Here is a 144,179-nt window from a genome sequence, read left to right as displayed (position 1 = left end):
CGCCGACGAGACTCGGAACCGGTGGGTGGACGGGGAGCGCAGATGCGACACATGCGGCGCAGATGGCGGCGATCTCGGGTAATAAACGGGGGTATAAAGGGGTGCTCTTTGGCCACAGACTATGTACACATCGTCCCCCGAGGAAGCAACGCAGCGAAACGCGTTGGGGCTTCTCCCACCCTGACTGGACTACTGCCCTGATCTTGACTTAGCACCTTGCACTTTATTATAATGGGTAAGCAGCTCTGTTGTAATTGTACATGCCCTATGAGGAAACGGTTCCTCTTACTTTTATGTTAGGGTGCTGCTTACCCATTCTACTTAATATTTGTCTGGGCAGTGTCTATCCCTTTTGGGAATGTTTTTCTGGGATCATTGTTCCTACTTTCATGTCTTTTCTCCCTACATGTAATTTTACCAATTGTCTGAATTTATGTGTAATAAATATATTTCACTTTGATATCATAAGGCATTGGTTTTGATATTTATTTACATTATGGTTGGCCATTTAATACTCCTTTTTCTCTCTTTATGTATACTGTCCTGGAGTGGCCAAAAATTACTATATTGTATTCCATCTGTTGCCCAGAAATTTTTGATACTATAACATTGGCCTGAGTGCAACCCGATAATGCGTCAGATAGCACTCGTCCAAGTTATATACTAGCTGTACACTAGTGTGAGAAAACCCCTAGGCTGCTTTCACACATCCGGTAGGTGCAGAGCCGGCCAGTCCGGCTCTAAAACCTATGCAATGGATGCGGCGAAAAAGCCGCCTCCTTTGCATAAGTTTTTTAAATGCGGCCGTCCGGTTTTTGCCGCTTGCGGCATGCTACTGAGCATGCGCAGTGGCAAAAACCGTATGCGGCGGCCATAGGCATGCATTGAAAAATGCGCCGGATGCGGCGCAATGCGGGTTTTTTTGCCGCACAAAAAAACGTACCTGGCACCGTTCCATCAGACCGCCACATCGGCTAAATCTGCCGCATGCGGCAAAAAACGGACGGAACGCAATGCCATGTGGCACTAATTAAAGTCTATGCAGGAAAAACGCAACCGGCAGCAAAAAAAAAACGGTTGCGTTTTTCCTGCAAAGTGCCGGATTGTGCCGCATAGCAAAAAACGGTGGTGTGAAAACAGCCTTACACTGACACTTTACCTGGATCATGAAGTAAGGCTTCTTTCACACTGCGTTTTGCCATACGTCCACAGGTCCCGTCGGAGAATCCGTCCGGACCGCCCCTCCCCCACTCTGCTAAGCGTGCTCCGGACGCATGCGCCCGACAGGGCCATTCACTGCTATGGAGCGCACTGCGTTAGCGTGTGCTCTGTTTTGTGCCATTTTGTGCAAATATACGTTTCTGCAGACGGACACCCGAACGTAGACCATCTACGTTCGGGTGTCCGTCTGCAGAAACGTATATTTGCACAAAATGGCACAAAACAGAGCACACGCTAACGCAGTGCGCTCCATAGCAGTGAATGGCCCTGTCGGGCGCATGCGTCCGGAGCACGCTTAGCAGAGTGGGGGAGGGGCGGTCCGGACGGATGCTCCGACGGGACCTGTGGACGTATGGCAAAACGCAGTGTGAAAGGGGCCTAAGAAGTAAAGGGATGAAAACCACTCTGCCGTAACAATGGATCAAAAAGCTGTAGAGAGAAAAGCGCACATAGGGTCTTATCTGATAAACAATGCAGGTTTAGAAAATAGGGCAGGTGCTCACCTGTGGAAGTTGTGACAGGCACAACTCCTATGAAGGCAAAAAATAGAATGTAGAAATTGGTCAAGCAGCAGCCCCGATAATGCAATGGAGAAATATAAAAGTAGATAGAGAAGTCGGCTTCAATACTGCGCTAAAACCATGAAGCCAGACGATATGATGGATTCTTTTCTTTATTTAGGACAGGTCAACGCGTTTCAAAGGCATGTCCGCCTTCTTCATCAGGACAAGAAAAAAACAGCATGATACATGTTGCTGCCTGGGGATACATATATATACTGCTGAAAGGGAGGCTCCACGTATACACAGATGACGTCAGCCGGTGACTGACTGAACGTCACGTGGAAGAAAGCAGGAAGAAGTAGAAAAAAAGTTAGAAAAAGTTAGAAAAAAGGGTAGAAAAAGGAGAGAAAAATGAGAAAAAAGAAGAAAAAGAAGAAGAAGAGAAGAAAAAGAATGAGAAAAGGGTGAAAAAAAGTGTGAAGGGGTTAAATTTTTACTCAACCCGAAAACAGAGGGGGTGTAAACAATAATTTGGAAATATATTGCAAAAAATTGTTTTAATAAACCAAATGTGAAAAAAACGTGCTTTATTTAATAAACTTGCGTCTAAATCCACATGAAAATGTAGTGTCAGGACGCTAAAAAAACAATCTGCAAAAAAATGCAGAAAATTCCTCTGGAGATCATCCAGCAGTAGAAGGTAAAAAAATTTTTTTTTTTTTTGTGAGATCCGAAGCATGTGAAAGAAAATGGGACGCGCGTGCACAGGGAAAACTCCACTGTGTAATGAGAAGTGCTGAAAGAGGTGAAGTAAGTTCAAAGCGTGGGAAAGGGATTTCTGCGCATGCGTGCGCCTGAAGGAGCCGTCAGAGTGGGGTGAAAGGAGTTCATATCTATTTAGAAACCGAGCCGAAACAAAATTCAGTGAGTGAAAAACAATTAATCCAATATAAGAAAAAATAGGAAAAACAAAAGAAGGAGATAGTATATAGGGAGTTAATCATATGTAGAGATAAATTTTATACCCGTGAAACAAAGGGCAAACAACAGTGTCTGATGGTATTACATATAAATAAAGAAATAAATACAATTAATATGATAAAAGCAATATCGAACAAATATATAAAATAAAATTCATGAAGATTTAAAAGAAACGCACTGTAACAAATTAATTAATTAACATATCCACAGCCAACGGGTAATGGGGTATATATAAATCACCAAATGCAACCCCACCTTATGATGAAAAGCTGGGGAGGGGGGGGGGAGGGAGTTAAGGATTTCTTAATATAATGGAGAAAAATTATATCATTATTACAATAGGATAAAAACTGGGTGTATAAATACTTCATATTGGTATAAATAAAAACCACATTGGATGATATAGAAAAAAAGAAAAAAATTTTTAATATATATGTTGGTGGTTTGTTCCATATAAAAACACTACTAAAATACCATGATTAAAAATGGGAATACAAATGGACAAAAATCAAGGGTGAGGAGGGATCAATAAAAAAGGTCAGTCAATTCATTGAGACCATGCGGTTTCAGAGTGCTGAGTTTATGAATCCAAAAAGTCTCTTTCTTGCTTAATAATTCCAATCTATTTGGTATGTCTGATGGAATATGCTCATATTCCATCAGACATACCAAATAGATTGGAATTATTAAGCAAGAAAGAGACTTTTTGGATTCATAAACTCAGCACTCTGAAACCGCATGGTCTCAATGAATTGACTGACCTTTTTTATTGATCCCTCCTCACCCTTGATTTTTGTCCATTTGTATTCCCATTTTTAATCATGGTATTTTAGTAGTGTTTTTATATGGAACAAACCCCCAACATATATATTAAAAAAAAAATTCTTTTTTTCTATATCATCCAATGTGGTTTTTATTTATACCAATATGAAGTATTTATACACCCAGTTTTTATCCTATTGTAATAATGATATAATTTTTCTCCATTATATTAAGAAATCCTTAACCCCCTCCCCCCCCCCCCCAGCTTTTCATCATAAGGTGGGGTTGCATTTGGTGCTTTATATATACCCCATTACCCGTTGGCTGTGGATATGTTAATTAATTAATTTGTTACAGTGCGTTTCTTTTAAATCTTCATGAATTTTATTTTATATATTTGTTCGATATTGCTTTTATCATATTAATTGTATTTATTTCTTTATTTATATGTAATACCATCAGACACTGTTGTTTGCCCTTTGTTTCACGGGTATAAAATTTATCTCTACATATGATTAACTCCCTATATACTATCTCCTTCTTTTGTTTTTCCTATTTTTTCTTATATTGGATTAATTGTTTTTCACTCACTGAATTTTGTTTCGGCTCGGTTTCTAAATAGATATGAACTCCTTTCACCCCACTCTGACGGCTCCTTCAGGCGCACGCATGCGCAGAAATCTCTTTCCCACGCTTTGAACTTACTTCACCTCTTTCAGCACTTCTCATTACACAGTGGAGTTTTCCCTGTGCACGCGCGTCCCATTTTCTTTCACATGCTTCGGATCTCACAAAAAAAAAATAATTTTTTTACCTTCTACTGCTGGATGATCTCCAGAGGAATTTTCTGCATTTTTTTGCAGATTGTTTTTTTAGCGTCCTGACACTACATTTTCATGTGGATTTAGACGCAAGTTTATTAAATAAAGCACGTTTTTTTCACATTTGGTTTATTAAAACAATTTTTTGCAATATATTTCCAAATTATTGTTTACACCCCCTCTGTTTTCGGGTTGAGTAAAAATTTAACCCCTTCACACTTTTTTTCACCCTTTTCTCATTCTTTTTCTTCTCTTCTTCTTCTTTTTCTTCTTTTTTCTCATTTTTCTCTCCTTTTTCTACCCTTTTTTCTAACTTTTTCTAACTTTTTTTCTACTTCTTCCTGCTTTCTTCCACGTGACGTTCAGTCACTCACCGGCTGACGTCATCTGTGTATACGTGGAGCCTCCCTTTCAGCAGTATATATATGTATCCCCAGGCAGCAACATGTATCATGCTGTTTTTTTCTTGTCCTGATGAAGAAGGCGGACATGCCTTTGAAACGCGTTGACCTGTCCTAAATAAAGAAAAGAATCCATCATATCGTCTGGCTTCATGGTTTTAGCGCAGTATTGAACCCGACTTCTCTATCTACTTTTATATTTCTCCGTAACAATGGATCAGACAGTGTAAGATAAAAGGTGATTATTTTCTATGTCTTTCGGAGACTGTGTCTCCTTCTTCAGGAAAAAAAGCAAGCTTACATCTTGTCTCAGTGGGGAGTGAGGATCTAGATCAGACCTGGGCAAGGGGCGGCCCGCGGGCCACATCCGGCCCGCCTGCTCTCTGTGACCGGCCCGCCCGTCTTCAGCCGGTGCAGTGGAGCCGGGCTGCAGCGTGCCGAGCAGGGAGAGATCCTGTGCAGGTCCGCACAGTCAGTGCAGGCAGCGGAACGCAGGAGTCTTTCCTCTGTTCCCTGCCGGCACTAATTGTCAGTGACACACGTGCGCGCTCTGACGTTGTCAGTACTGCGCTGCGTGTGTCATTTCAAAAGTTCCCGCCGGCAGGAGAAGGAGCAGCACAGCAGACGGAATAATTCATCTTGCAGGACCTGCGATGATGTCACGCCCATGTGACTGTGTGGGAGGAGACACAGGATGCCGGGCAGAAAGCAAGATACTGAATCCTGAAGGAGATGTGGACACATGATGACTGGTAATGAGAAAAGAGGGGACATGAGGGGAGGGGGGCTGCAGGGTGAGTGCATATGAGGGAAGATGGAGCTGCAGGGTGAGTGGTATATGAGGGAAGATGGAGCTGCAGGGTGAGTGGTATATGAGGGAAGATGGAGTTGCAGGGTGAGTGGCATATGAGGGAAGATGGAGTTTCAGGGTGAGTGGTATATGAGGGAAGATGGAGTTGCAGGGTGAGTGGCATATGAGGGAAGATGGAGTTTCAGGGTGAGTGGTATATGAGGGAAGATGGAGTTGCAGGGTGAGTGGCATATGAGGGAAGATGGAGTTTCAGGGTGAGTGGCATATGAGGGAAGATGGAGTTGCAGAGTGAGTGGCATATGAGGGCTGCAGACTGACAGAAGGATGTGAAGGGGTGCAGAGTGTTTGAGAGGGGTAAGTTGGGGTACAGGCAGGGTGAGATATGTGGGCAGGGTGTGTGACATATGGGGGTGTAGTGTGTGTGATATGGGGGTGCAGGCTGTATGGGGTGTAGTGTGTGTGATATGGGGGTGCAGGCTGTATGGGGAGCAGGGTGTGTGACATATGGGGGTGTAGTATATTACAGGTGTGCTATATGGAGGTGTATATAGTGGTGTAGTATATTACAGGTGTGCTATATGGAGGTGTAGTATATTACAGGTGTGCTATATGGAGGTGTAGTATATTACAGGTGTGCTATATGGAGGTGTAGTATATTACAGGTGTGCTATATGGAGGTGTAGTATATTACAGGTGTAGTATATGGAGGTGTAGTATATTACAGGTGTGCTATATAGGGGTGTAGTGATGTAGTATATTACAGGTGTATATAGGGGTGTAGTGATGTAGTATATTACAGGTGTGCTATATGGAGGTGTAGTATATTACAGGTGTGCTATATGGAGGTGTAGTATATTACAGGTGTACTATATGGAGGTGTAGTATATTACAGGTGTGCTATATAGTGGTGTAGTGATGTAGTATATTACAGGTGTGCTATATGGAGGTGTAGTATATTACAGGTGTGCTATATGGAGGTGTAGTATATTACAGGTGTGCTATATAGTGGTGTAGTGATGTAGTATATTACAGGTGTGCTATATGGAGGTGTAGTATATTACAGGTGTGCTATATAGTGGTGTAGTGATGTAGTATATTACAGGTGTGCTCTATGGAGGTGTAGTATATTACAGGTGTGCTATATAGTGGTGTAGTGATGTAGTATATTACAGGTGTGCTCTATGGAGGTGTAGTATATTACAGGTGTGCTATATAGTGGTGTAGTGATGTAGTATATTACAGGTGTGCTCTATGGAGGTGTAGTATATTACAGGTGTGCTCTATGGAGGTGTAGTATATTACAGGTGTGCTATATGGAGGTGTAGTATATGTCACGGCCAGGTGTACGGGCAGGCCCAGGAGGTGGATCCACTGGACCGAACTCCTAGATGGTAGGAAAGAGTCCGGCAGCTGGAACACTAGAAACAGCAGAACAGTCCTTGCACACGGGAATAGCGGAGAAGTCCCTGGGACCACGGAGTTATGGGTGGTGGTCCGGGTGACGCAGCTCAGGTTCGGAAGCCGAGATGATGTCAGGCGGGGTCCGGAACCTTGGGAGCAAGATGACGGGTCACCGCAGGGATCCGAGATGGTGCGGACTGTCAGGATGGCAGAAGGACAGCGTTCGGGGTTCAGGATACGGCAGACTGGATGGCGAGGCAAGCACGGCTCTACAAAGAGAGATAGGTGAGTACATGCACTGAAACACCAGGAGACCTGACTCCTAGCTTAGGGAACACGAAGATCAGGCCCCGCCCCCTTGGACAATACACCCCTTTATACCCTGTACCTGATTAGCCTCATTACCTGTTAATGGACGCTGGCCCTTTAAGAAAGGGTCAGTGACCGCGCGCGCGCCCTAATGCGCATGCGCGCAGCCCGGGTGCCAGAAGCCAGGGAAGGAGGCTGAGAAGAGGACGCAGGGGAGCCGGCCAGGGCCTGGGAAGCCGTCGGGCGCCGCGATCGGGGACCAGGGGGCCTGGGAAGGACGGGGACCGGAGGCTGGAGAGCGGGGAGCGTGGCAGGTGAGCCGGGGAGCGGGGCTGAGGACCCGGGGAGCGGAGCAGAGGACCCGGGGAGGGAAGCCAAGGACCCGGGGAGCGTGACAGTACCCCCCCCCCACGCCCCCCTCCCCGCAACCGGGACATGAAGGCACGGATCAGAGGAGTGCCCACGTTCTCCCTGGGCTCCCAGGACCTATCCTCAGGACCATACCCCTCCCAGTCCACCAGGAAGAACTGACGACCTCGAACGGTCTTCATGGCCACGATATCCCTTACCGCATAGATGTCGTCATCGGCAATAGGTGGAGGAGCCGGACTGGCAGCAGCGGAGAAGGGACCAAGGACGACCGGCTTGAGCAGGGAGACGTGGAAAGAGTTGGGAATCCTCATCGTGGCCGGGAGCTGTAGCTTGTAGGAGACCTCATTGATCTTGCTGAGGACCTTAAACGGCCCGATGTAGCGAGGACCCAGCTTGTAGGAAGGTATCTTCAATCGGATGTACTGGGAAGCAAGCCAGACCAGGTCACCAGGAGAGAAACACGGAGGGTCCAGACGCCTCTTGTCAGCGTGTTTCTTCATCCGCTGGGAAGCGCGTCCAAGGGACGCCTTGACAGAGTCCCAAATGGTAGCGAAGTCACGGGCTACAGTATCAGCCGCAGGGACATCCGAAGAAGGGGATATAGGCAATGGAACGGAGGGCTGAAGTCCGTAAACGACATGGAAGGGAGATTTGGAGGACGACTCACTGATATGGTGGTTATGTGAGAATTCAGCCCAAGGCAGAAGCGTGGACCAGTCGTCGTGATGGGCGTTGACATAGTGACGTAAGAAGGATGTCAAGATTTGATTGACCCTCTCCACTTGGCCATTAGACTGAGGATGGTAAGCAGAAGAAAAGTCCAGAGTCACTCCCAGATGCTTGCAGAGCGCCCTCCAAAAGCGGGAGGTGAACTGAGTTCCTCTGTCGGACACGATGTGGGATGGAAAGCCATGCAAGCGGAAGATGTGATGTATATAGGCTTCCGCGAGTTCCTGAGCAGAGGGCAGTCCGGCCATAGGGACGAAGTGAGCCATTTTGGAGAACCGGTCCACCACGACCCATATGACTGTGTGTCCGGAGGATAATGGCAAGTCCGTAATAAAATCCATCGCTATGTGTTGCCACGGAACTGAGGGTATAGGCAGAGGCAGAAGACGGCCATAGGGCAGGTGTTTGGGCGTCTTGTTCCTGGCACAAGAGGAGCAGGCAGAGACATAAGCAGCGACGTCCGTGCGAAGGGATGGCCACCAGTAATGGCGTACAATCGCACCCCATGTTCTCTTCTGGCCTGCATGACCGGCTGTTTTGGAGGCATGACCCCAGTGTAACACTTTTTGCCTGTCAGTCTCAGAGACATAGGTCTTCCCGGGCGGTATCTGGGCCAGAGTGACAGGGGCCACCGGAATAATCTTGCTAGGAGGGATGATAGGTTGGGTAGTCTCTTCCTCCTGCTCCATGGGCACGAAAGACCTAGACAAGGCATCAGCGCGTACATTCTTGTCCGCGGGTCTGAAATGGAGCTGGAAGTCAAACCTGGCAAAGAATAAGGACCACCTGGCTTGCCGTGGGTTCAGTCGCTGAGCGGACCGCAGGTATTCCAGGTTCTTGTGGTCCGTGTAGATAATCACGGGGTACACTGCTCCTTCCAGGAGGTAGCGCCACTCCTCCAGAGCCAGTTTGACCGCCAATAGTTCTCGGTCACCGATGGTGTAATTACGTTCCGGCGCGGAGAAGCTCTTGGAGAAGAAACCGCAAGTCACCATCTTGCCGGAGGAGGATTTCTGCATGAGCACTGCTCCAGCCCCCGAGGAGGAGGCATCCACTTCCAAGGTGAACTGGCGGTTTAACTCCGGACGGTGGAGTACAGGAGCGGAGGCAAATGCTCGCTTCAGGGAGCAAAACGCGGCGTCGGCCGCAGGTGACCAGTCCTTTGGATTAGCCTCCTTTTTGGTCAAAGCGGAGAGAGGAGCAGTCAGGGCAGAGAAGTGAGGGATAAACTGGCGGTAGTAGTTGGCGAATCCCAGGAACCGTTGGATTGCCTTCAGTCCAGAAGGAGGAGGCCAGTTGAGTATGGAGGAGACCTTCTTTGGATCCATCTGCAGTCCAGTGCCCGAGATGATGTATCCCAGGAAAGGGAGAGAAGACTGCTCAAAGACGCACTTCTCATATTTGGCGTAAAGACGATTCTCCCTCAGTCTTTGCAGAACCAGCTGTACGTTCTCTCTATGGGTCTGGAGGTCCGGAGAGAAGATAAGGATGTCATCCAGATAAACTACGACACAGACGTAGAGGAGGTCCCGGAATATGTCGTTCACCAATTCTTGGAAGACTGCTGGTGCGTTACACAGGCCGAAGGGCATCACGCAGTATTCATAGTGCCCATCGCGAGTATTAAACGCGGTCTTCCATTCGTCCCCAGAGCGGATACGAACTAGGTTGTAGGCACCCCGAAGATCCAGCTTGGTGAACACACGGGCTCCTCTGAGCCGGTCGAACAATTCGGGGATGAGCGGCAGAGGGTACTTGTTTTTGACGGTGATCTGATTTAGACCCCGGTAGTCGATGCATGGGCGTAGGTCACCCTCTTTCTTCTTCACGAAGAAGAAGCCTGCTCCCGCAGGAGAGGAGGATCTCCGGATGAATCCTTTTGCCAGGCTCTCTGTGATGTAGATAGACATGGCCCTGGTTTCGGCCGGAGACAACGGATATATCCGTCCTCGAGGTGGTGTTGTTCCTGGGAGCAGGTCGATGGCACAATCGTAGGGACGGTGTGGCGGAAGTACCTCAGACTCCTTCTTGTCAAAAACGTCTGCGAAGGACCAATAGGCCGAGGGCAGTTCCGGTAGGTTCTCTGGAACCGGAGGTCGTCGGATAGGTTGTATGGACTTCAGACACTTCTCATGACAAGCAGAACCCCATCGGGTGATTTCGCCAGTACCCCAGCTGACTGATGGTTCGTGTGTCCGCAACCAGGGAAGTCCCAGCAGGATCTGGTGGGACATGTGTGGAAGGACGTAGAGAGTGATGTTCTCGGTGTGCAGGGCACCGATACGCAGTTCGACCGGTCTGGTGACCCAGGAGATGGTATCAGAGAGCTGTCTCCCATCCACAGAGGCAATCACTAGGGGCTTCTCGAGTAGAGTAACAGGCAGCTGGTACTTGTCCACCGTGGCCTGCTGGATGAAATTGCCTGCTGCTCCAGAGTCGAGGTATGCCTCAGCCGTGAAGCGCGTCTCTCCCGTTGACACTTGCACAGTCCACATAACCGGGTCTGAGAGAGTCCCAGCACCTAGGGTGGCCTCTCCTACCAACCCTAGGCTTTGGAGTTTCCCGGCCTTTCCGGACAGGAGCGTAGGAGGTGAGTGTCCTCTCCGCAGTAAAAGCAGAGGCCCTTGGCGAGCCGCTCTGCTCGACGTTGTTCAGATTGCCGTACTCGGTCGATCTGCATGGGCTCGTGGACGGGAATCCCAGCTGTTGATGACTGCGATACGGAGGACTTCTGTGGAGGAGGGGAATGTCGTACCGGACGTCTCTCCCGAGACAGCTCTTTGGAGCGCTCCTGAAAACGAATGTCCACACGAGTTGCTAGGGCAATCAGGGCATCTAGGGTGGAGGGCACGTCACGACCCGCCAACTCATCTTTGATGCGACTCGAAAGTCCTTCCCAGAAGGCGGCTGTCAGGGCCTCATTATTCCACCCGAGTTCAGAAGCCAAAGTGCGGAAACGGATGGCGTATTGGCCCACCGTCAGTGTTCCTTGACGTAGGCGGAGAAGTGATGAAGCAGACGCAGAGGCGCGTCCCGGCTCGTCAAAGGTACTGCGAAAGGCCTGCAGGAACTCTTGAAGATCCTTGGTCATGGGGTCCTCCTTCTCCCACAAGGGGTTCATCCACGCCAGTGCCTCGCCCTCTAGGTGAGACATTATAAAGGCGACCTTGGCTTGGTCGGAGGCGAACAGATGTGGCAGCTGCGTGAAATGAAGGGAACATTGGTTTATGAAGCCCCTGCAGGTCTTGGGATCTCCAGCATAACGAGGTGGTGACGCCAAACGGAGTCGGGAGGCATCCGACGCGGCTGCCACTGGTGCGGGAGCCGTGGATTGCCTAGTGGGGGACCTGGTTGCCGCAGGCGTCATTGATGCTTGTAACGTGTACAGGCGGGTGTCCACGGAGGTCATAAATTGCAGCATGCGGGTCTGGACTTCACGCTGGCGTTGGAGTTCCTCTTGCAGGGCCAATAGTGCTGCAGCGGGATCCATGGCCTAATCTTACTGTCACGGCCAGGTGTACGGGCAGGCCCAGGAGGTGGATCCACTGGACCGAACTCCTAGATGGTAGGAAAGAGTCCGGCAGCTGGAACACTAGAAACAGCAGAACAGTCCTTGCACACGGGAATAGCGGAGAAGTCCCTGGGACCACGGAGTTATGGGTGGTGGTCCGGGTGACGCAGCTCAGGTTCGGAAGCCGAGATGATGTCAGGCGGGGTCCGGAACCTTGGGAGCAAGATGACGGGTCACCGCAGGGATCCGAGATGGTGCGGACTGTCAGGATGGCAGAAGGACAGCGTTCGGGGTTCAGGATACGGCAGACTGGATGGCGAGGCAAGCACGGCTCTACAAAGAGAGATAGGTGAGTACATGCACTGAAACACCAGGAGACCTGACTCCTAGCTTAGGGAACACGAAGATCAGGCCCCGCCCCCTTGGACAATACACCCCTTTATACCCTGTACCTGATTAGCCTCATTACCTGTTAATGGACGCTGGCCCTTTAAGAAAGGGTCAGTGACCGCGCGCGCGCCCTAATGCGCATGCGCGCAGCCCGGGTGCCAGAAGCCAGGGAAGGAGGCTGAGAAGAGGACGCAGGGGAGCCGGCCAGGGCCTGGGAAGCCGTCGGGCGCCGCGATCGGGGACCAGGGGGCCTGGGAAGGACGGGGACCGGAGGCTGGAGAGCGGGGAGCGTGGCAGGTGAGCCGGGGAGCGGGGCTGAGGACCCGGGGAGCGGAGCAGAGGACCCGGGGAGGGAAGCCAAGGACCCGGGGAGCGTGACAGTATATTACAGGTGTAGTTTATGGGGTGTAGTGATGTAGTATATTACAGGTGTATATAGGGGTGTAGTGATGTAGTATATTACAGGTGTATATAGGGGTGTAGTGATGTAGTATATTACAGGTGTACTATATGGAGTTGTAGTATATTACAGGTGTAGTATATGGGGTGTAGGTGTAGTGATGTAGTATATTACAGGTGTAGTATATAGGGGTGTAATGATGTAGTATATCGGAGGTGTATTATATAGTGGTGTAGTATAATACAGGTGTATATGGGGGTGTAGTATATTACAGGTATATGGAGGGAGTGTAGTATAATACAGGTGTAGTATATAGGGGTGTAGTGGTGTAGTTTATTACAGGTGTAGTATATGGAGGGGGTGTAGTGATGTAGTATATCGGGTAGAACTGAGGTAATTATATTAGTCCGGCCCTCTAAACCAATCCCAATTTCTCATGCGGCCCCATGGTAAAATTAATTGCCCACCCCTGATCTAGATAGATAGATAGATGTGTTGTGTATGTGTATGTATATATATATATATATATATATATATATATATATATATATATAGAACAGAAATTTGAAAAAGGAACAGGCACCAGACCGGTCACCTGACAAGGCTCCAAGAAATAAGAACAAGCATATATATATGTATATGAATATTAATCAACTTACCATATGGAAATTATGTTTAACAGATACGAATGTAATACACTTTTGACAAAATTATAGTGTGCAATTAGTATTCGGATTAATAAATCCTGAATTCAAACACTTTATTTTGTCCTGTAAAAATTGTATAAATTGTGCAGAAGAATATATGATTGGTTATGGTTTATATTTTGGCAAAAATCTGCACTAAACAAAATACCGCAAGCAAAATACATACAAGTGCTTCTCAAGAATATCATTAAAAAGTTAATTTATTTCAGTAATTCAGTACAAAAAGCGAAACACATTATATATATATATATATATATATATATATATATATATATATATATATATACATTTGTATGTTCTCCCCTTGTTTGCGTGGGTTTCCTCTGGGTTTCCTCCGGTTTCCTCCCACACTCCAAAGACATACAGATAGGGACTCTAGATTGTGAGCCCCAATGGGGACAGTGTTGCAATTGTATGTAAAGCGCTGCGGAATTAACAGCGCTATATAAATGAATAAAATTATTATTATTATTATATAGAGTCATTACACAGAGTGATCTATTCCTATATATTATATAGTCATTACAAACAGAGGGATCTATTCCTATATATTATATAGAGTCATTACACACAGAGGGATCTATTCCTATATATTATATAGTCATTACACACAGAGGAATTTATTTCACTTGATTATTTCTGTAAATGTTGATGATTGTGGCTTACAGCCAATGAAAACCCAAAAGTCATTATCTCAGAAAATTAGAATATTTTATAACACTAACTGAAAAAATGATTTTACACTCTACACTTTAAATGTTGGCGCCTACTGAAAAGTCTGTACAGTAAATGCCTCAATACTTGGTCGGGTCCTTTTACATGAATTACTGCATCAATTCTTCGTGGCATGGAGGCGATCAGCCTGTGGCACTGCTGAGGTGTTATGGAAGCCCAGGTTGCTTTGATAGCCGCCTTCAGCTTGTCTGCATTGTTGGGTCTGGTGTCTCTCATAGATTTTCTATGGGGTTTAGGTCAGGCAAGTTTGCTGACAATCAAGCACAGTGATACTGTGGTTAGTAAACCAGGTATTGGTACTTTTGGCAGTGTTGACAGGGGCCAAGTCCAGCTGGAAAATTAAATTTCCATCTCCAGAAAGCTTGTCGGCAGAGGGAAGCATGAAGTGCTGTAAAATTTCCTGGTAGACGGCTGCGCTGACTTTGGTCTTGCTAAAACACTGTGGACCTACACCAGCAGATGACATGGCTCCCCAAACCATCACTGATTGTGGAGACTTCACACTAGACCTCAGCAGCTTGGATTGTGGCCTCCACTCTTCCTCCAGACTCTGCGACCGCGATTTCCAGATGAAAGGCAAAATTTACTCTCATCTGAAAACAACACCTTGGACACTGAGAACAGTCCAGTTCTTTTTCTCCTTGGCCCAGGTAAGACACTTCTGGTGTTGTCTATTGGTCATGAGAGCCTGACACAAGGAATGCGACACTTGTAGCCCATGTCCTGGACATGTCTGTGTGTGGTGGCTCTTGAAGTACTGACTCCAGCAGCGTCCATACCTTGTGAATCCCCCCAAATTTTTTAATAGCCTTTTATTAACAATCCCATCAAGGCTGCGGTTATCCCGGTTGCTTGTGCACCTTTTTTCTACCACACTTTTTCCTTCCACTCAACGTTCCATTAATACACTCCCTGACAGAAGTTCTGTCACTTATCCATGTTATTTAAATAAAAGCTTATAACCTGACTTTAAATTCATCCATTGGTTTTATAAATTACTCTTTTGAAAGATGAAACCCTCCCAAATTTGGTTTAGGTTATGAAAATAAAGTTGCTGCAAAGCTGAAATATTGATCATTTAATGAACACAGAAAGGTCAGATTTTGTCAAAACAAAAGTTTTGTCGCCCACAGAAAGTAATGTGAAATTCAAACAACTAACTTTTAATACAAAGATATGTTGCATAACATTGGTAAGTTGTGGTGCTATTAGAGCCATATTTAATATTTTGTGTGACTTCCATGAGTATACAATGGTACTTAGCTAGGGTGGGACCAGTGGATGGCTGCCTCAAGGTGGAGCCACTCCAGTCCAGTAGTTGCCCAGGTTGGAGGGGCAGACTGTGGAGAGTAGTCGGAAGACAGCAGTGAGAACGGCGGTGACTGTTGAAAGTGTCAGACAGCAGGAGAGTGAAGGTGGAAGTGAAGCGACGTCCTGGCTCGGGTTGACGGTGAGAAGTGGTTGCCGGTGGAGTACTCCTGGAACTATGCAACAACGGGGTACAGGACCCTAGGACAGGAAAGAACTTCAAGCTGACCTGTTAACACCTGCACAGCAAAGGGGACCATCAAGGACCTTGCTGACCCTAAAGAATCCGAAGACTCAGTAGCAAAGAGGGAACTGGGGACAGGACCAGAGACTCCAACCCCACAGGGTTCACGCTACCGTCAGATGGACAGAAGTGGACAAACCACAGAATGGGGACCCCCAGTGTTCTATACCACGGGGACGCACTTACCAGAGACAGGTGCAGGGGAAGAAGGTACCAGAGAACCAAACTGGCACTGGAACAAAGGGGACCTGGAGGCGAAACCAGTTGGCCTCGGGCAACCAGTTAACATCTGCAGAAAGTGAGTAAACCACGCCCACTGCACCATACACCCGCTGGGGCAATGCCCTACTTGCGTAGGGACTACCATTCTAGCTGCCAATATCACCAGCCCCAGTAGAGACATTCTCCACCGGCGGCTCCCTACAATTAGCCGCAACACCGCAAGTGGTGTCACATGTGGACATTATCTTATTCTCCCCTGTAAATATCCCCATTTTACAAAATGGGCCCAGGGCCCAGGGCACGGAACCGGGCAACGGCCACCACCGTGACATTCCCAAGAGAGACACACTGCCCGGAACCGAGTACCCCATATCCCTGGGTGCTACAAAAGCACAGTGACATCTATGGTTCATTACGGCTTCCTAAGTTCTTCTCATGTTTTCTCTATATTAATACTTTTGCTCTATGTCTTCACCCAGAAACAAGTGACCGCAGTGTATGAGGAGCTCTCATTGGCTCTGGGACATTTCTCCGCAGCATCGCTGGGAACCCGATAATGGAGTCTATTTGTGGAACTTGTTTTCGCTTCTCTGCCAGGGACTTTCTGCTTCAGAAATGACCGGCTGCCCAGAAAGCCGCAAAGCTTATAAAGCGGAGAACACGCTTCTGTTATAGAGCTGATATAAATTGTCAGATCTAAATGACAGTCTGCCTGCCCCAGTGATAATGGGATCGACATGTAGGATCCTGAAAGGAAATTGTTGTTATAGGATGAATTTAGACATATTAGATTTTCTGCAGAATTTCCAAAACAAATTTTAATAGAGGTTCAGTGCAATATACAGTATATTGGGGTATGAAAATGCAATCAACATGGAGCGGAATCCACGGCATCTTCATTCTGTTGGGGAATATGCAGCACATTTCACCCCATTATATATATATAGGCATTGTTGCTGTTAAATGACCGTGGATTTGAGGTGAATACATTCTGCCGCACGAACACCCGTCCTTATTGCTGCTGAATGTGGAATATAAATGAACCACTTGAAAGAACAACAGGGAGGTGCTTAATCCAAGTAAAAAACTTTTTTTATTGATAATATTAAAACACTACCTTCAATAGGGTCAATCTAACAACACAAGGATATTCCAGTACTACTCAGTAAAATGGGGTAGCAAAGCTGTGCTGTACAATAATACTATTAACCTTAGTAAGTAACTATGTCATGCAACCAATTAAGTGTTCAGAATATTCTTGGTCTTGTTATTTACACTAAATAATTCTATGTTAATAGTGGCTTATTTGTATCCTGAATCTTATTAGCTACAGGGAAGTTTAACATAGTTATATTCCTCAATCCTTTTAGTAAAGTGTTTATTAAATAGCTGTTATCACTGTTGTAACAGGTTGAAAACCTATATAGTGTCACTTTATACCAAAGTTAACCACTAGTGAACTATAATCATTTACTTGTAATTTAAATTATATTTGTTGTATGGCATAAAGCATGCTAACCTGTAATGTGCTGTGCGGAGCCTGGATGTCCTGAATCCCGACGCGCGTTTCACCTCTTTCTTCAGGGGAATTCTGGTTCCTATAGACCTATATGGGTACCAGATTCCGAACTGGATCCGGATTTAAAAAAAAAATGAGCAGGGACCTGCCGGTTCCAGTTTTTTGCAAGTCCGCCCACCTCTAAACATCACCAATAAATACAGATATAACTTTTTGAGTTTTATATATATATATATATATATGCTATGCAACAAGTAAAGACAATTTTTAATACAACGGTAATACCTATACAGCGGACCCCACTGATCTCAGTGATCTCTCCGCAGCCGTCCACTAAATTGCGTTTACGGTTTTTTGTACCATGAGGCAGAGAAGCCCAGCAGACCTCTGCTTATAGTATGTAATCTTCTATAAGGCATATCTATGTGACTGATCCGCTGTAATCACACATTAATCTCCTCCCAAGCTTTATACAGAACTTCCAGATTTCCATTTTCTGACTGCACACTAGCTCCCCCTCTCTGCTGAACACAGAATTACATCAGATATATGTACGGAGCCGTCTGATTCTGCCTTTCTCCCGGTAATAGATGACAATGCATGTTTCGTGCTTGCTATTGGCTGCTCTGTCGTGTACACAGACCGGTGTCACATGATGAGAGTCTGTGGTTATATTTTTAGTCCGGGACTTTCCAGCATAAAGCACCTTCCTTCCCAGAAACTCTGCGTCTACAACGAAGCCGCGTCCTTATTACACAATAGTGGAAATGAAAGTGGTGACGACGCCTGTGTGCTCTGGAGAAAACCTGAAACACGTCCATGATCCTCAAAATCCCCCAAAATGGACATTAATCCCAGATTAGGCCACAGAGATCAGATCAATATTTACCTGTGACAGGTTCTCTTAAACTCTTCGCAACCAAGTAACTTAAAGTTTTTTTCATTTTAGTTTTTTCGTTCCCGAGAGCCATAACCTTTATTTTTCTGTCCACATGGCCATATGAGGCCTCGATTTTTCCAAAACAAGTTGTACTTTTGAAGAACACCATTCATTTTTATCATGAGTTGCACTGGAAAGCAGGAACAATATTCCAAGTACATCAAAATTGCAAAAAAAAAAGTGCAATTCCACAATTTATTTTTTTATATGTTCACTGTACGGTAAAACAGACCGGGCAATATGATTCTCCAGGTCAATACGTTTACGCAGATACCAAACATACAATTTTTTGCTTGTGTCGCATTTTTATAGACATTTTTCAGGATCTAGGAGGTCTTATTTTTTTGTGTCCTGAACTCACATTTTACTGATACTATTTTGGGATAGATATAATGTGTTGATCTCCTTTTGTTGCATTTTATTGCAGTGTTGCTGCAGCCAAAAACACAAATTCTGCCATTTACCAATCGTTTTCATTTATTTTATATTTTGATAGATCGGACTTTTATGAATGCAGCAATACCAAATATATGTAATTTAATTTATTTATTTTTTACTTGACTTATTTTAAATGGGGCAAAATGGTGAATTGACATTTTTAAAACATTTTTTCACTTTTTATTGTATTTAATAGTCTCCACTTGAAGCTGTGATTGATCGTTTGTACCATACAGAGTAGTGCTTCAACACTGCTATGTATAGCTAAACTCACAACACATGAATGGCAGCTATAGGCTAGCTTTCACAGGAGGATCATGACATGCACGGGGGTCTCCAGCAGAACACTTTCCGTCATGACAAGCCATTAGCACCTTCACGATTGCATGTGACGAGCCCCCATTTTGTAAGATGGAATGACATGCTCCCCTGCCGGCGTTTGGAATTTAACAGGTTAAATCATTATGTGCTGGGAAAGACGGTCTGGTCTCGGTGTGAGAGCCCGCATCAAAGGCAGGGGCATGACATATGGTGTTCATGTACATCAAAGGTTGTGAAGGGGTTGATGTGCTCATCTGCCTCTGAGACTTTCATAAAAACTAATGGAGAGAGCCAAGGATGCACATGACCATCTTTCCATTGAGAGTACCCCACTCGGCTAATTTTAGCAGTACCATATACAACATATAGATTGGAGGTCGAGCCCGCTCACCTCTGCTCCATTCAGTACAGGACTGTGATCTCAGGATCGCTGGGGGCCACAGTGGTCAGGCCCCTGGTGATCGTCTATTCGTACATTTTGTTATTTGGGACAAGCCCTGTATTCTCCCCCTGAATGTGGCTGCTGACAGGCCCCCACAGAAGGGATAGTATTATGGGGCTCCCATTCTGTAGACAGGTCTGATCCTGGGTTGGGACCTACATCTATCAGACAGGTATGGCTCATCCTGGAATAATACCACATATGTCTTTCTTGTTCTGTATTTGTATGTATGTGCGCACTTACCGGATTTTGCCGCGGATTTTCTGCGGTTTTGCTGCATGTTTCGCTGCAGAAAATGTTCATAACATCTCTGCAGTGAATCACCAGCAAAACCTATGGGAAAAAAAAATCCTGTGCACACTAGGCAGATTTTGACAGCTGCATGTTTTGCTGCATGTCACTTCTTTTCCGCACATCGCTGCAGGATTTCACTCCATTGACTCCAATGTAATCGTGAAATCCCGCAGGGAATAACGCAGGCAGCAAATTCTGTGCGGTTCACTGCGTTTTGCTGCGTTATTCCCTGCGGTATTTCGCGGTTTACCTCCGGTAATGTACATCGCTTGCCTGCAGTTTTGCAGGGAAGTGATGTCATTACAGGAAGAGGAAGCCGTGCAGAGAGTAAACACACACACACACAGACACACACAGACATCACAGACATCACAGACATATAGAATACACACACAGACACATAGAACACACATAGAAAGCAAACGGAAATATAGAAAAAAGAAAACACGTGGGCTCCGCTGTATATTTACCGTCCAGCCGAGGTAAACACACAGCGGCGGTCCGGTATTCTCAGGCTGGGGAGGGAGAGGGGCAGGGTTAATGTCCCACGCCTCACTCCCCCTCCCGCAGCCGAGAATATCAGCCGCAGCTTCTCCGGCACTGTCGCATGCATTATGCGACAGTACCGGGGTGTCCCCGGCTCTTCCTGCAGCCGTGTAGCAGTGGCAGTCAGGGTAATACAAGGAGTTAATGGTGGCGGATCGCCGCCATTAACTCCAGGCTTGATCATGGCAGCGTCAATGTGACAGCTGACATGATCAACCTGTAAGTAAAGTGAAAAAAACACACTGAAAAATCCTTTATTTTAAATAAAAGACAAACAAGCCTCATTCACCCTTTTATTAACCCCCCCGAAACAAAGCTCCGGTGTAATCCACAGCTCTGGCGTCCTGCGAGGCTTACATCCAGCCGCGACTGACAGACACTGCTGAATGCAGCCTCGCAGCGAGACAGCAGAGGTAACCACAGGGCATTTCCCACGGCCGGTAATGTGAACTCACTGCCGACCGTGAGAAATGCAGAGTGTGCTCACAGGGAATCTATCTATCCCTCTATCTATCTATCCTTCTATCTATCCTGTCTGTCTATCTATTCTTCTATCTACTCTTCTGTCTATTTCTCTATCTCAGAATGAAATGACTTTTTTTTTTTTTTTTTCAATGTGCTTTATTGCATTGAATGCAATAAAGCACATACCAACCCGCACACGGCAATACCGCGAACAATACCGCGTTAAAACCGCGGCAAACCGCATGCGGTTTTCGGGTGCGGTTTGCCGCGTTTTTTTACCGCGGGTGCGGTAATCTTTGAATACCTGCGTAATTTTCTTGAGAAAATTCCATTTTCCAGTGCGCACAGGGCCTAAAATTTATACGGCTAATAGGAAAGGTCGAATACTATAGAATCGTCACTAAAAGTGTTTTGTAATTTCAGGTGAGTATCCAGAACTAGCCGTCATGTGTGTGTATTTAAGGAATACGTATTTCTGGATATTATATGACCATTATATGTCTTGTATTCTGCATTTTCCCCCAGTTTTCCCTTTGCAGGCTCAATCTCTATTTTCAGTTTCCTCTGAGCTGGTGGATGGAGACGAGCTGCTATCTTAACTCCTATACACAGCACACACAGAAATGAGGGATTCCTGCTCTCTTGTCTTTATGTTGCAAATGTTCAGAAGCAGCAGCAGCATGGAGGACATTATACAGCAGCAGCATGGAGGACATTATACAGCAGCAGCATGGAGGACATTATACAGCAGCAGCATGGAGGACATTATACAGCAGCAGCATGGAGGACATTATACAGCAGCAGCATGGAGGACATTATACAGCAGCAGCATGGAGGACATTATACAGCAGCAGCATGGAGGACATTATACAGCAGCATCGAGGACATTATACAGCCGCACTGAGCAGTGTAGCTGTGACTCCAGCACTGGGGAAAGGTAAAATTCTTATTGAAAAGCAGCAGAAAGGTTTGTGTGTGTTTCTCTGATTTTCTCTCTTGTCTTTCTTCCGCTTTCCTCTCCTTAAAATTTAATAGGTAGCTGTAATATTATGCTTGAGCAAAATGAGTTTTAGCCTTTTTTATAGAGCGGATAGTGAGTTGAGGAGGCCGGGTTGGAGGGTAGTTGGCCATAATTGGGGAAAGAAGCTGAATACTCTGACAAGATATATTAGTGTTCCCATATTTGTTTGTACTATTGATTTTTAGAAAGTTTTCTGCAACAACAGAATTTAATCCACTTCTTCATAATGCAAAAAAGGACTAAAAGACTCAATATTCTCCACAGTTCAAGATGATATGAGACAAGTATGTATAACTTTGATAGCCACAAGTCAGGTATAGAAAATGTTTTTAACTTTAGTAGGTTAGGGACTGTCTCAGATGGGTACACCGTGACGAGGTGGGACGGCTTCTTACCTTTTTGCAAAAATGTATATACTAAGTACCCTGTTATTAAGCACTTGCAATTTATTTATTTAAAGTCAGGGTATTTTTCATGCAATTTTTCTCTTTCTTTTTTTTCTAGGTATGTATAACTGCCCAGACGTCTGGTCCCTCTGAGAACAGGTGTCACAGAAAACCTTAGAAGTTGTGGCTGCAGTTTTCAGCTTTGCTCAGATTCCACTTCTTTGTGTAACTCTATATTGACATCTAGTGGTCGTGTTCTGAACTTCATGTGTAAATGGTACCGTAAGTGGCTGATAATTACTAAGCAAAATTTGGAATAGGTGAAGAACAAGCCTAAACCCTATTTATCATGCACATTGAAGATATTACTGTTACTAGAAAAGCTTTTGGATTCTGGAAAAGGGCACGGCCAAGAGGTGTCTAAATAATGTGCTAATTTTACCCCAAGGGAACGGGAACATGACATCACATTAATGCTATCTACCATCAGCCTATCATAGGGCAGGAGGAGCTGAGAAGATTGATATGTTGAGATCTCTTCTGGAGTCCAGTGGGTGGTCCTACTCGATGATTGACGCTATACACTGTTACTATTACTGTTATCTTCATGAAAATAATAATAAATAGAATGGAGAAAAATGGCTCAGAATCCAGGTCCAGAGGTCACTTCAGTATTTTGTGGCTGCCAGGACCATCTCCCATCTGCTGGATCCAATGTAACATCTTGCCTGCAACTCACCACAATGATGATGGATATTGTGCCCATTTTACTAATCCAGAAGATGCAGCAGGGTGCAGGATGGCAGGCCTATGGTCAAGCAGCCGCAGACTATTGACATGCCCGCTGGACCAGTGTGCTGCCAGTAATTTTGCTCTTGTTCCCATTGTGTATATCTGGTTTGCTCTGCTGATATTGTTCTGTACATAGTTGTCCTCCTTGCACCATGCAATACCATTACACATCAATACAAAGAGAACAATCGTAAAGTCATAGAGTTAACATTAATGTTCTTGGAACATTTATTAATTTCATAATTCAATAGTTTAGGATAGAGTCGTTTCACTTTCTCTGATCTAATGCTTCTTACTGTAAAGCGCGTCTCGGCTCATCAGCTGGTGAGACGCGGGTCTCTGAAGATGCCACTGAGGCAGAAACAAAGCCTTCACTATCAGTGCAGCTTCCAAAGCCAGGAGAAATTAAATAGAGTCTGTCAAACCTCCCCCCCACCCCCCACACTAAACTCAATTTACTTGCAGATAGTGGACTAATGTGCAGAAAAATAGTGTTTAACTCGTGTGTCTAGCAGACTTTCTGTAGCAGCACTCACAGGGAGAACATGACGTTATATTCTCCCTGCGGCTGCTGACTTCCAGTCTTAGGCTATGTGTGCACGCTGCAGTTGTGTTTCTTCAGCAAAAAAAACGCACCCTCTGGAAGAAAACTGCACCTTTGGCCAAAAAACACATAAAAAAACGCATGCATTTTTCGTTTCAGTGCGTTTTCTAGTACATTTTTACCCATGCGTTTGTTTCACTATATTCAATGGAAAAATGCAGGTCAAAAACGCAGAAACAAGTGACATGCTGCGTAATTTTCTGCAACCAAAACTGCAAGAAAAAAAGAAGCAACGTGCACACAATCTTTCTGAATTCTCATAGACTTTGCTGGGGAAGGAAATGCATGCAGTTTAGGGCAACAAACTGCACCAAAAATGCATCACAAACTGCACCGTGCGCACAGTGCCATAGGTTGGTGCAGGAGCCATTATAGTCACCAATCACTATAAAGTCAGCGCAGCTCTACTCATTCCTCAATATATTGATAGTATGCTCTGCACATACAGTGCACATACACTGCAAAGCATCCTGTCAATCAAGTTGCTGGGGAGTGATTACAGCACAGTTACTATGTAGGGACCGGTGACTGTTACAGCTCCCAGCACCACCCTGATGACTGGAAGTGAGCAGCTATAGGGAGAATATAACTTCACTTTCTCCCTGTAGCCACATTTCCAGGAATAATACCACAACTAACCTAACGCGTTTCGAACAAAATTCTTAATCATAGGCATAAGAACAATACATAAAAACATCCTTATCCTATTCCATTAGATAAAACCATATACACCTGTTACTTGACAAAGTTAATTGTGCTTCATTAGACTAGAAAAAGGCATTCCTATATACTAATTTATTTAATGGAGGAATAGGAAAAAAAAACCCACAAAAACCCGAAATTACATTTAATAAAAATGGCTGATGTCACTGCATATATTAATCCCAAGAGGAATATAACCTCCAACTCAATTATCCAAGGCATTCCCATATACCAATCTATTAAATGGAAGAAAAAAAAAATTAAATGTAATTTCGGGGTTTTTTTCCCTGTTCTTCCATTGAATAAATTGGTATATAGGAATGCCTTTTGCTAGTCTAAGTATAGGGGGGTCGACAGTCTATGTTGGCGTCATGACTTTTCGGTAGGCTGTCACATTTAATTACAAAAAGACAGTTTGCACTCTGATAATGCTAAAGTATGGATCCATGAATATAAAAACATGGACCTGCATTACTGTTAAGAAAAATCTTTTTTTTTTTTCTACACATTTAATTACAATGAAGCACAATTAACTTTGTCAAGTAACAGGTGAATATGGTTTTATCTAATGGAATAGGTATATAAGGATGTTTTTATGTATTGTTTTATGCCTATGATTAAGAATTTTGTTCGAAACGCGTCAGGCGTTTAGGGGCTGCGTCCCCACATGATTTTTTTATTCTTGATATGCAAATAAAATATTGAAGATTGGTGCTGGAATTTTCTCCATTTTTTCAATACATTTCCAGTAAGCCGACCAGACACAATTTAAACAATATTTACTTGCAGATTTGCACTAGATCTGCAGGTAAACTGCATTTTTGGAGGTAACAGGTTCTCTTTAAATTGAACCAATCACCAGGATTGTCCTATATAACCTACAGCCAGTGTTATACTGGCACTATCAGGCTGAGTCTATACATACTATTAGTGGGCAGCTCGGATGTTTAAGTTTTGAAACCCAAGAAAGTAAAGTTTGTAAAATTAGCAGCTTGTTGAGTGACAGCAGCTGAGGATCAGATAATATCTGGGGGAGTATTCATAGTTATCCTCTCCCCCTGTTAGAATTAGCATAGGTATTATACAATCATTTTAACTTTTCTTCACTAGCAGGACCTGTGTGAGGTAATACCCATGTGACCAGAAGGGGTGGGGCCTCAGTCAACAGAAAAATGTTGCTTCCTGGTATCAGCTTTGTTGTCTGAGGCCCTGCCATTTCTGATAACATGGGTATGACGTCACACAGGTCCTGCTAGTGATGAAAAGTTAAAACGATTGTATAATACTTATGCTAATTCTAACAGGGGGAGGGGATAACTATGAATACTCCCCCCAGATATTATCTGCTCCTCAGCTGCTGTCACTCATGCAGCTGCCGATTTTATAAACTTTACTTTCTTGGATTTCAAAACCTAAACATCCAAGCTGACCACTACAGGTATGTATAGAATCAGCCTGATAAAGCCAGTATAGTCCTGGCTTTAGGTTATATATGAAAATCCTGGTGCTTGGTTTCCTTTAAGGACCTGCGCTGACATCATGGCCACATGACAATAGGTCCTGCATTCAGTGGCAGTATGGCGGCTTCAGAGGATCTGCAGGAGGAAAGTAAGAGCAGATCCTGCATGGCTTCTCCACCATCGTCATCTCCTGTCCCTCATGGAGTGGTGGGAATGGGGAAAGTGTTATCACTAGTGGGGAGGGATAGTTTGGGGGAGAATTAAGTCAATGCTGCTGCCTTAGATGGAAAAGGGACATTGGTAATGGGAAAATGCTGCTGTCTGCGGAATGGGTGGAAGGTGGGAAAATGCCAGGGATGAGGCGGGAGAAGGGGGCGTTGCACTGCATTTTGGTTTTACCGGGACATGTGTTGCTCCTGGAGAGGTATTTTGTCCCTTACTGTGTTGTGCATTTGGTGTTTGTGAATTGTGGGATTTTGCTCCTTTGGGAAGGTGCCTTGTGCTGCACTGGGGTATTTATTGATCACTGCTTTTGGGAGATCTGTCATTCTGCCATGTGCTATTTTGTGTTTGGCACCACAGTGAGGAATATAACAGTAATATAGACACTGTGCCTATGTTACCGCTCTTCCTTTATATTGCTCACCGCTGAGGCCCTGTCATCACCGTGCTGTGTGTAGGGAGACCCAACAAGGAAAACTGAAAATAAATCCCTAAACTATAGGTTAATTTACAAAGGCCAAATCAGCTTAGAAGAAAAAGGATCAGGTACCTTGGATTTCAATATGTCCGATCCTTTGTTCACACAGGAGTAAGCACCTCTGTGTTGTCTGACAGCAGCTTATTACATGCATGTCCTCTATATGGGGAGGGGGAGTCTGGAGAAATAACTGTCAGCAGATGAGTGGCTTGTATTTCCAGTTTTAGGGGTTTGTGTCCTATTCAGCTACATAAGAGCATAATTAGTATAAGATGTCATTACAAGCTGTTTCCATCTCTTTTTATGTTATTCTCTGTCTCTTGGTACGGTTATTTGCATTTTTCATTTTTATCTACCTGTCTTTATCTAAATCTGTAATTTTGGATCACTCTGTATGTATTTTAAATTTGTATCTTTTGTACTGAATAAAGATTACATTATTGTATTTTGAGCTGATCCTGTTTGAAGCATTTCTTTCAAACCCTTGATATTGGTTATTTATTCCCTCCCGGTTCTCTCAGTCTCTCATAAGTCTGCTGAGTGTAGATCACCACTGATAATGACCTATATAAAGCTACAATTAACCACTTCACTTCCTTATTAACGTTAATGAGCAGGTCAGATACATTGTGATTGCAGAAAACATCCCAAAAATGTGTGATCATATAAAATAATAAAGAAATTGATTTACACCTAATTGTTACTGTACTGGATAGCAATATGCAAACAAACCAGATAATATCTGTAACATAATCAGGAATCCCCGTGTAATAATCCTCATCTAATCTGGGCTGCAGGCGGTAAGGATTATATAATAAAACTCTATGGAAGTGTGGTAGGAGTCAGGATATAGATTTTCTATCAAAGACATTGTTGTGCTGTTTGGTAAAGTCAGCGCTGAAACAATACACCAAATTCCAGAGAAATTCATGAGCAGAAAGCTGCATCGGCTCTAATTATCCCTCTGTAGGTAGAATAACAGAGAGCTGTCAATCACTGCATTAAGGGGCGGGGGGAGGCACAGAGAGGCGGGACAGCACTATGGTCATGATTTCCAATCTGTCAGCATTACTAATAGCCAAATGTCATGAATTTCGGTCTGTTTTTCCTACCAGGACTATGGACCTGATCTGTAGTATGTTGTCCGTACACAGGACAGACCACTGAGCGCACAACATGGCTCTAAATACATTTTAATGTTTAGCATCCATTTGTGATGACATGATATCCATTAGATGTTAACGGTTATTCCAAAAAAGCAATTAATCCCCAATCCATGGGATGGGGATAAGGTGCTGGGTCCAACTGCTGGGGCCCCAAGTGATTCCAATATTGGACCTCCAGTGATTCCTGAATGGAGGTGTGTAGGCGAAGTGCATTGGACTGTCAGGAATAGCTGAGCACAGTGATCGGAAGTCCCATAGACAATGAATGGAGCAGAGATTAAGCATGCACTTCTTTACTATTCACTATGGAGCTGCAATGACCTGGTCTTGGGATCACTGTGGATCCCAGTCAGGGGTAAACATATCATTAATTCGACCTGTGCGGCCACATAGGGGCCCAAGAGGTAATAGGGCCTATTTCTACCTACAAAGCAGGTGCAATTTTGCATCTTTATGAGTTCTTGGGCTACAAAGAGCCCATATCTTGTTCTTGCACAGGGGCCCTTTTCTGTCTTTGTCTGCCAGTGGTCGTACCCCTGGTAATTCTGATAATGGGGCTTTCAAATCTTGATAACGGACTCTGCAACCATTTCCTGAATAGAGCACATGGCCGTCCAATAGACAATGAATGGAGCAGAGGCAGAGCTTGTGCTACACTTCCCATTCAGGACATGACTGCAGAGCCCCAGTCTTACGATTGCTGTAGGTCTCAGTGGTTGAACCCCCAGTAATTCTGATATGGGGGGCTTTCAAATCTTGAGAACAGGGCTCTGCAACCCTTTCCTGAGTAGAGCCCTTGGCAGTCCCATAGTCAACGAATGGAGCAGAGGCAGAGCTTGTGCTACACTTCACATTCAGGACATGACTGCAGAGCCCCAGTCTTACAATTGCTGTAGGTCTCAGTGGTTGAACCCCCAGTAATTCTGATATGGGGAGCTTTCAAATCTTGAGAACAGGGCTCTGCAACCCTTTCCTGAGTAGAGCCCTTGGCAGTCCCATAGACAATGAATGGAGCAAAGGCAGAGCTTGTGTTACACTTCAACATTCAGCACATATCTGCAAAACCCCAGTCTCAAGATTGCTGTGGGTCTCAGCGGTGGGTCCCCCAGCAATCAGAAAGTTATCAATAATGGTAGACAATAACTTTTTTGAGGGTGGGGGAGAATAACCTAAATCACCACAACAGCCAATCACCGCTATGTGACTTGAAGTTATCACGGATGCAATATAAGGTTATTACTACATTATGGAAATGGACTAAAGTTCCTCTGGATGCCTACAATCCGGTTGGATCTTTTTATGCTGTGAATGGTGCTTCATAACAATGCATTCACTAACAATGCAATGTTGCAATGTAGAATATTGTGGAAATTGGGTGCAAATTTCATAACATATACAAAGTTCGTGAATCCAATGTAAGGTGTCCCTTATATAGAAAGTTGACCAAATCTGTTTCACTTATAGAATTTTGCTGTTTTCCTTGTAGCCAACACATTTGGAAAATCCAGTGTTTCCTTCTGGTGCATGAACTTTAGAGGTGCTTTGTCTTTCCAAAACCCGACTCAAGAAAAGAACCCAACCTGCCAGTTTATTCCTCTGTGGATTTCACCTTTTGCACATTATTTATTAAATAAAAGAGGAAACTATAGACACAGAGCAGATCGGAGAACAGGAACTGGATGGAATGGGGACAAAGTGGAGAGAGGTGGAAGGGGTTGATAGTGGCGGCAGGGAGTCATGTATGGACATGCGCAAGAATGAAAAAAAAAATAAAAATAAAAAGCAGCAAAATTATAGATTATATATTACAATACAAAAAATACTTACAAACATTACACAGTAATACTCTGAGCACCTGTGAGATTTTTTGATAATCTTGTTGGACAAAACATAAGCTTTACTCCGAGCACCATAGTAAAAACGGGTTCACAGATTTTCGATTGTCTTCTTGTTTGTTCTGGACTTCTGTTCGCATTAATATTTTCCCATGTTTTGTGCAAGGTAGAGGGGACATTTATACCAAATTTTATTATTTTTTTTTAAATAATATTTAAAACTTTCATTTATCCACAGAAGAAAAAAAATGGAGTCCCGTTATTAGGAATCCGCATGTGTTCAAAACTGGAGACATAAGAGCTTGAAAAACCAGTAAAGAAGAGAATAATCTCTATGGGCAAAAAAGTGGCTCAATGTGTCCACAATGTGAATGTTGTAGGACAATGGGAAGTCCACACCCTTTCTGTTTATCTGCAAGGGTCGTCTTTACCTCTTGTTAAAAAAAAGCCACAAATAATTCTAGCTAAAAGTCTATGATAAAAAAAATCTTTCTTTGGTCATCAGAATATCCGCCCAGCTTTAGGTCTTTGTCACGGGTTGAGCGGGGCTTTTGGTCTCTTGCACCACCTCGGTGGATGGGTTTTGCCTTCTGCTCCTCATCGGCTGAGCATCTTGAATACTGGTGTACAGGAGTGGAGAAAAAGGGGGGAGGGCATCTCCTTTTTTTTGTAAGAAAGGGGTACAGTTGGGTGGGGGATTGTCTCTCTTTCTGAACTGCCTCAGCCCATAAAACATACAGGTCCCACTTCAAATCCAAATTTCTGGTTGGGTTCTCCAAAGTCCATAAACATAGCGTCCGTCAATGGGAGCTGCTCTACGCGTGGGGTGTGAATCTCTAGCACAGTCTTGTCGGTGCCTTTCCTCATCTGTAAGCGAAACACAAAATGCAATAAGTCACTGTATATAATTATTACTAGAGGAGTCTCCCAAACGCATTATTACCCAATGTTATGTGATCGTGCTAGAAAGGTTGACGGACTTCACCTTTTAGACTTCAAACTGGTTCTCCAGGAAAGAGAAGTTATCAGCTATCTACAGGACCGATGATAACTTATAGATTTGTGGTGGTCAGACAGCTGTGACCCATATCCAACTGTTGGGACTCACACTGATCAGAGAATGGGGCATTTTTATCCCCTTAGAATGGGGCGTCAGTTTCCATTCCATATGGGGCTGCCAGAAAAAGCCAAGTGCACCAATCGAAAGCCCCATAGACAATGAATGGAGGTAGGTGAGGCATGCACACTACCACTCCATTCTGATGAGATAGTAGAGGCCCATTCTCCTGGTTGGTCCCAGTGGTCAGACACCCACAATTTATCAAACTTGGACTCCTCAGTATAAGGTTAGGTTCTGATTTGACAGATTGTGTGTAGCAGTCTCCATACTAAGTAAACAAGTCTTTGGTAACCTAGTCTTATAATTCAAAATGACGTTGACTTACCGAACAGCCATCTCTGAGAGCCTTGATGTAAGGACTTGTGTGGAAGGAAAGATCCTCATCATTGGCGCCCATGAAGTGCAGTGCTTTCTGGTAGCTGTCGGTGGAGGCCATGTGCCAGCCAGCAGAGCGATGGCAGTGATACGTGAAGTTCTGACGGGCACCAACACTGAGCAGGCGGAGGAAGGTCAGCTGGACCACACCAATGGGGTTTTTGTCCGAATCAACATAAGAAAACTGCCAGGAATTAAGAAAAAATCCACAAATGAGAAAGAGATCAAATTAAGATGAGGAAAATGAGGAACCAACATAGATAAAGAATTAAGAACTATGCAATGTATAATATAATTATGTGATTAAAAAAACAACAACAAATGAAGTAATAGAAGACATAAGTGACTATTAATAATCCTTATATTTCCATCTTTACATGGATTGTAGGTCCATCTCTGCTGCCGGCACTGACCTTATGGCCGCTCCTGAACTTGCTGAACCAGGTCTCTTTCTTCTCTGTGTTCCACAAAGACATCTTAACCTAAAAGTGAGGAAAAACTCATGAACAAAAATGTCACATCTCATCCAACATAACACCCCGCTGGATCCCAGTGTTCACCTTCTCAATGTCCTTGCTGGGGTAGATGCAGGACTCTGCCCCGGAGGTAAAGTTACAGAAGACCTTGAAGGCGTCTCGGGTGCAGCCCTGGTTTGGATCAATCCAATATTCTCCTGTGAAGAAGAATTGCTGTTATAAGAAACCACCTACAACAGTACGTCCAGCTCCTCAGAGGTTTACTACTGGAGATTGGGGCCCAGCGTCTGACTACACCCTGTACATGGAAGCTCGGGGACAGATGTGATAGTTGTCAGATTCTGCGCTCTAAAATTCATGTAGTAAATCTCAAAAGCTAACACAAAGTGACAGACAATAAATGTTCAGTTGGAAAGGTGTATTTGTCAGGAAACTATAACAAAAAAGGTGGAATATTGGAGCCAGCAAGAGCAGTTTTCTAAGAGTTTCATCAAACAAACGCTCCCGTGACACGTTTTGGTTAAATCAGTTTTTCTCAAACTAATCATCTGATTTAGACTTGTATATTCCTGTACTAAACCTGAACCAACCAATTATTTCCATAGTAAACAAAGAGTAATGATATGACATGAGCAAAATTCTTATAAAGTTGCTTATTTTTCTGTGAAAATAACAAATTATGAATTTGGGTTTTCCCGTCTTAGACATTTATTAGTGTATCCAGTGGAATAAATAATGGAGAGAAGGAAGCGCAACATGAATCTTTCCATTCCTGCCAATGGGCGTAGAGAAGTCCGTCCTCCATTAATTCTCCACTGCTCTCTTGTGTAGTGACGAATAGTTATGAAACCTGTTTATTCACATAATGAGGGTCCAATAAAACCTATTTAGGTTGTTTATAACACCAACATATTTCTCAAAAGTTTCCTTGTGTCTGTGTATTATAGACATGGTCATTTAACCTTCCATTGTGTCCATCGATCCCTCATTGATGGTCAGTGCTATCTGATGACTTATTTACCGTCTGGAAGCTCTGGGTGGCAGAGTCGCAGGTCCAGGCACGTGCGGGCCGGGTGTTCCTTTGTACCCAATGGTGTCTTCATTAGCTCAATATCTTTCTTTATAGCATTGAGGGATCCATAGATTTCTTCCATGCCATCGGCGTAGTCCCCGGTGGTTTCATCAGCCATGAACTGACTTGCATCAATGGAGCGTTTATTTTTCTTGGGCATCTGGAAAGGCAGCGGCTGGATGACTTCTCCTGGAGGTCCCTGTACGAAATACGGACAACAGGGAATTAGATTATATGATATCAAACACACGCTGGAAAAATCCAAAGTGAATCCATCAGTATCACATAGCACTTACCGGAGGTCCGGCGGGACCTTGTACTCCCTTCTGTCCTTTGGGTCCAGCTTGTCCCTGTATGAGAAATGGGTAACAAAATGTAATGGACATGACATAGAAAGACGTCTCACTGATAGATATATGCGAGATATCCTACAATAAATGACTATAATCCTTATCCATCCATGCATTATCTGTCCTCTTATAGTCTCACAGATGGTGCAATAAAGAAAATGAATGGTGTCGTGTAAGTCTTTATATATCCTAAAGTTTTATGAACAGACAAATTGTAAAAACAGAACATCACTATAGGGAAAGCTTCAAATAAAAGTTGTAATAAAGGCACAGATCACTCACCGTGGCTCCCTTTGCTCCCTTAGGACCTTGAGACCCCTAAATAATAAAGAAGATAAAAGTCAGAACTTGAATATATATGATTTATCTCCAGCTTTTTATTTCCATAGCACTGACATATTCTGTAGTGTCGTCTACTTCTGCTCTATTGGAGCTCACAATCTAAATTCACTAAATCTGAATGTGGTTTAGAGTAAATACACTAAATATGTATAAAATAATAAAAACAGAATAAAGGACTTACAGGTTGTCCGGCTGATCCTCCTGGGCCGATAGGACCCGTGACACCAGGAATACCCTATAATAGGAAAAAAGCGGAGTAAGACGCCGGATAACGCACAAATATAACACAAATGTATGTACTGATACTACACTCACAGGTTCTCCTTTCTGACCGCTGGTACCGTGTGGACCCGGCAGACCTCGGTCACCTTTCTCGCCCTGCTCTCCAGTTGGTCCGATGAGGCCGATAAGACCCGGATGACCCTAAACAATGATGAAAGTCAGTTACTGCAGTAATAATAATAATTGAAAAAATATCACAGTCCCAAGTTATTACACACAATGTCATTATATCCATATTACACCGCTCTCTGGCATTTGGAAACGCTGTGTCTGTAGGACCTAATATTTTAAAATAAATGTGAATAGTGGAGATATAAGATTGTCCCCGTACACATCACTTATCATATCTCAATAAACTGTGAGGTGGAGCAGTTATAGTTGTAAGGTTCTTTACAGTAATGGAATAGGCAGTGATGGCAAAATAAATAATACCATGTTTTTGAAAATAAGACAGGGTCTTATATTATTTTTTTTCCAATAATGGGTTAGGGCTTATTTTTAGGGGATGTCTTAGTTTTTCCATAATCAACAATACATATTTATTCTTAAGCAAACAAGGAACATTTATTAAAATATAATCATGTCATCACACAGACATTGCACATACACATGTATATACACACACTGCACACACTGCACACACATATATATATATATATATATATATATATATATATATACACACACACACACTGCACATACACATGTATAAACACTGCACATACACACTGCACGTTCACATGTATATATACATACATACTACGTACACATGTATACATGCACACTGCACATATACATGTTTATACACACACTGCACATATAGACACTGCACATACACGTTTATACACACACTGCACATACACACACATACACACTGCACGTTCACATGTATATATACACACACACTGCACATATACATGTTTATACACACACTGCACATACACACACTGCACATATACATGTATATATACACACTGCACATACACACACTGCACATACACACTGAACATTCACATGTATATATGCACACACACACCCACACACTACCTACACATGTATATAGACACACTGCACATACACATGTATATATACATACACACATACCCACACACTACATACACATGTATATACACACACTGCACATACACACTGCACATTCACATGTATATACACACACACACACACACACACACACACACACACACACACACACACATTACATACACATGTATATACACACACACTGCACATACAGACCAGCCTGTCTTCTCTTCAGTTCCTTTGTAGTTAAAGGACTTTTGGGAATATCAATCATGGTCACATGACTGTGATGTCACCAAAGGTTCTTAAGAGTCTTAACCTCAGAATACAAATACTGGGGGACCCTAAAGGGTACTTTACATTGTAAACAAAGAGGACAAAGAAGATAATGGCACAAAGGATTTGCAAAAAAGAGAATACATTTTATTAAATAGTATTATTAAAAATATTAATCTCACAACAATCACAGTATTACACGACAACAATTACAGTCTACACGACTATAAAGGACTTATCTTAGGGGCTTCATCCTTTCACGACTCTGTGATACCATCCTCCCCCTTTTTTTGTAAATCCTTTGTGCCATTCTCTTCTTTGTCCTCTTTGTTTACAATGTTTTTTGAAGTTGGCACCCCTCCTGTGGGAACCTCTGGAGTGTTTCCCCCAGTGTATATATAAACTAGCCATGTATTTTTTGTTTACAAAAGGGTACTTTACATGCTGCGATATCGGTACCGATATCACTAGCGAGCGAACCCGCCCCCGTCGGTTGTGCGTCACGGGCAAATCGCTGCCCATGGCACACAACATCGCTAACACCTGTCACATGGACTTACCTTCCCTGTGACGTCGCTGTTGCCTGTGAACCGCCTCCTTTCTAAGGGGGCGGTTCGTACGGCATCACAGCGACGTCACACGACAGCCGTCCAATAGCAGAGGAGGGGCGGAGATGAGCGGCCGGAACATGCCGCCCACCTCCTTCCTTCCGCATTGCCGGTGGACGCAGGTAAGGAGATGTTCGTCTTTCCTGCAGTGTCACACGTAAGCGAAGTGTGCAGCCGCAGGAACTATGAACAACATCGTACCTGCAGCAGGAACGATATTTGGGAAAGGCGCGACGTGTCAACAAGCAACAATTTTTCACGTTTTTGCACTCGTTGATCGTTACTCCTTGGTGTCACACGCTGCGATGTCGCTAACGGCGCCGGATGTGCGTCACTAACGACGTGGTCCGACGATATATCGTTAGCGATGTCGCAGCATGTAAAGCCCCCTTAAGAGCGTGTGGACCCTGGCCAATTCCCCAGTTTGCCTAACGCCATCCCTGGGAATAACTAGGGCTTATTTTTGGGTCAGGGCTACATTTCAATCATACTCCAAAAATAATGCTATGGCTTATTTTTGGGGTAGGTCTTATTTTCAGGGAAACATGGTAGATTTTTATAAAAGGCGTAGATGCTGGTAAAGGAACATAATTGAAAAGGTGAAAATATGGAAAATTAGTTAATTCTGATATTGGGAAATTATCTTAATGCCATTTCCAGGTCGATGATTGATTTTACCATGAGGGTAATATTGTATATGACATGGTTTATCTTTACACCTACAGTATGGCTGGCAATGGAAACACCAAAACCAAACTGTGTATCATGAAAAAGTGAGAAAATAGCGATGACCTGCAGATGGAGATGACTTTATTTTTACATATGTTTATGGGCCACACAGGGTTTCTGAGATGATTGTTCAGATTTCACTTCCCTAAAGCTCCAGTTATAAGAATATACAATGGTGACCAGAACAATAAGATATTGTTCATCAGTGTGCATTGATCCTCCTGTATATGATGTGTATGACTATTACTGTAATGTCGGCTGCGGTCATCACCAGACAATTATTACATGTGTGTAAATATTCTGACATACAATGAATCCGACGTCCTCACCTTCTCTCCTTTAGCGCCATTGTCTCCTTTCAGCCCAGGCAGTCCGGGAGGACCCTGCAAGATAGATAGGTCAAGACATACTCCACTACTACAGATTGTACCTAGAGACCTGCGGTTGTGTCACCTACCACTGGTCCGGGGGGTCCCGCTTGACCTGTTGCTCCAGGGCGACCTTGTTCACCCTACAGACAAAAAAGAGATACAGTATAAGCAGGGAATAGAGCTGGAGTGACAGAGGCTTCAGATCTACCATAGTCCTTCAGTCTAATTTGTATATAAACTCAAATGCTGATATCTTAGTGACGGAGGAACGGGTCGGCCATGTAAAGGTATAGCTGGACTTGTCTGTGAAAGAGCTACTTGAGCATATAAACAGTCTAGGGTGTGAAATCTCGTAGACAGATTCCTCTAAAGGTTTTTTTCAGCAAGAAACAATGTGACCTGTGAGGAACACTATTTCATTTCAGACCTTTTATAAGCCGTCTCACACACAGAGAAAACTAGAGAGCAGAAGTCCTTGTGACACATTAGCAATATGCGCTACCAGGTCCTCTGAAAGGGACCAAAACTCATCTCCAAACATGAGGAAGTGCCAGTGGCCAATGCAGGAGGTCAGGAGTTTCGCTAGAAAACCAACCAACCAAACCCATTTGCCCACTGTCTATCCCGCTTAGGAAGTAACTCATATAAAGTTGTATCGTAGAGATCAGATATAACACAGCTCTACATGCAAACAATCCCTACAAGCCACATTTCCACACCACCGTCCCAGGAACCGGACCTAAACAAGCCTCGGCATTAGACCAAACTTAAAATGTCGTCTGATTTAATTTAAAAATATTTGTATAATTTCCAATATCGACCCCGTACATATTAGAGGATAAATGACTGCATAAGTAAGAGATAATGTGTGCACTGAATATCCAAATATCTTCTGATCAGCCCCATAAAGACTGATAGCTGTTCTGCATTTTCGGGCAGATCACTCACCACGGCTCCTGGGATGCCTCTGAGTCCTTCTGGTCCTTGCTTTCCTTGAGTTCCCTGAGGTCCCACAGCTCCTGTCTTACCAGGAGGACCCACAGACCCGGCCTCTCCCTGAGAAAAGACGAAACAAGGTGTAAGAAGCGCTGTAATACTGAGGCTTATATCAGAGTGATGGATAAGGAATCAATATGTGTCAGATCCTGGAGTAAGATCCAAAGCATTTACCTTTGCTCCCTTTTCTCCCTGACGACCTTCAGGACCAGATGGACCCGCCGGACCCTGCGAGAGAAAGAGGAGATAGAGGAAGGTAAGAAATAATGAGAATATAATAAAGCAGAACTGACAGGAAGGCCAACAGCCCTCATCTGTGCCATCATGTCACATTATGTAGGGGGTGGAGATCTGACGGGTAAGTAGCACAACAAATTAGGTTTATTGTCATTCATCTCTTACTTACTCGTTTTCCCAATGCTCCTGGGGGTCCATTTTCTCCAGTAGGACCAGGAGATCCCTGAAAAAATAGAACATAGTATGAGAAGGTACAGAAGGGACTCCATTCATGTTTCTATCTGTCATGGGTGTGTCAGGTTGTGACACACAGTCCTGTTGTGTCCGGCTATAGAAGGTTGAAGTGTTTGGCTGCATAAACTGCTCCTTGACCTTTCGTTATTCCTGCTTGATGTATATGGTATCTCATGTATCTCCTCTGCATGTGGTTCATCCCTTTCCCTTTAGGACCCTGCGGAGTTCCTCACCCTTTCGGCTATTTTCATCAGCACATCCGTTTATGTCCTTAAATACCATCATTCCCTTCTGGTCTGTGCTGGGGATAGCTCTAACTACCTACAGATCCTGAGTGTAAGCAATCGGCTTGCAATCATCTGGAGTAACTTTGTTGCATAAGTTGTTATCCCTTGTTTGTTATTCCTGTGTGTCCTTTTATTAACTAGAGGGGTTGACAAAGACAACTCATCCCATACATTCCCTACCTAGGGTCCAGGTCAGAGTCAGCCTCGGGCTAGGTATCCTGCTCAGCGCACAGATGCAGAACCTATCTAGGGCGGTGAGAGAAGCGATAGGCTTGGTCATGTCTTACCATCTCTCCCTTCCCTAGACACAGGGTTTTCCTTCCCTTCCCTTTCGCCATTCCCTGTACCTAGCATGAGACTATCTATCTACTAGTCTGACCTCCAACATCGCTGGTGATGTGAACTTGGGTTGGATGGGGCAGATCAGACAATACAAGTAGTTTAGTGATATAATATGTTATTGGCAAACAATAGCTGCTACTTGCCTAAAATATTACTTTCTTCTAAGGAAACAGACACTTTCCAAAGAGACAAGTATGGAAATGAGTGATGAGGACCGAGCGCCATCTCAGGACAAGTCAGGACTGTCAGTTCTATCAACCTATTAGCTATATGTAATCCTGATACATGAGAACCATCCTGACTAGGACGTCATATTCTGCTGCCTAGAATGTATGGCTACAGCACAATACCAAGGAGAGTTTCCTGCAGCGGGATTCATGGTGTCACTGCCCTAGTTAAAGTCCAAGATGGGAATAACCATCTAAGATAAGAGTCACATTATTGGGGGCTTCACTGACTGAAAATCAGGAGGGGACTAAACATTTAGTTGGGTTAAGGTGGCCGGTATGAAAAAAAAATCACTGATCTACAATAACACATATAGGACACTTTTATTTATTCATATTTTTTTGTCATTTTTACATTTTTAACCCATAGTAGACTTAAGCCCTCAAGCACAACCTTATATTTCTAGCAATATGAGTATCCTTCCTACTGGAGGATATCAGCAGATATTAGAGAAGTCATTGTAGTAACAGCCACTTACTGCCTCTCCTTGTTCGCCATCCTCTCCTCGGTCGCCCTTTGCTCCATCTTGTCCCTGTGAGATAATGGTCATTGATAGAAATCAGTTAGCAAGAATGGTACAAATCACCGGATGCAGGGAATGCACTGAAGAAGCCGTGTACACCTAAAAACGGCAAAGTTCTTGATGGCAGTTATTGAAGGGACATTAAAGGGTTGACCAGGCAAAAGTCTGCCGTCACTCTATATACCTGCAGAGTGCCATATTGTGACAGCAAGTGTGCGAACACTGGCGCGATTCACTGGTCTTCCCACTCCTAGTAGGTGGTCAAGTGACGATATGTCTACGATTTGTCTATGAAGACCACCCCAGATCTATACCACAGCTGGAATGGTCGCCTACTCATAGGTAAAGTGATATACATTCTTTAGTGCTGTTGTGTAATCATCATTGTGGTCATGCTGTCCTCCATGGTGGACACTTACTCTGGGTCCCATCTCTCCGGGGGGGCCAGGATCTCCAGGGAATCCAACAGGACCCTAAAACAGACAAAAATATTAGCCAGGAAATAATAACATGTCGCCCGATATATGAAGCATAATAGATAGTCAATCAGTAATAAAATGAGCAAATACTTGGTCCCGGGTCTGAAAAATCAGTCGAATCCAGCTTATCTATGTCTAGCTAAAAAAAAAGTCTCTCAACTGTAGAAAGTAATGACCCATTGTAGGATAAGCTATCACCATGTTATCATTGGAGGAAATTGTACTGGAGCCCCCACTGATCCTCATGATGAAGGGGCCACTGCGGCTACACCAATCTTCAAGCTTCTCCCCTTTCTAATGATGATTAGCCACAGAAAATGTGTGTTATTTCCTGAAAACTGACTTTCTCACTGGTAGTTCAGTAATATTTCTACCCTTTTTACTATAGAAGCAGATTTTCTCGTACTGATTTCCTCAGGGGCCTATAATATACATGATGTTTTTGCCCGGTAGCCAATCTGAGAAAGCAGAACTGCAGGGGAGGGAGAGAGCAGCGGCTGCAACCAATGATGAGACAGGAGGCGTGTCTAGGGGGTGTGTCTCAGACTACTACAGACTCTAACTAAGCTGTAGTCACAGATCACAGCTCTGCTGTAATGCAGCTCAGGTAAAAGTAATAGCACCTGTACCACAATCTCAACAGTGGGAACACTTACAACACTACATAATGACACCAACAAAACTCTTATGCAATTGCATAAAAATATTTTAAGCTTTATTGAGAGTAAAGAATAAAAATATAAATATATAAAAGGTTGTCTCAAAAAACAGAACCCCACAAAAGGGCAGATGGAATATATTGGGAAAATCTAGCTGAACCCCCAGTATAGTGTATCTATAACAATAGAACCGGACCAATAATAAATAAATCACAATACATATAACTAAATGTTTATCACTTGTATAATAACAATGAAAGACCTATTATAAGTTAATAAGTTAGAGACACAAGTGTCTCAGTCATATGTTAAATAAAAAGATACATCACTAATCACATAAACATGAGAAAGGTCCCATAGCAACACAGTGTTTACCTGCAAAGGGAATCGGCAGGAGAGATGTACTATGGTGTCACACACCTGATGCACGTTTCACATTAGCATCCAGGATGAAGCATTGCTAATGCGAAACGTGCGTCGGGTGTGTGGGGACGTCATAGTACATCTCTCCTGCCGATAATGGGGTTTTTCACTGATGACATGCCATATGGTCCACGGGAGGTGGGGGAGACATGGGTAGGAGCAAAACTACAGAGACCGCTGCTCCTTATCAAGCTCAACATTCAGTGGCTTAGTTAAGGTTTCAACCACTGATCACATAGTGGTGACACATACTTGTTTGACTTCAAGATCTTCAGTGTATATAATTTGCTTTACCAAGACACATCTAAATTAATGCAGCCCGATAATTATGTGTTTTGTGGTTTCTTACAATTTATCTTTTTTTACTATATAGATAACAATTTTATAATTTTCATAATTTAATGTGTAACTACGTTCTCACCGGGTTTCCTTTAGGTCCATCATCACCAGTAGGTCCCTTTCCTCCTGAGGGTCCAGGGTCACCTGGTTGCCCAGATTCTCCCTTTTCACCTCTGTCTCCACGGGGTCCCTGACAAGTAGAGAATAAAGGTACCAGGATTAATGCACCATATCCAAAAAGACGCCAGGATTAATGCACAATATCCCATTAGAGCGAGGTCAGACTCCATGATCACATGCTGAAGGTCTTTAATGGTAGGTTATTTCCCACACTCCCTATTACACTGAAGTCCTGATCACTCACCTTAGGGCCGGATTCCCCTTGGACACCAGGGACGCCGGTTTCACCAGGTTCTCCCTATATTTTGGAGACATAAGGACATTCTTTCAACAAAACCCATTTGGGTCATTTCTAACTGGATTTAGAACATATTTTATTTCCTCTTATTTTTTACTGCGTTTTCAAAAATGAAAGAGCCTCACCTTCTCTCCCGGGGGTCCCAAGTTTCCAATTCCACCAGGAGGACCTTGAGGTCCCTGCAAAGAGAAACACAATCATTAAAGGGAATTTGTCACAATATTTTTTTTTTTCATATTTGAACTTTATATTAAAATGTTTATTTATAAATGTATAAAATTAAAGGGTGGAATGTTTTTTCTTTCCTTTTTCTTTATAACATTTTAACTAAGACGCTGGGGGCGGCCATTTTTATTTGCTGGTGTGTAAGTGTCAAAGCACAAGACACACTCCAATTACCGCAGAGGAAGAACGGCGTCCAGTAAAGATGGTCGTACACAGGCGATAGACGTCAACTGATCTATCATCAGACTCCACCATGAAGATGCATGAACGCTGCTCAAGTATACACAGGGGCGGACATATCATTGATGCAACCTGTGCAGCCGTACAGGAGCCCAGGAGGTCGGGGGCCATTTCTACCTCCAAAACAAGTGCATTGTCCATTTTGATGAGTTATTGGACTGAAAAGGGCCCATATATTGTTCTTGCACAGAGGCCCTTTTCGGTCTGTGTCTGCCAGTGAGTATATTTCTGTGTGAGGACTGGGATATCTTACAAGGAAAATACGAATTGGACATATTGATTGCTGGAGGTCCCAAGATAGGACATAAGATTTTATTTCATGACAACCCCTTTAATATGAGGGATTATTGTCTTTTGATTTGTCCATAACTACACAGTGACACAATTAGGGGGTTGGCAATGTAGGGTAACATGATGGTCCAGAATACAATAGTATCTACAGAACGTCCTGTATCGGTAATATAAGGCGGATGACGTCTCCTTATAGGTTTTGATCCATATAAATCAGCCACAGGGACATTAATCTGGACTAATATGAGTAAGGTAAAGAGAATCCCAGCACTCAAATTGAAGACAAAAGGGGATTTATGCAAAAGTGAATTTATTGACTAATACACTGCAAAGGGAACCTAACCAGAGCAACAGCACCAACGTTTCGGCATAGAGCCTTTCTCAAGGTCGTTGCATCACTGGTCAGAGTAAGGAAATACGGGTCACAGAGGACAACCGGAGGTTTGCAAATAATGGTAAGGTTCCACACGTTTTTGCAGAGTATGCTCATAGGTGAAGGGGTGACAGGATCACAATGTGAAGTGAGAGGACGCCTGCAGTGGAGGTCCGGGACTGGCATCAGTGGCAGGGAGAGAGGCTGCAGCGGCGTGGCGTGTTGTCCTCCGTGACCCGTATTTCCTTACTCTGACCAGTGATGCAACGACCTTGAGAAAGGCTCTATGCCGAAACGTTGGTGCTGTTGCTCTGGTTAGGTTCCCTTTGCAGTGTATTAGTCAATAAATTCACTTTTGCATAAATCCCCTTTTGTCTTCAATTTGAGTGCTGGGATTCTCTTTACTATATGATTCTTGATCCCCTAAGCACCTCTAGCATATGTGGTGTAGCCTGTAATTTCTATATATTAATATGAGTAAGGATCTGTTGGATCCGAAACGCGTCATCTGTTTCCCTTTTAATGGAGTCCTAACCGTGAAATTTTAAAATGTGAAATAAAGTTTTGTAATTCATCGTTTGGCATTGCTGGATTTTTCTTGGATATTTTTGGATTGCTTCTTCTGGTGACCAGCTGGACTCTGATCCGTGCATCCCTTTGTCTACAACAGGAATTGCAGATGGTGGTGCAGAGGCTGATAAGTATTTTTTGTTTTTTAATCCAGATTGGACTGACATATAGACCACTACGTGTAATAACTCACATCAGCTCCGTTAGGTCCTGCAGGTCCGCGAGGTCCGGGGGGTCCTGGGGGTCCCTGAAAAACAATAGAGAACATTTATATAAAGAATATACTGAACATCAGAGACGCTACATGACATTGCACACTACACAATCACACTCACCATAGGGCCCACGTCCCCGGTTTCTCCCTTCTCACCAGACGGGCCGGGCAGCCCCTGTAACAGAAGAGTAATGGGTGAATTTACATAATAAAGGCTCATTTACAGATTATAACCCTGGTGTACGTGTGCAGCAGAGATGAGTTTGTTCTATAACCGTCCAAAACCTGCAAATAAAATAAATCCAGTCCTTATTCACTTTTAATTCTGTATTTTCCCCTTTTTTCAAGGTTCTCATGAGCCCAAACTCCAGTACATGGGTTACTAATTTAACCCCTCCGTGCAACAGCCAAACAGAGATCTGATCCACGGAAACGTGCAATGATTCAGCCAAACGGAGGATAAACCTTTATAAAACAACCATCGACGCTTAACACTGATCCATTATCTGCCATGATCCGTCCCTGATTCTGCTGCCCCCGGATCATGTTCTACCTAAACTTGTCCTATCCAGCCCTTCTAATACCAATCCATGCATTATCCACTCATGAGCTAAAAGCTGCCGACCCCAAGAAATAACACAGATCCCCGGGACATCTAGTTGCCAAATCCCTCTGTATTAGGAGCATCTGTAGGGGCAATGCATTATTAAGGGGGCGGTATATAACGTTTATTGTTTCTGATTATATTCTAAAGGCCGCTTTACACGCTGCGACATCCCTAGCGATCGCACCCGCCCCTGTCGTGCGTGCGTCACGGGCAAATCACTGCCCGTGGCGAACAATATCGCTAGTACGCGTCACACGCACAGACCTTCCTAACGATGTCGCTGTGGCCGACAAACAAACTGTTTTTTAAGGGGGAGGTTCGTGCGGCGTCACCAATAGAAGCGGAGGGGCGGAGAGCAGCCGCATGAAAGTCACTCCCACCTCGTTGCCGGAGGACGCAGGAACGCTGTTGTTAGTCATTCCCGGGGTGTCACACGTAGCGATGTGTGCTGCCTCAGGAACGACAAACAACCTGCGTCCTAAAAGATCAACGATTTTTTGGAAAGGAACGACGTGTCAACAATGAACGATTTGTGCCGTTTTTTGGGATCATTAGCGGTCGCTCGTAGGTGTCACACGCAACGATGTCGCTAACGACGCCGGATGTGCGTCACGAATTCCGTGACCCCAGCGATATCTCGTTATTGATGTCGTTGCGTGTAACGGGACCTTAAGACCCTAATTCTAAAGGGTGCTTTACACGCCGCGACATCGCTAGCGATCTCGTTAGCGATGTGACACACCAGATCGCAGATGCTATCATGTGACCGCACATGTGACCGGCGCTACAAAAAACGACCTTTGTGCGATCTCGGAAGATCGCATCTGCGATCTGGCGTGTTACATCGCTAACGAGATCGCTAGCGATGTTGCAGCGTGTAAAGCACCCTTAAGATGTAAACTGAAACGTCTAAACTAACTGATTTCACCCTTTCTATAATGTCAATATAAATGAGAATTGTCAGATAGATCTTGTAAATACAAACCATTTTGCAATTTATTACTTACTAAAAAAGTCCTACATTCTTGAGATATTAACATTTTTCTTTTGTTTACAGCTTTTTGCTTTGGAGACCAACTACCGCTGCTGGATAGCAGAGTATGTGCAGCACTTACAGGCTCTTTAATATTGACCTTGTAAGCGCTGCTCTGAAGCCGACCATGATCAGCTTCAGAGTTTACAAGTTAGCCTACTACGGTGGTCGGTTTCTTAACAACGAGCTGTGAACAGAAAAAAGTATTAATTCTCAAGAATTTTAATAAGCAGAAAATTATAAAGGTGCTTGTGTTTACAAACATTATTTTACAATATCCTTTACCTGTGGTCAATTTACTTGTGTAACCAAAGATATGAGACTCATTTTGTTCTAAGTGCCCCTCACTATGGCTTCTCCATACATCTCACCTGTAGGCCAATGGGTCCTGGAGATCCGGGGAATCCTCTGGTGCCTTCATCTCCTTTTGCGCCAAAAATTCCCTGCTGTCCTCGTGGACCGGGCTCTCCATCAGCGCCCTGGATAGAGAAATATGGGTCAATAAAGGCCGGACCGGGTCACGCCTGTGGTTTTTGTGCTCTGACTTCATATACAGAGGTACCTTATATGTGGAACAAGACTTCAGTAACATTTATTATGATGGAGATTACAGTATAGAATTATTCTACAGAAATGTTCAGCTAAATCAGATGACTTTTATAAGTTTTTATTGTGATTTGTCTTCACACATTTATTTTCATTTCAGGTGATTTGTTTTTATTACTCTTTTGATTAGGTAAGACGATGAGTAGAGCAGCAGATCTGTGATAGACGGAGGAATGCTCAGCGTTAACGTTATCTTCCTCGATCGCTCATTGATCTGGACATATGTTATAGAGCATCCGCCACTTGTTCTCAATCATTTTCTTCCTATGCAGGAGCACAACGATTGTGGTCACAGAGGTCGCGACCAGGCCTGGGGACGAGGAACCCACCAACCTCACTGCCTACTTCAGCTGGATGTGCATCTGAGGGCAAACATCCAGCTGAGAAGCATTGCGACCTAGAGACCTGTCTGGACCCTGCGCTGCAATATACGCTGCCAGCCGAATAGAGGCTGACAACTGACATTGGCATGAAAGTGACTGGAGGACTGCCAGCTACAGAGGAGGACGCTGCACAACCTGGGAGTGAAGGAAGGTGAGAAGAATGTTTCTTTTTTATGTGTTGGAGTCAGAAAAGAGAGTATATAAACCAGAAAGGGGCCAATGATAAGGACATATATACCAGGATGTATCACAGGATAAGGACATACGAGGCACAGAATAAGGACATATATGCCAACATGGGGACAGATTTACCAGGATGGGGGACAAATATACCAGAATGGTGCACATAAATGCCAAGCTGGACCCAGGATGAGGAGATACATACCAGGATGAGAAACATATATACTGGAATGGGGGACATATATACAAGAATTGGGGAGATACATACCAGGCTGGGCCCAGGATGAAAATATATTTTCCATGATGGGAAACGTATATACAAGGATGTGGACATATATACCAGGATGGTGAACTTATATACCAAGATGGGGGACATATGCAACAGGATGAAGGTTATATATACCAGGATGGGGGACATATTTACCAGGATGGGGAACTTATATACCAGGAAGGGGGATATAAACAACAGGATGGAGGTCATATATACCAGGATGGGGGCCATATTTACCAGGATGGGGGACACATACAACAGGTTGAGGGTCATAAATACCAGGATGGGGGATATTACTCCATTATGAAGGGAGAGTGGGAGAAACTCATGTCTTTATGGGATTTAGAATGCTACAAGGGCCCATACATCTGACTAACATGCGGGGGGGGGGGTTGCCAGGTCCCCATTTTGCACCAGGGCCTATCGGACTCTAGTTACGCCACTGTTAGTGTGATTTAATTAATGTATATAAGGAAAGAGAGACAATGGTTTTCGTTCTGCTGGTGTAAATTATGCCTGAAGAAGTCCCCCGGGTATAAAAAAGTAGCAGTAATTACAGCCGTGTCTGCTGAAGACTCCATTGAGTATAATTTACAGGCACAAGGCCTGATTCTAGGACTGTCTTTTCTTCTGTTGCTTCTTTCTGGTATTTTTTAGGGGAAGAAGCGGTGACAGAGTCTCTTGAACATTGATAAATTGTCTTCAAGGTTTGAACATTCGCCGCCATTATTAGCTTGTTAGATACTAAACTGTAGGTCGTATTTTTCACCCGGTGTCTATAGATTTCCCTCTGGTTTAATGACATTGCTACTTGGCGTTTTAGAGAAAAGAACAAAATGAGAGGAACCGTCATCAGAATCTACATCCATCCATCCATCTACAGAATGATAGAATCCATTGGTAGAGTTTAGGTAACAATAAAAATGTCTGAAAAAAAAATATTTTCCAATTTTTAGATATTATGATGTAAACATTACTTCTAAGGCTAATTTCACACTTGCGTTGAACGGCATCCGTTGCATTGCGTTGTGTGACGGATGCAACAGATGCGTTGTATATAATGGCACAACGAATGCGGAACGGATCGTACAAAACAACGTAAAGCTTTTTTTTTTTTTATTTATTTTTTTTTCTTTTTTACAGTTTTACCTGCAGCAGATTATTGTGAACGATCAGCTGATCACATGGCGGCCGGGCGCTCAGCTGATCACTCTCACATGCCGGCAGCCGGGCGCTCAGCTTAGAGCTCTCACATGCCGGCGGCCGGGCGCTCAGCTGAGAGCTCTTACATGCCGGCGCTCAGCGGAGAGCTCTCACATGCCGGTGGCGGGACGCTCAGCTGAGAGCTCTCACATGCCGGCGCTCAGCGGAGAGCTCTCACATGCCGGCGGCCGGGCGCTCAGCTGAGAGCTCTCACATGCTGGCGCTCAGCGGAGAGCTCTCACATTGCGGCGGCCGGGCGCTCAGCTGAGAGCTCTTACATGCCGGCGCTCAGCGGAGAGCTCTCACATGCCGGTGGCGGGACGCTCAGCTGAGAGCTCTCACATGCCGGCGCTCAGCGGAGAGCTCTCACATGCCGGCGGCCGGGCGCTCAGCTGAGAGCTCTCACATGCTGGCGCTCAGCGGAGAGCTCTCACATTGCGGCGGCCGGACGCTCAGCTGAGAGCTCTCACATGCCGGCGGCTGGGCGCTCAGCTGAGCGCTCTCAATACCCGGCGGCTGGGCGCTCAGCTGAGAGCTCTCACATGCCGGCGGTTGGGCGCTCAGCTGAACGTTCGGCCACCGAGAGACAAAATAAAGTTTCTGTGATTAAAAAAAAAAAAAAAGGATGAGCATGGGCAGTGAAAAATAGAGGATTCCGCCGCTCAACAAACGTTACATGCTACGTTCCTTCCGCCCGGCGGACGCAACGCAGCGTCGACCAGCGGAAGCAACGCAGGTACTTTTGGCACAATCCGTCATCCATACAAGTCTATGGGAAACAGCGGAATCCGTTAATGGATTCCGCTGTTTTCCAAAAGGGCGGATTGTGACGGAAGGAAATTAACGCAAGTGTGAAAGTACCCTTATTTATGTGAAGTGACACTTACCGGAGTTCCTGGCTGTCCTAAAGGACCGATAGGACCGGGGGGACCCGGAGGACCCTAAAAAGAAAGGAAATTATTTATCAATACTTTTTTTTTACAGAAAAGGAACTGGGGTAACGTCAGACTCCGCAGGCTCAATGTTTTATAGGCTCTGCATTACGTGTCTTGTGTGAATATTATAACAGGTAGGATAGAAAAGTTGCAAATTTTACATGAAAATTTGCAGAGGTAATTGCCACAGTGGTTTACAGCACAGGTGTATGGATGAGTAGATAAAACAAATCCCATCCACAGGCTGCACATTTTTTTTGTTGCATGTAAAGTGACTAGCAGTGTGAATATTTAAAGGGGTTTTTCTATTTTGGTAAACTATAGTCCCAGGGGCAAGTTTATGTAAAAACAAAGAAATCATACTTTACTTACCCTCCCTAGGTCCAGAATTGCCTCCTGCTGTTGTCTCATCTCTGTTGTTTGATATATTTGTCATGAGCCACTGATTTCAGTGATTGGCTGCAGTGATATCAATGTGACATCAGCACTGCAGACAAACAATAGAGACCGGGGCAACAGCGGAGAGTCAATGCTGGACCTTGCGAGAGTAAGGAACTCCATCTGCGAAACTGGAAATGAGAAATCAAGCAAAGACTTTTTTTTTTTAAGATTTTTCACATTTTAATTTCATTGTAGGCACTGGCCAGACAATGAGCACCCTTGACCCGGGTTGCAAGTTGGTGTATTTTTTTTTCTTCATTTTTGCAGGGTGCAGCCGGGTGTTGTAGTGTTGTTGAGGGGAATTGGCGTGTCAGACCCTGAGGGGTGCACTTATTTTGTGCTGGGCAGGTCGCCTGACCTAATAGTATGGATGTCACCAATAGGCTGCAGCTGGCATGGTGCACTACACGTATCTGTGACAGGACATTACACAAGCTTTAACCGTCAGCATTTGTAACACTAAGTAACCGTCCCTCCAGGAATGGTTGGTCTGTGGGTGGTTGTGTCATCAGTATTTTGCTCCTGTGCTGTTGCTGCCTTTTATCATGGGGACCAGCTGCGTCCTGCGGTGCATTAGTAATGAAACTGCTCATAGTGACGCTCGGGTGTTAAGGCCCTGTCACACACACAGATAAATCTGTGGTAGATCTGTGGTAGATCTGTGGTAGATCTGTGGTAGATCTGTGGTAGATCTGTGGTAGATCTGTGGTAGATCTGTGGTAGATCTGTGGTAGATCTGTGGTTGCAGTGAAATTGTGGACAATCAGTGCCAGGTTTGTGGCTGTGTACAAATGGAACAATATGTCCATGATTTCACTGCAACCACAGATCTGCCAAAGATTTATCTCTGTGTGTGACAGGGCCTTTAGTGTCCGGAGCTGAGCGCAGGATCAGACCTGGGGTTACAGATATGTAAAGTGCAGCGTCCATTCTGCCTCACAGTAATTCTGTAAGATCTGCATTAATATATATTATATTTGTTGTTTGCAGTTGAATTGACTCTTTGGTTGGACAGACGATGTCTAGATTCTTGGTGACCCCGAAATTTGATCGGATTTTCTATGTAGTAGGTTAGCTCAGTAATGTGGCCTTCATGTATCTCATTTGGTGGCTCAGGTGAAGGCCGATCGATGGGTGCAGCTGCTTCCCCCTGGATTTTGTCCAACTATCATGAACAGATGAGCTCCTCTGTTTTCTGCTTTGTTGTTGGGGCACTGTGATGTATAACCCATCCCCAAAAATTGTGTTATGTTTATGCCTGTATATGGGGCTTTTTACATGTCTATAGTCTGTGTAATGTCTTTGTAATGTTTAGTATTTTGTAGCTAAACATTGGCAGAACGCACTAGTCACAAATACATCCGGGTGTTAAGTGATATGTGCCTATCCTTGACCTGACATTGAGTGATCGTGATATGCCGCTCCCACAATATGCCAGGATGGCAACCACTGGCCTTGATGCTTAACCTTTTTGCCGGTGTACCTGAGTAAACAGAGGCCATGTTTCTAGGGCATAATACGTGAAGCACAGTTTATGGTCATAGTCGTGGGATTACTTTGCTTAGAAACGTTTCGAAACAATGGCAAAGCCGGTAATGGAGACGTCAGATGAGCCGGTGTGTGGTCTGTGTGGTCTCCATTCCATACAGATACTTACATGTTCTCCCTTGTTTCCTTTGGCTCCTTTCTGTCCATGCTCGCCAACCTCACCCTGTAAAATGATAAAGGTATAGGTAATATTGGGTATTTTCCACACCACAAGTCTAAATAAAGTGACATAAGAGAGTAATTACAACAAGATATTCCGGATATCTTTGGAGTTTTCTTTGAACATCCGTGAAGGACACAAACATTGAACTCTACCTTATCTCCATCTTCTCCTGAGATTCCAGGAGGTCCAGCCGGCCCAGGAAGACCCACAGGTCCCTGCACCCCATCTCTACCCGCTGGGCCAATGGGACCTTTCTCCCCCTAGAATAAATGAAGAATATATAACTCTAATTGCAATCTAGATAGAGGTATAAAGATGTGTAGATAGGTATATGGACGTGTAGACAGTTATATGGACCCGTGTAGAGAGGTATACAGATGTGAAGATAGGTATATGGATGTGACGCGCCCACGGGGTCGGAGGTTACCCTTCAACGGGCCGCGGTTCTTCTCCTGGGTCACCACGGTGGCCTCGCCCGGTTCTGTGACCCTGTCCGGTGTCAATAAAGGCTGAGGATGGGGATGATGTGCGTAGTTGTTCGTGACGCCACCTGTGGTGCCCGGCCAGTTTGAGCCAACGCTTCTTCTCTCTTCTGGGGCGGATGGTGACACAGCTCAGGTGTTTCAGCTCTGCACAGGTAGAGCTAGGCCACAGGGAGGACGATGGCGGTAGTAGTACTCGCCTATGGCGGAGCGGCGCGATGGTGAGGGTGGCGGCAATGACAGGACGACACAGAGCGTACAGTTCAAGTTCTCTTTACTCACTGGTCACTCTGCCCTTGGTGTGCAGCGTCACGCTGTGATGGGGCCCCACCTGATCCTGGATACTTTGGAGGTCGAGGCCAGTGTTTCCTTCTGCGTGTCTCCTTTCGATGCTTTCCCTCCACCCCAGCTCCTGGGCCGAAAAAATGGGTCATGGGTGCCTTCTGCACTCCCCGCGATCCCTGGGATCCCTCTTCCTTCCTAAGAACCCGGGTCGAGCTCCCAGCTCCAGACCACGGGCCCCGAACTATTCGTGTCCTTTCTTGCTTGTTCCCGATTCCTTCCAGACACTGCTGTGCCCGGAGCTCGCTCCTTACTCTCTCAATTCTGTGTGAGATGGCTCCTCACTTCCCCTCTGGAAGACCCGCCTCCTGGATTCCCGAACTAGTGGGCAAGAGGTCCCAAACCTCATGATGGCTACCCCAACACCTACCATAGCCCGGTCCCAGTGGAAGAGCTCCCGTGTTATGTGTTGGATGGGTGTTTTAGTGGTGGTTACTGGTGACGACCTCCTCCGTATCCGAGATGAGCACCGCACCTCGGTGAGGGGCAGTACCCTTTGGCGCCTGAAGCCTCAGGGGCGCCACAGATGTGTAGACAGGTATATGGACATGTAGAGAGGTATATGGACGTGTAGACAGGTATGTGGACATGTAGACAGGTATATGGACATGAAGAGAGGTATATGGACGTCATGCCCACCCAGGTTTATACATACGGGAACACCCTTTTCTCCGGCAGCACCTGCAGGTCCTTGTGGGCCCGGTCTTCCTGGAGGCCCGATGGGTCCACCCTGGCCGGGTCCACCTCTCTCACCAGGAGATCCCTATGGATAATATTAACAACTGGTGACTCAAGTAAACAGGAAAACATAAATTTTATTATCACAAGTGACAAAAACAGAGAAATCCCTAAAGAGAGCAAGTGCAAGAGTGCATCCAGGTGTAATAATACTGATCGTATAATATAACAGTAATTAGTATATCTCTTATTAACGGAAATGGTAGTATGGGATGCATAAACTATATCTGTATAGTCAGAAACATATGTTCTCTATCATGAAAGGTGAGAGTAATAAAGACGATGAGAACTTACTGCTGGACCAGCGGGACCTGCTGGACCTTCATTACCCTTCAGACCTGGACCCCCCTAAGAGGTAAAGAAAATCAAAGATTTAGTAATTTTACCTGACAACTCAACACAGAAAAAAAGAAAAGACAATAAAATGTAGAATGTCTTGTGATCTGTGACTACAGTATCGTTAATGTTTTGTCGTCGGTGTCAAGTTGTTAGTGACGCACATCCGGCGTCATTAACGATATCGCAGCGTGTTACACTTACCAGCGACCTTATGCGACCTCAAAAATGGTGAAAATCGTTCACCATGGAGAGGTCGTCCCAAACTCAAAAATCGGTAAGGGTTGTTTATCCAGGTGGTTCATCGCTCATGCGGCAGCACACATCGCTATGTGTAACACCGCATGAGCGAGGAACGTCTCCTTACCTGCCGCTGGCCACAATGTGGAAGGAAGGAGGTGGGCGGGATGTTACGTCCTGCTCATCTCCGCCCCTCCGCTTTGATTGGCCGGCAGCTTAGTGATATTGTGACGTCGCTGTGATGCCAAACGTCCCTCCCCCTTGAAGGAGGGATTGTTAGGCAGTCACAGCGACGCCGCCGACCAGGTAAGTGCGGGTGACGCTGCCGTAGCGATAATGTTCGCAGCGGCAGCGATCACAAACAATCACATGCGCGACGGGGGCGGGTACTTACACGCTCACTATCGCTACAAATTGCTAGCGATATCGCTACCGTGTAAAGCCCCGTTAAGGCTCCAGCACCAGAGAATCAGCGATAGTCTGAGACACACCCCCTGCCTCCTCATTGGTTCAGGCTGCTCCCTCCCTCTGATTATAAATTCAGACTACAAACCTATCAGTGAGAGAAAGGAGGACGGGGATCTGGAGCGCTGCCTTAGGGCGGCTTTGCACACTACGACATCGCAGGTGCGATGTCGGTGGGGTCAAATCGAAAGTGATGCACATCCGGCGTCACTTGCGATATCGTAGTGTGTAAATCCTAGATGATACGATGAACGAGCGCAAAAGCGTCGTTATCGTATCATCGGTGCAGGCTCCGACATTTCCATAATGCCGCTGCAGCGACAGGTACGATGTTGTTCCTCATTCCTGTGGCAGCACACATCGCTGTGTATGGAGCCGCAGGAGCGAGGAACATCTCCTTACCTGCCGCCAGCGGCTATACGGAAGGAAGGAGGTGGGCGGAATGTTTACATCCTGCTCATCTCCGCCCCTCCTCCGCCATTGGCCGCCTGCCGTGTGACGTCGCTGTGACGCTGCACGACCCGCCCCCTTAGGAAGGAGGCGGGTCACCGGCCAGAGCGACGGTCGCAGGGCAGGTGAGTGCATGTGAAGCTGGCGTAGCGATAATTATCGCTACGCCAGCTATCACAAGATATCGTACCTGCGACGGGGGCGGGGACTATCGCGTGCGACATCGCAGCATCGGCTTGCGATGTCGCAACGTGCAAAGCCCGCCTTAAGCTGGATACAAAATTATCAGGAGTATTTTTTCATAGAAAACTTTCTTTCAGATTTCAGAGACCTGACAGAAGCCATTAACAAAGAGAATTTTGTCTATTTCTTTGTTCTCAGATCTACATAGAAGAAGCGGAGTCAAATTCCAGGAGATGTACTAAAAATGGCAGCCACATGTACAGAGCTATGTGGTCATTATGGTGATATGTGTTATGGTCCTGGAGATATTCTCTGTATGGTAAAGTTGTTTGTACATTAAACTTTATCTAATGTGTGGAGTATCAATGCTGTGCGGCCTTCATTTGCTTTTTCTTCAGTGATTCCCAATTCTATTTCTCCTGATGGTTATAGGCCGAGAACACCAATACAAATAATAGAGAAAAAATTCAGAACGCAACCTGAATGTGACGCGTGGGACCAGGGAAGAAGGACGAGTGTCTGAAATCTAGTCCTAACATCCTCCTGCTCTGATATCTATGTGGTTACCACCATATTAATGATGATGTGCCCTCTCCCCGGTAAGGTCACACGTCAGGTACTCACCGGTGTACCGGGCAGGCCTCTCTCTCCAGGAAATCCTCTCAGACCCGCTGGACCATCCTTTCCAGGGACACCAACACCGCCGGGATCTCCCTTTGAAAAAAAAGAATGAGCGGAAGTGTAAGAAATGCTAAAATAACGAGGGGTAAAAGCAAATAACCCTACAACTACTAACAGGTAAATAACACTGATCATCTGGTTATGCAGGATCCCGCCTGGGGTGGATATATTTTTATATTATTAATAATTGAACAGTCAATTCTTGAAGTTGATGTGCTGGAGAGAGGAAAAAAGGCAACAATAAGGAGGTAAGCGAGGCTGACAAGGGCCAATTGATGATTACTAGATGATTAGATCACAGCATCTCCAAACAGATTATAAGGTAGGTCTTATGGGGTTTTCCCGGTATATAGCGGGTCTTGCGGGGTCTTCCCTGTATATACTGAATCTTGTGTTGCGTTCCCGGTATACGGAGGGTCTTATGGGGTGTTCCCGGTATACGACAGGTCTTGTGGGGTATTCCTAGTATACGGCAGCTCTCTTGGAATGTTCCCAGTATATAGTGGGTCTTGTGGGGTGAACCCAGTATACATCAGGTTTTTGTAGTGTTTTCCCAGTATAAGGCGGCTCTTGTGGGGTGTTGTCGGTATACGGCAGGTCTTGTTCGATTTTCCTGGTATTTGGAAGATCTTGTGCGGTGCTCCCAGTATACAGTTGGTCTTGTAGGGTGTTCCTGATACACGGCAGGTCTTGTGCGGTATTCCTAGTATATGATGGGTCTTCTAAGGTATTCCTGGCTTATACTGCAGGTGTTGTGGGGTCTGTCCTGTATACTGCGGGTCTTATAAGTTATTCCCCATATTCGACGGGTCTTGTGGTGTGTTCCCGGTATGCGGCGGGTCTTGTAAGGAGTTCCCGATACACGGCAGGCCTTGTGGGGTGTTCCCAGTACATGGTAAGTCTTGTAAGGTATTCCTGGTTTATACTGCAGGTCTTGTGGGGTGTTCCCTGTATACGGTGGGTCTTGTAAGTTATTCCCCACATGTGACAGGTCTTGTGGTGTGTTCCTGTTATACGGTGGGTCTTGTGGGGGGGGTCCCGATACACGGCAGGTCTTGTGGGGTGTTCCTCATATTTGGCAGGTTTTGTGAGGTGTCCTCAATATGCAGCAGTTACTACTCACCAAAAGTAGTCCAAAGAAGGCACCAGAGTCAGAGGCGCCAATTTTATGTGCGTGTAGAGCGAGGACTAAGCTGCCTGGTCCTGTTATACAGAAGAGCTACTGTACTACAAATTGCTGAAAAAGTAATGCTAACTATGATAATAAAGTGTCAGTACACACAGAGCTTCACAGCTTGTGTATGGGCTGAGTAGCCATAGACTGGTCCATGATGGGCCCATGCTGACCCCTGTCCACTGCTAAAAGTTCCTCAGTAGAAGAAGCGTGATGGACCAATTTTCTGCTGGGAAACCTTAGGTCCTGGCATTCATGTAGATGTGACACTTACTACCTCCCTAACTATTGTACAGTCCATGTGTCCAGATCTCAATCTAACAAGCATCTTTGGGATGTGCTGGAACACAAGTCCAATTCATATGGGCCGCACTGTGCCACTTACGGGCGGGATCTGCTGCTAACATCTTGATGCCAGGAATCACAGGACACCATCACAGATCTTGGGTTGTGCATATAGTGTGGCACTGGTATCCACTGAAGAAGTTGGATTTTTTTTTAAGGTAGTGGGGATCATTACACATCTGAATGGGTTAGAGCTGATTTGGCGGCTCCAGGGGCGTAAATCAGACACAAGGAGTTATGGCTGATTGGAGCATGTAGAATTTACAGTAGAGTTTTGTTTGCTATAATGTGCAATCACTTTTTGATAGTTGAAGGACCAGTCTCTGAGACCTCAAACAATCCTGAGAACGATGGTCTGCAGAGCTCAGGTAGCACTGCATGCTCTGCACATTGGTGCTGCTATACAGGAGCCGCAGCTCAGCCTTATTCATGTGACTGGGTCCAGCTCTGGGCAGTCGGGTGGCCAAGAGCACCGAGGTACAGGGAAGATTCCTAGTAGTACCCTTCATTCTTTGGATAGGTGGAAGTCTTAAAGTCCAGAGAAGGTCTTAGGCCTTGCAGAGATCATAATATAATGGCAAATCCTAGTGAAACACAATTTATTTGATAGGACTCACCACTTCAGGTGCATAAGGACAAGTAATTTACTGCCATGTGGAAGTATTTGGGCTTCAAATTGAAAATGGAAGAGTTAATATTTGCTCACCTTAGTCCCTTCTTTACCAGATGCACCGGACAAGCCCTGCTCTCCTGGAGGTCCTGGGGGACCCGGGTGTCCTCTCTCTCCCATTTGGCCAGATTCACCTTGAGCTCCCTGCATATAAACAGACATTTAGTGAAAACATCTGTCAGACAAGTGATGGAAGATGCCAAATCAATGAACTGATGAGAGATGTCCTGTGTGTATCGTACCTGAGGTCCCACCACACCAGGAGGTCCAGTAGTTCCCATTTTACCTTGGAAACCCTACAAAGACATAAGAAACGAAGAGACGAGCTTTTATATGATATGGCGGCTTTGTGACAGTTTTATACGATATTGTCAGAAGGTTATATCTGTGGATCACCAGGAAGTCTCAGTACTCACCACTTCTCCCCTCTGCCCGGGATGTCCTGGGATCCCATCCTTTCCTGGGGGACCCTGGAGAAGAACAAGAAGATGGAGAAATAAGTGTTTTGTCCTGTCTTCATAGAGACCATGTCTTCCAGGGATCAATGTCTCAGAAGTGTTACGAATAGTGACATCAGAGATTATTAATAACGCCATAGGTTTTCTAATAGTATCTCCATCATTAAAGTCAGTGCGGTCACAGGCGGGGATTCTTATCGTTAAGGCCTTGTTCACAATGGTATCATGATTTTTGGGTCACATAAGACATATGATGGATCAGTTCTGGCCCATGTTGTATTCGATCCTGATGGATCCCACCAATACAATAGATGTCAGTTTTTGTTTTTTTAACTGTTCAGGATAGTACCGGATATAACAAACCCCATGGAAGAGAATCTATATGATAATATTTTTAAGCGCCGTGAAATATTAAGGCGCCCGAGCATGGTAGTGCCCGCTCATCACTAGTTACGAGTACTGAGCACCCGAGCATGGTAGTGCCCGCTCATCACTAGTTACGAGTACTGAGCACCCGAGCATGGTAGTGCTCGCTCATCACTAGTTATGAGTACAGAGCACCCGAGCATTGTAGTGCCCGCTCATCACTAGTTATAAGTACCGAGCACTCAAGTATGGTCGTGCCCGCTCATCACTAGTTACGAGTACCGAGCACTCAAGCATGGTAGTGCCCGCTCATCACTAGTTACGAGTACCGAGCACTCAAGCATGGTAGTGTCTGCTCATCACTAGTTACCAGTACTGAGCACCTGAGCATGGTAGTGCCCGCTCATCACTAGTTACCAGTACTGAGCACCTGAGCATGGTAGTGCCCGCTCATCACTAGTTACCAGTACTGAGCACCTGAGCATGGTAGTGCCCGCTCATCACTAGTTACAAGTACCGATCATCCGAGCATGGTAGTGCCCGCTCATCACTAGTTACGAATATTGAGCACCCGAGCATGGTAGTGCCGTTCATCACTAGTTACGAGTACCGAGCACCTGAGCATTGTAGTGCCCGCTCATCACTAGTTACGAGTACCGAGCACCTGAGCATGGTAGTGCCCGCTCATCACTAGTTACGAGTACCTGAGCATGGTAGTGCTTGCTCATCACTACTTACGAGTACCGAGCACCTGAGCATGGAAGTGCTCGCTCATGACTACTTACGAGTACCGAGCACCTGAGCATGGTAGTGCCCGCTCATCACTACTTACGAGTACTGAGTACCCGAGCATGGTAGTGCCCGCTCATCACTAGTTACAAGTACAGAGCACCCAAGCATGGTAGTGCCCGCTCATCACTACTTATGAGTGCCGAGCCCCGAGCATGGTAGTGCCTGCTCTTCACTAGTTCCGAGCACCCGAACATGGTAGTGCCCGTTCATCACTACTTACGAGTACCGGTCGCCCGAGCATGGTAGTGCCCTCTCATCACTAATCATAAGCTGTGGCCAAAACTCTAAACAGTTTGGTTTTTTTGACAATATTTAGGAGCAATCTCAGAATTGAACACTGCAATTTTCATGTCACTCAACCACAGACACTGGTCCCCATAGTATTATACAAAATGTACGGGCACCTTATATGCTTACATTAATGATGTAGCATAATTACAGCTCATCGACAATAGTGCAGAGTTGGTGGTAAGAATTGAATGGTGTACTCACAGGAGGTCCTTTAGGCCCAGGGAAGCCATTAGATCCTTGTGGTCCAGGAAGACCCTGGAAAAGAAGAAGCCGACTTAGAGGAAACACGGAAAGAAGAAAGTGGTAAAATATAAAAAAGGTGAAATAAGTCACATGAGAAATAAATGATATTATAGGGAACTAATGATAAAACTAAGATGGTGTGAAGAAGAAAGAGTAAGAATCAACTGGTAGTAAATACAGAGAGGTGAAGAAACGTAAAGTGTCACATGGATGTAGATGATTACACAATATACGGGGCAACGACAAGAACTATGAGATCGATATAATATTGATTATGAAGATTATGTTGATTTGAGATCCGGACTTACTCTCTCTCCTGCTGGGCCGGAAGGACCGTCTCCTCCAGATGTGCCCTAGAGGGAGCAAAATAAGTGATTACATGGCGAAACCCTAGAATGTCACATATATAATGTTTCTGGGATGGAGTTTACTAACACACAACTGTCATTATCATTACGTGTGGATTAATATGTGGTGACAATGGTTTGGGTACAGGTGTAATTTCTGCTTTATTATGCTGATGTGAGGAATATCGGCCTCTTTCTCAGCGGCTGCACATTTATTTATTGCATTGTATCCGCCCATCATCATAATAAAATATACAATATCTATGCTAAAGGCTGAAGAATCACAATAAAATAGGAGAAATAAGACAGCAAAGTTTATTTTACAACCTTTGGTCCAGATTTTCCTGTGGCTCCTCGGGGGCCTCTTTGACCTCTTGGACCCTGGAAAAAAAAAACCAGATTATTATTAAACATAGAAAATAGACATTGCATCCCATTACACTATATCCCATTACACTGCATCCTATTACACTGCATCCCATTAATTGTTGTCAGTCCTCCTGTAACGTCCACACTTTATGGCAGCATTACGGACATATTACGGCTTAACCAGGACCAGATATTGTTTATAATATCCTAATATATAGAAAGACGCAGGGAAAGATCCGAACAATGATAGTGTCAGGTCTGACTGGGAGAATAAACTAAACAGCTGCTAAGAATTTGTTCAGGTAGGAAAAAGTGAGATAAAAAATAATTGAGGAAATCACTTACAGAGGGTCCCCTCTCTCCCCTAGGGCCTGATTTTCCAGAAAGACCCTGAAAAAAAATTAAAATAAGAATTTTACTTGCACAACAAGCAATAAAAAAATACATAAAATATCAATATTACCAATATAAACAGTTCTGTACTAACACAACACTAGCAAATATACTTTTAAGTGAAGTTTTGCCTTTTTAATATATATAGTGATTTATTTTTTAATATATCGCATTGGGAAACAGTTATTGCCCCAAATCTCTTGTTTGGACATAACAGTCATTGCCAGCTGTCACCACTAGAGGGAGCTGAGGAGCTATCTGCATACAGTAAATGCCATGATAGGACCGTATGCAATGAGCTCCCTCTAGTGGTGGCTTCAGGCAATCTATGTTTATGCAGTGGATTCAGAAAAAAATGGTCAAACCACTACTAAGAAATAAAAAATATATAATTACTTTACCATTTTTAAATGAAAAAAAAAAAATTATTAGAAATTCTAAAGAAGCTAAAACAAAGCAGCCAAGAATTTGGATTATAGGCCATTACATTGGCTAATTGATGTTCAATTTGCTAATTTCCAACTAATTGATCAATGTAGGGGGGTGTAATTATTTTAGCAGATAACGTCCCATACCCGTGCTCCCTTTTCTCCGTTGGCCCCTGCGAATCCTGGGAAGCCAAGTGATCCCTGTAATGATAGAACGTAACAGAAACGCTGAGTCATTGCCGAGTTTCCCGCTCTGCGTGCCCATTATGTTTTGGATAACCCTCCTTCACCTTCGTCCCCTGTCGTCCAGGATATCCGGGCAGGCCTGGGACACCTAGTTTACCCTGAAAGAAATAAAAAAAATACATCATTAATATCAATCCAGGTATTAATAGCTAATTAATAACTAACACACACCAGACACAACCACATCTCACCTTCTCACCAATCAATCCAAGGGGTCCGGGGTCTCCAGGAGGCCCAGATCTTCCCTTTGAACCCTCAGGTCCATCTTCTCCTCTTGACCCTGGAACTCCAAATTCACCCTAAAGAGAAATACAGAGAAAACATGTATAAGTAATGTTGGATATCCAGCACATAGAGTGTAAATCTCTATAAGCTAAGGGTATTTTCAGGGCTGATCTAGTTGCTGAGCTGCAGTACCTAAGAACGGCCACTACGCGGTGTATGGAGCTGTGCTGTTTCGGCTCCGCGCACAGCTTACACCAGGCCGCCACCAGACCTGCTCATAGCTAATGGTGGGGCGCCGGGCATCAGACCCCACTCATCTACTACAGACGACTGACGGGGAAATTAAACTCATCTTTCTGGAAAAACTCTTTAAATCCAACAGAACTAAACAGATTGTTTTGAAATAGTGAAGTTTTGATAGAATCAATTGTAAAACAAATCAGCAGAAGGTTCTTTGGCCTCAAGAAGCCGACTATTAGCAGAGGAAGGGGTATTGTCACCAATACAATGTAAATGGATTCAGTAATAGGATTTGTACAGGGATTTATTTTAGACAAATATAAAGTTTATGAGACAGATGGAGATGGGCCTCACCTTGTCTCCCTTTCCACCCATGTCGCCTTTGAATCCTGGGAAACCGTCTTCACCCTGTAAAATAAAGAATGAATGTGGTCGGGAAGGAATCATGTAAACGGGATCTAGTGGGGCATGGTGTGATGTGAGTGGTAACTGGGCAGTGCGCAGGTGGCGGATACCTACAAATCTGTATTATTCCTTACCTTTTCTCCCTTATGTCCTTTAAGACCCCTGATGCCATCAACTCCCTATAAAAAAACAAACAAAAGATAAGCAAAAATTCAGAAACATTCATATGGAGAAGATCCACTGTCCGAGGCCCTGTACCTGTACTATACGTATGTACTATACTGTACTGATCTATACCTGTACTACATGCACTACACTGCTCTCTATACTGTATTACATGGACTATACCTCTCTGTACCTGTACTGCTCTCTACCTGTACTACATGTACTATACATTTGTGACGCCCTGGACTAGCCAGGGGTCACAGGTAGTCCCCTGCATAACATCTGGTGCCCCAAAAAGGTCCCATCAGTTAATCAAAACCCTGAGTCACCCCTATCTGTCCTGGACATCCGCACTCGGGGGCGGGGTCAGGCAGTTGGCCATGCCCACCGAAGAGGATTGATGGGCAGGGGTGGGGAAAACCAACAGTGAGTTGCAGATTGTGTTAGGGAGAGGAAAGGAGAGGAGGTAGTGGAGAGAGCTGGAAGAAGTAAATCTGTCGGCCTAGGTAGGAGCCTAGGGACCCTGTGGCCAGGACACAGACGGTGGTGTCCATCTGCAGGAGGCTGGGAGTAGAACCGGCGGAACCGTCAAGGCACCGGGACAGGGTCGTAGCCTGCCGGTACCAAATCGGGGAGTCAAACTGAAACCGGAGCACCAAAGAAGGGTACTCAGACCCCGTACGAGGCCCAGAAGCAACTGGACCGAGTCAAATCAACTGATTGCGGCTTGGACTTGAGGTCCACTCCCACCCAAAGTCCCGATAGATGGCAACAGCCCACCGAGGAGGTTAGGAAGCCACCGCCCAGGCACCGCAATCCCACGGGCCAGCGCCTGCGGGCAAGAGGGCTCCTCCGGCACCTACAAGTCGGGGAGTGGACTACCGTTGTTGAGACATAGGCAGTCACACAGTAAAGAGGGTGCAGGGAAAGACGACACCATCAACCCGAGTAGGGGGAAAACACGCAGCCGGCTGCGGGCACCGACCACCATCCCGTTTCTGGTTTACCAACCTGTCAAGAGTGTTCATTCCTAGTGAGTACACCAGTGCCCTCAGGCACCGCGCTGCACAGCACCGCCCTGCCCTGCATCCCTCCTACGGCTTTGTTCATCTTCACCCCCCCAGCGGGCCCCGGGACCCATATCCCCTACCCACGGAGGGGTCAACACCTAGCGGCGCCACAACCCCGCCACCCGGGAGCCCCCACCATCACCAGCAGCGGTGGTGCCTTCAATCACCACGACTCGTGGGTGGCGTCACGAACAATTTCCATAGCGGCTCGGGCTGCACACCCACCCGATCACCAAAACAAACCCCCTCTTTTCAGAGCGACATGACCCCCTGGGTCTGGGGACGCTCGAGCCACCGACACACACACGAGCACGGACCCGAGTGGCTTGGCGGTCGCAGCCGAGCCCCAGGGCGGTACACATCCTCTAGCTGTACTCATATCTATCAGTACTACATGTACTGTACTGCTCTCTAGCTGTAATACATTTACTGCATTTCTCTCTTCATGTACTGATCCCAACCTATACTACATGTACTGTATTGTATTGCTCTTTACATGTACTGATTTATTCCTGTACTACACATACTGTTCTCTACCTTTACTACATGTACTGTAATGCTGCTCTCTGCCTGTACTACATGTACTGTAATGCTGCTCTCTGCCTGTACTACATGTACTGTAGTGCTGCTCTTTACCTGTACTACCTGTATTGCAATGCTGCTCTCTGCCTGTACTTCATGTACTATAATGCTGCTCTCTGCCTGTACTACATGTACTGTAATGCTGCTCTCTGCCTGTACTACATGTACTGTAATGCTGCTCTCTGCCTGTACTACATGTACTGTAATGCTGCTCTCTGCCTGTACTACATGTACTGTAGTGCTGCTCTTTACCTGTACTACCTGTATTGCAATGCTGCTCTCTGCCTGTACTTCATGTACTATAATGCTGCTCTCTGCCTGTACTACATGTACTGTAATGCTGCTCTCTGCCTGTACTTCATGTACTATAATGCTGCTCTCTGCCTGTACTACATGTACTGTAATGCTGCTCTCTACCTATACTTTATGCAGTATTCTGCTCACTACCTTTATATGACATGAAAGTAATTGTCCACGTTGTTAATTTTTTAGGGTTTAACACAGATTGTTACAAACGTGGATTACAAGCATCATTGTCCTAAATGGAGCTGTAGTAATAACACACGAATGCAAATGAAAAGAATCCGGTTAATCAAGAGCTTTTATTTCCAGTACCTTCACGCCGCGGGGTCCAGGGTAACCAATTGGACCTTGTGGACCAGAAGGACCCTAAAGATATGAGAAGGAAGAACTTATTAGAAAGCAAAGAAAAATTGTGACTAATTTCCATGGCACAAACTAAGACTAGCTATGACAAACAGAACAATAATTGTAAGTGATATGACGAACAATATTCTTATGTTTTTGACTAAGGTGTAAGTTTTACAGTTATTCTTGACTAAGCTCTATATATTAATGACATTAACATAAAGAATACATGCAAAATGATTCATAGGATGGTTTTTAGATGACAATTTTTAGAGGACATAGTTTGGCGAGATTTTAGCAGCTGGACGCCCTTCCTGTTGATAGAACCCTAAGGTGATCGAGGTTTGGTTTACAACTCAGGGGTGTGCGGATGACTTGGGCAATAATGCAGATAGGAAAAAGGAGCCTTAAAGGGGGCATTACACACAACGACATCGCTAACGAGATGTCATTGGGGTCACGGAATTCGTGACGCACATCCGGCCTCGTTTGCATCATCGTTGCGTGTGACACGTACGAGCGACCGCTAACTATGTAAAATACTCACCAAATCGTTGATTGTTGACGCGTCGTCCATTTCCCAAATACCGTTGCTGCTTTTGGATGCAGGTTGTTTGTCGTTCCTGAGGCAGCACACATCTCTATGTGTGACACCGCAGGAACGACGAACAGCACCGTACCTGCGTCCTCCGGCAACGAGGTGGACGTGTCTTTCATGCGGCTGCTCTCCGCCCCTCCGCTTCTATTGGATGCCTGCCGTGTGACATTGCTGTGACGCCGCACGAACCACCCCCTTAGAAAAGAGGTAGTTCGCCGGCCACAGCGACGTCGCTGGCAAGGTAAGTACATGTGACGGGTGTTAGCGATATTGTGTGCCATGGGCAGTGATTTGCCCGTGACGCACAAACGACGGGGGTGGGTGCGATCGGCAGCGACATCGCTAGCGATGTCGCTGCATGTAAAGTGGCCTTTAGTACAGAACATCAAATTTTTGTTCAAAATTGGAACATAATGTTCAGTGTACGGCCATTGTAACGGGGAAAGCTCATTATTCCATTGTTAAAATATAAACTGAGGCATCAGAGGTCATACTCACATGGTTGCCTTTAAATCCTCCAGGACCTTCTTTACCAGGATGACCCTAGAGAAAAAAAAAGAAATGTTAGGATGTGACCAAAGTGATCCGGATGAGCAGACGGATATACCCTGATCATGGTCACTGTAACATGTTCCCTTCCACATTACAAATGGTGACATGTGAGCGCTGATATTATACCGTTCGATAACAGAAAGAAAATCCCCTGCACCATGTGAGGAAGGAGCTTTGGAGATGTTATTGTTTTTGCACATTTACAGCACAATTCTGATAAGTTAGTGAACCATGTCTAGTATGGGGTGACAGAGAGAAGTGAGGCTGGAACCTCTAACGCAGGGCTCTGTTTTCTTTTTCCCTTTTTCCTCTTACTTAAAGTTTCTATTCTATTCTATTCTTTTTCTTTTTTTCGCTATTACTAGCTCTTCGATAATGCTTTAATTTGAAAATTGATCAATATCACTGTTTTTACTCATATATTGAGATCCATGTATTGTTTTGCCTACTAGATATGTCATTCTTGGTTTCCTTTTTCTTGGATCTCTTTAATAGTCTTATGTAATCACTTGAAAAATGTCATTGAATGTTTTGTATTGACTACATTTTCTTCAATAAATCTTGACTTGAACAAAATACAAAATGGCTCTTAAAACGTGTGAGACCTAAACATATTGTCCTTGGCTGTGTGGTCTTCCCTCTGATGGTGGCCACACACGACATCACGATGGGCCACAAAGAGGTCAATCCTTTGTCTGTTGGATCGACATGTCAGGAGGCTCAGGAACATTAAGGAATAACGTTTGGAACTCCATTCTATGTCTGAACTGGGTGCAAAAAACCTAAAAAACATCACTATGGGGAGATAAGGTATGCACACCAGTGACTATGGAAGGGGAATACATGGAATAGCAGAAACTGCTGTGTGAATACTGACATGAAAAATTCAATAGCTATACGCAAGAATGAAATGTGAAAAATGGAACCTGCATTACTGCCATGAATATATGAATAAAGAGAAATTTAGCTACTGAATTGATCAATGCAGAAGAGCCCCAACACTACGCCAAAGTATTTCTCTACGTTGGGGTCCCTAGCTTGTGTGTGTCCTCTCATGCAGTTAAAAAACTTACCGTGTATGGGAAGCTGAGACCCAGGCTATATATACGATGTGGATTGGCAATAGGTGTGTATGGGAAGGGTTCACAAACGAAAAACTACTAACATTAAGGAATAACGTTTGGAACTCCATTCTATGTCTGAACTGGGTGCATTGATCAATTCAGTAGCTAAATTTCTCTTTATTCATATATTCATGGCAGTAATGCAGGTTCCATTTTTCACATTTCATTCTTGCGTATAGCTATTGAATTTTTCATGTCAGTATTCACACAGCAGTTTCTGCTATTACATGTATTCCCCTTCCATAGTCACTGGTGTGCATACCTTATCTCCCCATAAGGAGGCTCAGGAAGACAGTGTAAAAAGCAAGAAAAGATCGTCTGATCCCATTTTACACATGTAGCTCCAGCAAACAATGGTTAAAAAAATCCAATCTGACAGACAATAGCCTGCTGCCGACCATCACAAACATCCAACAACCGGTTGGACACAATTGGCCACTTTGGGCTACCTTTCCTTTGCTGAACTTAAAATATTAGCAGTTTGTAAAATCGTCTGATCTTCGGGAGGCCGAGTGGCCAACAGTCGCCATATCTGACAGTGATTTTAGACAGTTTTGTAATATTGTCATTCTCAGACAATATATGATAAAATATACACATGTACAGTCAGGGCCAGAAATATTTGGACAGTGACACAAATTTTGTTATTTTAGCTGTTTACAAAAACATGTTCAGAAATACAATTCTATATATAATATGGGCTGAAAGTGCACACTCCCAGCTGCAATATGAGAGTTTTCACATCCAAATCGGAGAAAGGGTTTAGGAATCATAGCTCTGTAATGCATAGCCTCCTCTTTTTCAAGGGACCAAAAGTAATTGGACAAGGGACTCTAAGGGCTGCAATTAACTCTGAAGGCGTCTCCCTCGTTAACCTGTAATCAATGAAGTAGTTAAAAGGTCTGGGGTTGATTACAGGTGTGTGGTTTTGCATTTGGAAGCTGTTGCTGTGACCAGACAACATGCGGTCTAAGGAACTCTCAATTGAGGTGAAGCAGAACATCCTGAGGCTGAAAAAAAAGAAAAAATCCATCAGAGAGATAGCAGACATGCTTGGAGTAGCAAAATCAACAGTCGGGTACATTCTGAGAAAAAAGGAATTGACTGGTGAGCTTGGGAACTCAAAAAGGCCTGGGCGTCCACGGATGACAACAGTGGTGGATGATCGCCGCATACTTTCTTTGGTGAAGAAGAACCCGTTCACAACATCAACTGAAGTCCAGAACACTCTCAGTGAAGTAGGTGTATCTGTCTCTAAGTCAACAGTAAAGAGAAGACTCCATGAAAGTAAATACAAAGGGTTCACATCTAGATGCAAACCATTCATCAATTCCAAAAATAGACAGGCCAGAGTTAAATTTGCTGAAAAACACCTCATGAAGCCAGCTCAGTTCTGGAAAAGTATTATATGGACAGATGAGACAAAGATCAACCTGTACCAGAATGATGGGAAGAAAAAAGTTTGGAGAAGAAAGGGAACGGCACATGATCCAAGGCACACCACATCCTCTGTAAAACATGGTGGAGGCAACGTGATGGCATGGGCATGCATGGCTTTCAATGGCACTGGGTCACTTGTGTTTATTGATGACATAACAGCAGACAAGAGTAGCCGGATGAATTCTGAAGTGTACAGGGATATACTTTCAGCCCAGATTCAGCCAAATGCCGCAAAGTTGATCGGACGGCGCTTCATAGTACAGATGGACAATGACCCCAAGCATACAGCCAAAGCTACCCAGGAGTTCATGAGTGCAAAAAAGTGGAACATTCTGCAATGGCCAAGTCAATCACCAGATCTTAACCCAATTGAGCATGCATTTCACTTGCTCAAATCCAGACTTAAGACAGAAAGACCCACAAACAAGCAAGACCTGAAGGCTGCGGGTGTAAAGGCCTGGCAAAGCATTAAGAAGGAGGAAACCCAGCGTTTGGTGATGTCCATGGGTTCCAGACTTAAGGCAGTGATTGCCTCCAAAGGATTCGCAATAAAATATTGAAAATAAAAATATTTTGTTTGGGTTTGGTTTATTTGTCCAATTACTTTTGACCTCCTAAAATGTGGAGTGTTTGTAAAGAAATGTGACAATTCCTACAATTTCTATCAGATATTTTTGTTCAAACCTTCAAATTAAACGTTACAATCTGCACTTGAATTCTGTTGTAGAGGTTTCATTTCAAATCCAATGTGGTGGCATGCAGAGCCCAACTCGCCAAAATTGTGTCACTGTCCAAATATTTCTGGACCTAACTGTATATATCACACATATTAGAAGGATCTGTGATTATGTGTATTGATGTACATTAATGTCTGATTTTTAGACAAATAAAATCAGACAATTAAGGATTTGCAGATATGTCTGCTAGAAACCATGGACCATGTGATAGGTTACATGGTGAGCAGATACTTACAGGAGGCCCATCAGATCCAGGGATGCCGGGGAGGCCGGGTTTTCCGTTTGGTCCCTGTCGGTAAATATATTCCGTAAATGTTAGATGTGGATTACAATCACCCGTACACGTTATCATGTTGATCAAAGTGATACTTACAGCCTCTCCTGGGGGTCCCTGAGCTCCTTGAGGCCCTGAAAGCCCCTGTGTTCCAGAAGTTCCCTGCTGTCCTGGAGGGCCGGGCTCACCTTGTGGGCCCTAAAATACAGAACACAATAGCACCCTAATTATGTGCAGCTCATACTATGTTTTATTATAAATGTTAGGGGGTAATTTAACTTACCAAGTTTCCTTTTGGCCCCACATTTCCGTCCATACCTCTCACTCCCTACAGAGACATGACCGGTGTTACAATCACTCATCACACTGGTATACAGACCATCAGATATATGGAGGGGGCTCACCGGTGGGCCAGGAACACCAGGGGGGCCTTTGGGTCCCAGCAAACCTCTGACACCCTAAGGAAACACAAATATGACAACTAATTACAGTACAAACAAGTGTGTATTACCTATAATGTAACATAAAGAAGGATTTATTACATTGCCTGGAAGGAGAAAAACTCCATAATTTGGCAATGAGCCGTGTCAGCTATAGAGGAGCGCGATCAGGACTGGGCCACTAATGAGGATCATAGTAAATATGTGTCAAATACAGAATTATACTGATTCACTACATATCTGTATTCTTAGGCTAGGTTCACATTTCCGTCAATTTGTATCAGTCACAATCCGCGGCTCTGGTAAACAACGGAATCCGTTTGGCGGATTCCGTTGTTCCCATATTCTTGTATGAGCGGCGGATTGTGACTGATGCCCTTGCATTGCATCCTCCGCCCGACTGATCAGTCGTGGAATGACTGACCGTCGGGCAGCAGGAACGCAGCATGTAGCGTTTTTTGAGCAGCGGAATCATTTTGATTCCACTGCGCATGCTCTCTCTCAGCGGCCGAACGATCAGCTGATCGCCCGGCAGCCGGCTACTGTGAACGATCAGCTGATCGCTCTCTCTCTCATGTTTTACAACGGAATCCGACAATGAAATCTATTCTTGTCATCCGTTGTACAACGCATCAGTCACAAGTGTCAAGCAACGCATGTGACTGATGCAAATAACGGAAATGTGAACCTAGCCTTATCTGTTGTCAGCACTTCCAGAAATGATAATTAAAGGAATATTCCCATCTCCAATATCCTATCCCATTGCAGTAGCTTAGCTACGCTCATATAGTAACAGTTAGTTGTTTATGGTTGTAACCATGGGTAGCTAAGCTGCTGTAATGCTCTCCACATGAGGTAAAAGATATCATTAATCAGGAGAACTATACTACATTTCTAATTGGAGGTATTTTCCACCATTATCATTACACCAACTACATATTGGGGTGTGATCTTGGAGATGAGAATAACCCTTTCACACATTCCATATTATGATGTATTACATACAGGATGAAGTGAACCACAGAAAGGATATAAAAGTAATATCACTGATTGCAAAAAAGTTATGATCGATCCTACAATGTTCATTGTAGACTAACCATTGACCTCCAAATGTTTAAGAGATGTAATTGATTAGGAATAGTATAATAAATAGTCTTACTGGTTCACCAGGAAGTCCACGGGGTCCAACATCTCCGTCACCTCCCTAAGAGACATATAGATGATAATATCAGACACCGATCAAAGTGTGAGGAGTCATCGGGACCTCACGGCAGCATGGTCAGTACTCACCCGCTCTCCGTCTTCTCCGGGTGGTCCCAAAGGTCCTTGGGTTCCACCATCACCCTACAAAAAAACAGATCTCTCTTATCAGTGGACATGTGAACCTTAAAACGCCCCCATATTTCACCATAGTATTGTACTGTATGGCGGTGTTGGGCAGTACTCCACTTATTCTTCTAGACTACACAATATTTTTAGAGCTTCTTAAAGGCAAACTAATTACTTCTTCTTATTGTAACTTCCAGTGCGCTATAGACCTCACATCAGTTGAGATGAGGAATTATTATTTTTTTACCGTGATCATTGGAGAAAACTTCTAACATTTTATTCAAATTTAATTACATTCATAGAAAGCATAATTATACATAGATGTTAAAGATGGCAGATGGTATGTAATGAATGCCCGAGCAGTCAGTGAACCCTTGTGTGGTCGATCAGTCAGTGAATCCTTGTGTGGCCGAGCAGTCAGAGCACCCTTGTGTGGTCGAGCAGTCAGTGCACCCTTGGTGTGGCCGAGTAGTCAGAGCACCCTTCGTGTGGCCGAGCAGTCAGTGCACCATTGTGTGGCCGAGCAGTCAGTGCACCCTTGTGTGGCCGAGCAGTCAGTGCACCATTGTGTGGCCGAGCAGTCAGTGCACCATTGTGTGGCCGAGCAGTCAGTGCACCATTGTGTGGCCGAGCAGTCAGTGCACCATTGTGTGGCCGAGCAGTCAGTGCACCCTTGTGTGGCCGAGCAGTCAGTGCATCATTGTGTGGCCGAGCAGTCAGTGCACCATTGTGTGGCCGAGCAGTCAGTGCACCATTGTGTGGCCGAGCAGTCAGTGCACCCTTGTGTGGCTGAGCAGTCAGTGCACCCTTGTGTGGCCGAGCAGTCAGTGCACCCTTGTGTGGCCGAGCAGTCAGTGCACCCTTGTGTGGCCGAGCAGTCAGTGCACCCTTGGTGTGGCCAAGTAGTCAGTGAACCCTTGTGTGGCCGAGCAGTCAGCGCACCCTTGTGTGGCCGAGCAGTCAGTGAACCCTTCTGTGGCCGAGCAATCAGTGCACCCTTGTGTGGCCGAGCAGTCAGTGCCCCCTTGTGTGGCCGAGCAGTCAGTGCACCCTTGTGTGGCCGAGCAGTCAGTGCACCCTTGTGTGGCCGAGCAGTCAGTGCACCCTTGTGTGGCCGAGCAGTCAGTGCACCCTTGTGTGGCCGAGCAGTCAGTGCACCCTTGTGTGGCCGAGCAGTCAGTGCACCTTTGGTGTGGCCGAGCAGTCTGTGAACCCTTGTGTGGCCGAGCAGTCAGTGCACCTTTGGTGCGGCCGAGCAGTCAGTGCACCCTTGTGTGGCCGAGCAGTTAGTGCACCTTTGGTGTGGCCGAGCAGTCAGTGCACCCTTGTGTGGCCAAGCAGTTAGTGCACCTTTGGTGTGGCCGAGCAGTCAGTGCATCTTTGGTGTGGCCGAGCAGTCAGTGCACCCTTGTGTGGCCGAGCAGTCAGTGCACCCTTGTGTGGCCGAGCAGTCAGTGCACCCTTGTGTGGCCGAGCAGTCAGTGCACCTTTGGTGCGGCCGAGCAGTCAGTGCACCCTTGTGTGGCCGAGCAGTCAGTGCACCTTTGGTGGGGCCGAGCAGTCAGTGCATCTCTCCACCTACTGTTCTCCATCAATCCCCACCCTCCTCTCACTCCTGTAAAGCAAGAGCTCACGCAAGAAAAGGTGGAGACAGAGGGAAAACAAGTGGATGGGAAGGGGCCTGAACCACAGAAACATCAGCGGTTATGAGTTTACGTTGGATATTTGTTGAGTTTTGTAAAATTCTATGTGAATTCCATGGAGAAAAATTGTGTTCTGGACATTTATAGATAAATTAATATCAAATAAATTGTCCTGAATTTCACTCGTTTAAGAAAAGTATGGACTTTTTTGTACATTTGTTAAAAACTTCAGGGTAGTTCACTTTTCATTGCAGGTTGCTGTATCTTTGTGAGTCCCAAGAGGACACCACCCTTATGGCATACTTTTACTATTAATGCCCATGGGCACATTGGTGCTAGATTTTCCACAGCGTTTGCTCAAAAACGTCACCACCGGTGTGAATAGAGGTAAAACCGTAATATGATTATACACACGAGAATCATTGACTACGAGTATAGGAGACCATGGACAACTAGGGGAATGTGTGTTGGGGCATTTGTTACTTCTCATGTGTTTGTTATGTGAACATTATCATACCTTACAGATGGAAAAAGTATCATAAAGCGAATCACTTCATTTTCTTACCCGGTGACCTTTTTCTCCTGGCAATCCAGGCAGCCCATCAAAGCCACGTTCACCCTGACATAGAGACAAAGATTATTAACACCCTGGGTGGTGATGGCCGAGAGATAGAAGAACTGGGGTGAATAATATATACCTTACTACCAAATTCACCAGGCAGACCACGAGCTCCATCAGCTCCGGAACGACCCTAAGGCAAAGATAATCCATCAGAGAACATGAACAAGAGATGGGTCCCTCTCCAAGCTCCAGATAGCCATGCTGAGATCTTCTGAAGCCAAAGAGATGTGTCCTTACCCTTCTCCCGGCTTTTCCAGGAGGTCCGGACAGCCCCTGAGGTCCTCTTTGACCCTAGAAAAGTTAAGAATACCTTGTTACATTAATTATATAAGGGTTGGGTTGAATTATATAAGGGTTGGGTTGAATTATATAAGGGTTGGGTTGAAGTCAAAGTAAAAGGCATCAGAAAACACAAGTTTCTAGTTACTCTTCATTCTGGAAAAAATGTTTAATATGGTTTTCGTTAAAATATTCCCAAAATTAGCCATTAGTCATGTCACTGGGTATTAGGGAATCATCCCATTGTAAAGGTGTTGTGTTCATGCTCAGCAGTCGGCCATTGCCCATGTACTTAAGTAGCATTACATGGTGACTGTTCAGTGGACTGATTGTACGTATAGTGCATCCATGGGGCAACGCTCTGTTCTCACTCACAGCTCAGGACTAGTTATGGGTAGTCCGGTTCTTTTTGGAGACCTGGCTCACGTGGCTCCGCTCATCAAAAAGAACCGGTTCTTTTGACTCCTAAGTGGATCACTATTAAATATGTGTTCACCCCAGGTGAACACATATTTAAAATTACGTTAATGGGGCCTAAACCCACCCTATAGCGGCTTGCAGACAGCCAATAAATGAATGAATGGGTGGGGTTTGGTTGGGTGGGTGGGGAGTCAGCCATTGAATTTGGATTTTACGCCCAGTAAGAACCTTTAAGAGAATTTAGTGGTTCTCACTGGAGTGCCGGTTTCCATCGTTCACAGCAGGGAGCCGGCTTTTTGTCTCCGATCATTCCAGAACAACCCATCACTACTCGGGACCCCCACTATGATGTAGGAAGGGGTTGACTTCTTGGAATAGTGTGACAATTTTGAATATAGGAATCCAATCAAATTCCAAGAACAATAATGAAAGGATTGGTCTAAACACTAGCAAATCTTAACAAGGCCAAGATTAAGGCAAAATGTAACCAACTCCAAATAATACAGCAGCTTCCATCCAATAATGAATAGCTGAAGCTCCACAGTATCCATCAATATTAGACATGTCGGAGACTTGTTCCCTAGTAGGTTCTTCTACAATTAATTTTTTTACCACAGCATCTACATATTCTTCTAGATCTCTTGTAACATCTGATTTATTCCTTTTTTTTATTAAATACATTTTGTCTATATTGTATAAAACATCTTGGTTTCATAAATCTCCTAAAATAAAAAGTTGATCACAGAGTGACCAAGTGCTACCATAGAGTCCTCAACGATCAGCCATAATCTGCAGATGGACCAGGCAGTAAGTGTTGCGTTTACCTGCACTGCCCCCGCAGGATAAATGGAGCATTACATGTTATCTATTGGCTTCCCATGTAATGAATGGACAGGTTTGGACATTATTCACCATTAACTTAAATATCGTAATGTTTTTTTCTAACCCAGACAACGTCATTAATCTTTTATATTCGATCATCTTACAGGATCTTTAGCGCAGATAAACTGATCTTATTTGTTGGATTTCAGGATATTACAAAGCAATGTGCTGCTGCTTACTTAATTACCTGAGGACCTATATCGCCTTGTTCGCCCTTTAATCCATTACTTCCTGGGGGTCCCTAAAGAAACATGAATTGATAAAGAAGTAAAACACAAAGAAAATATTATTTAGCAATATCAGTATTTAACATGGACATATTTAACTCCATTGTGAGTACTTACCAGGGGTCCAGATCGTCCCGTATAACCCATTGGTCCCGCAGCCCCACGCAGAGCCAACTGCAGATACAACACAGGTTGAGTACATTACATAAGACACTTTCCAGACATTCATTCCTGAGATGGATTCGTACCCTGGCCTGCTGGAGGATGGCCGCCGCCTGAGCTTCTTGTGCAGAAACTATCGGTCCCTTGTCACCACCACTGGCTCCAAACCGGAACTGCGCGGATCCAATAGTAACACAAGGTATAACATTAGACATATTTTGGTAAAAATATTATTAGAATTGTATTAATTAATTTTTAAGCTCCAGGTGAATATTAATGTCCTTTACACACTGCGCTGTGGTTAATGAGACAACTCCGGACCGTTTTACAAGAATATGACAGATTTAGACATTTTGTATTTTACACTTTTGCTGCTCTTATCAGTTATAATTAATCTCAGGATCTCTAGATGAAAATGATGTCTCGGCCTTCTAGATTCATTCATGAACACTTACAGGAAGCATTACGGAGCTGCCGGGCTGTCCTGGTAATCCATTGGCGCCCGCGAGACCGTGTCTGCCTGGGGGACCCTGAAATTCAAAAAAAGAGTTTATATAGTGAAATGAAATATATAGCAAAAGGCATCAGATTGATTTGAAAACCCTTCTGGACAATCTCCGTACCCTCTCTCCAGGATCACCAATGGGTCCAGGATGACCTTGGATTCCAGGGGGACCGGACTGACCCTAATAAAGAAGAAAAATGGAGAATGAAGAAAGTGAAGATCACAATGAGCATCAGTCAGTTATATTATATTTACTAGACGTTAGAAAACCTGTAAAAGCTACAATATAGCATCATGAATCTCAGGTTATATTTCTGGGATGTCTTAAAACGCGTCATTTTTTTTCTATTGTAATAAAAGATTAATAAAACAGACATTTCTTCTTGGGTTCAGTCATATCCGGCTCTGCTGTCTGTGACCCATTCTCAATAAACACAATAATCAACGAAATCATTGATAATATTAATAGGATTATACATACCGCAGGCCCTTCTGGTCCTGGTGGGCCTTCCACCAACATACCCTGGAAAAGAAATCAAAACAGTGTCATGATCTCACCATTTCCAGTAATTTATCACAGTTACAACAATGAACATCATCCATGTCACTATTCCTCTGTGCAGAGCATCTTGCACACTATGAGATGCTTTGCTGTGTTTTCCTGGGCTGCTGAGCTGTTGATTGATTGCTCATGTGTTTCATCTTTCTGGTAATTGATCTGCTTGTTTACTAAACATGCTCCCACAGAACCCTGCCAGTCGTACATTCTGGTTGTGTTGTTGTGCTGTTGGCCTGTGTTTCTGATAGTGTTCTGATCTTTGTTTTTTGACCATGGACTGTTGTTTGACTCCTCTCTGCCCGCTCTCTGTTCCTGTTGCGACCTCCTCGGACCGTTACCAGACCATGTCTCAGTTTACTCCCAGAACCTATTACGTGCCTTCCTGGAATTCTGACCTGACTACGTCTCTGTATACTCCCTGTATCCATACGTGTCCTCCTATTACCAGACCCCGGTTTTCCTGACTACTCTTCTGTTTGTACTAACCATAAGTAGTAACTGTATTACAAGCCATACATTAGTTAAGGTCATCCTATATTTTAAGTAGTTGTTAGAGGAGCGCTCATTTGGCTGTAAACTTATTCCTTCCGACCTCCCCATATTCACATATGTTCAGTTTGTCCCTTTGTGTATGTGTTCTCAATCCAGGGATGCTGCAGAGATAGGATGCTGCAGACACCCTTGAAGGCTCATCTTCCTTGACTACAAAGGATTGGACATGCAGAAACTCAATATGCCCAATCCTTGTTTTCACCAGTGCCGAATAAAAGTCAGGCACTCAATCTAATACAATTATATATATATATATATATATATATATATATATATATATATGTATATATATATATATATATATATATATATATATATATAAATTTGATCTAAAGTCCAAAGTTATAGTCTTCATTTTGCTTGAAGTTCCTATAGGTGTGTATTGTGTCCACTACAAGAACTTACCGACTCCATGTGAGCTGCTTCCCCTTTTTCTCCTTTCACCCCACGGGGACCACTGATAGCCTGTGGGTAGCACACATATAACCACAAAGATACAGTTACTTAGTATCACTTTTTTTCTTTTTTTTTTTTTTTTTTTTTTTTCTTTTTACTGCACTATTCTAAGTCCTGTTGTGTATAAATACGTGACTCTTCAGATTTTGTGTTATACCATGCCTGATGAAGAGACCTGAGTAGTCTCGAAAGCTTGCAATTATTACCATCTTTTCAGTTAGCCATTAAAAGGTATCAACCACTGAGGACTCTCTGTTCTTTTAAACAATTTTTTTATCTCTACTGGCTAACACGGTACAAAGATATATTTTACTTGTATTAGTATCACTTAGTCTTCTAAGGCGTCTCCTAATTGTTCCCCCTGTGCACACAATGTATTTATGAATATGACATACACCAAAGACGTCACGTGCGGAATATTCCTTAAAGTTATTTTATTACGAGAATTATTTAATAATGAATATCTATATAATTAAGAGAATGTTCTTCAACATTAACATTTTTATTAAAACTCAACTTTTGTATAAAATTATCTTAAAGCAAATAGTGTTATAGCTCATGATGTGCAGATAATAAAGCTCGTGAAGACTTTCTATAAGATATCACTGTACAATGACCACAATAGTGATATCTGACTATACAACGCTCTACATCAGCCAAGCTGCAATGTGCAGGATCCCGTACACACACTTCTGGCACATCATAAACTTCCAGGGCATATCGGGAATGCTATGATGCCATAAGCGAGAGTCAGAAAGAATCCTCTAGATGACATAAGTCACCATTGGATTACTCCATTCTGACATTACAAAATAGAACGTGATGTCATCGCGACATCATCATCTATCTGAGCAAGAAGAGACAAAGCAAAGAGGACAACAGAGAGGGGACATAAGAAGAGGAGTGAAGACGGGATAAGACCCTAACACATATACAGGAGGGCAGGAAGACACGACATTGAAAAGTGGTCAACGACGTAGGATGTTTCCAGGAAAAAATAATCACACGAAGAAATGGAAAATGATGAGCAGAATAAGTGTCAGTGACTGGACATTGAGGGACACAGAGACGAACAAGACAAAGAAACTGAGATGCGAGAAGTAACGAACACCAGAAGGGCCAGAGAAGAAGGAGAAGTACGATGTTCTCATATGATATGTGAGACTTACACCTCCGCTCTCAGGAGTCTCGGCAGAGAGGACTGGACCCAGGTGTGTACTCTCCGAACCCTCATGATAATCCTTGTACACATACTCATAGTCCAACCCGACTGTTGGAATTTCCTCCTCTCCGATCACATATTCCTCTATGAAGGAATCACTACCCTTGACATCTGTAGAAGGAGCATTTTCCTTTTCCTTTTGGAAGGGCAAATAAGGTGAGAATACAGATAAGGAAAGGAATGACAGGAGGAAAAAGTGAGATAAAATACCCAAAGCATTGTACAAGGGCTGAATATGTACTAAGCCTTTATATGTTAACATATGGCGAGAATGTGGAAAATCCAAATGGCCGGGTATGTGTAGGAACAGACTAACACTTGGAAATATATATATTTCGTAAATAGTTAATTTTCGTAAACTTATAGTCCAGGACCATAAGAAAAAGTCCATGCTGTAAAGTCCATCAATGTCTGATAATGGAGCCGGTGGTTACCTGTGGGTTGGGTGGAACTTCTTGAGTGGGTTCTTCCTCCCAAACCTCATAAACATCCTCCCCGTTGGGTGATACAGTATAATCTGGGCTCTGTTCTAGTACGGTGGGCTCAGGGGTCATAACAGGTTCAGTGGTCTGGGCAGGGTCCTTAATAACCAAGGTAGGTACGGAATTTATAGGAAAAGAAGACAGCATGGAGGAATAGCAAGAAAGGAGAAGATAAAGTGGAGAATGGAGGAAACGGGTGGAAATAAATGAGGGTCCAGCGATTGAAGGTCAAGAGATAGAGGGAAAAAAATAAAATTGCAAGCATTAGTTTGTTATCAATTTACTCCTCACACTTGAGGAGAACAAGGTCTTGTCCCCATCATACTGTAGATTTACTCCGATGGATCATTATCAACCACGTGACCAATGTCCATTGAGCAGTAGATAATGGATCCAATCGTAAATCATGCCAGATGATGTCCTCCCATCCAGCAATGGGGGATGTGGGACTCAAATCATTCATTTATTCAATGTAACAACAGTTACACAAGAGTGAAACATGAGAGCCCTGAAGAAGCAGAACAACCCAACAGTATCGTGAAAAAAGCCGATTTACCGTGGTCAATTGCCATTATTAATTATATTCAGGTCTTTACTATGTTTGTGCCAATATGTATCATCTATAATGAGGCAGAGGATTAGAGGGCTGGTGGGATGGTGGGCATCGTTCTGTTCAGAGGTCTCTTGTTTTGCTTGGACAACAATGAATGAACCCAAAGCTCAGAGCAGGAAGCACAGAATGAAAAACACGATGCAAAACGAGGACAAACAAATATCATCAACATCTCCATGTAGAAGCCCATATCCAGTAAAAGCCAGGATCATGGGGTAACTGTGGGGGAGCGGGTGTCATGTATGTCAGATCACGCCCCTGGGATCTGCATACTTTGTTTTTGCTCTACCTGCTGATAACCATTCCCCACGTTCCTCCTCTTGGCGGCGGCATACTTTTTCTTGGGCTGTGCTTTGCCCACAGATTTTTTCACTGGGGTGTTTCGCTTGGTGGGGACTTTGCCCATAGAATTTTTCACTGGGATGTTTCGCTTCGTGGGGGCTTTGCCCATAGAATTTTTCACTGGGGTGGCTTGCTTGGTGGGGGCTTTGCCCAAAAATTTTTTCACAGGGCTGTTTCGCTTGGTGGGAGCTTTGCCCATAGAATTTTTCACTGGGGTGTTGCGCTTGGTGGGGGCTTTGCCCATAGAATTTTTCACTGGGGTGTTGCGCTTGGTAGGGGCTTTGCCTGCAACACCATTTTTCGCTTTGCCAGTGCTCTTTGCAGGAGGAGGCACCTTTGACTTCGACTTGGCTGGTGGCTTGTGATTTTTGGCTTTATTTTTCTGCCAATGGCCATGGCAGGTAAGATTAGGAGGAGGACATGGGGTGTTCAGGGCAGGTAATAACAATGAAGAACACATGGGACACAGACAAAAAAAAAACGGATTGGAGAAAAAGAGAGAAAAAGAAACATGAATAAAACATGTGATGAACAGACGACGGTCAATGGATGCAGGAACTAGATGTTGCCCAGCAAGGAAAACTAAGGGGAGTACTCTGATCCATCCAGACAATCAACTGTCCTAACATCAAAACAGTGGAGAAGACAATGTTCCGCATCTTCTCCACCGCTCCTACATAATGGATTCTGCTTCTTCAAGAAGAAAAGTTATTAAGGAAAGAAAACACAGGAGGGAACGTCCGGGCTCAATTTACTTACAAAACAACTTGTCCAAAAACAATGTCTCAAAGTTTGTGACAATTGGACAGTTATGACGTTCTGGAAATGGAGTGTATGCAGAATCCCATTAACCATGGGATGAAGAACAAATTAATTTAAGGAAATAAATAAATAAAATTCATCAAATATTTGGCTCTAAACAAGTTAACTGAGTGCTAAAGAAGCCCAAAAAAAGCCAAAATAAATAGAAATAAAATCCAAGCCGATACACAAAATACACACACAAAAAAAAGAAGTGACAAATATGACTTACAAACAATTATGTTAGAAACAGTGTACATACAGTAAACATATACGTCAAAGAATGGAATACAAACACATCCAGGAACAGACGAGCACAAGATGGAGGCAAATAAAAAAAAATAAATCACAAATTATATGTATATTAGTTATTGTGGAAAAAACCTACAGAAAATAAAAACAGCTAAGAAAAATAGTTAGGTTTTTTATCCTATTTTGTCTACTGTAGATGACTATAGGTCTGAGGTACGATAACAGCAATTCAGCTGAGAATTGATCTATAAGGAAGAGGAATTGTCAGCCAAATATATACATACGGTCTAGTGGTCAAAGTCAAAACTGCAAAATCTATTTTTCTGTTTTGACATAGAAAGTGATAAGGAAAAATTAAAAAAAAAATCTTTTAAAAAATGTTTAAAATTTTAACTTTAACAGAATTCTGGAAACATTGGAGGTTTGTATTTTAACAATTTCCTGAATTCCACAGACGTTCTAATAAAAAAAAAGATATTAAAAACAGACTACAGGGCTCCACTTTTTCCAGCAGAGTTTTGATTTCTTTGTGATTTTCTTCCATTTTATACACAAAACAATACAAATATTAGCGACTGAATGATGATTAATGATGAGACTCACAATAGGATAAATGGACACATACACGATGGAGATTACACAAATCATGCTCTATAATAGCGTGCAAGGATAAAAGCATAAAATGGACAGATTTACCCTGTCTCACAAGAGAAATAGGATAGACATGGCACCTCTAATCTTGATTAAAGGAAAAAAAAAATCAACATTTTTATTCCTTTAATATAGTGCAGTCAGCATATAATACAGCACCTTGATTTTACAATTGCTCATTTTGCCTTACTACCCAGTTAATTCTTCTCTTTTCTCACTCTATGTAGAAACAGTAAGTCTCTTGTCCGATCATGAATTATTCCCTTCTTCAACTCCTGACCCATCTCCTTCCTCCACTCTGCCAGGGACTTTTAGGGTATGTGCCCACAGGAGCTCGCACCTGCGGATATATCCGCAGGTTTCCTGCAGCAGCTCCCCGGTATCCGCAGCTATACATAGTTGTGGGATTCCAGCAAAATAGCTGCAGAAAACCTGCGGACATTCATGTGACTTACCTGCGGAAGTCCCGGTCTCTATAGACATAGTGGAGGGCCGGGATTTCCGCAGGTAAATCCACAAGAATAATTGATATGCAGTTGCGTGCGGCTGCGGGACATCCGCAGCATATTCCGCAACCGCACATACCGCAGCATTGACACAGACACTCCCCATGTCCCATAGGAGAACATGGTGAGTGTCTGTACATGCTGAAACCTGTGGATTTATCTAGTAAATCCAGATAAATCCGCAGGTTTTCCGTGGCAAAATCCACAGGTACGAGCTCCCGTGGGCACGTACCCTTACAGTGGTGACTAATGCAGCAAATAGAGACTTCCTGTTTCTTCATGGAGCTTAGAAGTATTCGGCTAGTCAGTTTTTACTCATGTGATATCTTAGGCCTAATGTAAAACAGAAGAATTAACTGGGTAGAAATGCAAAATGAGCAATTGTAAGAACACAGTGCTATGTAATATGATGACTGCAAAATATGAAGAGGATAAAAACTTTGATGGGAGTACTTTATCCATCTCTAGATCCTTATCTATTAGTCTGTGATCAGATGGAGTATTTCTGTACTTCTGACCCGTGTTCCTGGCTGGGCAGCCTCCAGTTATACAGCTATACATGCCAGATGGGATGACGGCACACATGACACCAGGATGTACAGACTGACACACCCACAGGTTACCTGCTCCGCGGCGCCCCCTTCAGGGGCACTTGCAGTAGGTGGGGCAGACGTCCCTTCCTCCTTATTGTCATAATAGTATGGATATTCATAATACTCCACCTCTTCCTCTGCGTACTACATGTGCGGGAGGAGGGAGAGGGTAGTAAGCCAAGGAGACAGATAAGAGCGTCCATTCTGGACCTGTTACTAGAGATTGAGAAATGCTGGAATGATGTCGGAGACCTTGTCTAGACTGCGCCGGTCTACACGGCTCAAAAAAATACCATCATCAAATTGGACAAACATCACAAATAAATTTGCTTCTGTTTTTCAGCTCCATTCTTACATTCTACATCATTGTAGAAGACAAGGTCTCCACCTCATTCCACCACTGATGTTAGTAAGATCAGCACTGATCTCGTTGCGCTCAATCTCAAAAATTTTACCATGAGTAATACTGTAAGAAAGATACCGAGTAGACAGGAGAAGGTGACAGGAGTGGAAGGAAAGTGACAGGGATGTCTATAATGTGTATGTGATGGCCGCAGTACGGGCCGTGTAATGTGGTTTGTCCACGTAAATGGCCGCATCAGGTTCCTGCACCAGTCTGAATGTGAAGTGGATGGAACATGAGTGAAACATTGACCCTAATGGGCTGAAATATGGGACGTGAATCACAAAGAATGAAGGCCGATTATAACTCTGATGTCCTCGCTCCGGACATGTGGTCGATTATATAGAGCATCTTTATCCTGCAATTAAGGTGTAACCGTCCTTTCATTAGAAGTTTCAGAATAAATTGTGTGTATATGAGGAATAACACTATATACTCCCGTTATATGACTTGTATCCTGCATGTTCAGCCTTTTGTTATCTTTATTTCTAATATATTTCATACACAGTCCCCAGAGAATAAAGGAGATCATGCCCCCTATCTGTAGCACAGGACTGAGCAGTGTAGCTGTGACTTCAGCTCTGGGCGATCCACCATCTTTATGTTTGTGTCTGTGTCTTTCTGAAGCTGCTCCCTCCTCCTTCACCTCTGATGGCAGCTGTAACCTGATCACTCAGTGAACTGATAACCTGTTATTGAAGATGGATTTTACTAGTGAATTTAGAGTTAATGATCCGTGAAGGAGGAAAACACTGATGAGTCATATATTTCTTCACTTGTACTATTGGTTTATGGACGAATTTTGAAAGGACGGTTACTCTATAAGTCAGAATCCGATGCTGAGGACAAAGAACCACGTCAGGATATGGATCCTCCATCAGTGAGAAGCAGAATGGAGACCGGAGAGAGCTGAAGGACGTGAGGATTTGATTTATTGTAATGTGTGCAGCAGAGACACCGGAGAGACAGAGAACACAAGACGACCCTGGGACCCTGATAATGTGGGGGGACCCCGGGGCCACGCCCGGCTCCGTACTTACATCTTGCCTTGTGTTGGGGTCCTGGGCCTGAGGAGTGTTCAGAAGAGCAGAGTCGCAGTCCGGACTGTAGTGTTCACAGTAGTCATAGGCCGCCTGAGCATTTTTAGCTATAAGTAGTTGTTGAATGTCGCCCTGAGGAGGAAGAAGAAGACATAATCATCCATTACAGGATTACATGACCCGAAGCAATAGAAAATCAGCACAGAAAGAGTCTTCATCTCTAATGGGGTGTCCAATGGCTCAAAGTAACGGGACTATTGCTCCCTATGGTGCTTCAGTTCTATGCGTTAGACCCGTGAATAGATGTAGAAATATTCCAATATTACACCAGTGTGAATGCGGCCATAGAATATAATACATAGAATATATAAATACTCCTGCAGACAGGACCCACTGCTGTATATCTGCACAATATAAGACCATGACGTCTCACTACAAGTCATACAACCTGGGTAAGATCAAATCCATCACAGCGATGCACATTTATTATAGATCTGAAGGCAGAGGCTGCAGACGTGTAATCCAGGAGCGACATTATGGTGAAAATATCCGTATATTTCGTCAGTATTAATAAAGTCATAAAGACGACATGAAACACATCATCCCACGCGTTTCTAACCCAACAAGTGGAAAAAGCTTCTGATATTCAGAGAGGAGGCACAAGGAACTAAAGACCATCAGGAAACGGCCGAGGTGGAGATTTCAATCTCTAGGTCACTTTTGGTGAAGATCCCACAAGGAGGCTAAACTGCGAGCGATATAATGGAAGCTAGAGCTGCCCTTACATGTGTCCATCTGCTGAAGACCACACAGAATGGCGTCACTGGCGGCCGACGTCCCATTATGTCACTGGCACATCGTATCTGACAAACAGCGCCAGTTCTAGGTTTATATAAAAAGCCCATCTGTATATGACTTATGTATAGATTTTATGTAAAACTCAGCACAGGAGGAAGCTGTTATTGTAGGTTTTACTTATGCTGCTCTTTAGCGCCATCCAATGTACATGGCCGGCGGCTGCAGGATCTGTCGGTTACATTTTGTTTCCCCATATTTATCAAAAGTTCCATAAAAATTATTTGAAAAAAAAAAAGAAGTTGATTAATACAATCCACCACAAGAGGGCGCTCCTGCTCATTGATTTCTATATAGAAAACATTAAAATAAACCACCACAAGAGGGCGCTCCTGCTCATTGATTTCTATATAGAAAACATTAAAATTATCCACCACAAGAGGGCGCTCCAGCTCATTGATTTCTATATTGTGAAAACATTAATACAATATTTTCTTATTTATCCCAGTAATTATTATTATTTTTTATGGTTTGTTTTTTTTTAGATATGTTAAATGTTATATAATTCAAGTCAATTATAGCATAATGTTTTCCATATTTGTATAAGATACTTTGTCAATCTTTTGCCTATCCCTTTTACTCTTGCTTAACCTTATTGACCCCCTTTTTTAAACTTGTTTTACCCTTCCCTTTAACTTTTGTTTCCTCATATTTATGAAAACTTTCAATAAAAATGATTTGAAAAAAAATAATTCTATAACTACTTGAAACCCCCCCACAAAAAACAGTAATACAATCCACCGCATGAGGTCGCTCCTGCTCATTGATTTCTATATAGAACACATTAATATTATCCACCACAAGAGGGCGTGCCTGAGCATTGATTTCTATATAGAAAGCATTAATATTATCCACCACAAGAGGGAGCTCCTATGCATTGATTTCTATATAGAAAACATTAATATTATCCACCACAAGAGGGCGCTACTGCTCATTGATTTCTATATAGAAAAAAATTCTTCCCTGAACGTCCCCTATAACCGCCCCTATCCCCCCAGGTATTTTACATTAAGTATTAAACTCCGTATGTTTTGGTTGTGGAATGTAAGCATAGATGATACGTATTGATCTCATTTAGTAAGATGTACATTAGTGATTTACTGTGTTATTTAGTACTATATGCATAAATCATAAAGAGTTCTCTTATTTTTCATTGCTAGGAATACTTCCCCCTCCCCCTATTCCTTCCCATTTTCTCAAATAATATTCTTCTAATAAGATGTTACCTCATTTACCCTTATTCACGCCCCCACAAGTTAAAAGTATTTATCTGTAATGTCTGTGTTGGAAAAAATCTAATAAAAATATGTTGTACCAAGAGGGCGCGCCTGAGCATTGATTTCTATATAGAACACATTCATATTTTTAACCACAAGAGGGCGCTCCTGAGCATTGATTTCTATATAGAAAACATTAATATTATCAACCACAAGAGGGAGCACCTGAGCATTGATTCTATATAGAAAGCATTAATATTATCAACCACAAGAGGGAGCACCTGAGCATTGATTCTATATAGAAAACCTTAATAGTATCAGCCAAAAGAGGGCTCTCCTGAGCACTGATTTCTATACAGAAAGCATTAATATTATTAATTATTATTATTATTATTATTATTTATTATTATAGCGCCATCAATTCCATGGCGCTTTACATGTGAAAGGGGTATACATAATTGGGGCAAGTACAATAATCATAAACTATACAAGGCACAGACTGGTACAGGAAGAGAGAGGACCCTGCCCACGAGGGCTCACAGTCTACAAGGCATAGTGAGGATACAGTAGGTGAGGGTAGAGCCGATTGTGTGTCGCTGTATTAGACTGAGGGTTACGGCAGGTTGTAGGCTTATATTATCAACCACAAGAGGGCGCTCCTGCTCATTGATTTCTATATAGAAAGCATTAATATTATCAACCACAAGAGGGCGCTCCTGTTCACTGATTTCTATATAGAAAGCATTAAAATTTTCAACCACAAGAGGGCGCTCCTGTTCATTGATTTCGATATAGAAAGCATTAATATTATCAACCACAAGAGGGAGCACCTGCTCATTGATTTCTATGTAGAAAGCATTAATATTATCAACCACAAGAGGGCTCCTCCTGCTCATTGATTTCTATGTAGAAAGCATTAATATTATCAACAACAAGAGGGCGCTACTGCTCATTGATTTCTATGTAGAAAGCATTAATATTATCAACCACAAGAGGGTGCTCCTAGGCATTGATTTCTATATAGAAACCATTAATATTATCAACCACAAGAGGGCTCCTCCTGCTCATTGATTTCTATGTAGAAAGCATTAATATTATCAACCACAAGAGGGTGCTCCTAGGCATTGATTTCTATATAGAAAGCATTAATATTATCAACCACAAGAGGGCGCTCCTGTTCCTTGATTTCTATATAGAAAGCATTAATATTATCAACCACAAGAGGGCGCTCCTGTTCACTGATTTCTATATAGAAAGCATTAATATTATCAACCACAAGAGGGCGCTCCTGTTCACTGATTTCTATATAGAAAGCATTAATATTATCAACCACAAGAGGGAGCACCTGCTCATTGATTTCTATATAGAAAGCATTAAAATTTTCAACCACAAGAGGGCGCTCCTGTTCATTGATTTCGATATAGAAAGCATTAATATTATCAACCACAAGAGGGCGCTCCTAGGCATTGATTTCGATATAGAAAGCATTAATATTATCAACCACAAGAGGGCGCTCCTGTTCACTGATTTCTATATAGAAAGCATTAAAATTTTCAACCACAAGAGGGCGCTCCTGTTCATTGATTTCGATATAGAAAGCATTAATATTATCAACCACAAGAGGGAGCACCTGCTCATTGATTTCTATATAGAAAGCATTAATATTATCAACCACAAGAGGGCGCTCCTAGGCATTGATTTCGATATAGAAAGCATTAATATTATCAACCACAAGAGGGCGCTCCTGTTCACTGATTTCTATATAGAAAGCATTAATATTATCAACCACAAGAGGGCGCTCCTGTTCCTTGATTTCTATATAGAAAGCATTAATATTATCAACCACAAGAGGGCGCTCCTGTTCATTGATTTCGATATAGAAAGCATTAATATTATCAACCACAAGAGGGCGCTCCTGTTCACTGATTTCTATATAGAAAGCATTAATATTATCAACCACAAGAGGGCGCTCCTGTTCCTTGATTTCTATATAGAAAGCATTAATATTATCAACCACAAGAGGGCGCTCCTGTTCACTGATTTCTATATAGAAAGCATTAAAATTTTCAACCACAAGAGGGCGCTCCTGTTCATTGATTTCGATATAGAAAGCATTAATATTATCAACCACAAGAGGGCGCTACTGCTCATTGATTTCTATATAGAAAGCATTAATATTATCAACCACAAGAGGGCGCTACTGCTCACTGATTTCTATATAGAAAGCATTAATATTATCAACCACAAGAGGGCGCTCCTGTTCCTTGATTTCTATGTAGAAAGCATTAATATTTTCAACCACAAGAGGGCGCTCCTGAGCATTGATTTCTATGTAGAAAGCATTAATATTATCAACCACAAGAGGGCGCTCCTGAGCATTGATTTCTATGTAGAAAGCATTAATATTTTCAACCACAAGAGGGCGCTCCTGAGCATTGATTTCTATGTAGAAAGCATTAATATTATCAACCACAAGAGGGCGCTCCTGAGCATTGATTTCTATGTAGAAAGCATTAATATTTTCAACCACAAGAGGGCGCTCCTGAGCATTGATTTCTATATAGAAAGCATTAATATTTTCAACCACAAGAGGGCTCCTCCTGCTCATTGATTTCTATATAGAAAGCATTAATATTATCAACCACAAGAGGGAGCACCTGCTCATTGATTTCTATATAGAAAGCATTAATATTATCAACCACAAGAGGGCGCTCCTGTTCCTTGATTTCTATGTAGAAAGCATTAATATTTTCAACCACAAGAGGGCGCTCCTGCTGATTGATTTCTATATAGAAAGCATTAATATTATCAACCACAAGAAGGCGCTCCTGCTCATTGATTTCTATATAGAAAGCATTAACATTATCAACCAAAAGAGGGCGCTCCTGCTCATTGATTTCTATATAGAAAGCATTAATATTATCAACCACAAGAGGGCGCTCCTGAGCATTGATTTCTATATAGAAAGCATTAATATTATCAACCACAAGAGGGCTCCTCCTGCTCATTGATTTCTATATAGAAAGCATTAACATTATCAACCAAAAGAGGGCGCTCCTGCTCATTGATTTCTATATAGAAAACATTAATATTATCAACCACAAGAGGGCGCTCCTGCTCATTGATTTCTATATAGAAAGCATTAACATTACCAACCACAAGAGGGAGCACCTGAGCATTGATTCTATATAGAAAACATTAATATTATCAACCAAAAGAGGGCGCTCCTGCTCATTGATTTCTATATAGAAAGCATTAATATTATCAACCACAAGAGGGCGCTCCTGAGCATTGATTTTTATGTAGAAAGCATTAACATTATGAACCACAAGAGGGCGCTCCTGTTCCTTGATTTTTATGTAGAAAGCATTAACATTATGAACCACAAGAGGGCGCTCCTGAGCATTGATTTCGATATAGAAAACATTAATATTATCAACCACAAGAGGGCGCTCCTGAGTATGGATTTCTATATAGAAGCAATAATATTATCAACCACAAGAGGGCGCTCCTGCTCACTGATTTCTATGTAGAACACATTAATACACTCCACCACACGAGGGCGCTCCTGCTCACTGATTTCTATGTAGAACACATTAATACACTCCACCACACGAGGGCGCTCCTGCTCTTATTTTTCCTTGTCTTAATACCAAACAGGAAGTGACCCCTGCGGCCATTTTGCTGGAGAACACTGGGAGATGAAAGCGCACGATCACCGCCTGCAGCAAGGGGGGGGGGGGAATTAAAAACGGAGTTGAATGGAAATGCGGAGGGGCCACGGCAGAGCTGAAGACCCCGCCCACAGCCCCGCCCTGGTACACGGAGAGGTTCTTGCACCGAATTAAATAAGACCCCGGCTACGGATTTTCACTCCAGGTATTTATTGAATCAGTATAAAGCGCCATTGCGGCCACGTATTTACTTTATAGCGCTAAATCCTGCTGACAGGTTCTCTTTATACCTGAATATGTTATCAAGATTCAACAGTAGATGGCGCTCCCCCTCCTCCTCCTTCGTTACAGTCTATGAAATATATTCTTCACCACCAGAGGGCGCCTTGTCTCATGTAATTCATTTATGTACCTAATGAATATGAAGCACTGTCTGAATCCTCCAGCAGAGGGCGCTCCTTCTCCAGAATCTCCATAAGGCTACTTTCACACATCCGGATTTTTCCTCTGCGGCACAATACGGCGTTCTGCAGAAAAACCGCAACCGGCTTTTGTAACGCCGATTGCGGTTTTTTTTTGCATTGACTTACATTAGTGCCGCATTGTGCCGTAGGGGCTTGCGTTCGGTCCGGTTTTTGCCGCATGCGGCAGATTTAGCCGATGCGGCGGCCGGATCGAACGTACCCTGCAACGTTTTTTGCTCCGGCAAAAAACACCGCATCGCGCCGCATCCGGCCGCTGCGGCGCATTTTTCAATGCATCCCTATGGAGGCCGGATGCGGCGCGATGCGGAAAAAACCGCATCCGGTCGCCGCATGCGGTATTTTCCACTGCGCATGCTCAGTAGCATGCCGCAACCGGAAAAAACCGGACCGGCCGCATGTAAAAACGTATGCAAAGGATGCGGTGTTTTCACCGCATCCGTTGCATAGTTTTCACAGCCGGATTGAGCCGCAGGGCTCAAACCGGATGTGTGAAAGTAGCCTTAGGCTACTTTCACACATCCGGTTTTTGCTCTGCGGCACAATACGGCGTTCTGCAGAAAAACCGCAACCGGCTTTTGTAGCGCCGATTGCGTTTTTTTTTTGCATAGACTTACATTAGTGCCGTATTGTGCCGCAGGGGCTTGCGTTCGGTCCGGTTTTGGCCGCATGCGGCAGATTTAGCCGATGCCGCGGCCGGATCGAACGTTCCCTGCAACGTTTTTTGCTCCGGCAAAAAACACCGCATCGCGCCGCATCCGGCCGCTGCGGCGCATTTTTCAATGCATATCTATGGAGGCCGGATGCGGCGCGATGCGTAAAAAAACGCATCCGGTCGCCACATGCGGTTTTTTCCACTGCGCATGCTCAGTAGCATGCCGCAACCGGAAAAAAACGGACGGGCCGCATTTAAAAACTTATGCAAAGGGCTACTTTCACACATCCGGTTTGAGCACTGCGGCTCAATCCGGCTGTGAAAACTATGCAACGGATGCGGCGAAAACACCGCATCCTTTGCATAAGTTTTTACATGCGGCCCGTCCGTTTTTTTCCGGCTGCGGCATGCTACTGAGCATGCGCAGTGGAAAAAACCGCATGCGGCGACCGGATGCGTTTTTTTCCGCATCGCGCCGCATCCGGCCTCCATAGGTATGCATTGAAAAATGCGCCGCAGCGGCGAGATGCGGTGTTTTTTGCCGGAGCAAAAAACGTTGCAGGGAACGTTCGATCCGGCCGCGGCATCGGCTAAATCTGCCGCATGCGGCCAAAACCGGACCGAACGCAAGCCCCTGCGGCACAATACGGCACTAATGTAAGTCTATGCAAAAAAAAAACGCAATCGGCGTTACAAAAGCCGGTTGCGGTTTTTCTGCAGAACGCCGTATTGTGCCGCAGAGCAAAAATCCGGATGTGTGAAAGCAGCCTTAGGTGAATGAAATACAACTGAGCACTCAGTGTATGTGATTAATTACAGAGAATATGGCATATAATATATATTCTGCCTATACTGGAGCCTGGAGAGGTGCTGGCTTATATCTCATTATATGATCCATTGTCACCTCCAGGTGACACATTGCAGCCTCACTCCAGCTTTATTTTTTTTCAGTCACTTTTTAGGGATCTCGTATGTAAGTGCACATAGTCCCATACTCACCAGGCGGCGGCTTCATCCGCTTTCAGTCCCTTTATAGGGATCTTGTATGTAAGTATAATGCACATAGTCCCATACTCACCAGGCGGTGAGTATGTCCCGCTCCAGCTGCTCCTGCACTAGGTATCGTTTTTTGTAAATCGCCGGATCATTGATTCTTCTGGAAGTGACTCTACTCAATAGAAGTCTATGGGACCCAGAATGGGGCTGCGGAGCTTTGCTCTGAATTCCCATAGACTTGCATGGAGATTTAATAAAGTGACCTCCGCTCCTCACAGCACCCTCTGTGTGATTTGGCGCTCACAGCTGCAGTCACTTGGTGCCAGAGGGAGGTGAAATCGGCCACCGATGAGGATGTGATTGCATAGGTTACACTCACATACGTGATCCCAACAGATAAAGAAAAATGCTGGAGTTTTGCTGTAACTCTGATTTTTACCACAAGGGGGCGCACACTAATGTTGATACTTTTTCAGGATTCCTCCACAAGGAGCATACTTAGAGTAGTTGTAAAAACCCGTCATCATCTGTCCACTGGGGTCCGACCACTGGGACGTGCATGATGTTCAGACCGTGGCACATTTATAGCCGGAGCTGCAGATCGATTGCTGAACCGCTGCGAGAGCAGCCGCGTATATGATGACTGGAGTGGTGGCTGCACTCATTGGCGTAACTAGAATTTGATGGGCCCCGGTGCAAAGTTTCGAAGCGCCCCCCCTCTCCACCGACACTTGGGGTACGGGATAATCTCACCGACACTCGGAGTACAGGATAATGATGCTGACACTTGGCTCTTTCCCTCAGTACCCAGGTTTCCCATGATCTATAATCCCTCTATCAGCACCCAGCTTTCCCATGCTCTGCTATACATCTTTCCCTCAGCACTCAGTTTTCCCATATAAGAGCATGGGAAAGCTGGGTGCTGAGAGAAGATGTCCAGCAGAGCATGGGAAAGCTGGGTGCTGAGGGAAGGAGCCTTTTTTTCCTCGGCACAAAAAATTACCATCCCCTGCTTGTGTCTTTGTCCCCCCTCGTATATAATTCTTCAAATACAATAATGGCCCCCACATAGCCTTCCATATAGTATAAAGGGTCCCACATAACCCTTCATATATTAGAATGCAGCTCCATAGTCCTCCATGTATTATAATGCATTTCCCATAGTCCTCCATGTATAAAGTAGCCCTTATAACCCTCCAATTATTATAATGCAACTTCCATAGTCCTCCATGTATTATATTTCAAAATAGTACTTCATATATTATACTGCACCACATAGTCCTCCATATATTATGATGCACCCCCATAGTCCATGTATAAGGTAGCCTCCATAGTCCTCCGTATATTATAATGCAGCATCCACAGTCCTATATGTATTATAATGCAGCCCCATAGAACTTCATATTGTATTATGCGGCCCCATACTCCTCCATGTATAATGCACCCCTATAGTCCATGTATAAGGTGTTCTTCATATTACATTATGCAGCCCCATAGACCTCCTTGTGTAGTGCAGCCCCATAGGCCTCCATGCGTAGTGTAGCCCCATAGGCCTCCATGTATAATGTAGACTCATAGGCCTCTATATGTAGTGCAGCCCCATAGACCTCTATGTGTAATGCAGCCCTATAGACCTCTATGTGTAATGCAGCCCCATATACCTCCATGTGTAATGTAGCCCCATAGACCTCCATGTATAATGCTGCCCCATAGATTTTTATGTATAATTCAGCCCCCATAGGCTGCTGGCTACCGTGCACTCACTGATTAAAAAAAACAAACAATAAGCCTTCACCTCTCCTTGTCCCCCGCTGCTCCGTCCTCACCTCTCTCCTCGTTCCCCTGCAGCTCCGGTCACTGTCCTCCTGCCCTGCGCTCTGTGTTCTGCAGTCGTGACGTCACCGCCGTCGGCTGCACTGTGACGTTGAGCGCAGGCACAGGGGGAGAATGGTGGAGCATGGAGCTGAGCGCTCCATGCTTTACCATTGGTGTGTGTAATGACGGGTGAGGGGGGGGGGGGGCCCGATGCTGCCGCTGACACCAGGTCCCACGACTCATATAGTGGCCATGTGGTCTGCCACAGAACAGCGCAGCTCCTCTCTCAGAGAGGAGCTGGCTGCTGATCTGCAGGCCGGGCCCCTAAGCCTGCGGGCTCAGTCGCGATGGCGACCCCTGCGACCGCGGTAGTTACGCCCCTGGCCGCACTGAGGCTCCTCCAACAGGAATAAATGCCCCATTGCGCCAATCAGTGCAGGTACGGCGGTTGGACCACCACGAGTATCTAACTATTCGCACTCGCTATACCAGTAACGAGTACTGTGTAATACTCGCGTGTTCATTCACACTAGCGTGTGCAATGCAAGTCAATGGGGAACACTCGCAAAATGAATGAATACACGAGTATTAGACAGTTCTCGTTATGAGTATAGCGAGTAGGAATAGTTAGATACTCGCTCATCTCTAGATATCACCTATACTGGGGTAAGATAACTTGTTCTCACCAGGCGAGCCCTTAATTTCTGTTATCTGAAAAAAGTATGTAAACTCTTCATTTAAAATCACCATCTTTATGATGAAATAAATAATAAATAATAATAATAAATAAATGATCAGATATTTTAATTACATTCAAGTTTGGGAATTTTACTAATATCACTACTCACAAATCAATTATATGTTAATAAAAATGTAAAAGTCAATAAAAGCAGCGCCCCCCTGTGGTGAAGAGGGATAATCTATTTTCATTGGAGCAGGCCCGTTGCAAACTGTGTACTGCATAGTAGGACTGCAAAGGGCTAGAAACAATAGCATATTATCCAACTTCAGCAGTATGTGGGGTCCATCATACTGTATGTGGGGGCTGTGGAAACATCATACTATGTGAGATGGCTGTGAGAACATTATTCTGTATATGGGGGCCATCACATTGTGTGTGGGGAGCTGTGAGGGGCATCACACTGTGTGGGGGGAGCTGTGAGGGGCATCACGCTGTGTGGGGGGAGCTGTGAGGGGCATCACACTGTGTGGGGGGAGCTGTGAGGGGCATCACGCTGTGTGGGGGGAGCTGTGAGGGGCATCACGCTGTGTGGGGGGAGCTGTGAGGGGCATCACGCTGTGTGGGGGGAGCTGTGAGGGGCATCACACTGTGTGGGGGGAGCTGTGAGGGGCATCACACTGTGTGGGGGGAGCTGTGAGGGGCATCACGCTGTGTGGGGGGAGCTGTGAGGGGCATCACGCTGTGTGGGGGGAGCTGTGAGGGGCATCACGTTGTGTGGGGGGAGCTGTGAGGGGCATCACACTGTGTGGGGGGAGCTGTGAGGGGCATCACGCTGTGTGGGGGGAGTTGTGAGGGGCATCACGCTGTGTGGGGGGAGCTGTGAGGGGCATCACACTGTGTGGGGGGAGCTGTGAGAGGCATCACGCTGTGTGGGGGGAGCTGTGAGGGGCATCACGCTGTGTGGGGGGAGCTGTGAGGGGCATCACGCTGTGTGGGGGGAGCTGTGAGGGGCATCACGCTGTTTAAGGGGAGCTGTGAGGGGCATCACGCTGTGTGGGGGGAGCTGTGGGGGGGCATCATGCTGTTTAAGGGGAGCTGTGGGGGGGGCATCACACTGTGAGAGGAGCTGTGGGGAGCATCACACTGTGTAAGGGAGCTGTGTGGGGGGAGCTGTGGTGGGCATCATGCTGTATAGGGTAGCTGTGGTGGGCATCACGCTGTGTAAGGGAGCTGTGTGGGGGGAATGGCACTGTGTGGAGGGCAACATACTGTACGGTGAGCTGTGGCGAGGTATCACATTGTGTGAGAGGAGCTGTGGGGGGCATCACGCTGTGTGTGGGGAGCTGTGGGGGGAGCTGTGGGGGCATCATACTGTGGGGGGCAGCTGTTGATCAAAATACAGATCGCCATTACAGGGCCTGATCGCACCTCCATTACAGGTCCCCATCGGCGCGAGGGACATGCTGCAGCTGGACCCCACATACCTGCTGTGTAGCAGTATCTGCCGGGATCCGTGAACTCAGAGATGTCTTTTCCTAAGGCCTCTTTCACACGTCCGTGTCTCCTGTACGTGTTTGGTCCGTTTCCTCATGTACCGGAGATACGGGCACACGTAGACCCATTAAAATCAGTGGGTCTGTGCTCACGTGCGTGTTCTGCCATGGACCGTGTGTACGTGTGGAGCATACGTGTCCTCCACATGTAGACATGTCCGTTTTCTCTCCGGCATCACGGGTGTCACACGGAACGCAAACGTGTCACGTAACACAAATGGACCACATGGATGTGTTCCGTGTGACAAGCACCAGAGAAAACACATGTGTCTGCGATAAAAAAAAAAAATGTACTCACCTTCTCCAGCCCTGCTGTCTCTGCCGCTGCTGTCACTTGCTGCCGACCGCCGCTCATTATGCTCATTGCATATTCACTTCACTGCAGCCGGAAGCAGCAGCAGCGGGGAGTCGGCAGGATCGGAGACCGAAGATCAGCACCATGGACAGCGACGCCAGGGACAGGTGAGTAGAAAGTTCCCGTTCTCAGTGTGTTATCACGGATAACACACAGAGAACACACGTGTGCCATAAACACGGCTCACCGAGGACAATACGCACCTTTGACACGTCCGTGAAAAACATGCGTGATTTTCACGGACGTGTGAAAGAGGCCTTATGCTCCTTTTGAAGTTGTTTAATGAGCGCATATGTCTGCAGAGTGCATACAGTAAGTACAGGGGGGTTTTATACAAGTCATACCCAGATCTGATCAGATGCCGGTCTTTGAAAAACTTGCTATTTTCGGTGAAGATGTGATGTTAGTTTTTTTAAACACTATAAAAGTTCACAATTTTCTCAAGTGAAGAATCACAAGTTCATTAAAGTTCATCATTAAATAATGATGTAATTAGGTCCATATTTTCATTGAATCTTTGTATTGTTTAACGTACTGATTGTTTATGAAGGGATAGTATACAGGATTGGGTAGAACTGAGTTAATTATATTAGTCCAGCCCTCTAAAACCATCCCAATTTCTCATGCGGCCTCATTGGAAATTAATTTCCCACCCCTGCTGTAGACTGTCTGCCCACGAGGGCCGGACCCCTCAGTACCCGTCTGTCATTATTAGGCTATGTGCCCACGTTGCGTTCTGTCCCTGCAGCAATTTATGCAGCAATTTGAACAGCACACGTGCGCTTCAAATCGCTGCAGAAACACTGCGTATTGAAAAGCCGATTTCATGCGCTCTGGATGCAGCCCCTCCCATAGACAGAGCTGGGGCTGCATCCAAAGCACACGAAAGAAGTGATGTTGCTTTTTAGAACGCAGCGTCTTGGCAGCATGCAAATCGCTGCATTCTAAACCGCAATATGCGCATGGATTATGCACAATCTTCAAAGATTGTGCAGGGGACGCAGGACGCATGCAGTTACACTGCAGTGCAATACACAGTGTAACTGCATGAAAATACGCAACATGCGCACATAGCCTTAAGGCCACTCTACACACAGAGATAAATCTGTGGCAGATCTGTGGTTGCAGTGAAATCATGGACATATTGTTCCATTTGTACACAGCCACAAACCTGGCACTGATTGTCCACAATTTCACTGCAACCACAGATCTGCCGCAGATTTATCTCTGTGTGTAAAGTGGCCTAAAGTCTGTTCTGTATATTTGATGCACATATTTTGTATGTGGCCCCTTCTCACGTACAGCAGCCTGGAATCAAAGGTGATCTATAAATAATAACAATGATATTAATAATTTGAGAAATCAGTAAAATAAATAAATGAAGGGCGCCCTCTAGTGATGAACTGTAATAATTATCCTAGATTGTGAAGTGCGAGGTGTGACTGCACACTTACAGTGTCAGAGGGAGATAAAATTTGTTTTTTTTTTTGGTTAATAATTTCTGTAATTTGATAACATGAATAGAACTGTAACAGTAAATATTTTTCTTTTGTTTAGAAAACATAATGAACAGTTCTGAAGTTTTCTAATGCACTCCGGCACCTGCTTCTTGTCCGTTTTTTTTTTTATTATTATTATTTATCTTTCCATTTGTGCCTTTTCCAAAGTCATTTTCGCCCCTGTTGGTGGAATTCAGAGTTTCCAGATGTTTTCGCCAGATTCATCATTTTTTTTGAAGTCTCTCCTGTGCTGCAGCCCCCTCTTGGAGTGTTTTTTTGTACGCTTAAAACTTTGGTGCAGATTTTAAGTGTAAAATGTCATTTTTTTGTGTGCTAAGAAGTCACAATAAATATTAAAGACAAAAATAAAGAGCATTGTGGATTTTTTGCAAAACTCAGAACCTGCAAGCACCATTTTGCACCAAATAAATCTGTGAAAAAAACCTTTAAAAACTTTGTGATGAATCGGGCCCTCCCTTTGTTTTGTTTTTTCTTTTGTTCAGCAGGTTAGATCTTTGCTACTTGTCAGTGAAAAAGAGCGCAAGGAGCAACTAAATCTACTCTTCAATGTTTAAGCAAAGACATAATGGGGATCTAGAAGTGTGATATAGGAAGAGGGACATATGACCCCTTCATTAATGAACACAGCCCCCTAAACTAGTACCGAGCTCATGTGAAGACACTCTAGTCTAAACAATATAAAAAAGAGATTTTAGGCCCCTAATAAATATATAACTAAATTATACATATATATATATATATATATATATCCCCTATATACAGACTGCTTTATTTATTTCACTAAACAACCCCCCCCCCCAACTGCACAGACCCTAGACTAAACTAGCATGTAATCCAGATGTCAGAGAGGACATTCTAGTGGAGCTGGGAATGCTCCGCTCTCTTCTTCATTCTCCGTCTGGACTACAAGAAATTTCCTGACAAAGCAGTGTGCAACAAAACAGCAGCGCCCAGGACTGAAGTAAGGAGCAGGACCAGGGGGAGGTGAGGGCAAATCTAAAAAAAAATGAAGCACTAGGGAGTCTTCCAGTATCTGCTAGGAGTCCAGGAGATTCGCTCTCTCCCCTCTCAGAGATTCTTTTTTTTGGTGTTCAGTGCGGTTCCCAGCACTCGGACACACCCCAATCAGCAGGTTATCATGGTACAACTCTGTTAATTGGCCCATTAGGTATCTATCTGAGGCCTGAAACACACATCCGTGGAAAAACACGCACGTGTGTTACGGTCCGTTTTTCGGGTCTGTGTCCCGTTTTTGTGTCCGTTTTTATGGTGCGTGTGGCATCTGTGTGAATTGCGTATTCTAGCCGTGTGTGCGTGTGGAATGTCCGTGTGTGCGTGTGAAACATAACTGACGTGTGTGTGTTGTCCATGTGAAATGTCCGTGTGTGATGTAAAATGTCGTTGCTACATACCCGCTGACAGCAGACAGAGTCACGCGCTGAGAATGAACTCGGGTGAACTTCACCCGACTTCATTGTCATACCGCGGCTCTGTCTGTGTGTCACGTACTGATTAGCGGTCACACGTGATGGACTCACCGGTGACCGCTAATCACCCAAGTGACTGCAGTGAGTAGCGCGATTAACGCTGCTGTCACTCAGGTTCCATACGGCCAGGTGCAGTCCTCCCGTGACTGCAACTCACCTGTGACTTCATCGCTGTCACTCGGGCGACTTGCTGTTACAGTTGGAGGATCCAGCGGTGGCCTCGAGTAACCTCAGAGACGTCATCGCTGATCGCGCAGCTCACCTCAGTTGCTGCGTGGAGCTGACAGGAACGGCGGTGTTCTTGTGCAGGTCCTGTCACCTTCATGTAGCAGAGCTGGAAGCGACGTGGGACCTCCATGGATTACGCCGGAGCTGGATGGGTATTTGAGGCATAATAAATTGGTGAACGAGGTTTTTTTTTTAGTGTTTATTATTTCAAATAAAGGATTTTTCGTTGTGTGTGTTTATTTGCTGTAACTTACAGATTAATCATGGAAGGTATCTTGGGGAGACGCCTGCAATGATTAATCTTGGACTTCATTGTCATACCGCGGCTCTGTCTGTCACGTACTGATTAGCGGTCACACGTGATGGACTCACCGGTAACCGCTAATCCCCTGAGTGACTGCAGTGAGTAGCGCGATTAGCGCTGCTGTCACTCAGGTTCCACACGGCCAGGTGCAGTCCTCCCGTGACTGCAACTCACCTGTGACTTCATCGCTGTCACTCGGGCGACTTGCTGTTACAGTTGGAGGATCCAGCGGTGGCCGCGAGTAACCTCAGTGACGTCATCGCTGATCGCGCGGCTCACCTCAGTTGCTGCGTGGAGCTGACAGGAGCGGCGGTGTTCTTGTGCAGCTCCTGTCACCTTCATGTAGCAGAGCTGGAAGCTACGCAGGACCTCCATGGATTACGCCGGAGCTGGATGGGTATTTGAGGCATAATAAATTGGTGAACGAGGGTTTTTTTTTAGTGTTTATAATTTCAAATAAAGGATTTTTGGTTGTGTGTGTTTATTTACTGTAACTTACAGATTAATCATGGAAGGTGTCTCGGGGAGACGCCTGCAATGATTAATCTTGGACGTAGTGGCAGCTATGGGTTGCTGCCATTAACTCTTTATTACCCCGATTGCTAATGCACCGGGGCAATTCGAGAAGAGCCGGGTAGAGTCCCAGAACTGTCGCATCTAATGGATGCGGCAATTCTGGGCGGCTGCTGGCTGATATTGTTAGGCTGGGGGGCTCCCCATAATGTGGTGCTCCCCATCCTGAGAATACCAGCCTTCAGCAGTGTGACTTTACCCTGGCTGGTATCAAAATGTGGGGGGACCGCACGTCGTTTTTTTTAATTGAGAGATTGACCGACATAGAAAAAGAAAGAATGACCGACATTGCTACAAAAAAGCACAAAACATACACGGAGCATACAGAGATGCATCCGTGTCACGTTATTGTGCGTACATACCGATTGACTTTCATTGGGTCCGTGTGTGCGTGTTCCGTGCAAAAAACGGACATGCTTCCGTGCAAAACGGAAACACATACGGATCACGGACACACGGACCTTATGGAATAACGCACGTGTGACCTCAATGATAGATTAACATTGGTGCATGTTTGTCCGTGTCTCCGGTACATCCGAAAATGGACCAAACACGCACGTGTTTAACGGATGTGTGTTTCAGGCCTGAGACAGTGTTGAAAGATTTTGTAAATTAAAAAAAAACACTATCCACTGTCCAAGTTTCTATTCACTTTATCATAAAAAAGTGTATCAGATTAGTGTGAGAAGTCTGTCCTTAGTACAACTATGCTGGCGATCACTTGTAATATTTTCTGCCATATACTCCTTTATATAATCCCTTACAAGCCCATCAAACACTTTTCCCACAATGGATGTTGAGCTTACTGGTCTATAGTTACCCAGCAAAGACCTGAAGCCCCTTTTGTAGATGGGACTTTTTCTAATTTATGTTGTTTATGTTGTCTGCACTTCGTCTTATACTTAGGGTACCGTCACACTTTAGCGACGCTCCAGCGATCCCACCAGCGATATGACCTGGTCAGGATCGCTGGTGCGTCGCTACATGGTCGCTGGAGACCATCCAGCAGCGACGCGTGGAAGCGACGCTGCACTTGGCAACTAAGGTAAATATCGGGTAACCAAGCGCTTGGTTACCCGATATTTACCTTTGTTACCAGCGCACACCGCTTAGCGCTGGCTCCCTGCACTCCTAGCCAGAGTACACATTGGGTTAATAAGCAAACCGCTGTGCTTATTTACCCGATGTGTACTCCGGCTACGTGTGCAGGGAGCAGGGAGCCGGCTCTGGCAGCATGAGAGCGGCGGACGCTAGTAACCAAGGTAAATATCGGGTAACCAAGAAAGGGCTTCCCGATATTTACCGTGGTTACAGCTTACCGCAGGCTGCCAGACGCCGGCTCCTGCTCCCTGCACATTCAGATCGTTGCTCTCCCGCTGTGAAGCACACATCGCTGTGTGTGACAGCGAGAGAGCAACGTCAAAAAAATGAACCAGCACTGTGTGTAACGAGCAGCAATCTCACAGCAGGGGCCAGATCGCTGCTCAGTGTCACACACAGGGAGATCGCTAATTGAGGTCACTGGTGCGTCACAAAAACCGTGACTCAGTAGCGATCTCGCTATGTGAGAAGTACCCCTTACCCTATGGTGTCTTCACCTTTTATTGGTGCCGCTACGGTCCCATGGCGCCATCTTGTGACCACAACTTCTGACTGCCAGAAGACAGAGGTAATAGTCACAAGAGCTCAGTGCAAATTTGAGTGCCAGAATGAGGCTCTCATAGACTTGTATTGAAAAGTGACCTCGAGTGTGCTCTAGCAGACACTGGAGCGATCCGGAAGGTCACAAACTGCTGGAGACCGATAGAAGGTGAAGACGGTGATGGGTAAGTGTAAGATTACGTGCAGGGAGGTTAGATTAGAAAAATCACTTCAGCGCTGAAATAAACAAAAATCCCTCTGCAGTGGTGCCCGAGCCAAAGTAGATGTATTAAAAACACTGGAATTGACTACTCTTTTTTTGGTATCTGATTCCCTCATTGAATCGCCAACGTCCATCCCCTGTCTGTCCTGCCCTGCACCCCAATTACCCTCCCTGGCTTTGAAAGGACACATCTCTTCAGCAATTCCACCCTGTACTGACACCGGGGTTTTTAGCCAACTTAGCAAACTTGTTGAGTCCACCAGATCAGGAGTAGCCCCCCTGACCTCTTCCATCTTCTGTCACTTAGCGGCCTCGTTGTCCTGCACTTCCATGCTACCACCTTCCCCGCAGTTGTACTAATCATGGATGGCATTGACACTCATCATTATATAATCGTATACAGTTCCCGGTAAAGCACCATATACAGTGTACAGAGCTATGGCCTCGGAGTGTGACACCAGGCGTGTGTATTCCAGGCCATTAGGTGCCTTTCAGCTCCTCTAAATATCAGGTCTCTGAGCCTGGAAGCTTTTTCCGCATGTACTGTGCCAGTTGGACAGGACATTGGCCGCCCATGAGACATTTCCAGTGGAGTCGGTGAGAGGCGCCAGGTCTGGACACAGCAAAGTACAGTAGAGGCTCTGAGGGTCATCTGGCCGAGCTTCTGAGAAAGCGGACGTCTTACAGCCAGCCGGGGCTGGAGACAAGGAGTTTGTGATACTGTAGGCCGCATGCACCGGCATCAAGCACAGGAATAGCGGATAAAATGTCAAGTACAAGGTCAATCCTCAGCATGGGAGGACAGACGTCTGGAAAGGATGGTAGAGTTTTCCTTCTGTCACAGTTTTCTCCATAAGTCTGTGCTATATCGCTGTCACAATCATTTCTCCCTATCAAAAGAAACTGCATGGGGCCGGCTGCTGACCGGCACGAGCGCGGGTGGAAAGGCACCACCGCATTGGCCCCTTCATTCATAGGAACCCTGGGGGGTGCAGCAGTTGAACCCCTACCGATAAGATAGAGATTATGTATCCTAATGTTACAGATGTATTAGTATTAGGCAAAACTCCAATAAAAACTGAGGATGTGATATAAGGAATTAAGGAGAACAGTCATTAAAGGGGTTGTCTCCTCATCATGAATGGTGTAAAATTCCTAGGGGCTTGAAAAGACAAACAACTTTGCAAGAAGGGATTTTAAATGTTATTGTTCTATGCTTGTTACCTAGGTTACTGACCACTGCTGCAGTCTATCAGAGGTGGTCGGTCTCCTAGGCAAGGATTATAGTGCGTACATGCTCATTCCAATAGAGCTTGTAAGGCTGCTCTGAAGCTGGCTAGGCCTCTAAGTCCTACTAACTTCAGCACCTTTACGCTTCTTCCATGTTACAGAGGCAAAGCCGCTGGTCTGAACTGTCAATCAATCCGGAGCGCATCGCTCCCCAGCTGGCAGAAAGCCGGGACTCGGGGGAGTGGTGCGCTCCTGAAGATGAGAAGATCTTCTAGAGATGTTTCGTGCCCATCTTCCCACTTCCCTCTTACCTCAAATGACTCTTCATCCAGAATTCGGGTCCCAAACACAGTGATCCCTTTGGTGTCCACGATGGGCTTGTTCCCTCGGGGCAGTGGCTTCGTAATCTTCTTCTTACAGTCCAATATTAAGGTGACGGATTTCTTCTGAACACTTAGAGCTATCCGGTGCCACCTGCATAAGGAGAAGAAAGATGTGAACAAGAGGAGAAGAGAAGGAAGGAAGCAAAATGCGGAGAGAAGGAGGACTGGGGGAGGAAGAAGCCATCATTTGTTGGGAGCGAAGGTACCAAAAATATATTTACTGACTTTCCATCGGCCAGATTGACCCCGCTGAAGATCGGGTAGTCTTCAGGGGCTGGTTTTCCACTTTGATCTTCATAGAGAAAGACAGGAGAACGTCCCAACTCCACCCCGAGCTGCTGGACTCCTTGCTCATTGTAGATAGACAGGAGGAATGCCTGCAAGCCACTCTTAGCCCGTACCAGCGCCATGACTGAAAAGTCCTCTGGGAATTTACCTGTACAATGACAAAGTGTTAGCTCTGCAGACAAGATTCCCACCCCCCACTTATGACCGTATACCTACCTGGGAAGAGCTGCCGCGTGGGGGCGCTGATCTGAGCTTGCTTGGATATCTTGTAGGCCACATCTCCACCAGTGCTTGAACGTCGGGCTGGGCAGAAGCCGGGGATCCGCTTTACACCCTCAGGTTGTGTCTGAAATTGGAGGCCCTTTAATACATCCACGGGGTCAGCTATGAGAAGAGGTCAAAGGGGAAGTTAATATATAGGGGCAGCATCGGGGCTAAGCTTTTACTAACAGAATGGGCATTTATCAACGATTGTGAGTAACAAGGAATATCAGGGATTGGGGATGTTTATAAGTATAGAATGGACCAGGTAATGTCTGTGGATCGTGGCACAATACTAAGGGGCACTTTGCACACTACGACATCGCCTGCGACGCCGGATGTGCGTCACTTTCAATTTGACCCCACCGACATCGCACCTGCGATGTCGTAGTGTGCAAAGTGCCCCTAAGGCTCAGCAGCCACAGATTACCGACGTGGCCAATGGACTGGGACATGTGAATCGATTCAACCAACTCTACTCAGCGTCCATTACGCATAATTCACAAGTGATGGCAAAATCTGTGCTCATTCTTTTGCAGATTTTGTAGCAAATTTCATCCTTTGTACATAGCTAACAGTCCTGGTCCTCCTGAGTCCAGAGCTGACAGTCCTGGTCCTCCTGAGTATAGAGCTGACAGTCCTGGTTCTCCTGAGTATAGAGCTGACAGTCCTGGTCCTCCTGAGTATAGAGCTGACAGTCCTGGTTCTCCTGAGTACAGAGCTGACAGTCGTGGTTCTCCTGATTCCAGAGCTGACAGTCCTGGTTCTCCTGAGTATAGAGCTGACAGTCCTGGTCCTCCTGAGTCCAGAGCTGACAGTCCTGGTTCTCCTGAGTACAGAGCTGACAGTCGTGGTTCTCCTGATTCCAGAGCTGACAGTCCTGGTTCTCCTGAGTCCAGAGCTGACAGTCCTGGTTCTCCTGAGTCCAGAGCTGACAGTCCTGGTTCTCCTGAGTCCAGAGCTGACAGTCCTGGTTCTCCTGAGTCCAGAGCTGACAGTCCTGGTTCTCCTGAGTCCAGAGCTGACAGTTCTGGTTCTCCTGAGTCCAGAGCTGACAGTCCTGGTTCTCCTGAGTTCAGAGCTGACAGTCCTGGTTCTCCTGAGTCCAGAGCTGACAGTCCTGGTTCTCCTGAGTCCAGAGCTGACAGTCCTGGTTCTCCTGAGTCCAGAGCTGACAGTCGTGGTTCTCCTGAGTCCAGAGCTGACAGTCGTGGTTCTCCTGAGTCCAGAGCTGACAGTCGTGGTTCTCCTGAGTCCAGAGCTGACAGTCGTGGTTCTCCTGAGTCCAGAGCTGACAGTCGTGGTTCTCCTGAGTCCAGAGCTGACAGTCGTGGTTCTCCTGAGTCCAGAGCTGACAGTCGTGGTTCTCCTGAGTCCAGAGCTGACAGTCGTGGTTCTCCTGAGTCCAGAGCTGACAGTCGTGGTTCTCCTGAGTCCAGAGCTGACAGTCGTGGTTCTCCTGAGTCCAGAGCTGACAGTCGTGGTTCTCCTGAGTCCAGAGCTGACAGTCGTGGTTCTCCTGAGTCCAGAGCTGACAGTCGTGGTTCTCCTGAGTCCAGAGCTGACAGTCGTGGTTCTCCTGAGTCCAGAGCTGACAGTCGTGGTTCTCCTGAGTCCAGAGCTGACAGTCCTGGTTCTCGTGAGTCCAGAGCTGACAGTCCTGGTTCTCGTGAGTCCAGAGCTGACAGTCCTGGTTCTCGTGAGTCCAGAGCTGACAGTCCTGGTTCTCGTGAGTCCAGAGCTGACAGTCCTGGTTCTCCTGAGTCCAGAGCTGACAGTCCTGGTTCTCCTGAGTCCAGAGCTGGCAGTCCTGGTTCTCCTGAGTCCAGAGCTGGCAGTCCTGGTTCTCCTGAGTCCAGAGCTGGCAGTCCTGGTTCTCCTGAGTCCAGAGCTGGCAGTCCTGGTTCTCCTGAGTCCAGAGCTGGCAGTCCTGGTTCTCCTGAGTCCAGAGCTGGCAGTCCTGGTTCTCCTGAGTCCAGAGCTGGCAGTCCTGGTTCTCCTGAGTCCAGAGCTGGCAGTCCTGGTTCTCCTGAGTCCAGAGCTGGCAGTCCTGGTTCTCCTGAGTCCAGAGCTGGCAGTCCTGGTTCTCCTGAGTCCAGAGCTGACAGTCGTGGTTCTCCTGAGTCCAGAGCTGACAGTCGTGGTTCTCCTGAGTCCAGAGCTGACAGTCGTGGTTCTCCTGAGTCCAGAGCTGACAGTCGTGGTTCTCCTGAGTCCAGAGCTGACAGTCGTGGTTCTCCTGAGTCCAGAGCTGGCAGTCGTGGTTCTCCTGAGTCCAGAGCTGACAGTCGTGGTTCTCCTGAGTCCAGAGCTGACAGTCGTGGTTCTCCTGAGTCCAGAGCTGACAGTCCTGGTTCTCCTGAGTCCAGAGCTGACAGTCCTGGTTCTCCTGAGTCCAGAGCTGACAGTCCTGGTTCTCCTGAGTCCAGAGCTGACAGTCCTGGTTCTCCTGAGTCCAGAGCTGACAGTCCTGGTTCTCCTGAGTCCAGAGCTGACAGTCCTGGTTCTCGTGAGTCCAGAGCTGACAGTCCTGGTTCTCCTGAGTACAGAGCTGACAGTCCTGGTTCTCTGCAGTCCAGAGGCTCTCATAGACTTTTACTGAGTTGTGCTTTCCATGAAACACTGGAGTTGCAGGCAGGTCACAAATTGCTGGAGACTAACTGGAGCAGAACAGAAGAAGACAGCGGCAGGAGGAATAAGACCGAGGTCAGGGGACTTAGATTTAAAGCAAATCTCCAGTGGGGCAATAAAAAAAAATGCCGGAGTGGTGCTAATACAATAGGATACGTGGAGCATTGCATTTAGATATTTATAGGGTTTAGCATGAAAACATTAGACTTAGACAAATGTTTATAAATTATTACCACTAAAATTGCAAACCCTGTTTCCGCTGTGATTCTGCAGAGCGTTGCACCCACACCGCTTCATAGCAATGCACATGAGACGAGCTGCACAGTTTTGGTGAAAAGCACCAAAGAGGAAAAACTACAGGACTCGTACTCTGTGCATCTCCATTATATACTAAAATGGAGACACGTTTTCTGGGAGCGGAGAGTAATCACCGGTATATATACAGGGCCGTGTGCCGAACTGCAGAGCTCAGTCTCACAGGTGTCTGGACGCCGCGCGGCTGAGAGAATGGAAATTGGCGAATGTAAATATTTCACGGTGAAAATGCCAACAGCGTCTGCTATATCCATTCAGCCCGAAATACAACCCCCCCGAATCTCAGTAACTCCATCCTCCACATACTCAAGAAAGCTGCGCACACCCTGCCTTATACACCCCGCCATATATATCCTGTCATATACACCCCACCACATACACCCTGCCACATACACCCCGCCACATACACCCCGCCATACACACCCCGCCATGCACACCCCGCCATACACACCCCGCCATACACACCCCGCCATACACACCCCGGCACACACACCCTGCCACACACACCCCGCCACACACACCCCGCCACACACACCCCGCCACACACACCCCGCCAAACACACCCCGCCACACACACCCCGCCACACACACCCCGCCACACACACCCCGCCACACACACCCCGCCACACACACCCCGCCACACACACCCCTCCACACACACGCCTCCACACACACGCCTCCACACACACCCCGCCACACACACCCCGCCACACACACCCCGCCACACACACCCCGCCACACACACCCTTCCATACACACCCTTCCATACACACTCCACCACATACGCCCCGCGACATACGCCCCGCGACATACGCCCCGCCACATACACCCTGCAATCTACACTCTGCCATATACACCCTGCCATACACACCCTGCCATATACACCATGCCATATACACTCTCCATATACACCCCTCCATATACACTCTACCATATTCACTCTGTCTCCCCCTGTCTTACTGTATAATATATATACAATGTACCAAATAGGTTTTTTTATTCTGTTATAGACAACTTGTCAAGAAATTTTGGACCGCCAACATTTTTTGTGGATACATTAGAAAACCATATTAAATGAAAAAAAAAATAGAAAAAAGTGCCTTAATTTTATAGACTGTCAAGGAATTTGTGGACTGTTGGCATCTCTGCTCCCCAATCACCCCCTTTCACCTGTATACTGTACACTCGGAGGAGACTGATCTGTCGCCTGTATACTGTACACTCGGAGGAGACTGATCTGTCGCCTGTATACTGTACACTCGGAGGAGACTGATCTGTCGCCTGTATACTGTACACTCGGAGGAGACTGATCTGTCGCCTGTATACTGTACACTCGGAGGAGACTGATCTGTCCCCTGTATACTGTACACTCGGAGGAGACTGATCTGTCGCCTGTATACTGTACACTCGGAGGAGACTGATCTGTCCCCTGTATACTGTACACAGAGGAGACTGATCTGTCCCCTGTATACTGTACACAGAGGAGACTGATCTGTCCCCTGTATACTGTACACTGAGGAGACTGATCTGTCCCCTGTATACTGTACACTTGGAGGAGACTGATCTGTCCCCTGTATACTGTACACTCGGAGGAGACTGATCTGTCCACTGTATACTGTACACTCAGAGGAGACTGATCTGTCCACTGTATACTGTATACTCGGAGGAGACTGATCTGTCCACTGTATACTGTACACTCGGAGGAGACTGATCTGTCCACTGTATACTGTACACTCGGAGGAGACTGATCTGTCCCCTGTATACTGTACACTCGGAGGAGACTGATCTGTCACCTGTATACTGTACACTCGGAGGAGACTGATCTGTCCCCTGAATACTGTACACTCGGAGGAGACTGATCTGTCCACTGTATACTGTACACTAGGAGGAGACTGATCTGTCCCCTGTATACTGTACACTCGGAGGAGACTGATCTGTCCACTGTATACTGTACACTCGGAGGAGACTGATCTGTCCCCTGTATACTGTACACTCGGAGGAGACTGATCTGTCCCCTGTATACTGTACACTCAGAGGAGACTGATCTGTCCCCTGTATACTGTACACAGAGGAGACTGATCTGTCCCCTGTATACTGTACACAGAGGAGACTGATCTGTCCCCTGTATACTGTACACAGAGGAGACTGATCTGTCCCCTGTATACTGTACACAGAGGAGACTGATCTGTCCCCTGTATACTGTACACAGAGGAGACTGATCTGTCCCCTGTATACTGTACACTCGGAGGAGACTGATCTGTCCCCTGTATACTGTACACTCGGAGGAGACTGATCTGTCCCCTGTATACTGTACACTCGGAGGAGACTGATCTGTCCCCTGTATACTGTACACTCAGAGGAGACTGATCTGTCCCCTGTATACTGTACACAGAGGAGACTGATCTGTCCCCTGTATACTGTACACAGAGGAGACTGATCTGTCCCCTGTATACTGTACACAGAGGAGACTGATCTGTCCCCTGTATACTGTACACAGAGGAGACTGATCTGTCCCCTGTATACTGTACACAGAGGAGACTGATCTGTCCCCTGTATACTGTACACTCGGAGGAGACTGATCTGTCCCCTGTATACTGTACACTGAGGAGACTGATCTGTCCCCTGTATACTGTACACAGAGGAGACTGATCTGTCCCCTGTATACTGTACACTTGGAGGAGACTGATCTGTCCCCTGTATACTGTACACTCGGAGGAGACTGATCTGTCACCTGTATACTGTACACTCGGAGGAGACTGATCTGTCCCCTGTATACTATACACTCAGAGGAGACTGATCTGTCCCCTGTATACTGTACACATAGGAGACTGATCTGTCCCCTGTATACTGTACACTTGGAGGAGACTGATCTGTCCCCTGTGTACTGTACACTCGGAGGAGACTGATCTGTCCCCTGTATACTGTACACTCGGAGGAGACCGATCTGTCCCCTGTATACTGTACACTCGGAGGAGACCGATCGGTCCCCTGTATACTGTACACTCGGAGGAGACTGATCTGTCCACTGTATACTGTATACTCGGAGGAAACCGATCGGTCCCCTGTATACTGTACACTCGGAGGAGACTGATCTGTCCACTGTATATTGTACACTCGGAGGAGACTGATCTGTCCCCTGTATACTGTACACTCAGAGACTGATCTGTCCCCTGTATACTGTACACTCAGAGGAGACTGATCTGTCCTCTCTATACTGTACACTCGGAGGAGACTGATCTGTCCCCTGTATACTGTACACTGAGGAGACTGATCTGTCGCCTGTATACTGTACACTAGGAGGAGACTGATCTGTCCCCTGTATACTGTACACTCGGAGGAGACTGATCTGTCCCCTGTATACTGTACACTCGGAGGAGACTGATCTGTCCCCTGTATACTGTACACTCGGAGGAGACTGATCTGTCACCTGTATACTGTACACTCGGAGGAGACTGATCTGTCCCCTGTATACTGTACACTGAGGAGACTGATCTGTCCCCTGTATACTGTACACAGAGGAGACTGATCTGTCCCCTGTATACTGTACTCTTGGAGGAGACTGATCTGTCCCCTCTATACTGTACACTCGGAGGAGACTGATCTGTCCACTGTATACTGTACACTCGGAAGAGACTGATCTGTCGCCTGAATACTGTACACTCGGAGGAGACTGATCTGTCCACTGTATACTGTATACTCGGAGGAAACTGATCTGTCCACTGTATACTGTACACTCGGAGGAGACTGATCTGTCCCCTGTATACTGTACACTCGGAGGAGACTGATCTGTCACCTGTATACTGTACACTGAGGAGACTGATCTGTCCCCTGTATATTGTACACTCGGAGGAGACTGATCTGTCCCCTGTATACTGTACACTCAGAGGATACTGATCTGTCCCCTCTATACTGTACACTCGGAGTAGACTGATCTGTCCCCTGTATACTGTACACTGAGGAGACTGATCTGTCCCCTGTATATTGTACACTCGGAGGAGACTGATCTGTCCCCTGTATACTGTACACTCAGAGGATACTGATCTGTCCCCTGTATACTGTACACAGAGGAGACTGATCTGTCCCCTGTATACTGTACACAGAGGAGACTGATCTGTCCCCTGTATACTGTACACTCGGAGGAGACTGATCTGTCCCCTGTATACGGTACACTCGGAGGAGACTGATCTGTCCCCTGTATACTGTACACAGAGGAGACTGATCTGTCCCCTGTATACTGTACACAGAGGAGACTGATCTGTCCCCTCTATACTGTACACAGAGGAGACTGATCTGTCCCCTGTATACTGTACACTGAGGAGACTGATCTGTCCCCTGTATACTGTACACTCGGAAGAGACTGATCTGTCGCCTGTATACTGTACACTTGGAGGAGACTGATCTGTCCCCTCTATACTGTACACTCAGAGGAGACTGATCTGTCCCCTGTATACTGTACACAGAGGAGACTGATCTGTCCCCTGTATACTGTACACTGAGGAGACTGATCTGTCCCCTGTATACTGTACACTTGGAGGAGACTGATCTGTCAACTGTATACTGTACACTCGGAGGAGACTGATCTGTCACCTGTATACTGTACACTCGGAGGAGACTGATCTGTCCGCTGTATACTGTATACTCGGAGGAGACTGATCTGTCCACTGTATACTGTACACTCGGAGGAGACTGATCTGTTACCTGTATACTGTACACTCGGAGGAGACTGATCTGTCTGCTGTATACTGTACTCTTGGAGGAGACTGATCTGTCCCCTGTATACTGTACACTCGGAGGAGACTAATCTGTCCACTGTATACTGTATACTTGGAGGAGACTGATCTGTCCACTGTATACTGTACACTCGGAGGAGACTGATCTGTCCCCTGTATACTGTACACTCGGAGTAGACTGATCTGTCCCCTGTATACTGTACACTCAGAGGAGACTGATCTGTCCCCTGTATACTGTACACAGAGGAGACTGATCTGTCCCCTGTATACTGTACACAGAGGAGATTGATCTGTCCCCTGTATACTGTACACTGAGGAGACTGATCTGTCCCCTGTATACTGTACACTTGGAGGAGACTGATCTGTCCTCTGTATACTGTACACTCAGAGGAGACTGATCTGTCCCCTGTATACTGTACACAGAGGAGACTGATCTGTCCCCTGTATACTGTACACTCAGAGGAGACTGATCTGTCACCTGTATACTGTACACTCAGAGGAGACTGATCTGTCCCCTGTATACTATACACTCAGAGGAGACTGATCTGTCCCCTGTATACTGTACACAGAGGAGACTGATCTGTCCCCTGTATACTGTACACTCGGAGGAGACTGATCTGTCCCCTGTATACTGTACACAGAGGAGACTGATCTGTCCCCTGTATACTGTACACTCGGAGGAGACTGATCTGTCACCTGTATACTGTACACTTCGAGGAGACTGATCTGTCACCTGTATACTGTACACTTCGAGGAGACTGATCTGTCACCTGTATACTGTACACTCAGAGGAGACTGATCTGTCCCCTGTATACTATACACTCAGAGGAGACTGATCTGTCCCCTGTATACTGTACACAGAGGAGACTGATCTGTCCCCTGTATACTGTACACTCGGAGGAGACTGATCTGTCCCCTGTATACTGTACACTCAGGAGACTGATCTGTCCCCTGTATACTGTACACAGAGGAGACTGATCTGTCCCCTGTATACTGTACACAGAGGAGACTGATCTGTCCCCTGTATACTGTACACTCGGAGGAGACTGATCTGTCACCTGTATACTGTACACTTGGAGGAGACTGATCTGTCCCCTGTATACTGTACACTCGGAGGAGACTGATCTGTCACCTGTATACTGTACACTCGGAGGAGACTGATCTGTCACCTGTATACTGTACACTCAGAGGAGACTGATCTGTCCCCTGTATACTGTACACTCGGAGGAGACTGATCTGTCACCTGTATACTGTACACTCAGAGGAGACTGATCTGTCCCCTGTATACTGTACACTCGGAGGAGACTGATCTGTCCCCTGTATACTGTACACTCAGAGGAGACCGATCGGTCCCCTGTATACTGTACACTCGGAGGAGACTGATCTGTCCCCTGTATACTGTACACTGAGGAGACTGATCTGTCCTCTGTATACTGTACACTCGGAGGAGACCGATCGGTCCCCTGTATACTGTACACTCGGAGGAGACTGATCTGTCCTCTGTATACTGTACACTCGGAGGAGACCGATCTGTCCCCTGTATACTGTACACTCGGAGGAGACCGATCTGTCCCCTGTATACTGTACACTCGGAGGAGACTGATCTGTCCCCTGTATACTGTACACTCGGAGGAGACTGATCTGTCCCCTGTATACTGTACACTCGGAGGAGACTGATCTGTTACCTGTATACTGTACACTCGGAGGAGACTGATCTGTCCACTGTATACTGTACACTCGGAGGAGACTGATCTGTCACCTGTATACTGTACACTCAGAGGAGACTGATCTGTCCACTGTATACTGTACACTCGGAGGAGACTGATCTGTCCACTGTATACTGTACACTCGGAGGAGACTGATCTGTCCGCTGTATACTGTATATACTGTACAGTCAGACTGATAACCACTCCCCTCATACTTTTATATTTGGGTGCCACCAGAGAGAGTAACAGATAATGTTGGGGGGTGAGTATCGGACCCCTACTGGTCTGCTATTGATCACCTATTTTAAGGAAACATCAATATCCTATACACGGACAATAATTTGAAATGGCGTATTCTTCATTGAACATATAGTCCCGTCTATGGTCCTCTCTTTATAAAACTGATTGGATTGATAAATCATTTTCTGGGACCAGACTTTGTTAAATTTGAAATGTAGTCATTTAAAACTCTAATTTTTCAGAGCTTAGTAGTCCAGTGGGCGGAGCTACATAGTGATTGACAGGTGTAGCTGCACGCAGGCTGTCAATCATAGAATAGGGCTGAGATTTAAATCAGTAAAATATAAGTTATATGACATTGTTTCCCACTATATATCAATCTGCTCTATAACCTGCTGTCTACCGATCACACCCCATATTACACAGGACTCGTTACCTTTAAGGATGAAAACTGACTGTTTTTTTGTACAAACAGAGTTTTAAGAGTCGGGGAAGACTTGGAGCGAAAGGTCAGAGGGATAGAGATGAAGACACAGAGATGGAGGAGCAGGAGGGGGACAAATAAAGGAGCTGATGTGAATGGCAGACTCTCAGTAACCTGACTCTTTCCCAGTCTGCAGGACTTCTAACCAGAAGCCAGGGAGGAAAATCTCATTACCCTCCACATATCTCAATCCAAGAGGGACTAAGAGACAGAGGGAGAGGGGGAGAGGACGAGGAGGAGAGAGGACGAGGAGGAGAGGACGAGAGGGACGAGGTGGATAGGGACGAGGAGGAGAAGACGAGAGGGACGAGGAGGATAGGGACGAGGACGAGAGGGAAGAGGGGACGAGAGGGACGAGAGAGAGGACAAGAGGGACAAGGAGGATAGGGACGAGGAGGATGGGGGAGAGGGATGAGGGGAGAGGGACGAGGAGGAAAGGACAAGAGGAACGAAGAGGAGGGGGGAGAGAACGACAGGGACGAGGAGGAGAAGGAGAGGATGAGTGGACGAGGAGGAGAGGATGAGAGGGACGAGGAGGAGAGGACGAGAGGGACGAGGAAGAGAGGGACGAGGAGGAGAGGACGAGAGGGACGAGGAAGAGAGGACGAGAGGACAGGACGAGGACGAGAGGGAGAGGACGAGAGGACAAGAGTTAGAGGAGGAGAGGGACAAGGAATGCTGATGGATGAGCGCAGGTCAATGTGCTCTACTGTGTGTATACAGTGCTGTGCAAAAGTGTTAGGCAGCTGTGGGAATAATGCTGCAAAGTAAGAATACTTTCAGTAATAGAAGTGTTTATAGTTTAACAATAAACAAAATGCAAAATGAGTGAACGAAAGGAAAATCTAAATCCCACCAATTCATCAATTCTTCTCGGTAAACTTGCAAACAGCAGGGAGATTTTTCCAAACATCTTGGAGCACTGACCCCAGATCTTCTGTGTATGAGTCTTGTGCGGATCCTTCTGTCTCATGATCCCAGACAGACGGGATGATGTGAGATCAGGGAGGCCGGATCCTCACCTCCAGGACTCTGCAGGGGCCGGATCCTCACCTCGAGGACTCTGCAGGGGCCGGATCCTCACCTCGAGGACTCTGCAGGGGCCGGATCCTCACCCCGAGGACTCTGCAGGGCCCGGATCCTCACCCCCAGGACTCTGCAGGGGCCGGATCCTCACCCCCAGGACTCTGCAGGGCCCGGATCCTCACCCCCAGGACTCTGCAGGGGCCGGATCCTCACCCCCAGGACTCTGCAGGGGCCGGATCCTCACCCCCAGGACTCTGCAGGGGCCGGATCCTCACCTCGAGGACTCTGCAGGGGCCGGATCCTCACCTCGGGGACTCTGCAGGGGCCGGATCCTCACCCCCAGGACTCTGCAGGGGCCGGATCCTCACCCCCAGGACTCTGCAGGGGCCGGACCATCACCTCCAGGACTCCTCGCTCTTAATGACATTGCCTGGATGTTGGGGGTTATTGTCCGGCTGCAGATTAAATGTGGAGCCAATCAGATGCCTCCGTGATGGAGAAGTATCTGCTTGGATTTGTCAGCATTAAGGACACCATTAATACAGACTAAATTCACAACTCCAAACCCTCAGTGGATGAAAACGTTCATAAATCTGTTTCATAGATAGGAGCGGTGACTGATGAAGGACGAGCTTCGCTTTATGTTGCAGATTTGGTAACTATGTGATCCGTTTTTCAGTTTAGAGTAAATCTAGATGTCGCTGATAAGTCAGATGGATGCAGATTAGGTGATACATTGTGCACTTCCGATGCCTTCATCTCTCTTAATTTTACTTAAGACAATTTTTTTTGTCAAATTTGTTCATATCAAAGTCTCTTCTTGTGAAGCGAAGACCCAAAAACCTTTTACACATCACAGAATGGAACCACCACATTATATGAGCTGAAGCCATAAAGGAATGATTGGGGGAAAAAAGGGATAACAAAGCAAAAAGATTCACTGAGCGTTCAAGAGCTTCCAGTGCAGACCGGGCCCTCCATTACTCTTCTCTACACGTCCTCCAGAGAAGCCCCCAGCAGATAAATACACATTGGGGGCTGAGCGGCTGCCGGGGGTCAGGGGGCACTTCCCATCCCTATTCATAAAGCTGGAGGCCCACACACACACTCCATACTGACGGCTTCATTTACCATCACTATGAACTGTATCCTCGGTGTACAGCAGACTTATGGTGCACAGCACTAATGATAATAGGTCAGAAGGCAGAGGGGCGCGTACTGTATAAACTGTATCAGACTGGACACATACAATATACCTCGTATTACACTGCAAGAAGTCACTAAACTTAGATTTGTTTTATAATTTTTGTTCTGCGAGGAAAGTTATGTAACTTTGCAAATCACTTTAAACCAAAAATTACATGCAGGTGGATTCCAAACCGCTATACCTCTCCAGTCTATTTCCCTGCATTCAGGTGCATTGATATCAGAACATACTCATTTTGGAGTACAGTTGATGGCAGTGATGCATCTGCTTAGCACCTGAATCACTAACTCTGGGGATAAACTTCTGCATTGATTGTTCTAATGAGCAGAACACTCAGAGGAGAAAAGAGATGAGCTGACCCATCACTGCCATCATCAGTACTCCACATGAGTGCAGCTTACCCTCACTGCCATCATCAGTACTCCACATGAGTGCAGCTTACCCTCACTGCTATCATCAGTACTCCACATGAGTGCAGCTGACCCTTTATTGCCATCATCAGTACTCCACATGAGTGCAGCTGACTCTCTCACTGCCATCATCAGTACTCCACATGAGTGCAGATATCTTCACTGCCATCATCAGTACGCCATATGAGTGCAGCTGACCCCTCACTACCGTCATCAGTATGCCACATGAGTGCAGCTTACCCTCACTGCCATCATCAGTACTCCACATGAGTGCAGCTGACCCCTCACTGCCATCATCAGTACTCCACATGAGTGCAGATGACCTCTCACTGCCATCATCAGTACTCCACATTAGTGCAGCTGACCTCTCACTGCCATCATCAGTACTCCATATTAGTGCAGCTGACCCCTCACTGCTATCATCAGTACTCCACATTAGTGCAGCTGACCTCTCACTGCTATCATCAGTACTCCACATTAGTGCAGCTGACCTCTCACTGCCATCATCAGTACTCCATATGAGTGCAGCTGACCCCTCACTGCCATCATCAGTACTCCACATGAGTGCAGCTGACCTCTCACTGCCATCATCAGTACTCCACATTAGTGCAGCTGACCTCTCACTGCCATCATCAGTACTCCACATGAGTGCAGCTGACCTCTCACTGCCATCATCAGTACTCCACATTAGTGCAGCTGACCTCTCACTGCTATCATCAGTACTCCACATTAGTGCAGCTGACCTCTCACTGCCATCATCAGTACTCCATATGAGTGCAGCTGACCCCTCACTGCCATCATCAGTACTCCACATGAGTGCAGCTGACCTCTCACTGCCATCATCAGTACTCCACATGAGTGCAGCTGAAGGCAGCAAAGCAGACTGGAAAAATGCAGGGGTTAGAAGGCCACTTATATTCATACCTGTAAAAAAATTGCATGCAAATTTCCTAATAAAGTGATTTTCAAAACTTCATAACTTTCCATGCTAAACAAAAGTATTGGAAAATAATGAAGGTTTAGTTACTCTTTAGGTAAATTCTGATAATATGAGGGGAGAAGCTCACTGACCCCACATCTATTCAGATTAATAATGCAAATGTGAACAGGGTCCAACTCAGAAGAGACATTTCTTATTAGAGAATAGGGGACGTTCCTTGTATATATAGCTCCATAGACAATTAATGTCTGAGCTCTGTAGATGGATACAATTATAATCCCCCTCTTTATCACCTGCTGTGTATATTTGGGGAATTTCGTGTCTGTGGGACATTGTGTGCTCATTGGAAAGCACAGTCCTGTCTGGTTCTGTGTGAGAGACGGGAATCTGGGGGAAGAAAGTCTCCGCTGGCATTTGGTTTTCATTTGGAACAAGGAGGGGAGAAATATTATTCTAGGATGTGCTGGGCACAGTAAGACGGTAGTAATGAGGAAGCGGAGAGGGAGCAGAACCAAGACTGAGCGCTGGCAGGGGACGAGGGACAGTCACATACTGTATACAGAGAGAGGAGGGTTTACTGGTTGTACCGTATTCTAGCACATAGAGGGCAGTATTATAGTAGTTATATTCTTGTACACAAGGAGCAGTATTATAGTATATTCTTGTACATAGGGGGCAGTATTATAGCAGTTATATTCTTGTACATAGAAGCGGTATTATAGTAGTTATAGTCTTGTACATAGGGGCAGTATTATAGTAGTTACATTCTTGTACATAGGGGCAGTATTATAGTAGTTATATTCTTGTACATAGGGCACAGTATTATAGTAGTTATATTCTTGTACATAGGGGACAGTATTATAGTAGTTATATTCTTGTACATAGGGGACAGTATTATAGTAGTTATATTTTTGTACATAGGGGACAGTATTATAGTAGTTATATTCTTGTACATAGGGGGCAGTATTATAGTAGCTATATTCTTGTACATAGGGAGCAGTTTTATAGCAGTTATATTCTTGTACATAGTGGCAGTATTATAGTAGTAATATTCTTGTACATAGGAGCAGTATTATAGTAGTTATATTCCTGTACATAGGGGGCAGTATTATAGTCGTTACATTCTTGTACATAGGGGGCAGTATTATAGTAGTTATATTCTTACACATAGAGAGCAGTATTATAGTAGTTATATTCTTATACATAGAGGGCAGTATTATAGTAGTTATATTCTTATACATAGAGGGCAGTATTATAGTAGTTATATTCCTGTACATAGGAGCAGTATTATAGTCGTTACATTCTTGTACATAGGGGCAGTATTATAGTAGTTATATTCTTGTACATAGGGCACAGTATTATAGTAGTTATATTCTTGTACATAGGGGACAGTATTATAGTAGTTATATTCTTGTACATAGAGGCAGTATTATAGTAGTTACATTCTTGTATATAGGAGGTAGTATTATAGTAGTTATATTCTTGTACATAGGGGCAGTATTATAGTAGTTATATTCTTGTACATAGGGGACAGTATTATAGTAGTTACATTCTTGTATATAGGAGGTAGTATTATAGTAGTTATATTCTTGTATATAGGAGGTAGTATTATAGTAGTTATATTCTTGTATATAGGGGCAGTATTATAGTAGTTATATTCTTGTACATAGGGGCAGTATTATAGTAGTTATATTCTTGTACATAGGGGCAGTATTATAGTAGTTATATTCTTGTACATAGGGGCAGTATTATAGTAGTTATATTCTTGTACATAGGGGCAGTATTACAGTAGTTATATTCTTGTACATAGGGGCAGTATTATATTTGAATAAAGAATTTCTATTTTATCTGCTGGTCAGGCCGAACATTTCCTCTAGTTTATCACATTTGGGCAGAGTTGTATCCGTTATGTGCCGGTTGCTTTGTGGTTCCGTCATCATCACGTCCTGTATGATCAGTGATGGAGATCTCCCGTCCAGATACCTACAGACTTTTACAATATATTTTTGCTCTGCTTTTGTATTTCAGCCATGTTGTGACTTTCCATCCTTTGATGCTCGGCCATACAATGAGAGACAGAGAACATAGATCTTCTTAGTGATATTTTTACAATGAAGCAGCTTATTATTATTGAGGTCAATAACAGGTGTCTTTCCAGGTTTTGAATAGTGAATGATCGGGACAGCGCTGGAGACCTCAGCCTCCATAGAACCTGCGTGTGGACTGACACAGATCTCCGCACGTCAGATCCACAGGATGAGACACGGAGACACTGAGGAGGTGGCAGCTTCGATCACTCCTCTAATACATACACAGCACATAGTATATACACCCGTCCGTCAGCCCCTCACTGGCTGCACAAATCTCCACTTCTGGAAAATCACTTTATACACTCAGAGAAAACCTTAAACAGATGGAACGGTCCCAGGAGTGAGAAGCAATAGACGTTCTGTGCGGAGACATTCTGCGCTAAGAAAATAGCAGGAATTAAAGGCACAGGACGGTTCAAAGCTGCATTACTATCAGTAGGGTAATACTGAGATTGGAATTTGGGGCTGAAAACGGGAGCAACATTTATACAATTCGGTGCTGATTTTGGTGCTGATTTTCTAATAACTTAGGAAATTCCACAGCAGAAACCTCCCGCGAGGACGTAGCTACCACTGAGCATTGCTCGGATTCAAAGCCAATCATTGGAACCACTAAATCTCACTGTGGGGCCTCATTCTGACTCCCATTTTTCGTGTATTTGTCCTATCCAGGTTTCTCACTCGTGCCTGTGACAGTCTATGGGACCATTCACAAGTCTGTGATTTTTCAAGGTCCATGCAGATGTCCTATATTGATCCGAGTGTTGCATCAAAATTGGCACATTTATGGCTCCGTGAAAAAATCGAATCATATCGGAGCGTGATCCAACGTTCATGGACTAACAGAAAGGAGAAGGTGGAGAAACGTTTTTTTTCTACATAAAGTAAAAACTGATGACGCTTGCACCACAATCTGATCACTAATCGGTCAGTTTTTCTTGTAGGTGAGAAAAACTGATGTCTGAATGACGCCTTAATACAAGTACCAAGATGTGGTAAAAGCGCAGAAATATGTTATAGCCACAAACTATGTATGAAGTTTCCTCACCTCCGTCTATTCTGCGGCTCGTTTTGCCAGGATGGATGGTTCTGCTCAGGGGCGCCTGCCAAATTCTTCGGGTTGGGGTGGATTATGTCCTCATCTACTGGCTTGCTACTGTTTCCACAATTCCATTAGAAAATTGCAAAACAAAACATCTAGATTTCTGCTTTTTAAAGTATAAGGCAAAAAACCCAGAAGCTGCAGTTTTAGGATCCGGAACATAATTGATTTTACACCGGGGTAAATCTGGATTTATGGAAGAGCGAGTGACTCAGATGTAGAAAGAGAAGGTAACAGGATTGGGCTTGGGTCACACACGTCCAGGGCTCTCTGCGGAGTCTATACCTGGGTTACTGAAAAACAGAAGTTACACAGAAACCCGTATAGAGCCCGATAGAGCCGGTCACGGATATTAAGGGGGCTTTACACGCAACGATATCGCTAACGATATGTCGTCGGGGGTCACGGAATTCTTGACGCACATCCGGCCTCGTTAGCGACGTCGTTGCGTGTGACACCTATGAGCGAGTGTTAACGATCAGAAATACTCGCTTGATCGTTGACACGTCGTTCATTTCCCAAATATCGTTGCTGGTGCTGGACGCAGGTTGTTGGTCGTTCCCGAGGCAGCACACATCGCTACGTGTGACACCCCGAGAACGACGAACAGCAACGCACCTGCGTCCTGCCAGCAACAAGGTGGGCGTGTCGTTAATGCAGCTGGTCTCCGCCCCTCCGCTTCTATTGGCGGGCCGCTGTGTGACGGCGCACGAACCTCCCCCTAAAAAGAGGTTGTTCGCCGCCCACAGCGACGTCGCTAGGCAGGTAAGTACGTGTTACGCGTCCTAGCGGTATTGTGCGCCACGGGCAGCGATTTGCCCATGACGCACAAACTTCGGGGCGGGTGCTTTCACGAGCGACATCGCTAGCGATGTCGCTGCGTGTAAAGCGCCCTTTACTGTAGAGGACCAGTTGTGTTCTAGAAGAGAGAATAGGATAAATTTGGGACAGAAGACAGGAGTTAGGGTAAAGGAGAGGAGAATCAGCTTGTTACGCTCACCGAGAGGGCGATCGAGAGTGGACCCACTGGACCACAGGGGGGACCCGGCTTACCCTGACCTCAGATGGTAACAGTTGGCTTGGCCGCCGGTAGACGTCAGGTGCCACTCCCATGCCAGTGTTCGGGACTGTGGCAGATGACCGTCAGGACAGGGACGGGCTCAGGTATAGACAGGTACAGTCTCTGGCACTGATAGGTATGGCAGGTACAAACAGGAAAGGGATAGTCGGACACAGGTATAAGTAACTGGGACAGGAGACATGGGACCTGACAACTAGCTAGCTAGACAGTAACTAACTGACCACATTGCTCAGGCAACTCCCCAAGGTGGAGGGTGCCTTAAATACCATGGGACTTTCAACAATAGGCTGAGAGGCACTTCCGGGTAACTGTGTGCTGGGCCTTTAAGAGCAGGGAAGTAACATGCGCCCTAAGAATATTCCCAGGAGATCTATGTGGCGTGCGCAGGGCCCTGGAGCAGGAGGCAGCAGGTGGTCGGCTGTGGGGAGGCGGAGGGTGCAAGTCGGCTGCGGCAGCGGTGAGTATGCCAGCATCCCTGCAGAGAGCTCCAGAAGTTCTAGAAACTTTAGGAAGAACTGAACAAGTTCAGGGTACAAAATAAAGCTGATTTACTCTAGAAAGGGATAAAATGAGAATGGGTTTAAGATGAGACTAATGCAAGATTATTACAGAGGATAACCGAGCTAAGCCAGACTTAGGAAAGGAATGAACCGACCAGCGGGAATCAGCTGAATTTCCTGACAGCAGCTAAAACAAAGATAAAGAACAGGATGATATTTCAATGGAGAATTGTATAGGATTTCTGTAGTGAATAAGATCAGTTCTAGTCTATGAAGATGGGACTTATAGTGCAGAATCAAGTCAGGTCTAGGGCAGAAGCTGAGAGAAACTTAGGATGGAAAGTAAGACAGGTACACGGTGGAGAATAATGCAGGATTACTATAGGAGATAAGCCGCGTCCTGGAGTACAGGAGAGACAAAATAGAGGACAGGATGGGCTCAGGGAAAATAAAAGAGGACAGGATGGGCTCAGGGTACAGAAAAGAGGACAGGATGGACTCAGGGTAAGGAAAAGAGGACAGGAAGGGCTCAGGGTAAGGAAAAGAGGACAGGAAGGGCTCAGGGTAAGGAAAAGAGGACAGGATGGGCTCAGGGTAAGGAAAAAGAGGGCAGGATGGGCTCATGGTAAGGAAAAGTGGACAGGATGGGCTCAGGATAAGGAAAAGTGGACAGGATGGGCTCAGGGTAAGGAAAAGCGGACAGGATCCGCTCAGGGTAAGGAAAAAGAGGGCAGGATGGGCTCAGGGTAAGGAAAAGCGGACAGGATGGGCTTAGGGTAATAGCGGACAGTATGGGATCAGGGTAAGGAAAAGAGGACAGGATGGGCTCAGGGTAAAAGCGGATAGTATGGGATCAGTGTAAGGAAAAGAGGACAGGATGGGCTCAGGGTAAGGAAAAGTGCACAGTATGAGATCAGGGTAAGGAAAAGAGGACAGGATGGGCTCAGGGTAAGGAAAAGTGGACAGTATGGGCTCAGGGTAAAAGCGGACAGTATGGGATCAGTGTAAGGAAAAGAGGACAGGATGGGCTTAGGGCAAGGAAAAGTGGACAGTATTGGATCAGGGTAAGGAAAAGAGGACAGGATGGGTTCAGGGTAAGGAAAAGTGGACAGTATGGGCTCAGGGTAAAAGCGGACAGTATGGGATCAGTGTAAGGAAAAGAGGACAGGATGGGCTTAGGGCAAGGAAAAGTGGACAGTATGGGATCAGGGTAAGGAAAAGAGGACAGGATGGGTTCAGGGTAAGGTAAAGAGGACAGGATGGGTTCAGGGTATGGTAAAGAGGACAGGGTGGGCTCAGGGTAAGGTAAAGAGGACAGTGTGGGCTGAAGGTAAGGTAAAGAGGACAGGATGGGCTCAGGGTAAGGAAAAGAGGACAGGATGGGCTCAGGGTAAGGAAAAAGAGAGCAGGATGGGCTCAGGGTAAGGAAAAGCGGACAGGATGGGCTCAGGGTACAGAGCAGAGGATGGGACAGGTTCGGGGTAAAGGACAGAATGGACTCAGGGTACAGAGCAGAAGATAAGACAGGTTTGGGTTAGAGGACAGGATGGGCTCAGGGTACAGAGCAGAAGATGGGCCAGGTTCGGAGTAAAGGACAGAGGACAGAATGGGCTCAGTGTACAGAGCAGAGAATGGGACAGGTTCGGGGTAAAGGACAGAATGGACTCAGGGTACAGAGCAGAAGATAAGACAGGTTTGGGTTAGAGGACAGGATGGGATCAGGGTACAGAGCAGAAGATGGGCCAGGTTCGGAGTAAAGGACAGAGGACAGAATGGGCTCAGTGTACAGAGCAGAGGATGGGACAGGTTCGGGGTAAAGGACAGAATGGACTCAGGGTACAGAGCAGAAGATAAGACAGGTTTGGGTTAGAGGACAGGATGGGCTCAGGGTACAGAGCAGAAGATGGGCCAGGTTCGGAGTAAAGGACAGAGTACAGAATGGCCTCAGTGTACAGAGCAGAGGATGGGACAGGTTCGGGGTAAAGGACAAAGGACAGAATGGGCTCAGTGTACAGAGCAGGGGATGGGACAGATTCGGGGTAAAGGACAGAGGACAGAATGGGTTCAGTGTACAGAGCAGGGGATGGGACAGATTCGGGGTAAAGGACAGAGGACAGAATGGGCTCAGCGTACAGATCAGAGGATGGGACAGATTCGGGGTAAAGGACAGAGGACAGAATGGGCTCAGCGTACAGAGCAGGTGTTCTGCAGTTGCTGGGTTCTATATAGAAATATAAAACAAGTTTGAGATATCGGATCTGGTAAGAGGATAAACCTAGACCTGAAGAATAGAATCAGATAAGGATAAACAATACTACTCTGAGGATATTGATCATGAGCTGAACAACAAGTACAGCATTGTCCTATTATATCTTAATGTAATTACTCCATCAGACTCCTCTCTATGGCCGTGTACACACATCGTCCGGCTGGAGGTTTCACTGTACGAGTTGTGACTAAGTAAGGCCGTGTTCACAATGGGCCGAGCATCCACACATATACACCAGAAAAAGCTCCCAGTATACGCCGAACATATCACTACGACTTCATTCATCTGACACAGGACACAATGGTATATTCTGTCAAGAACATATCGGTCACTATACATTGTGCTCCTATATATGAACGCTTGGCCTCCTGTGCTGTTCTATGCAGAGGCATCCGGAAAACATATCCACCATGGGAATTTGTTTCACATTTCAGAGCCTTTCATCAAAGGTATATGACTGACAATACTCCTCATATAGCAGAGACTGAAGCATCTAATTTGTATGAAGGCCTACAGACTGTCCCACAACCGCAGATATCACCGAGAAGAAGGATGAAGCATGTTGAAATATAAAGAAATGTTCCCTATGTGTTTCAGGAGATCAGCCATCTTACCACTTATCCTCCTCACTGTCCCCATTTGTGCGACTGAAAGACAACTATCTGCAGCAGGAGCCTCCCCCCACTGCTCAAATCTGTCTTTTTGATGGGTCATAAGGCCAAGGAAACTAAGCTGTTAGTATTTGGGTGAGGACGGGTAGTATAGGGGGTTTAGCTGTAAGGATAGGGCTGTTTTTCTGCTAAATTGTACTATGATTATTAATTTTATCATTCACGATGATACTTTGCAGGGCTTCTGCATACGGGGGACCCATGATACCCCTCTGCTCTAGTTACGGACACTAGGATTGGACAGAGGTTCATACGGTGGTTTTTAGGATCATTCAGATAAGATAAAGCTTCTAATGGCTGCAGATTGTCTCAGCAATGTATTTACTATTAGCTGCTACAGATGTGATTTGGAAGAGAAAGATTTCATAGCTTTGACTAATGCGAGTGTTATTCTCATATTTATCGCATTAATATTAACAAGTGCTGCATCTTAGATCAAAGTAAGCGGAGCCGCACAATTCTGGCAGGATTCACTGAGGATCTCATTTGTGTGAGGGCCGAGGAACTGTCTCACGGCAGCAGATGCTGGGGAGGTGAAGAATCACGCATTTTGAAATGAAGTATATAAAAGATTTTTCCAATGTGTTTCATGAGATCAGCCATGGCACTCCTTTTCCTCCTTACCATTCTGTATGTAGCTGTAAAGCACTAGCTGCAGCAGGAGCCTCCCCCCGCTGCCCTGTCTGTAGTAGGACAATAGGTTGGCTTCAGTTGGCGTAGGTTTAATATTTCTTGAAGTAGATAATTGTAGTTGGTCGACATAACTAAAGGCCGCTTTACACGCCGCGATCTCGCTAGCGAGATCACTAGCGTGCGTACCCGCCCCCATCGGTTGTGCGTCACGGGCAAATTGCTGTCCGTGGCGCACAAAGTCGCACGGACCTGTCACACGTACTTACCTGCCTAGCGACGTCGCTGTGACCGGTGAACCGCCTCCTTTCTAATGGGGCGGTTCGTTCGGCGTCACAGCGACGTCACTAAGCGGCCGCCCAATCAAAGTGGAGGGGCGGAGATGAGCGGGATGAACATCCTGCCCACTTCCTTCCTTCCTCATTGCGGGCGGGACGCAGGTAAGGTGAGGTTCCTCGTTCCTTGGGTGTCACACATAGCGATCTGTGCTGCCGCAGGAACGACGAACTACATTGTACCTTCAGTAGCAACGATAACTGGGAATAGGGGGGCATGTCAGCGATTAGCGAGTTTGAATGTTTTTGCGACGATTCAAAATCGCTCATAGGTGTCACACGCAACGACATCGCTAACGCGGCCGGATGTGCGTCACAAATTCCGTGACCCCAACGACATCGCATTTCGTAGCGTGTAAAGCGGCCTTAAGGCTGTTCATGTCACGAGTGTGTTGTGACCTGCTGAGACCTCGGGGGGATCGGGGATCAGAAAGTCTCTGCATTTGGTTGCTCGCAGATCCATTTTAGAATCCGCTCATCACTTATCATGTGTCCCGTCCCCACCAGAGTCCGCTCCAGTGACTTCTGATTTGATCAGGCGATGCAGTGTTCCCACAATGGACAGTGCTGGTGATGGGAGAAGAGTCGATGTCAGTGGCTCTGGTGGGCGCAGGCTCCGCTCATCCACTAAGCTGGGTTTCCCTGGGACCTGCAGTACCACTGGCTGACTGTAGGTGGCGTGTGTCTTCCAGCTGAAGTTACCACCATTCAGCTACAGCCAATGGGAAGACACCACACCCTTCTAATTCCCCCTCCTGTCTGCTAACCCCTGCCAGAGATAGTTCTGTATTCCTGCTGTCTGGTTCCTGCTCTGTTCTGAACAGTGATCCCTGTGTACTGACCTCTGTCTGTTTCCTGACTACCCTCTTGTCTGCCGTTTTTGTACCTCGCTACCAGATATGGATTTGACCTCTGCCTGGTTTCCTGACTACGTCCTTGTCTGCCGATTTTGTCCCTGTTCTGCATCTCCTGGTTTTACCATGACTACTACTGTCATCTGGACTGCAGCCTTCCACAGGCAGCGACCTCCGCGGCCCTGCAGTAATTCCAAATCCCTGTATAGGGGTGAAAGGGTTTCAGGGTTTTTGGTGTCCTGCTTTGTGAGCGGATTTCCTCTAGCCTCTCGGTGATAGCCAGTCTGAGTCTGTGGGTCCAGGCAGGTGTTACATCCTGAATAGGAGTGTATGTAATTCTATTTAGTGCTGAAGGGGGCTAAAATCTCTTTTCTATCCTGCTAAAATTTGTAGCTGTTATTCTCAGCCCTTCCGCTATATAAACTCCCTCCTCACTCTCTCCTATGCCGGCTATAGCTCATTCTATAACTGACCACTTTGTGGGAGCCTGGCTATGGAGCAGCTGAGGTGTTGTTAAGGTTGCAGCTGAGAAGCTTCCTGCTTGAGTAGCTGTGGAGCACTATTTGCTGTGTCTTTCCCCCGTTTGTCTTACCTTTCTCGTGTTTTATTGTAGTGGCAAGACTATTATCTCGCTGGCCTTTGCACTAGTCAGGGTGAGTTCATGGCCAGCAAGGGTCTAGGCATGTGAGGATACACGGAGGAAGGAACCTATCTAGGGATGTTAGGGAGTGCAGTAATCAGGTGAGTATTAGAAGGTGACCCCGCTGTCCTCTACCTAGCGCCAGGGCCATTTATTGTATTGTTTCCCCTGGCGTATCCTCCTCGAGATCCTCCCCTCCCCCAGCGTGACAGTTCCTGGAGGAATTCGGCTGACATCTGTAAGAGCCTATGGGCTCTTCCTAAACTATAGGCCCCCAGAAACTTCCATAGTATGTAAGATTGTGATCCTCTACAGGGATAGGGGAGATTATAATCCATCTGAAAATGTGGTGATCTATAACGGGACATAGAGAATCATGTAATTATGTCACACCAAAAACATATAGAATCTTGACGTGAAATTACCCTATTCACGAGTGTACGGTATATATGTATATACGATGATATCTCTCTGGAGATCTTCTAGTGAATGCATCGCAGTGTTCAGCACAGACAGGCAGGAGAGATTCTGAAAATTATCTTTTTGTGACACATACTTTCGAAAACCAAACCAAATATTTACCTCCCCTCCCTCGCTCCGTTCAGACCCCCGGTTTCACCCAAAGTGAAGCAGTTCTATAAACAGGTTCTCTGTGCGTCCCCCGCACAATGGGCTCTCTGTGAAAATCCTTCCCTGGGCTCAGACAGAGGATGCCCTCAGCGCTCACCGGGACCCGGGCTAAGAAGACTCAATACATTTCCATTTCAAAGGGGCCATTTGAGGGGTCCCTGGGTGCGGAGGAACCCCGAAGACTCGGAACGAATTGTTTGTAGACCTTGCATTGTTTAGTGGCACATTCCTGCCATTAATTTAGAAATCCTTTCCTGAAACATCAGTCTACGGGCCAGACACAGCCGAATACCGGCGTGTGGAAAATCCAAAGGAAAACAGTAGCCGTGTGTGTCTGAGGAATGAGATCCATATGGTTTTAGCGTGTGCGGTTATGGGGCACGGGGCTCATGTGAATTGCTGTTTGACGTATTCATTCTTCTCTCTGACCAGCGAATACCTTTCCTCTGACAGCGCGCCAACTATTTTATCTGGGATCTCAGGTATTATTTCAGGATAGACATGATTGCCTGGTGAACCGGCCAGCGCAGGCAGAACTCACAGGGGGACATGGAGACGAGCGGCGCTCACACAGACATTAACGCTTTCTCCAGATTCATGCACATAAATCCCCCTCTGATGGGTCGGGTCTGGAAGCCGGGGCACAATGGAGCGTCAGTGCAGGACTCGATTGGAACTTGAAGCTCATGGACCCCAAATATTGTGAATCTTTAATACAACTGGTCTTTTCATATAGGCCAAAGGGACTCTTTGGGCCCCTGAGGCTCTGGGACCCAGGTGCAATTGCAACCCCTGAACCTATTGTAGATTCACCCCTCATAGGGATCCTCCATTCACAAACTAAAGGAATCCACTTTCATATAATAATGGATCAATCCAGACATTTTACATTTCCACCGTGAATTTTTGAGATTCTTTCCCTCAAGCTAATTAGTAGCCGGGGTCGTACTGGAAACACAGAAATCTGATATATCGATGGAAGCGTTTAGTTTGTGCCCAAATTGGTGCTTCTTCCATTACCCTTCTTACATCCATAGCACTAGTAAAACCTATAGGAATGGGATTGTGTTTGGGGTCATGGCTAAGAAGAGCCTGCAATTAAATACCAGCAAATTATTCAGCCAGGGCGGACATATCATTGGTGCAACCTGCGCGGTCACACAGGGGCCCAATAGGTCAGGGGGCCATTTTTCTACTTCCAAAAGGTGGAATTGTGCATTATTATGAACTAATGGGTGACAAAGGGCCCAAATATTGTCCTTCCACAGGGCTCTCTTCTGTCTGTGTCTGCCAGTGCATTCATCATTGAGGCATCAAGAAAGTAGATGATAAAGGACCTTGGACTTCATTGACCAGGAGAACAGGACACTCTGGGACCATCTCACCTTCCTGACATTCAGTTTTGATCAGTGATTGCCTTGTTATCGTGTCCACTCTCCAATTTACCATTTGATTGAAGTCTGATGACTATGGAAAACGTATTTGCACCAAACAATAATCCATCAAGATCCAACAATTTGGCAACATCGAAATAAGACCAAGACAAACAACTAAACAATAAAAAATTGGAAACTCAGAAAAGAACAAATCTTTGAAATCTCCGTATTTTTAACTGCACTTGAAAGATGGGTCCTGAGTGCAGGGGAGGAAGAGACCCACTGCCGGACACAGACAGAAGAGGCCTCTGTGCAAAAACAGTCAATGGGCCCTATGCAGCCCAATAACTCATCAAAACGCACAATTCCCACCAACTTTGGAGGTAGTAATGGCCCCTGCCCTCTTGGGCCTTGGTGCGGCTGCACAGGTTGCACCATTGATATCTTCGCCCCTGAGGAGACCAATGTTTACAAGAATTGTATCATTAATAATAAGAGATTATCATCTGCTACATAGTGATCGCCTGCACATGTCGCCTTAGGTCCAGGCCCAGTAAGAATATTGTGAAAATGTAGATTTCAGCTCACCCGTGTGATGACCTCCAGGCTGGAATGGATGCCCGCAATCCCCCGGACAGGCAGGTCCATAGTCCAAAACAGCAGCAAAAGGGATGAAGGGATGGGACTCAGCTTCCAGGTTTTACCAAACAGTATTGGTGCTGAGTCCCATCCCTTCATCCCTTTTGCAGTAAGAATATTGTACATCTTATAAATAATGGGCTGCCACCATTATCATGAATCTATCAAATAGAAAAAATGGAGCTTTACAAGCAAAAGAGCAGGTATAGGTGCCGGGTGTAACCCACCACAATGTGTGGCACATATAAAGGCAAAAAGGTGGGCAACACTCAATAGAAAATACGAGCAGACACATCATTGGTGCAGCCGCACAGGGGCCCAAGAGGTGGGGGCCATTTTTACCTCCAAAGAAGGAGGAATTGTGCATTTTCATGAGTTATTTGCCTGAAAAGGGCCCATATACTGTTCTTGCAGAGGGGCACTTTTCTGTCCATGTCTGCCAGTCTATCTATCCATCCATCCATCGATTCATCCATCCAGCCATCTATCCATCCAGCCATCCATCAATTCATCCATCCATCGATTTATCCAGCCATCGATTCATCCATCCATCCATCGATTCATCCAGCCATCCATTGCTTCATCCATCCATTGATTCATCCTTCCATCGATTCATCCTTCCATCGATTCATCCTTCCATCGATTCATCCATCCATCGATTCATCCATCCATCTATCCATCGATTCATCCATCCATCTATCCATTGATTCATCCATCCATCGATTCATCCATCTATCTATCGATCCATCCATCCATTCATTAATCCATTTAGCCATCTATCCATCCATCCATCCATCTATCCATCGATTCATCCATCCATTGATTCATCCATCGATCTATCGATCCATCCATTCATTCATCCATTTAGCCATCTATCCATCCATCCATCTATCCATCGATTCATCCACCCATCCATTAATTCATTCATCCATCTATCCAGCTATCTATCCATCTATCGATTCATCCATCCATCCATACATTAATTCATTCATCCATCTATCCATCCATCCATCCATCCATCGATTCCTGCATCCATCCATCCTTCCACCTATCAATCCATTCATCCATCCATCTATCGATTCATCCATCCATTAATTCATTCATCCATCCATTCATTCATCCATTAATTCATTCATCCATCTATCCAGCTATCTGTCCAACCATTCATCCCTCGATCCATTCATCCCTCGATCCATTCATCTATCCACCTATCGATCCATCCATTCATTCATCCATCCATCTATCTATCGATTCATCTATCCATCCGTCCGTCCATCTGTCTATCTATTGATCCATCCATCTATCGATTCATCCATCCATCTATCAATCCATCCATGTATCTATCCTATCCTTCCTTCCATCCATCCATCCTTCCATCTATCCATCCTTCCATCTATCCATCCCTCTATCTATCTATCTATCTATCTATCCTATCCTTCCATCCATCCATTCATTGATTTATCATGTCAAATTCAGAGTTCTGAATCTGAATACTTATAGCAGTGACATGGTGACCTGTACATTAAGAATATGATCTTTTATTTCACTATCTGTGATGATAATGGACAATATTTCTGCTATTATCTTATGTATTTATTTCCACAGTTAGGAAGTTTACACCTTGTAATATTTTGTAGCTTGCTCTCTATAATATCTGACTTTGGTCACACGTCTCTACTCCACTTATCCTGCATATTTAGGGGAGAGGGATCCAGAAGTTATACGGGCTGCGTATTTGGGATTAGCCTTTCAGGGCGAGAGTCCGGCATCTTTTGCATTTCATCCCTAATTGCTATTTCTGTAGGAGAGCCAAGACGCAGAGTATAATCTGCACATTATGCTTTGTGTGAAAGGAACGCTCTGAGCCCGGATCACACCCACAGCCATTTCCGAAGTGACGTTCCACATTGCAGATCTCTCTTGTCATTAATTCAAAGAGCAGAGAAATCTATCGGGTTACCAACAATCTGTCATAAAGCGAAAACATAGGCGTCACGTGCCCCGACTTCACCAATTATATGGTATAAAGCCACGGCTGCAATGTCCAATATTACAGAGGTTTCCTCTATGTGCCTCATATTGTGCGCAAATAAAGTATTTTATATGTAGTGTCTTCTATATACAACTGGTATGTCAGACCACGTCACACTACCTGAGACCTCGTCAGACCACATCAGACCACAGACTTCCGGTCAGCTGGTGATCTCATAGTAAATGGCTTCTCTGAGGACGTTCCTTGGTTTTTCAGGACTGATCGATCTATATGTATCGGGAGCTTTGACAGTATCTCTGCAATAAGAGGGTTTTCCAGGAATTCAACACAGTTAAAATTATTCTAGAAGTGGAAAAAACCCAACAATACTCACCTATTAAACCCCCATCATCATCATCATCATCATCATCATCATCATTGCTCTGGTGGTCCTCCCATCCATATTTACTTTACTTGAGTGATGGCATCATAGACATCCACGTGACCGCTGCAGTCAATCATTGACATCAACAGTCATGTGACTAGTAATGGGCTGCAGTAGTCATGTACCTAACATCATCACTGCAGGGACTATGGTATGGTTATGTTTGTACTTTACATTTATCCTAGCTATTCTAATTTACAGAGAACCACTTTAAAGGGGATCTGTTAATAGGATTATCCCTCCTAAGCCATCTATATGGGCACATAGGTCATAGGAAGTTGAATAAAATGATACCTTGATATCTGTGATCTGATGTTTTATTCTAAAGAAATCATAATTTTTCTTGATATATAAATGAGCTGTTAAGATCTATGGGCGGGGCACGGCACAGATCTCCCCAAGACTCCACCTCTAGAGCTTATTATAAATGAAAGGTGGGGGTTACCAGTGCGAGACATGTAATGACTAGCAGTCTGCTCTCCTGATCAACTCTGGAGGCGGAGCCTCAGGGAAATCTGTGCCCCGCCCATAGATCTTAACAGCTCCTTTTACATATTATGAAACACAAGGATTTCTCTGGAATAAAACATCAGATCGCAGATGTCATTTTATTCAGCTTACTATGACCTACATGCCTATATAGATAATTAGGACTGTCAATGCTAGTGACTGATGCCCTTTAATGTCTGCGTGTGCATTTATTCTCTCCCTTATGTGTGATACTCATGTGAACCTTTTATATATACAGTATGTATGTATATATATATATATATATATATATATATATATATATATATATATATATATATCTATATATATATTGTTATCTCTATTTGTGTCTGTGTGTAAACATGTATTTGAATTTTGTGTGGTGTTTACGCTTGTGTATAAGTTACAGCTGATAGCCGTATAAATGTTATAGGCCCCTTCAAATCGTCCGCCTATGACCTTTTCTATTACTGTATATTTACTTATATGCCTACAATTCATTCCATTAGCACTTGGCTACACCCCATCAGATTTCAATATAATTCCTTCCTATAGTCAAAGAATTTATATACCAAAAAGGGATGAATCATTGCACGTCCATACCCAGTATACACCTGGCCTCAGTATATACCCCTTGTACATAATGTACTCACTTAGTTCACCAGACCTTGCCAATTACTTATCTGTGGAGTTGAAAAATATTGGGGGTACAGTCATGTTGGGCCTAGTGCGTAGGAAGAGCTAAAAGGTTTCATTGGCCCATGTAAAAAGATGAAAATTATGAAAGACGTGAACGTTGTCAGCCATATTGGAGTTTTTGCTGTACGTTAGGCCACTGTGTCCATAGATTATAGCGATCTAGAAACGATCTTACGGTTATACGAGATGGACCTAGGAGGATGATTTATGTAAAAGCAGCAATTACAGCCTACATAATTGTATGTATGAATGTACCAGCCATAAAGTTTGATGCAATCACTAGAGGTCTTGTCCTTCCCTCGCTGCTTCTTCATGGTCCTAACTTGGGTCATTATCAAGATTAGTCTTTGGCCTAACTACCCCGAGTGGTTGACACTTTCTTTTTATTAACAGCAACCAAACTGAAATGAATCTTCCGCAAAAGACCAGCTCCCCGAGACGACCACCGCCTCATCCAGATCTACCATATAATATACGTCCTGGCCATCTTCTGTAAGGAGATAAACGTTTAAGGAACGTCTTGGGGGTTTTAACTGCGTTCCTCATGGCGTTTTGCTACCGTTGTCGGTGTTTGTGCCCTTGGTGTTATGTTACGGTTGTCAGTATTTGTGTCCTTGGTGGTTGAGCTTTCATCATATTGAAGCTCATGAGATATGGTGCCAATTAATGAGGGACATGTTGGCACACTTTCACTTGTTATCTATCCAAAACCCTATAAATATTATAATTCCTGAGTCTATTATCTATTATTTATCCATCCAGCCCTAGTATCATACTGCTGCACACATGGGACGGTGGTCTTGGTCTCGCTTCTCTCACTTGTTCCCCCATCCTCTCTGGGTCCCGGGTGATTGACACTTTGCTCTCTACTGTAATAAGAACGTCCAGATTCGCTGCTCGCTTCTAACAAGCTTCGCTTTCATCCCACGCTCTCAGCTCTCCCGCTGTCTTGCACTGAAATAACTGACACCTCTTTCCGACTATTCGGCAGACCTCAGCCTCCCTGGCACATAGTGATCAGGTGGAGGACAGAGGGCGGCATTCACTACAGTCACACAGGAGGGGCGGCATGAACAGACGTAGTAATCCGCCAAATCAGGTGATGTCAAATTCTTGGAGCTATCCTGGACATCTGCATATTTTACTCCACAGCATGTAGAAAAATGAGTCACATCCATTCACCAGGTCCTGAGGCCCCAGCTTTAGGAATTAAAACCCTAAAGACTGGGGATCAATCTTCAAGCTTTATGTATAACGTCACCTGATGTCTTAATGTTCTTAATGTCCCTATGTCCTGGCCTGACCTCTGTCCCTCCAGATCCTGCTCCTTGACTGTCACTTGTGCCCATGTCAATCCCTGGCCTGCATCGTTTCCTCATCTTGGACGGGACCCAAGACTCGTAATTTCTTAAGTGTTAAAGCAGTGGTTGACAAGTTTATTTGCTGCTGCGCTGCTTTTCCTTGATGTATCCCAGGTCCAGTAGATTCAACTGTATTATAAGGGCAATTTCACACATTGCTTTTTTCGGGGAGGGAAACACCCATGCAGTTTTCGGTGCATTATATTTAATCTAAATTCAGAAGTGGATCCAACAGGTGGAGAAGCAGACAGGCTTCATTTAGATTTCCTATTCCATTTGGATCCACTCCTGGCTATGGGCTAAAAAAAAATACCTAAAAATCTTCCTACTCCATTTGGATCCACTTCTGCCTATGGGCCAAAAAATTACCTCAAAATCTTCCTATTCCATTTGGATCCACTCCTGGCTATGGGACAAAAAATTACCTCAAAATCTTCCTATTCCATTTGGATCCACTTCTGGCTATGGGCCAAAAAATTACCTCAAAATCTTCTTATTCCATTTGGATCCACTCCTGGCTATGGGCCAAAAAATTACCTCAAAAGCTTCCTATTCCATTTGGATCCACTTCTGGCTATGGGCCAAACAATTACCTCAAAATCTTCCTATTCCATTTGGATCCACTCCTGGCTATGGGACAAAAAATTACCTCAAAATCTTCCTATTTCATTTGGATCCACTCCTCACTATGGGACAAAAAATTACCTCAAAATCTTCCTATTTCATTTGGATCTACTCCTGGCTATGGGCTGAAAGATTGTTTCAAAATCGTCCTATTCCATTTAGATCCACTCCTGGCTATTGGCTAAAAGATTGCTTCAAAATCTTTCTAGTCCATTTGGATCCACTACTAGCTATGGGGCAAAAAATTACCTCAAAATCTTCCAATTCCATTTGGATCCACTCCTAGCTATGGGCCAAAAAATTACCTCAAAATCTTCCTATTCCATTTGGATCCACTCCTAGCTATGGGCCAAAAAATTACCTCAAAATCTTCCTATTCCATTTAGATCCACTCCTGACTATGGGCCAAAAAATTGCCTGAAAAATTGTAACTGGAGTTTTCCCCCAAAATGTGTCATTTTTGAAACTTTCTCTGCTGACCAAGACGATATCTGCTACAGGTTCCATCTAAAATCGCAGCCTGGTCCTGATCTCCCCCCCCCCCTTGAATTCTGTCACTTTTATCCAGGGAATCTGCTATCATTTATTAAGTCATTTGGTTTTCAGTCTCTTTATTTTTTCAATTTCCCCCAATCTCGGAGCCAGTAGAGACGTCTCCTTTCCAGCACCTTTTTTATGGATTCGTGCAATTGAAATCTCATTCTGCCTTCATGGAAAATTCTGCACTCGCTATAAAAGTCTTCTTGTTCCATCAGCCAGTGCTGAGCTCATTAGAAAAAAAAAAACCAACAGAAAAAAGAAATAATCTGGCCGGTCAAACAATAAAATATCTTCATTGTTCTCTGTGCGGTAGAAACGTCAGGGGAAAATATTCGGGGGGGTAGTTTTTGGGGTTTTTTTTCACCCACCAAATGACAAAATAAATCAATCACATGACATTTAGAGAAATGGTCTTATAAATTCCTCAAGTGTCTCCGAACCTCAGAAACAAATAATAAACCCGGCTGTGTGAGTGTCAGATCTTTACTGTTGCAAAAAGTTTGAAAAACTATAAAAAAATAAACAAAAAAAACCCCAAACAATCTAAATCCATAAAAGATTGAGCCGGTTCCTTTTTGGCAGGAATTCTCGGATTGTTAAACTTTTTAAGAAAAAAAAGAAAGTGGTTAACTCTTTAGTTTCCAAAGTTATTAAAAGTTTGTTGAGGCGTCATCCAGGTGTGGTTTACCTGCTCCGTGCCCACGCCCACAAACCCAGTTTTATCGAAAAATATCAGCTGTGCCCCCCCCCCTCCCCATTTTCAGGACCATATGCTGCAAATGCCAGCACAGTGATCAATCTGGCAGAGCCGCCTCTTGCATGCACCACTTGCTATGAGATATGAGTGTCACTGAGGGTGGTATGAAGGCTGCACTCCAAGACATACCTCACATCCCCAACCTCTACCTGGGCACCCTGTGCGCCTGCATCCCCTGCGCACCACACACCGCTCTGTACAAACACCGCTATTCACATATCTATATGTACACTGTAGGCATCCTTACACAAACACATCAGCACAATGCGCTGCTATGTATGGGGGCGAGGGCAGGGGTGTCAGCCATCCAAGTATTCTACTATGACCAGAATACAATGTCACATTTAGCACACGGATGCGAATATGAGCGGCGCATGCTCTATAATATATGCAGAATACATTTTTTATATATATATATATATATATATATATATATATATATATATATATATAATATACACGCACACATTATATATAGCATAAAACCTGTATACGGACAGGAGCACACAACCTGCCATCAGACATCCCATATGTTATATATACAAGGGATAACAAATGCCCCATGATCACAACTTTTCTGTACATTCTTAAAACATATGTATACACTTAAAAAAAGATCAACCCCACAATATAATTCTACGGCAGCAGATAAATACACGTTGTGCAAGAACTGGCAGAATAACAGATTCCCAAAATGAGTGTGTCCCTGGAGCCGCAGCAGGTGGATCATCCAGCAAACACCCCTAAATACCCTGGGTGGATCTCCGGGGAGCTGCGCTTCAGATTAGGGGGACAGTAGCGCCCTGCGGCTTCCCATTGTCATTACTATCGCTTATCATTCCTTAGTATTGTATTTATTATAAACCCCCAATATTTAACCCTTTGTCCTCCCGGGATGGGAGATGACAGCAGCTGTAACGTCAATATTTCCACTTTGGGCAGAGATACATTGCACCTAGTGAAGAGACTAATAACCTCCCTCCGCATCCCGCTGATATTTTCTATTTTCCATCTGCTGGTCCTCCATTCATTACTTCTAGCATTTGTTTTTTAGGTTTCCGTCCGGACATTTAATATTTCTGCCCTTTTTGTGCTCGTTGGACACCTCCCTGTCTGTCTGTCTGGGAATCGGTGCCAATCAGGAGCTCTGACTCATTATTGATGACTTTGACAGCGCAGCTCAGACTTCCAAAATATTTCCAAGTCCCTTGTGGTCCCACTTTGAGACGTTACCCACCTTATCACGGGCACCTGGTGACACCTTTGTGCAAAATAAATATCCGAAACATTGACCCCTATTAGTTATTTGCCCTCGAGGCGCCCATAATTAATTCCAGGGGTAGAAAACAGTCGAAATTTTTTAATTCAATTTTTTGATTTTCACCCAAGCGGGCATTTTAACTAATTCTAACTTTTCTGTCTGCAGGCATCACTTACATTACAATAGCTGCATTTTACCCAGTACAGTCTGCCCCCCAAAATGCCAGTCTTACCTGCCGCCTGGGTCCTCAACAGCTGCCAGAAGAGAAGCAGCGCCAGGCTGCAGAGAGGGGGCACCCCGGGGACCCTGCATCTCCTGGGCTGAGGCCGGGGCATGGTGCCCAGGTACAGGGAAGGGAGGGGAGAGGAGGGCCGCAGGATCAGCAGCAGCTAGGTGCAAGGGAGCAGGACAGGAGAGCAGAGGACAGGCTGCAGCTACTGCTGAAAACTCTCTCCTTACACCATGTGCAGCCAGCCTAGGGAGGGGAGAGGAGGGCAGCCCAGTGCTGGGAGGGGAGGAGGAGAGGGGGTGTCTGAGGTGAGACCCTATGTGAGCTCCCATTCATTAAACACTCCCACTCTCACCCACTTTCCCCAGTATTTACCTCCGCTGTCAACCTCTCACTTTCTCATTGTCATTAATTCCTAATGTCCATCCCTAATTTTCCTCTATTCTGCAGGTACCTCTCCCCTCTCCCCTCCACCTCCCTCTCTGTCACTCTCTGCCTCTCACCTTTGCTTCTCCCCTCCCCTCTGTCCGTCATTTTCCCATTTTCCTATGTACCCGTTGGTGCTCCGTCCCCCTGTATCCCCCCATCTGTCACACACCTTCACCCTCTCCGTCCGCTGGTGGCACAGGAGTGTGTGAAATTCCTCACTCTTCCTCCTGTGGACACAGCAGCGACTTACCTTCTACACAAAACATTTAATTGCATTTATCAGGTGACCCGTAAACTAATATTTGTCATTAATTAGTCATTTTTATTTTGTCGGTCACTTTACAGCTCAGAATTCCCCATTTCACACATGGACTCCAGATCCTGGTACAAAGGCACGAGGGCACATCAGGGTGTGCGCCCAGGAAGGCGCGAGGGCACATCGGGGTGTGCGCCCAGGAAAACGTGAGGACACATCGGGGTGTGCGCCCAGGAAGGCGCGAGGGCACATCGGGGTGTGCACCCAGGAAGGCGAGAGGGCACATCGGGGTGTGCGCCCAGGAAAACGTGAGGACACATCGGGGTGTGCGCCCAGGAAGGCGCGAGGGCACATCGGGGTGTGCGCCCAGGAAGGCGCGAGGGCACATCGGGGTGTGCGTCCAGGAAGGCGCAAGGGCTCATCGGGGTGTGCACCCAGGAAGGCGAGAGGGCACATCGGGGTGTGCGCCCAGGAAGGCACCAGGCATTGCATTTATCAGGCGACCCGTAAACTAATATTTGTCATTAATTAGTCATTTCTATTTTGTCGGTCACTTTACAGCTCAGAATTCCCCATTTCAAACGTGGACTCCAGATCCTGGTGCAAAGGCGCAAGGGCACATTGGGGTGTGCGCCAAGGAAGGCGCGAGGGTAGATCGGGGTGTGCACCCAGGAAACGCTCAGATTTTTTATATTTATAGTGGGTGAGCGATCAGATGATGAATGCGGCTTCTGGAAGAGAAAAAATAGGAAACATTAAATTAGAATTTTTTATAATCATCCACTTTTCACCTCTTGAACTAAAGACGAACTAGATCTGCATTTGCTTCTAAGGAGATAAAAAAAAAGAATCTACATATTTTCCAGCAGCAGCGACACTCCTGACTGAGGCTGAGCTGCAATACCAGTCACTGCCACAAGACAGGAGAGGCGCTGTTTCTGGAGATAAAAAAAAAGAAGCGAAGTCTAGTTTTTTCTGGCTGTTACCCCCTTTAGTTGTGGAATATCAGCGTGTACCTTGGCATATCTGGTACTCTACCCAGTCGTGTCTAAGTCCTTTAAACGAAATCTGTTCCAGGATCCTTTAAATAAAATTGGCCAGGGGCAGTAATGGACGTTAAAAGCATTTATTGGAACCAAGGAGGTAAAACAGCAGCAAACCGAGGCGAGACAATCATTCTTTATGATTCCAAATTCCTTCAATTGTCCGGAGAGTCTTCCAAGGTGCTCGTCTGCTGCGTGATATTTACAGACAAAACAATCATTCTGAGCATTCTGCGTGTGGGAGCGATGGAGGAGCCGGGGGCGGAGAGGATCACGTCACACGGAGGACAACCTCCAGCAGAACTGCTATCTATTCTACTATCGTCCTGATCACAGGGGGGAGCGGCCATCGTGCGACATTTGTAATATTAGATATTAGTTCATTAATTGGGACTCAACCACCCATCAATATCGTGTATATCCATCACTTATTTGTTGGTTCCTTCACTAATTACTGATCATTTTGTGCCTCAATGGCGGGACACCAGGTACTCTACTTATTGTGAAAGTAAACCCCATTGATTAAAAGAAAGGTATTGCTTGGAAGATAATAGCTAGAATCTCAGCATCCATTACCATTGCTTGTAACATTTGATAACTGGATAGCTGTCATCAAAGGACCCAAAGATATACTCTTGCATCATCATATCGGCCATTGACCTATAAGACCCAGTTAGATGAGATAATACATGTTTGTCAATGTATGTAACGCGCTGTGGAATTAATAGCGCTATATAAGTGAATAAATATTATTATATATTATTATTACATATTGGTGCAACACTATACGTGAAAAGAGCAAAGTGACTAAAGAGTAGTTGCATAAAATAGTGGAATTACGGTAATAATAATAATAATAATAATAATAATTTTATTCATTTATATAGCGCTATTAATTCCACAGCGCTTTACATACATTAGCAACACTGTCCCCATTGGGGCTCACAATCTAGAGTCCCTATCTGTATGTCTTTGGAGTGTGGGAGGAAACCGGAGCACCCGGAGGAAACCCACGCAAACACGGGGAGAACATACAAACTCCTTGCAGATGGTGTCCTTGGTGGGATTTGAACCCAGGACCCCAGCGCTGCAAGACTGCAGTGCTAACCACTGAGCCACCGTGCCGCCTAATGACCGATAAATAACTTCAATAAACAATATCTAAATGGACTCGGACCTTGGACTTTTCTCCTTATTGACACTACTGGTCTTTGATGAAAATCTTAAAAAATCCATAAGAAACTGATTTGTGGCTGCCATAACAGAGATTTAGGTTAGAGTTAAAATAAAGCTGGAATAGAACAGATCTCTGACTGGATTTGACTTTTATCCTGCAATATATGTCTACTGAAGACCCCAGATCGGTCCCATCTATACAGACCCCAGACCAGGCCCAATCTATACAGACCCCAGACTGGTCCCATCTATACAGACCCCAGACTGGTCCCATCTATACAGACCCCAGACCGGTCCCATCTGTACAAACCCTAGACTAGACCCCATCTATACAGATCCCAGACCAGGCCCCATGTATACAGACCCCAGACCAGGCCCCATCTATACAGACCCCAGACCAGGCCCCATCTATACAGACCCCAGACCAGGCCCCATCTATACAGACCCCACAGCAGTCGCCATCTATACAGACCTTAGACCAGCCCCATCTATACAGATCCCAGGCCAGGTCCCATCTATACAGACCCCACAGCAGTCGCCATCTATACAGACCCCAGAGCAGGCCCCATCTATACAGAACCCACACCAGGCCCCATCTATACAGACCCCACACCAGGCCCCATCTATACAGACCCCACACCAGGCCCCATCTATACAGACCCCACACCAGGCCCCATCTATACAGACCCCACACCAGGCCCCATCTATACAGACCCCACACCAGGCCCCATCTATACAGACCCCAGATTAGGCCCCGTTTATACAGACCTCACACCAGGCCCCATCTATACAGATCCCACACCAGGCCCCATCTATACAGACCACACACCAGGCCCATCTATACAGACCCAGACCGACCCCATCTATACAGAGCCCAGACCAGCCCCATCTATGCAGACCACAGATTGGCCCCATCTATCCCCGCTCTACCTCAGCACATCAGACTCTCCACTACCGTGGAAAGCTTCAAGAGGAACCTCAAGACCCACCTCTTCCAACAAGCCTACAACCTACAATAGCCCTCAGCCCAGTAGACCACTGCGCAACCAGCTCTGTCCTCACCTATTGTACCATCACCCATTCCCTGTAGACTGTGAGCCCTCGCGGGCAGGGTCCTCTCTCCTCCTATACCAGTCTGTCTTGTACTGTTAATGATTGTTGTACGTATACCCTCTTTCACTTGTAAAGCGCCATGGAATAAATGGCGCTATAATAATAAATAATAATAATAATAATCTATACAGACCACAGACCGGCCCAATCTATACAGACCCCATACCAGGCCCCATCTATACAGACCCCGGGCCAATTACAGGTGCTCTTTTACACCCATACCTGCCCACCTTCACTCCAAACTGGAGAAACCAGTAGATGGGAAGAAACTTTTAAAATTACCTTTGAAGGAACAGATTCCATTCTGCGATGTAAATCTTCAGAAAATATTACACAAAACAGCAATGGAGATCTGACATCTGACCCTCCGGAGACGTCTCACCTGAGGATGTGGATGTTGACTGAGTGTCTCTTCCTGAAAGTGGAAGCACCGAACATGCACAACCTGACAAGACAGATCACAACAGGTAAGAATAGACACTGCTCAATAGAGTGTAGCCATCAGATGTGTGCATAGAGGATCATACTACTTTTGTATATCATATTTTTGTTTTCAACATTCACCCCCCTGCAGGCTCTAATTCTATTTCTTTAGGAGCAGCAGCAGCATGGAGGACATTATAGAGCAGCATGGAGGACATTATACAGCAGCATGGAGGACAATATAGATCAGCATGAAGGACATTGTATAGCAGCATGGAGAACAATATAGATCAGCATGAAGGACATTGTACAGCAGCATGGAGGACATTGTACATCAGCATGGAGGACATTATAGAGCAACATGGAGGACATTATACAGCAGCATGGAGGACATTATGTAGCAGC

At 45.2% G+C, this 144,179-nt stretch overlaps 1 protein-coding gene across 3 annotated transcripts; it reads right to left on the bottom strand.

Annotated features, from left to right (window-relative positions):
* Positions 1–29,225: 29,225 nt before the first annotated feature.
* COL11A2 (collagen type XI alpha 2 chain) lies at positions 29,226–139,553 on the bottom strand. Of its 3 annotated transcripts, XM_075323219.1 has the most exons (68): positions 139,338–139,553; positions 104,407–104,574; positions 104,128–104,338; positions 103,831–103,993; positions 84,030–84,161; positions 82,617–82,730; positions 80,031–80,165; positions 79,731–79,805; positions 78,781–78,927; positions 78,294–78,482; positions 77,074–77,133; positions 76,039–76,080; positions 75,676–75,738; positions 75,508–75,582; positions 75,139–75,225; positions 75,008–75,064; positions 74,851–74,904; positions 73,320–73,373; positions 73,159–73,212; positions 73,026–73,079; positions 70,779–70,832; positions 70,648–70,692; positions 69,453–69,506; positions 69,332–69,376; positions 69,148–69,246; positions 69,010–69,063; positions 65,420–65,464; positions 64,291–64,344; positions 61,993–62,037; positions 61,808–61,861; positions 61,180–61,287; positions 61,033–61,086; positions 60,890–60,943; positions 60,267–60,311; positions 59,880–59,933; positions 59,514–59,558; positions 59,164–59,217; positions 57,472–57,525; positions 57,298–57,351; positions 57,092–57,199; positions 54,810–54,899; positions 52,806–52,859; positions 52,429–52,536; positions 51,102–51,209; positions 50,896–50,949; positions 48,750–48,803; positions 45,591–45,698; positions 43,701–43,754; positions 43,559–43,612; positions 41,792–41,845; positions 41,613–41,666; positions 41,331–41,438; positions 39,768–39,821; positions 39,304–39,357; positions 37,904–37,957; positions 37,672–37,725; positions 37,450–37,557; positions 36,588–36,641; positions 36,460–36,513; positions 33,510–33,617; positions 33,376–33,429; positions 33,135–33,170; positions 32,799–32,852; positions 32,452–32,701; positions 31,515–31,627; positions 31,368–31,436; positions 30,905–31,138; positions 29,226–30,326 (listed from the first exon to the last, which is right to left on the bottom strand). In XM_075323219.1, the coding sequence occupies exons 1-68, from the start codon at positions 139,438–139,440 to the stop codon at positions 30,180–30,182; spliced, it is 5,613 nt and encodes a 1,870-aa protein (XP_075179334.1). In that variant the 5' UTR covers positions 139,441–139,553; the 3' UTR covers positions 29,226–30,179. The 3 variants fall into 3 exon arrangements, with proteins under 3 accessions (XP_075179334.1, XP_075179332.1, XP_075179333.1); XM_075323217.1 differs by lacking the exons at positions 79,731–79,805; positions 80,031–80,165; XM_075323218.1 differs by lacking the exons at positions 79,731–79,805; positions 80,031–80,165; positions 82,617–82,730.
* Between the last annotated feature and the right edge of the window lie 4,626 nt (positions 139,554–144,179).

The sequence above is a fragment of the Anomaloglossus baeobatrachus genome, chromosome 9 (assembly GCF_048569485.1).
Source record: "Anomaloglossus baeobatrachus isolate aAnoBae1 chromosome 9, aAnoBae1.hap1, whole genome shotgun sequence".
In the NCBI taxonomy this organism is placed as follows: domain Eukaryota; kingdom Metazoa; phylum Chordata; class Amphibia; order Anura; family Aromobatidae; genus Anomaloglossus; species Anomaloglossus baeobatrachus.
Note: the sequence above shows the minus strand (reverse complement) of the source record. Positions and strands in the feature narration are given on the sequence as shown.

Coding starts and splice junctions, on each gene's coding strand:
- COL11A2 (XM_075323219.1), bottom strand. CDS start 139,440: ATGCCCCGGCCTCAGCCCAGGAGATGCAGGGTCCCCGGGGTGCCCCCT. Junction 78,928..79,730: donor TGGGGAATGGTTATCAGCAG/GTAGAGCAAAAA, acceptor TTGGTTATTAAG/GACCCTGCCCAGACCACTGA. Junction 62,038..64,290: donor CTGGACCCCGCGGCGTGAAG/GTACTGGAAATA, acceptor GTTTTTTTATAG/GGAGTTGATGGCATCAGGGG.